The sequence below is a fragment of the Odontesthes bonariensis genome, chromosome 14 (genome assembly GCF_027942865.1).
Source record: "Odontesthes bonariensis isolate fOdoBon6 chromosome 14, fOdoBon6.hap1, whole genome shotgun sequence".
In the NCBI taxonomy this organism is placed as follows: domain Eukaryota; kingdom Metazoa; phylum Chordata; class Actinopteri; order Atheriniformes; family Atherinopsidae; genus Odontesthes; species Odontesthes bonariensis.
In genome coordinates, this window is record NC_134519.1 from 14,837,576 (window position 1) to 14,943,398 (window position 105,823).

Consider the following 105,823-nt stretch of genomic DNA (forward strand, 5'->3'; position numbering starts at 1 on the left):
CAGACTCTCAAACTGACTTTTGTTGCATAATCAATCTATACTCCAAATTATTTATTTTAAATTAGATTTAAGGACATATTTTATCCATTGATTTTTGTAATGGTGAGCATTATCTCTTTCAGCAACCTGTTATTTAACTGTATATTAATTAGTGGTAGCTTTTATTTACTGCTATTTTCTTTGTAATTTTTCATATATATTTTTATTGTTTCAATAATTGTCTATCTTAGTTACTAGTTTTGGTTTTACTTAGAGACATTGTTTTTAATGCACATTTTTTTTTTACATAATAATACTTTTTTAATTCCTAAATGGAAAACATAACTGTGTTACTGAAGCTGTTTTCCCACATGACCACAAATTTACAGGAGATTGTGTGGACGATTTGTTTCAGACTTTTTCCACAGTTATTTACACATTTCACAGTGGGAGGCCTTCTGCTGGAGATGTGCACTTGTGCATCTAAAGAAAGAAGTGAGTGAAACGGACGCTTCATCAAATTCAATAAAACTTCTACTTCCTACCTACACAATTCATAATAACATCTGCTCAGTTACTATTTAGTGTGTAACAGAACATTTTAAACTATACAGTGGTTTGGATTGAAGGACTTGTGGTGAAGCAAATTATGAGTAAAGTATCCTGAATCAAAACAATGACATTATATTAAACAAAACATGCACATGTCAGTTCAAGTCCTAAAGCGAGAAGCACACATATGCATCTGGTTTTCGTAGATCAATATGTTATCTATTTTCAAACGAAAGATCCAGTAACTAAAAGATAAAATGACCTCAAAGACAGAGTTTTAAGATTATAAAAGAACATCTGCAATGAAAACTTTTTTTCTTTTCAAACAGTTTGTTTGACCACAATTACAAAAACGATTTATTTACCTTCATCCGCAGGTTTATTTAGAGAACACAATCTTCACCACGATGTTAAAGTGAAAGCAAATGGAAAACTCCCAGAAAGGCAGGTGAGGTGTGCAGATGGTCATAGATCTGTGAGGTGGTAAACAGGATCTGTGGTTTTAAAGGTATGTCTGTTGCCACCCCTTCCATCTGAATGGCTACCTCAGATGCCATCCCAATATTGGGCGTTCTAAAGTTGTGGCATGTCTGAAATTTAGAAGTAAAAAATTGACAGGTGATGCAACACAAAATAAGTCTGCAGTAATATATTGCGGTACATTTAATACCAGGAAGGAATGGGATATTACTCAATGTCCACCTGCCGAAAGCTGCTGCTACAGCTGAAGGGAAAGTGAGAGTAGCTCTTATGAAGTCAGAAAAACTACACTTTGTAACTCAAACTGGGTTTATTTAGAAAGAATATAAGTGTGATTTAATTATAAGAGAACAAATGTTATTTTAACAAGATACAATTCTGAGGAGCAATAAGAATATAAGTTAACTGGAATTCAGCATTGGCAGTGTTAAACAGTCTTAAATGGTTGTTTTACATCTGCAAATACACATTGTGCTCCAAGATCTGTTTAATATATTCACAAATCTACTAATTTAGAACTTTATCTACCGTATCACAGTACAACATGAATAATTCAGGCCACTTGGGTCAAGCACCTTACTAATTTGCACTGATAGTTATCACTGCGAGGACAGTGCCTGACTTTAGACTTGTTTGACTGTTGATTGTTTTGAATATCAGACTTTTTGAGTTTGAATGTTATTTTTGCATATGAAGCTGATGCTAAAGTTCCTAATCTTGCCATGACATGCTGAATAGCTAGTTGATCTCAACTTATGTAATTCAAAATGTTTTAGTTTAAATTTTTAACAAAATTATAACCTTGATGATGATATTGCACTTTGAAAAAGTTTTTTTTGGCTGAAAAAAAAGTTTCTTCCCCTATTTGAGTGAGATAACCTTTCGTATATACCACATGCACATAACTCCTCCAGATCCCCCTGATCAAAAATAATACAAATGCCAATGTGCTTAATGGGTTATGTGTGAGAATGGCAGTGTGCTAGAACACAGCTACCACACTGAGTTCTAGCAATAGTGGAATATGTATTTAGATTTAGTATGCTCCTCAAAAATGTGAGCTCCACTGACAACAAACTGGACTGTTTAAAGGGATAGTTTGCCTCTTTTGACATGAAGCTGTATGACATCCCATATTAGCAATATCATATATGAACATTGACTTACCCCCTGCTGCGTCCTGTGAGCCGAATTCCAGCTGAGTTTTGGGGTCCACGAAGGTAGTCCGGCTAGTCGGCTGGGGGCACGAAAATAAAGCGTTTTGCTTCTCAAAAAAATATCCGTTCAAAAGAGTAATAAATTTGCATCACAAAATCGTTGTCCAGGAAAAAGTCAGACCTCACTTCGCTTGGCGCTATTTTTGCCTCCCTTGTTATCAATGCGTCCAATGTAAAACTGTGCAGACCGAAGAACAGACCGAGCAGTCCCTAGCCACCTAGCGATAGCTGCACCTGTTACGGTGTTTACTGCTCGGAAGCAGGGGACTGCTCGCTCTGTTCTTCGGTCTGCACAGTTTTACATTGGACGCATTGATATCAAGGGAGGCAAAAATAGCGCCAAGCGAAGTGAGGTCTGACTTTTTCCTGGACAACGATTTTGTGATGCAAATGTATTACTCTTTTGAATGGATATTTTTTTGAGAAGCAAAACGCTTTATTTTTGTGCCACCAGCTAACTAGCCGGACTAGCTTCGTGGACACCAAAACTCAGCTGGAATTCGGCTCACAGGACGCATCAGGGGGTAAGTCAATGTTCATAAATGATATTGCTAATATGGGATGTCATACAGCTACATGTCAAAAGAGGTGAACTATCCCTTTAAGACTCTGACCTCCATGAAAAAGATAAGACACTGCTGTGCTCTTATCTTGACTGAGATCTGGCTGCATAGAAGCATCACTGACTCCGTGATCCGGCAGGATAGGCTGATGAGCTATTGACTAGTGTCAACAGAATCTCATTGCTGTCAGGTAAGATGCACGGTAGAGGATTTTATTTTTACATCAACACCAGCAGGTGAATGAATGCAACAATCGCCTCTGTGCACTGCTTAACACTCGTGGAGGTTTTGGCAGTCAATGGCAGACCTTTTTACATCCCCCATAAGGTTACAGCAGTCATTATTATTGCTCTGTACAGCTCCCCTAGCGCTAATGTTGAAGCAAACTTCAGTCAGATTTTCACCGACTGAATTTGACTTTGCCACGCAAGGGGAAAACATATTAGACCTTGCGTACACTAACAATCGTCATTCATACACAACAATCACCTATTCATCAATTTTGGTTTGGGATTTGATTTGATTTGAGATTAATCATTTGCCAGAGGGCAACAGTGTGAGCAGATGATGTCCAGGGGGAGAGAGATATTTCAGAATATTGGCCGATGTGGTAGGTTTTACAGTCATGTGACAGGCACCCTGGTGCTCCAAAGAGCTAGGTGGCTGAAATTTGGTAGGTATAGCTCCTGGGGCCAAAGAACCAAAAGATGCCAAAGAACACCTAAACGTTTGGAAGTTCTAGGTGCCTGTCACGAGAAGTTACAAGGGTTCACATTTTTGAAAATTTTCCAAACTTCACCTGTCTGCGATTTGGCTGTTGGAGCACATTGAGACCCCAAATTTCACACACGTACCCCAAAGACTGCTTTGTTTTAGCATGTAAACTTTGGAGTGGTCCTTTGCCCTGCAGAGCATTTCATCACAGAGATTAACAATTGTCATGAAAAATATCAAAGGTTAAATGGATGACCACAAAACTAATCTAAAATGGGACACAGAGAAGAAAGAAAGAAATCGTTTAATTGAAAGCAGTTAAAAAATATGAACATTTTGCTCCTTCTAGGATTTTTATGAATGAGACGTTCAGCAGTGCGTCCTGATGTTTCATCTTTTTCAGCTTTTCAAACAAGTTACTATACCTTTCATACAGTTTAACTGACAGAAACAAATTATACCTTAAAATGTAGGAACAAATGTCCTCTTTCAGTCAATGTAACTACTAAAGTTACATTGCTGTTTAGACATCCTGCCAACAGCTTTTTTCAAAAGGGTCTCAAAGATTTTGGAGTCAGACCTGTTACTGATCGTAAACTTGTCTTTAATGTCGGGTGTGTTTCCAGAGCCACTGAAAACAGCTGTAATCAAACCTCTGCTGAAAAAGGACAATCTTGACAAGACACAAATTAACAACTACAGGCCTATCTCAAATCTCCCATTTTCAAGTAAGATCATTGAAAAAGCAGTTTTTCAACAGCTTAATTACTTTTTAAAACAAAATAACTGCTATGACACCTTCCAGTCAGGTTTTAGACAGAACCACAGCACTGAGACTGCTCTGACCAAAGTGTTTAACGACATATGTCTGAATACAGATGGTGGAAAAATGTCAGTCTTAGTTTTACTAGATCTCAGTGCTGCATTTGATACAGTTGACCACAATATACTACTGAAACGACTGGAAAACTGGGCGGGTCTTTCCGGAACTGTACTAAACTGGTTCAAAACATACTTGGAGAACAGGAAGTACTTTGTGTCAATAGGTAACTTTACATCTGAGCACACAAGAGTCACATGTGGAGTTCCCCAAGGTTCCATCCTGGGACCTCTTCTGTTTAACCTATCTATACACCTAGAAACTACCAACCAGGCCAGAAATCTGGGTGTAGTGATGAACTCAGACCTAAATTTGGAAAAACACATTAAGTCAGTAACAAAGTCAGCCTACTATCACATTAAGAATATATCAAGGTTAAACGATCTGATGTGTCAGCAGGACCTGGAAAAACTAGTCCATGCATTCATCTTTAGTAGGCTTGATTACTGTAACAGCATCTTTACAGGTCTACCTAAAAAGTCCGTTAGATAACTGCAGCTTATTCAGAACTCTGCTGCTCGAGTCCTCACTAAGACCAAAAAAGTGGACCACATCAGTCCAGCTCTGAGGTCTTTACACTGGCTGCCTGACCATCAGAGGATAGACTTTAAAGTTCTGATGCTGCTCTATAAAGCTCTGAATGGTCTATGACCAAAATACATCAGTGACCTCCTGACCCAGTATGAACCTTCCAGACCCCTCAGGTCATCTAGATCCGGTCTTTTATCAGTTCCCAGAGTCAGAACCAGACATGGAGAAGCTGCATTCAGCTTCTATGCTCCACATGTCTGGAACAAACTCCCAGAAAGCCTCAGATCAGCTGAAACGCTCAGTGTATTTAAGTCCAGGTTGAAGACACACCTATTTTCAGCTGCGTTTGAATAAAGCTCAAAACTTAATCACATTTTAACTACTGATTTTATATTGTTCTTATTTCTTTCTTTTTGTTTACAATTTAAATCATGCTTTTTATTTCTCTGATTTTATCTATTTTTATTTTTTATTATTTTCTTATTTCTTTTTAATGCCTTCTTGTGATTTTATATAGCTGTGAAGCACTTTGAATTGCATTGTGTATGAATTGTGCTCTATAAATAAAATTGCCTTGCCTTGCCTAAAGAGCTCAAATTGACAGAATTTCAGCTATGAGCCTTTAAAGGTGGGGTAGGGGTTCTTTTTCTGGAGCATTTTTTTACACATTGCTTGAAATAATCTCCATACCCCCATTGCAACCAATTAATTAAAAGTTTTGACACAAAAATGAAAAGTTTTAGTGGCCTCTAGAACGTACAATCAAGGAAAACACACGTTAAGCGCAGCTGTGTACTAACTGCTCTCACTCGGGACATATCTTTATATACGTGGTATTCACCTGTGCTTGTACAGGACTGTATAGTCTAGTGGTAACACTGCCACCTTTCATGCTGGTGACCTGGGTTTGACTCCCCTACAGAGCATTTCATCACAGAGATTAACAATTGTTGTGAAAAATGTCAAAGGTTAAATGGCTGACCACAAAACAAACCTAAAATGGGAAACAGAAAAGAAAGAAACGGTTTACTTGAAAGCAGTTAAAAAACATGAACATTTTGCTCCTTCTGGGATTTTTATGAATGAGACATTCAGCAGTGTGTGCTGATAAGTTTCATCTTTTTCAGCTTTTCAAACAAGTTACTATAACTTTCATACAGTTTAACTGACAGAAACAAATTATACCTTAAAATGTAGGAACAAATGTCCTCTTTCACTCAATGTAACTACTAAAGAGCTCAAATTGACAGAATTTCAGCTATGAGCCTTTAAATGTGGGGTAGGGGTTCTTTACCTGGAGCATTTTTTTACATATTGCTTGAAATACTCTTCACACCCCCATTGCACCCAATTAATTAAAAGTTTTGACACAAAAATGAAAAGTTTTAGTGGCCTCTAGAACGTACAATCTAGGAAAAACACTATCCAATCATACTGAACGGACCGTTAACGATGATTGGATTCTGATGCTGTCTATCAAACTGCAATCTGCTCCTCCCTCCCCCTCCTTCCCCCTGTGCACGTACCCTTCTTCGTGAACGAATTACGCGTCCAGAAGCTTGGCAGGAAGCTAAACTGGAGCCAGCTTGGCTAGCACCTAGCATTATTAAACGCATAGTTATCATATACTAAATACGACAACGATCGATGCTTGCTGTCAGAACAGCGCTCGTGCACCTTCGTGCTCGTGCGCGTTCATGTACTCTCGAGGCGTGGCTTCGGGGGGAAAGTGAAGAAAAGGGTTGGGACTTTTGACCTGTGTATTTTCAAAATGCAGCTTCGCTGGACTCAAAATCCAGGATCTCCTACCCTACCTTTAAGTGAGAACAATCTCTCAAATTCTGACGAATTCTCCCATTCACTTCAATGTTAAATTTCGGAGCACTCAAAAATCAGCTTCAAGTGTGTTCAACCTGCTGCCATTTAAATATATTTCACTCCACTTATATAAAAACTACATTGCCACGTTCCTCTAAGCCTTCTGCTTCTGACGGTGTTCAAATTTTTTTCCTTGCTCTTATACTTTTCTCAAACAAAGTCATAGTATAGAGTACAGTGAACCCTCGTTTTTCGCGGGGGTTACGTTCCAAAAAGAACCCGTGATAGGCGAAATCCGTGAAGTAGAAACCTTTATTTTTTTTACAATTATTATACAATGAAATACTCCATAATGTATTGAAACCAAAGAACAAAACCTTTTTACAGGCCCAAGCATTTGTTTAACAAATAAAAGTACTGTATAAACGTTTTTTTTTACAAATAACTACTGTACTGTAAAATAATAATTTTAATCATCAATACGAACTGAAGGCTTCAAATTGCGGAGATCAGCACCGCCCCACCGCGACCCGAGTCATTGGATTAGAACGGGAGAAAATGAAAAATGATTATGAAAAGAAATACAAAGTACAGTAGGACCAATAGTGACTCACATGTATTTCACTGCTCTTCTGACTGAGCCGCTGCATCCTGACTCGGCTCTGTAGCGCTTTTTTCTTCTAAAGCCCGCGGTGCAGGTGTGTTTTTACGAGATAAGAACATATCGGTAGTTGTTGTCGCTCTTTTTTCTTCTGGGCAAAAAGATTCTTATATACCGACATGCCACCATCGATTATGTTTGAGAACTGTAATGAACGTGTACGTGTACATATTAAACCGCAACGTTATTGACACACAGGTAGAGAAGAAGCGGAGAGACTGTTTAGCCAATCAGAATGCAGAACACAATGCACGATGCAAATCCGTGAAGCAGCGAGACCGTGAAAGGTGAACCGCGTTATAGCGAGGGTTCACTGTATTGCGCTTCAGCCTTTTGCTGCAGTTCGCTGTTTGTGTGTGTCAGCTATACAAATATGCATCTTATTTTTAACTCTTCAGCTTCTTCAACTGAGACTTCTGCATTTTTTTCCAGAACTGCAGTAGATGGAGCAGGAGCAGCTGCAGTTCGCTGTGTGTGTCAGCTCGTTAAGCACAGCTGTGTACACTCAGGACATATCTTTATATACGGAGTATTCACTTGTGCTTTCACAGGACTGAATAGTCTAGTGGTAATTCTGCTGCCTTTCATGTGGGTCACCAGGGTTTGAATCCCCTGCATGACAGATGCATCAACTACTTCAGCAGACTTTCAGCCATTTCAACAAATTTGGTATATTTGAGCTTTTAGCATGGTTCTTCAAATAGCTTGAAATCATTCCACTCTTGTCTTTTAACATTCAAATTCCTTCAACCCTTCATACATATATATAACATATACAAATATGCATCTTATTTTTAACTCTTCAGCTTCTTCAACTGAGACTTCTGCAGTTTTTTCTAGAACTGCACTGAATGGAGCAGGAGCAGCTGCAGTTTGCTGTGTGTCAGCTAGTCTAGTGGTAACACTGCCACCTTTCATGCAGGTGACTGGGGTTTGAATCCTCTGCAGAGCATTTCATCACAAAGATTAACAATTTTCATGAAAAATATCAAAGGTTAAATGGATGACCACAAAACTAATCTAAAATGGGAAACAGAGAAGAAAGAAAGAAATGGTTTAATTGAAAGCAGTTAAAAAAATATGAACACTTTGCTCCTTCTGGGATTTTTATGAATGAGACATTCAGCAGTGCGTGCTGATAAGTTTCATCTTTTTCAGCTTTTCAAACAAGTTACTATAACTTTCATACAGTTTAACTGACAGAAACAAATTATACCTTAAAATGTAGGAACAAATGTCCTCTTTCAGTCAATGTAACTACTAAAGAGCTCAAATTGACAGAATTTCAGCTATGAGCCTTTAAATGTGGGGTAGGGGTTCCAGTAGGTTCAAATCATTCCACGATTGTCATTTCAATTTCTAAACTCCTTCAACCAAGACTTCAGCAACTGTTTGTTCTGCAAAATTTTCACTATTTTCAGCTTTTTTAGCATGATCAGCTATCCCCATTCAGCTCATATGCATTCTCACAGCTGTTTCGCAGGAACAGCAAATTTCTAGTTGTCATTTATCACCCAGCCTCACATCTAGTTAACCATAGCAAAATCCAGTGGGAAGAAACTTTTGGTGTTTTAGCTCTGCTAAAACTTCTTTCAAAACTGCTTATTGAAATTCAGCTCAGTGTACGTGTGAAATCGTTGAACTGTCTTTGATATTTAACAAAAATAATTTGGATCACTAAGACATTAGGAGATATATTTTTTCTTATATTTTGCAGTGTAATAATCACACTTTGAATCTAGTATTGTTATTATTATTCTTACAAAATGCTCTTGTGTCAACATCTACACATTTGTTAACAGCAACAGAATATTATATATCAGCCGTTTATCATTTCCATTCTTTAGTGTAGTGTAGTGTTTAGAAAAAATAAAAATGTTTTTCTGTGTGTCATGATCTGGCTTGGCTGTGGACATGTTGTGTTTTTTCTGAGTTGTAGGTTGGGCTGAGCAGAGTTCACAGAACACCAGGGCTGAGTCTGGTTGCTGCGTGCTGCCACACCTGTTCATCATCTCCAGTCATCAAGACTCCTTTTTAAGGATCAGCAGGAGCACCAGTCTTCGCTAGATCGTGAAACCATTTACCGTTGTAATCCGGCCAAGATTCCTTGCCTCGAATCTATGTTTATACAGTGTTGTTCTTACAACCTCTCTATTTCCCAGAGTTGTGTTTTCCTGCGTCCAGTTCTCTGTTCCCTGCCTGGACCCATTTCCTCTCCAGCCACCATTCCCCGGCAGAACTCACTCACCTGGTTACAGCTGCTGGCTCGCCCTCCTACAACTCCCAATTCATCTCCCAGCCAATCCCAGCTTCACCACTCCCGTTGACATTTTTCCCTGCAAGAACTGTAAGACCCCGTCATTCCATATTCGACCCATCAGGATTTAACTTACCTGAACTCACACTCTCACATTCTCTCTCCGGACAGTTACCCAGCCAAGGTTTTTCCCCCTCTAAGCGTTTTTCCAGGCCGTTCTCCAGTTCTCCATTGTCCTCGAATAAACCTGTGTTGCCCTAGTGAAATCTGCTCTTGAGTCCATCTTTCGTTTTGGCTTTTCGCCACCATGACACTGTGCTCAAGAAGAAGCAGATAGTTGAAGCCATCCTGCCTTTTTTAGGTCATGGGAATTACCATTTTTAACAACCTGATTCATCGAATCACTCAATAATTGATGATGCTCTATGATTTATTACCAGCTGAAGTGGAATGACATCATAAAGGTCGCGATTTTTCAAAACATACATGTCAATATTGAAACCATTTGGAATATAACATCTAGTACCGACAACCTTTTCAGCAATAAATTTATTTCCTTGGCAAGACTGCAACATCTCCAAAAGCAACAAGAGATCCATTCAAACCCAGAGTCTGATATGGCTGATATTGCCTCATTGTACACTGTGCTATTATTTAGTGAGCAAAATTTGAGTTTAGTTGGTTTGTTAATACACTGAATAATCAATCTTGTGAAAATGCGATAATTCTGATGTAAAGCTACCTTTTAACATTTTCACTGTGACTGCATGTTTGCCGCTAATGCAAACAATTTATAATGTTTACATTAAACTGGAACATCCATCAGGATAACTTTATATCCCACATTTTGCCATTCCATTTGAAGCACAATGATTGGATTTGAAAATTCGAATCTGAAAGAAACACGATTATAATTCTTGTATATTTAACTGACTTTTTTTAAGTCCATTTTAGATGATCACAATTTTAGAAAATGGCCCCTCAACTAATATATCATGTACTCATCTGAAAGAGGAGGTTGTATTTTATGTTCACATACTGAAGTACGTGCCATTATGATGCCATTATAAAAAAAATTATGATATAATTATATCATAATTAATAATTGCTATCGCTATGGAAACGGCAGGAAACAAGCATGTCTCCCATGTTTCTGAGCAGAGCAGTTATTAATAACAAAACCAATACTAATAATATTATTAATAATAATATTATAAATGAAAGATCCCCATTCCTGCAACCCGTCCAACTGGGCCGCCCAATCGGGGGGGGGGGTTACTCCTCCCTGTATTCAAAACTTGAGAGCCCTGTAACGTAAAACTTCCAGGTTCTGAATAATGTTAGCGAAATACCGTGTGTATAACTTCCATCTGATGTTAACATTTAGTTGACAAGGACTGCAGGAGTGATATCGATAATCGAACCGAAATTGCTAAATTCTTAACAATTCCCATACTTACTAATAACTGAAGGCTATGCAAACCATAGGCATCTTAAAAGGATGCTGGATGTGTTTGCACACTGCCCTTCAGTTTTATGCCCTTTTATGGGCATTTTCAGATGTTTACCTATGCAAATTAGGACAGCTGGTAGTCCTTTCAATTTAGAGGAGCTTGGCATTCATCAATCTAAGAGCAAGGATGCAACAATTTTCTGGTCTAGGAAAACGTTAATGATTCTGATCGAGTTTTCTATAGTTTTCTTGGTTTGTTTGTTTGTTTGTTTGTTGTTGTCATCTTTGTATTTTGGTAGAATTAGGTGTCAAGTAGGCTACAACACCACCTGCTGACCACACAACATATCACAACATAAAAAATGTTGCCTCTAACTGGTGGGAGGGTTATCTTAAATGCAAGGCAAACACTCTAAAATTCATCCAAATGGTTATGCTGGGTCTGCATGGCAAAAAAGCTTCCTGCCAAAACTGTTAACCCTTAAGAACTGTCTGCTAGTGAACGGTGAATGGTTGAGTGGCTGTTTCTATGAAACACTCAAAGTTTTATTTCTGTGAAAAAATGTATTTGCATTGCAAGTAAAAAGTTTTTTTTTATTGAACATTGACTCATCTGATTAGATGACATTTTCCTCACATTCCGTCATGTTGCACCAACATGTTCTTAAAGTGTCCCAGAATGAAAAACCAAACACTCTGTTTAGGAAGGGTATTTACTGTTTCTAACATTTCGTGGCCACCTTAGGCTCCCCACTTGGAGAGTTAGAGTGAGGTAAGTGGTGATTACTTTGTTGCAATGTCCAATCTTAACAACTGATGTCACCTAATCCTGCACTCTGTGGATGTAAAATAAGAAAACTGCATTAAAAGCCCCAGTAGGCTATCATATAAAAGTCAGTAATCATGAACTTTGAACATATTGCCCATACGTTTTCCTGCTTTGAGAAGTCAAAATATCCTGTGAATCTACAATAGCATTAGCCTATAATACTTTGGATTTTGGGTTATAGTTATTGATTCTGGTTTTTAGAGTTTGCAGTGTTTGAAATCTATTGTGTGTGAGTTATTATGAATGAATAAATAGCTCAACTGTGTGTGTGTGTGTGTGTGTGTGTGTGTATGTGGTTTTGTTCCTACATTTTTATTCAGGCTTTTATATCATTTTTTTATTCTTTTTTTTTTAAAGTCAGCAGGTTGTTGTAAATAAGTTTATACTGAAAGTAGAAATTCAAGGGGAGAATGTTTAGAGTAGGCTATTATTACCTTGCATGTCTGGTCCTGACCCCCTGAATTACACACATGCTTTAATACAGGCAAATTTACCGCCGGTGTTACTTCCTCATCACAATCTACCACACTCTGTAGTTGTCTACCTGTCCACCAGGGGGCCTCAGTCATCCACCTGCTCGTGATTTTCACCATCACCCTGTTTCCTCCAACCGCGTGCGGCACCTTTTGACACCAGCTCTGTTTTAGTTGTAAGGTTGTTGTGACTTTAATTCCCTCTGGCATTAGACTAAAATTGTCATAAAGCCAAAAGGAGCATTATGGTCCTGACTGTGATATGTGACATAAACAATACCCGTGTGTAAGATTTTCTTTTAAGAATCTCCACAAAAATGTCACTCCCGTCTTTAATTGCGTCCCCCTTTCTCCTGCCCTAAAGCGGTGTATTACACAGGAATCACATTCATGTCGAGCTGGCAAGCGGAGAAACGCTAATCTGGCTTTATCCCGGTTTCCTCTCATGGACCAACACCCGCTGCGACTCACCGACCGACACTTTCCCTTAACTTTATCTCTAATTCGGACGACCTGAAATTGCACACGACAGGCTTCTTGGGTTATTTGTAAATGATTGGCGTCGGCTCACAGACATTTCACCGGAGGATTCAACATCTGCTGTCCTCTGTGCGGCCGTGGAGGTGCGCAGTCCAGGAAGAGGGGCAGAAAGAAACCGGTGAGGGTTTTTTTTTTTGGATGTTTAAACCCTGTTTGTTGTCAGAAGCCTACATCATGACACATTCGTTTCTAGAATAACTGTTAACAACTTGCATGCGAGTCTATTATTACTAATGAGCAAATCAGTCTTTATTTTGGTATTTTTTATTAGTTCAATTGATTGCGATGAACCAACTCTTTATAATGTAATCTCTGCGGGTGGTCTAATTATTTCTTGTTTAACTGCCAAAAAAATGTTTCTTCTGTGCACCTCTTAATGCAGAACATTCTAATCTCTCTCGCTGTTAATACCTCACATAGTTGCTGTTGGGCGTACAAAGTTCTGCTCTATACAGGCAACTTAGTCGTTTGTGTGAGCTGCCAGTTTCAGTGCAGTTAATGAAGTTTGAGAGGGTTATTATGCATGGGGTAACGCATCTGACACGTGTTGTGTATTTTTGTAATACAGTTGTATGGATGGGATTTTACAACATAGTGTCTTGAACTTATCGCAGCGTATCAGAAGCCACATTCTTTACATGCACGATGTGCTTATCGCTGTACTGCATCATGTATCAGTATTTACAAAAGAGGACTCTTATCGTCTTTTTAATGAAAACTACCAAAAACCTGCAATTATATTAGAATTAAGCAACTAACGTCCAAAGAACAAAACTTTGAAAGACCTTCAGAAAGCTTTAATAAGTTACAAGATAGTCTGGCTCATTAGAAACTAAATATAAAGAAATGAGGCAAAACATTTTTGCAGTAGGCTACTTATACTACAGCTTGAATTTACTAGTAGTGTTTAAGCTGCATAGGTCTTAATGAACATTTAGGTCTGTTCAATGTTCCTTTTTGTCCCCAATTTTGGGCCCTTTTGCAGAGTCTGAAAGGTATACAGCAGATGGTGTTATGAGATGAGAAATGTCGTTATAAAAAGTCGTACTTCACAAATGAATATTCATCTAAATCAAGTCTGAGTAGAGATATAAAGGACTGAAATTGAAGTGCAGGTACCTCTTCTTCTTCTGAAATACAGTTTTGTATTTAAGCAACCTTAAGTCCTTTAAAAGGTGCTATATAAATTAAAGTTATTATTATTATTATTATTAGATTGATGTTGGTTACTTTCCATTGCTGGTTTTCACTGTATCATGAGGCATTTTACAGAAATATCTTGTTCTTTTCTGCTGTTCTGTGTTTTTATTCAGATGAGAATAATTCATTGATTGGTTAGTCTGAGGGGTTGAGAGACAGCCAGAGGAGGCTCCAAAGATGGGTCGGAAGCTGGATCTGGCAGGACTGACGGACAATGAGGCAGCGCATGTGCTGCAGGTGGTGCAGAGAGACATGAGGCTTCGCAAGAAGGAGGAGGAGCGACTCAGGTGAGTTCTGACCTCCATCATGAATGTGTTCTAAGTGTCCAGCTGGAATTCTGTCCAATTACCAAAATAATAAGTTTATTTATTTTTTAGTGCCTCATATTGTTACCACTCGAGAAACACCTGGTACTTATTCTTCCCCGTCTCTTTGAAACCTTTAAAGTTTATTTTCTTGTGAAGAAGAGAGATGAAAGAAGTATTCAGAATGTATTATTGATTTGCTTAATAATCAATATCATTGCAAAGAAATAAAATTTTTACCAAAGTGCCTCAGTTCCAAAGAGGTAGTTGATGAATATGAGTATCTTTTAGCAGTTAAACAGCCAAATATTAAAGTTGAGAGGGTGAATGTTAAACTTGCACACTTCAAATAAATGATTATGTTGCATTACTGAGGAAATGTTGGCAAATACCCATATTGTCTGGACTAGGTTGGCATCGGCTCATCATTTATTAGAGGTGGTTTCAAATGAACCCCGATAATTAAATGATGGTCATAGTTTGTAAGAAATTAAAGCAAAAATGTGAAAATGAAGTATAGTGATGCATAGAGCATGTGAACGTATGTCACACTGTTTTTCATGCTGGTATAGATTCTGCTCTCGTTACCTTCATTTAAAAATTTTTGCTGTTTTTGCCTGGTTAGTTTTTGTCCTGTTTGGCTGAAACCAACCAAATCTAGTGGATGAGGGAAGAGATGGAGAAAGGAAAAGGTTTTAAGAGGATTTTGTGCTGAAATCCGTTTCCCTGGAAAATCTAACCCTCCCCTTTTGGCCCTTTTGCTTAAGTAACCTAATTCAATCAAATAAAGTTCAATGGAACTTAATTAACCCCTGAAGCGGATGCATGTGAGCTGTCTTGGACGACGTGGACTGAAACTCACAGCCAACGGTAAAACATCTGGGGTGTAGATTTGCTCCTTCTCACTAACATGTCCAGCACGACACCATCTGTTGTTAACAAGCACTGCAATCCTCTTCCTTTATTGTTACCACTCTGTCTGTAGTCTCTGTTTGCCCGTATAGTGTGACAGCTGGGCTGAGAGGTGTGGGAGTTGTTGTCTTCCTACAATTCATCCAAACCAACATTGAAAGATGTTTTTAAAAGTGTTTTCACAGAAAGACACATTATACCCAGAGTTACGTTCAGCAGTGATGTTTATTTTGTAGTCATATACAGTGGGCTTTATTAGTCATTATAATGATAACGACTTTTATCTTGAAATGCCTTAGAGATGTGTTTTATTGATTTTGTTTGCAAAACAAAAGATATATTCATAGCAAGCATGGATACAACATGGCATTTAATGTGTAATCCTAACTTCATTCTCCATACAGTAATGATGTATAAGTAGTGTGCCTTCACAGGAGTCTTACTGTACTCTTGTTCAGCAACTCAGTTTGCATTTGAGGCATTTTTAGACCTTGGTGGAGATTTCCTGCCTCTCTGCTCTGATGTCTTTTCTGGAAACAGTGGACGGGAAGTTAAGCGCCTTCCTGCTGCACTCTGACCAGCTTCCTTAAAACTTACAGTAATGCAGCCAACAGAAACACAATGTCAGTACACACAAAGACACAGTAGTTCCCTAATTAGGTGGGTTTGAATTAAGTCTGTAGTACAAGTTCAAGACTGAGACGGAGTACAAAAGCAGGAAATGATTTACTCACTGAAACAAATTCAGATCTCCGACTTTCAGAATAACATGCTTACATCATTTCTCCATGCCTCCGATACAATTACTCAAGCTTCAGTTACAAAATACTTATTTCTTACCAAAATTATTACTTTGCTTATTGCTTATTTGCCAAAGTGAATTCAGCAAGTAGGAAGTCCAATCAGATGAACCACACAGATTAAAGATAAACCTAATGGCTGCAATTTCCTTCATATTCCCATAACAAAAGGCCTTAATGTGGGCGATTTGGTCAGTTAGTTCAGAAAATATTTGCCTATTGTATCAGCTCAGTCATGTGTTGTGGCTCAACAGAGAATGTGCCTTCTTAAGATTATGCAGACTGCGCGCAAAATGTTGTTTATTAATCCTGTCTGCCCAAAAACAGCAAAACATGTAACTTCTTCTCCTGCCTGCAATCATCTAGAACAGGATGCTGATTGGTCTGAACTTTTGTGTTTCTGTGACTAAACTGGATAGCTTAAAGCCTGGAGAGATGGATTCTTTGGTGATTAGCTTGCAAATCTAATGACAGTCCCGCTAATCTGCAAAATAATGCACGGCCTCCATCTAAGTAACAGACCACATAAACAACACTGAGCATATGCCAAAGAGGTCAATCACAGCTGCTGCTGCTTTTTCCTCTCTGCATTGACTGCACAGAGAAGAGGCACAATCTATTAGTCACTGCTCATGCCAGTCCTAATGACTGTCCAAAACAGTCTGGAAGCATTTATACCTTGAAGACACAGGGTGTTTTTATGGTAAACCGAGTGATATAAAGTGTTTGAGATGAGAACGTATGCAGTTTATTTACATGGGAGAAAAATAATTCAAATCAAACTAAATGACTACTCAGTAAACAAATATTCAGATAGTTTAATAATCTGGCATCATTAAAGAACTTTGGTTCTGTGTAGCATACAAAAGAGACTATGTAAAAAAACAAGGTGAAAAAAAAGAAGTAAACCCTGAATAAAAGAATGCAGCTACAGTCTGGCATTAGTACATATTCACAAGAATTATTGAGTCATAATTATCATTACATGCTTTACGTATCTATAAGTTTCCCCTCTTGGGTTAGGGTGAAATTTTGTCCATGAATCTTTTTTGTTTATATCTAAGGTTCTGCGTGACATGAGCCACAGCGATTCTTTTAAGAGCTCTGGGCCACCAAGTGCTTACTAGCAGTTAATCTTATTGTTACTTAGTAGCTGTGACTAGACGTGCTGTTATTTGTCTGAGCTGCTTAAATATTTTGATAAATTCACACCAGTTTACATAAATGTTCAGGTGATTTAATGCTGGTTATGTTTCTTGTATTATAGTAAAAAGCTGTTAAATAATGTCAAATCCACCGATGATGTATCCCGTCTTTAGACGAAAACTGGCATTTGTCGTCACATATTTGTTTCCAGACAAAACATGTACGTCCTCACTCACAGAAGTTGTTTAGTGGGATCTCATTTCTCACATCCTGATTTTCAACCACTTCTGAAAGATGAAACATGGGAACCTCATTGAATGCCATATAGTGATAAGTGACAGATGGGGGACCGTATGCTTCAGTGTGCTAAGAAACTGTGATGTTGGCATTGGTTCCTACCCAATGCAGCTGTAAAAAACCTCTTCATGGTCATCAGAAAAAAAAGCACATAGGCACTGCTATTAACTTTCTCCTGAACATTGTTGAGAGCATGCCATGAAAACATGGCTTAAACAGTTAGTGAGGCTTCGATTCATCAGTTTCTGGAGAATACAAATCTGATTTGATGCACAAAATGTAAATTAACAGCAGTTAACTCTCACCTGTAAAGAACAATATGGTAGTTTGCTGTGATCGAGTGATTAATAAAGAACTTATTGTCCCTTCAAAGTGAAACCATCCGTGCATCTGGTAGAAAGATCCTGAAACTTAAGACAATTGTAAGATGGGAAGATGGAGCTAAATACGTCTGCTGAATCCTCTGCAATTATACATGCAACCTCTCAGAAAACAGACATTACAATAGGTGATCAATTATTAAAAATGCATCCATCAAAATCCAAAGTTATTATTTAAAGTAATTATAGTAATTATCATATTTATTTGCCTTTTTATTTATTAGATGTTTTGTATATCAGCCCTTTTTCTCCATCTTATTTACTCATTTTTACTTTAGTATTGGCATGAGGTTCAGCTAATTCTTACTTTATTTAGCTTAAGCTGAACAAAATAAAGGTTAAATTTGGAGGGGAAAATAAGCCTTTCAGAGGGGCAAAGTTGAAGTGAGGATGTCAGGTCAAAACTTACTCCAGCTGCTGATCACCAAGATAAACATCCGCCAAACTCATCCTCTGAAATAACCGAAATAGATAAGCTGTCACTGAGCAGTGAGCACAAAGTGTCCTAAAGGGACCTCCTGCTGTTCGAAAGTAGCTCAGCAGGGATACTTTCTCATCATACTGTACATTAAGATAAATATAACTCATGTTGTCATTCAGATCTTCAAAAAAATAAACCAGTCTGCGTTCACACTTATGTGTATATTAGAAGTCAGCTTATGACCAAGAAATGGCCGTTTTTCACACAGTTTAAGTCTCTTCTCTGTTTTCTTTTGATAACTGAAGCTGGAAAACTACTTAAGATGACAATGTGCAAAGATGCACAACATTCTCTGAATATCTGACTTACTGTACAAAAATGAAATATTATTATAGTCTTTTTTTAAAATGTGCTCTATGCCTCGTCCACCGTTGAGTTCAGAGCTGTTGAAGTATCAGTGTGGGCTGTTTTGTGTATTTCTGCTTGTTCCCTCCATGTCTCGCTGTGAACACCTCGCTGTCTCAGTGAGTAACGAAGTGTTGTGTCTGAGAGTTATTTATATCATGTCTTGCGCTTCAGTAATGGAGTTTATGCCTTTAAATTTTAATAGTTTGAAGTTTATGAGTGTAAACTAAAGAGTCAGAATTTCCTGTTGTGGAGCAAAATTCATGGATCTCAGGCCTGTCTGTTACTTCCTCTCCTCTTTACAACAGTGAAGTTTAACAAAACAAAATATGATAAAAATAAGTTTTTGGATGAAAGTTTATGCTTTAGGAAAATATTAATAAGGATTAAACTGTTATTAAATAGCTTAGAGAGAAAGTATTTAATTTTTCCACATTTAACTTTTAGTGATGAACATTTGTCTGTACCTATTCTCTAAAACTAGAAAAACTCAGGGAATGTTTTTTCCTTGACTTTCAAGGAGTGTAAACTTTGGCCATTTGAAACTGAAATGAATCCAATCTGCAATGGCTTCTTGCTTCCTCCTGCGACCTCATCTTGTCAGACTTAATCAGTCTCCAACTGTAATCACCCATGAAAGATTCAGTCAGGCTTGATGCTTCTGCTGTCGTCATATTTTTGACACTTTCCCTCTGGTGCAACTTCTATCAGTTTGTCTCTGTCTGCGATCATCTGTCATATTTTTCTAATATATTATTCCGTCATCAACTCCTTTCAGTTTAAGATGGAGCTAGTCTCATGCAGCTGTCTGTAATTGTGTCCGTAGTTTTCATTTTCGTTCAAGAAAGTTTAACAACTACATGCAAAACAGAACAAATATATATGTCATATCTCATATTTAAGCATTATATAGGATGTTATCCATACCCTGGAATATGACTCATCATGAGGGGGCCAGGGGGGTATTTGGAGCTAAAGTTGCCATTGCTTTTGTTTCTATTGGATCATAGACTAGTTCAACCAGAAAAGGCTCCACAACTGCCACTTATGTTATTGACCTTGCCTTGTGATGTGGTTTTCTCAAACAATGATAAATGTTGTGGTCCACTACCACCTGTGGCCGTTTATACAAAAAAGCAGCTGCTGTCGAGGAAACATGCTGATGTATTATTCAGCTCTGCTACTTCCTTTAACCTTTATATGTGGCATTTAAGTTGATTTGAAATGATAAGTGCTCTGGTGGAATATTCAGTCTGACATTTATTTATAAGCGTCTCCTTTGATAATACACTGAAGGCATTTTGCTAGCTTCAAATTTGTCATCTACATGAAGGTAAGGCTGTCACTGTAATGATGTTTAGTAAAACACAAATTACCATTTGTGAAACTACTTTAATTTCTTGGTTTGATTTTTTCATTTAACGGAGGTCGAGAATCAGTGTGTGTGTTAGCGTGTGGGCACTCAGTGTCCTCTCCTCTCCTCTTCTCCTCCACCTCCTCCCCACAGTGAAATGAAGCAGGAGCTAGACGAGGAGGGCAGTCGCTGCCTCCTGCTGTCACAGCAGACTTGCTTCAACCAGCGCTGCTGCATCCGCTGCTGCTCGCCCTTCACCTTCCTGCTCAACCCCAAGCGCCGGTGTCAGGACTGCAAGTACAACATCTGCAAGGCCTGTAGGGTCTACAACAAGCGGGACAAAGCCTGGCTCTGCTCCGCCTGCCAAAAGAGCAGGTAAGGTCGGTGGGGTGGCAGCTGGGAGTGCAATGGTGGGTCTGTGTGCAATGCACAAGGAGGCGAACTAAGGTTGAGATACTGACTGTGACGTCAAAGGTTATTAAGGTCTTACTCTGCTTTGGGAAAGATGATATAGTTCCAAGATCCAGAACACAGTAAAGCCTCCTCTGGCGCTAATAACTATAATATTTTTATATAACATCCCTATTTTATTATCTCCCTTATATAGTTTTAACTTCCTGATCCTGTGTCTGTATGTATGTCTACTTTTGCACAAGCTGTATGTATGTGTGTATGTTGCTGCTGCGACGCATGAATTTCCCCACTGTGGGATAATAAAGGGCATACTTACTTATATTGCAACATCAGGATGTGACGTTACAGACAAAACAATCTTCTAATGAAGCAGCCTTAATGGAGCTTCTCTGTTTCATGTCACAGAAAGCTTTTAATGGTTCAGTCTGTGGAAATTTCAATAGTTTACTGATATCGAGAATGTGATATGGGGTGTAAAATTCAGGCAAGTACGGCATACATGGAACGCCATAACCAAGTGGAAGGAAAAGTGTGCAGGAACATCTGTGCAGAGTAAGGATTGGAAGTCCCAAATTCAAAGTGGGAGATGCCTCCAAAGGTAGCGGAGAATGAAAGAAAAAAAAGATCCCATGGAACTGATGGAACCAGATCCAGACTGATAAACAGGTGATGCTAAGCAACCAGACAGGTGGTTGACAAACTACAGAAGAAAGTAAGAGTGATAGATGTGGCAATTCCACGTGACAGCAACATTAAGAAGAAGGAACATTAGAAGCTTGAAAAAAAAATGCCACGGGCCGAAGGAGGGAGTTGAAAAGAAGTGGAAATTGAAAGCAGCAGTGGTACCAGTGGTAATCTGAGCACTTCATCTGAGAGTGGCTTCAGCAGATCCCAGGAACAACATCTGAGAGCTCTGTCTAGAAGACTGCTGCTCCACGAACAGCTAAGATCCTGAGTAGAACCCTCAAGTTTCCAGGTCTCTAGTAGAGGACCCGAGCTTGAAGGAAAAAGGGTAGCACCCACAAGAAGGACGAGTGTGGAGAGTATGTCTGAGTCTATATATGTGTGTGTGTGTATGTATGTATATATATATATATATATATATACTCATTACAACTTTCAAATTGTTTTGGAGTGAACATGAGTGTTGCCACAGGTTTAACATGAAGTACATTAATTAAACATCTGTCTGTTTCTCAGGTTGTTGAAGACACAGTCTCTGGAATGGTTCTACACAAACGTGAAGAAACGCTTCAAGAGGTTTGGCAGCGCCAAAGTGCTGAAGACTCTTTACAGGAAGCATCTGGCAGAGCACAGTGCACTTTCAGAGCTTACAGGTAAAATATTTCTTCTGATATGAGCTGAATCCATGCTTAAAACTGAGTTAACCTGTTTGGAACAGTGTATCACATGTGATACACATTGGGAATCTTCACCTGACATTTGAAAGTATATTGAAATCCAGAATATGATATCCAGTTTTGACTATTCTACAATCCTAATACTATATTGAAGGCTGTGAGAGACTACTGTAAAGAGGATTAAGCTGTTATAACTACAGCCACTACGATCATATTCATGTTTGTTTGCTTCCTCCATATCTTCACTCTGAAGGGAGTCAGTGTCTCTGTATTTAGACGCAAAATAAAACAACTGTCAAGGTAGAAATATTTAATACACATGTGCCCACAACATTGCCGTCACAAAAACACAGTTTTTAACAACGAAAACTAAGTTTGATGTCCAGTTCCTTGTTGTACTTCTTTTGATACACTAATATTTTCATATTGCTGCGTCAAAAGAGGCACGAGTCCTTGCACTTCCAGGTATGTCAGGGGACGCCACGTTCGAGGGGCTTTGTTGCGTACATCATGCTGAGTGCAGCAAATCGATTCCTGTGCAGTGCACTATATAAATTTCAATTTGATGATGTTTGTCTAATGATGATGGAAGTCATCAAAGTTCCATCATCATTGGAAATAAAGTTTTTAAAAGTTATAGTCTTTGTGACTTTTGTTATTATTATTTAAAAGAAAAGTTTCTGGTTGTTCAGCATCTTATATCAAATCTGTCCTTAAGTTGTTGTTTTTTTTTTTCTTTTTTGCCAAAACAGTTTTTTCACTTTTAACCTGTGTACATTCCAGCAGTGACAGTGAGGGAACAGGCTTTAGTTGCTTATGTAATGACAACATTCAGTACACCTCCGGGGGGTGGGGGGGGGGGTCTATGCAGTCTGAGTTTCTCACAGCTTAACACAGGCAGGGTGGGGAGCTTTGCACGGGGGAGCCATTCTGAAAACGTATTTGTTGTCCTGCACAGTGTTTACCCAGTAACCTCTGTTCAAGTTTGTAGACCCAGTCGAAAGACAAAGCCGCACTGATCTTTGGACCATCAGTCCGCAGTCTGATCCGATTGAACCGACAGGATTTCAGAGAATTATGTGTGTTTTGTGGTGGAGAGATTGTTGGCTGCAGATGATGCAGCCCTGTGTCCCCTGTGGGAGGAGAACTGATGTGGGTTGACATCGGGCCGCCCCTCCTCTGATGTCGGTTGCTCACACTGCATCGTACATTTCAACCTAACCTGCGCTGAAAACTCTGCTGCATTTATTCAACTGCAAAATCTGATCTACACATTGTGACTCGTGAAAAACCCTGTTGATGGTGCTTGCATAAGAACAACGTGAGGCACATGAATAGCAACAGTATCAGCAGAGCCAAACGTTGGAATTGGTTGGAAATAAAGAAGTACAAACAATGCATGAAAAATTTCAAGTATGTGTGCTTTTCTAGTTTTTACTTCTCTTTTTACTTCCACCTGCTATACTTGAGCTCAACTTGTACTTTTATGGTATTTAATGGGAATCTTTTAATCTTTTAAATCTTTTTTTGCATTTTGCTTGATTATGTTTATTTATAACAAGAAGATCAATCTGAACCTACATGGATGGGACAGTGACATTTGGAAATGATGATTTCATGTCACAATGTATCAGAAGTGCCAATAACTAGAGACATGGATGAAAGTAAGTCAGTCAACACATCTCCATCTGCAGAAAGGCAGAGATTAAATGCAGCAAGTTATTCCTCATTAACTGTTAGACTGTAGGAATGATTCTTGGTTAAAGTGTTGAGTCTGTTTATTATTTCCAGTTTATTATTCTTTATTATATTTAAAATTAAAAAGGTATGACAGTTTTAAAATGATATTGTGAGGATAAAACAGTTTTGCATTTAAACACCTGGTGAAATTGTCTTGGTTACTTTTGACTCTTATAGTTAAAGTACATTTCGGAGCCTGTACTTTTTCTCTTTTAATCAAGTAAAATAGTTCAATCAATACTTTTACTTTTCTAGAAGTCTTTTTTTCCTGGAAGCAGGACTGTGCAAGCATGTCTATCTCTATGAACATTTCTAGAATCAGTCAGTGCAGAAACAAAAGGATTCCCACATTTCTGCAACAGTTGGAATAGAAACCAAATTCACCAGGGAACTATAGAAAAAAAAACACTTTGTACATCAATACTTCTGCTACTCCCACATCCCTGTTGGCATGAGCAATATCCCAAGTGCCAAGTATAACTGCAGCTTAACTCCCTCCGGTGTGGACTTTGTAACTGTGCAGGTCTTTTACATGCACAAACAACCCGTGTAACACACTGACAGAAAGAGAAAGGTAAAAATAATCATTTTTACAGTTTTTAAAATCACCTTCAGCTACTGTGTTGGTCATACGTCTTTTCCATGTCTTTGTGCTAAGGCAAAATGTGTTCAGACTCATTAAATCTCAACAATACTGACGTCTGCTCGCACATCAGTGAAGGGTCACTCAAACACAATCCCTGCTCCCACCCCTGAAATGCAAACGGAAGTCCTCAGTTTAAAAATATTCTACTTCAGTTAACTCCAGCTTTTCTTTAGAGTTCATGACATTTAAGTGAATCAGAATTAAGTTGAAGTGCTCTTTTTCAAAATACTCACACAGTTAATACCACTTAGTTTAAGTGCTTTCTTTGCCCCTTAAAACCACTGGAGGTGGTCCCGTGTACTGCTCTGTAGTTTTGAGCTTGGGTCTGCTGCACACAGCTCGGGTCGCCTGGTAATGCCACGCACGAGGCCGCTCTAATGCATTTACATAACCACAAATGGCTGCATTGTTGCAGGAATATTACCGTGATGTGAAGAGCTCAAAGATGGAGGAGAAACTTTCTGCTGTGTGACTGAGCTCTCTGCTGCACAATGATGTGCTAAGAATGACGTCACCCTCACTGTATGCATATCGGTCAAAATAGTAACATGTAATGGAAATAACTTTCATTGCTCTGATATTTCAGGATGTATATGCCCATTGAAAATGAATGAATGAATCACAAGAGACATCCTTTTTCAACTCTGTAATCCTCCATCTAATTTAAAGGTTTACCCTGATCTGGTTTCACGACGCAGACTTAAATCCCTGCCCATGTCCCGTATCTGTCTTTTCACATACATGTCAACATCTGTGTATATCTGCAGAGGGCAGCGCCTGCGAGGAGAGCATCTGCAATGAGGGCAGCATCTGTGGGAGCGACTCCACTTTCTACAGACAAACTGAAGGTGCTCACCTACACACATATTTTGTTGGACCCCTTTCTGCATCTGCTTTTATAAGTATGATTTCAGTTTCATATAGATGGCTTTTATTTCCTAATGATGTCAAAAAATTTGGTCTATCAGACCAAAAATGTGTTTTCCTCTAAAATGAAACAAAACGAAAAGGTCCACCTCCGTTATGAAGTCTCTGAAAAACATTTTGATTTTGGAATATTGCACCAAAAGAAAGAAAAATAATCTTCAATAAAACTAACATGATTGCCAGTTTTTCTTGAAGTATCTGTCTAAAATAAATCTTCAACTTATGAACAAACAATGAATTCTTGCATCAAGATTCAAGAAAATGTTAAGAAGACGTTCTGTGCTGAAATATGTTTGTTTACTTTCCTTTCAGTTGCTCGTTGCAACAACATAGCTGCCAAAGAAGAGCAACTTTATATGCAAATGTAGCTGTGTAAGTGGTTCTAGTTGAAACGGTTGTTGTACTGGTGGAGCTCTGATGTGGTGCAGTTAAAGCTCTCAGTACAAGGCTTGTGTAAAGCTTCGGAAGGAAGGAGGAAAGTTTAGATGAAAATAAATGCTCATTTAGTTCTAGTAAGTTTTGATACCACCTGCTGTGTGGTTAATATGATGCTACAGCAAAAAAGGCTGTTGGCTTAGTTATTATGTGACCTTATTTCCATAACAATTTATGTGAAATCAGCTAATCAAATTACTAAAAGTTGTGCATTTGCCTCTGAAGGGGCTTGACACCTTTGGGGGTCTTTGGAGTTGATACTTCTGTTTGCCTTTTTGCTGATTCATTTTTGTGACAGTGACTTTCTGCAGTAAATTATCTGCACATTATCCACTTCAAGGTTATTTATGGGAGTCTATATATGCAATCCCTTAATATATCCAGAGAATCATTTTTTTCCCCAGATTACATGCATGTAAGTCTTTACAGCACATGGAACAGCTGGAAATAAATGATTTCATGATGTTGGCTCTAATCTTTGGGCTCAGATTCTCAGTAGCATCTGAAACACTTGTGTTGGCCTGCCTTTTGGGTCCCGCTTATCCCCTCACTTCTCCTCACTCTCCCAGTTCACTGCACTAACAAGATGAGTGACTGCAAACATGAATGAAAAGCTGCACCGGCCCGATGGCCATGCATCTGTCTACAGAGCCTCGGAATCAGAGATGAGAGTGAAAACAGAAACAAACCACTCGTTTTCCATGCATGCAACAAAGACTGTGGCCTTCTTTTGTGCTTTGATTTGAACTATGTGGCAGACACTGATGAATAACAAGTGATTACTGTGTTTGTGTTTAGAGCACAGCGTGGCAGAGACTCTCAGTGTGGCAAGGCGGGTGGCAGAAGAGGCCATAGATGAGGCCATTTCTAAAGCTGAGATTGACACCTCCAGTCAGGTCATTCATATATGCCATGTCATATGTCATAGTCATCACAAGTGACTCATTGTTGGCATTCTCATGTACCCACATTGTGTGAAAAATGCCGTATTATGTTATTGTATGGTCCATAATCTATAATCTTATGTGTTTGCCCTTTCTCTGAATCAGTTTGGGTCATATTATTGAAGAACATAAAGGTTATGCTACAGTTTTAGTGGCACTTTAATACTGTAGAACAAGGGAGTGCCATGACTGTTGATAGAGGAACAATTGACTCACCCCCTCAGGTCCAGATTATTGTTCACAAAAAAATTCAAAGGGATGAAATAAAGAAGAGTCATTGTGTATTTTACAGGTCTTAATATTTAAACTCTTTTTTATGTGAATAAACCTTTATTAGCATGAAAATAACTCTCTGTTTCAAGAAAAAACTGTATTTATATGTTTTTACATAACGAGGACGTTAAAGACAAGGTGCAGCTCATATAGGATTGACTCTTCATAACATAACCTTTTTCTTAAATACTCATTTTTCATAGTCAGAGCTATAAAAAAGGGAAATTATGCCAGTAATACATTATCTTATGCATGCACATTTTATAATCTGAAAGCCAAATATCTCCTCTGGTTCTGCAGCCTCCTTCTGAATCTATGAGAAAAGATTTCCTCCCCACTAATCTGTTCAAGTTTTCCAAATCTCTTGAACTTGACACAGAACACATGTTTGTTCAGGGTGCACATTTAGAGGAGTAATCAGCTCACGGTGTGCATGTGTGCGGTGCTGAATAGCTTTCTTATTTTGTGCGTTTCCCAGGAGAAGCAGGATGAAGCACACTATCTGCGGGAGCACAGAGGAGAGCTCATCGACGAACTGGCCAAAACTATCGTGCAAAAAGTAAAAACCGAATTAAATTGTGTAACAGGAGATGTTTTATTGTGTAAAGTTTGACTGATTTTTTTTTTGTGGGAAGCCAATTTTTTTAATTCAAGCTAGCATAGGGTTGGTTTAAATTAATACCTCCTGCACACGATTAAACGATAGCTTTCCTTTGCTCCCCCATGTGGGATTAGAGTAGTGTGTAGAGCTAAACCTGATTTCTGTGCGTGTTAGATCATAAGCAGGAGGAAGACTTTGGCTGAGATGAGGGCAGAATATGACCAGGACAGGACCCTTGAGTGCAACACTGACCATCTTCATCAGTCTGCCTGTGATCCAACCTCCAGCTCCCTGAAACACCAACCAAACCTCTGGGTAAAAACACATCAGTATGACTATTTAGGTTTAGTTGAACACTGGATCACTATTAGGCGAAAATTTGTGATGCGGTGTAGAGTCCTTTGATTCCTGAAATTGACCCTAAAGACATTTAAAGGACCTCTGGCTTAAAATCCAATACTTTGAATAAAGGTTTTGCAGATTTAGCAGCATTTTTATTATTTTTTAAACCACCTGCCATCTTTTTTATTCAGTTAATGTCCTGTAGAAATGATTCGCAGGCGTTCAAAACTCATCTATGATTCTGTTTGTACTTTTATAGATATTAAGTTGCTTTTTTTCATCAGCAAGACCTGTCACCATTTTATTCTGCCGACCTCTGCCGGTTAAACAGTCTTTGCTGACTCTGTTGGTAGCTCCTGTGTGACCACTGAGGAGAAATTGGATGTTTTGGTTTTTTTTCTTTCTCAAAATTTCCATTAAGTTTCACGTCTGTCCTCAGAGGTCACATTCGGCCTTCACACTGCTGGACGACGACTCACCCGCTCTGATTCAGGACTCTCCCCTGGCCACGAAGAAGGAGGGCAGCGGGTCAGCTATGACTGCTTGGAAGAGTGCAGATCAACTGGACAACTCTGGTAAGATTATGGTTGTGTCCTTTTTCTCCTCTAATTTTTAGTTAATTTTCGTATATGAAAGACTTTGGTTTTATAAAATATGCAGTACCTTATCAGCCAGAAATGTAGCAGAAACTGGACATGGTCCAGATGATTTGCTCAAGTTCAAACTAAGCATCAGAAGGCTGAGACTAAACTGGTTTGAGTGACTTAGAATATGGTGTAAATGTTGATGCGTGGTTGTAAGATTTTTAAACACAGCCATCTCCAAGAATGGTCCGGTTAGTGGTGTTTTTTTGGGAAAACATGCCTTTGATGGCAGAAGTTAGATAGGAATGGTTGGGCTGTTTCAAAGCTAAAGAAACTTAAATAACCACCTTTTATAAATGAGGCATGCAGAAGATCATCTATTAATCATACAACATATAAAACTCTGAAGCTGAAAACCACACTTGGTGCTACTCCTGTTAGCTGAAAACGAGAAAGTTCCCTCTCGGTTGTTCAGACGGCTCAGAATCTTCTTGAGCAGTGTATACCCACCATTTAAAAAAAATCGTAAAGCTCATATCGTCTCAGTCTGAGTTTCTTGAACATGACGGTGACTTCACTGGACTGAAAATGCCCCCATTAGAGCTCCCTTTGATTATGGTGAGACTGGCAATTTTGCACCATGGCAGTTTCACTCCCAACTGCTGTGTGAATTCCTGACAAAAATTAACCTAAACATCTGAGGAATGTTTTCAGCGCCTTGCTGAATTTCTGCCAAGAAGAATAGGAGTGGATCCGATTTTATTCTGTTCAGTCAAGGTGTAGCTATTACAGTTGCAAGTAAATGTAAACCGTGTGTGATAATTGAAGGAGATAGTATTGCCTAAAAGGTCATTACAGACAATGTGAAGTTGACAGTTCTTAAAGTCATACTGAGTGGTACTAATGAGTCTTAAATAATTGAGCTGAAGTGACGCCTCTCGGCTCTGATGTGTCAGCTAATACCTGCCTCCACTGTGTTTGTTTGTGCTGCTGCATCTGTGATTCTTTGGCACATTGTCTTTGTTTGTCTGCATGATACCTGTGTGTGTGTGTGTGTGTGTGTGTGTGCATGTACATGCTCTGATGCGGAGGTGTGTCCTCAGTGCTGAAGAGCCCAGATGGGAACTGGATCGCCCTGCAGAGCACCCAGCTGTCTCACCCCAGCCTCCTCAGTAAAAGGAAGAGCCTGGTCTACAGTGCCTTGGAGAGGGAGTCCGGAGTGATGTCTGCCTCCGAGGGCCTGGAATCTGACAGCGAAACCAAAGCAGAGCCCGACAGCTCCTGGGGAGCCGTCCTGCAGGAGATCCACAGGAAGATGACAGACTCAAACTTCAACCTGCATGACTTCGGTGACGGCATGTCCCCGTTCGAGGGCCAGCAAGGCGGCAGAGACGATCTGTTTTTAGACTCTGAGGGGAACTGGAAGCCTAACAAACCTCTACTGGCTCTTCTGAAGCGGAAGGTGCCTGCAGAGATCAGGAAACCTTCATCGTCTCGCAGGACCAGCATCATTGACATGAACTTTAACCTGAAAGAAACAGGAGGAGAGGAGGAGGAGATTAAGTTGGCTGCCGAGCCAGACGTGGGAAAAATCAGAAAATCACGGAAGAAGAAGAAGAGTAAAAAAGACCCAGCTGCTTCTTCTTCTGTTTCGGTAAGAAGGAAATCTCATTTAATCACAAACTGATGAGGTAAACTTTCACCTACTGTGCAGATAGGAAAATGACTGAATAAGTTGGATGATGAATGATTTGAACTTTTGTCATTTGTTTAATCAAACAAAATAGGCCAATTACTTTCTGCATAAAGTCTCCAAAACAGATTTTTCTGTTGTCTCGTGAAACATTTTGCTTTTAATGTTTTGCAGACCCTTAAAACAGGAGATCAGATTCTTTTATGATAATTATTTCACGATAGAAAAACTGTAAGGTGCAATGTCATAGCAGTACCAAGAATGATAAGCTTTAATGAACACATCTCTTAAAAATGCATGAAGGTAGGCTTTACTGCAGGGCTGCATGCTTTACAATCATTTTAACTCATCTTAATACCAGTGTTGCTGGTTGTTTGCTGCAAAACTGTTAACCCATTCACCCTATTAGTAGACTATGTGAGCTCAACTGTGTATACTTTTGGATTGCTTTTTTTTTTTTTTTTTTACCCAATTAATTTAATTATAATCTATCAGATGTTTTGGTAAATTATATATTTTTGCTGCTTTGTTACTATCTGTGCAACTGAGGTCACATTTGTTTTAAAATGCATATATAGTCAAAATATAGATGTACAATTACAATTAATTTACACTTAGTAGTGGCATCATGGGTCAGTATTACTGTTTTTTGGTTGTTTTTTTTCTTTTTCAGAAAACAGCGCCACTATTGTTATCTGTAGTTCCCCTGATCCATGCCCCACTGTAGGTGGGAAATTAATCTGTTCCAAAGTGAAAGATACAAGCACATTTTATCTCAGCAATTTGCAATTCTGAAACCTGTAAGTGTCTTTTTTGGCTCACTGAACGTTCAGTGATCCAGTCATTTCGCTGGTTGGCAGCATTTGTCATTTTTATGGTAGCATGAATAACTGTCCTGCATTTAGTGCTTGTATTTAAGTTTTATAACGATCATGCGATAAATGATCAAAGATGCAAAATTACATTGTAAATGTGCAACTTGTGTGGACATCAGAGGTAAACATACCTGCATCGTGAAATATAATGAAATGTATTTTCAACTGTGTGACTTTTAACTTTTGCAGGATTTAAACAAAAAAGACATCTCTCCACAAACCTCTGATTCTGTGAGCCCTGACACCCTCACCTCTGGAGGCACAACCCCTGAACCTGTTGACTTTGTTGGTGACATCACTGGAAATGGAGCCAATGGGATCGATGAAGAGTTCACTTTAAAACTACGTCAGCTTCCAGGCGGAGTTTCTGAGTCCTGCACGAGAGAAGGAGGGCTAAATGAAAAGAGAGATGCCGGTTATGGGAGACACGGGGAGGAAAGGAGACAAGGAACCGAGGACGGAGGTGATGAAGATGAAAGGCTGTGTGAGATGGAGATAGATTTGGAAGGAAGAATAACAACGGATGAGGAAGAGAACGACAAAGATGACGGAGAGATGAAGTACAGACTGTACAGGCTTGTGGCACAGTCCAGCCTCAGATACTTCTCGTCTACTGAAGATGAACTGGACAGAGCGGGACAGAGCGAAGGAGAACTGAACAGAGACGAAGACACGGAGGAAGAGGATGAAGAGCAGGAGGCAGAGACGGGGCCACTCACTTATAGACTTTGTCAGCTGGAGAGAGAAGTCAGCGCGACACAGTTCTCATCTACTGAGGACGAGCTGGACAGAATCGGAGTTGAGGAGGAAGATGGCAAGAATGAGGTTCTGGCTGTGAAAGTATGCAGACTAGCTAATCAGGTCAATGCCACCCAGTTTTCATCCACAGAGGATGAGTTGGACAGAGTGGGAAGAGAAGAGGATGGGGAGGAGGGGACCGATGAAGAGATGCTGTGGAAGCTGCAGCCAAAGAAAGCTCAGCTACGTGATTTGGCCAGTTTGGTCAGCGCCTCACAGTTTTCCTCCACCGAGGACGAGTTGGACAGAGCTGGAGAGAGTGAGATAAATGAAGGCAGAGTGAAGAGGGGGGGGCTGTGGGAGGGGGGAGAATCTATGGGAGACATAGACATGAAAATGTTTGATTTGAAGGATGAAACCCTGGAAAGGAACAAAGAGAGGAGTGGTGAAAAAGTAACAAGTGAGAGTGTTTTGGAGGATCAAGGAAAAGAGATTCGGTCAAAAACAGGGGTGGAAGCTGAGGGAACGAAGAAGATAAGAGCCTCACGTGTTACAAAAGCTGAGCAAGAGTGTGAGCCAGGGGCAAACAGGCCAGATGAAAGAGAAGAAAAGTTTCAGAAAGAAAGCAAAGGGACTCTGAGAAAATGGGAAACAGCTGCCGACAGCGACGAAGAAGACTTTGACAAAATAATCAGCAGCATGTTGATGATGACTCTGGAAGACATGCAGGTGGAAACAAAGAACAAAGCTGACGAAAACAGAGGAAGAAACAAAGAATTAGAAAACAAGCAAGAAGTAGAGGGTGGATACCAAGAGAGCACTGTTGATGCACAACTCACAGACGCTCCAGAGGATACACAACAAGTTTCAGATAAAAGGTCAGAGTCAGTGATGAAAATACATGTTAGTGGGGAAACTGAAGGAGAGCTTCCAGGTAAGCAGACGAGTGGAGATAGAAATGGCAACCTGCAGAACAAAGGACGTACAGATACGACAACCAAAGAGGCATTTAAGACAAATGAAAGCCAGCCGACATGTCCAGAATCTGAAGTAAGTGATGAGGAAAAACAGGATGGGAGAGGAATCACGACGGAGGACAGGGAAGTAGTGGAGACACAGGGAGATACCGCAGGCTGTGAGAAGGCCGATGTCAATGAAAAACACGAGGAAACAAACAACCAACGAGTGGACGACATGGAGCAGAGCAGCACATCTTCGCGTGAGGAGGGTTTTCTGTCACCACAGGAGATCCAGAATGTAAGTTACCCCAGCTTCAGAAGCCCATTTCTATCCCTTAATTTCCACTAACAGTGTGCTGCACGTAAAGTGAGCTTGTGTTGAGCTACTTCTACATGAACATCTGCCTAATTTTAAGAGGTTTGAAGGTTTGGCTCACTTTGTCTCGGATCTGATAAGCCCTCTCTCAGAGAGCTTCTTTTCAATGCAGCAAACTTCTTCCTGTCACTTTTTCCTCTGTGTGTGCTGTCTTTTCTTCTCTTATGTGCTGTGTGAACTTTAGGGTAGAGACATGGCGCTTTACAAAACTGTAGAACTAATAGCATTTTGGCTGCAGCAGGTGAGGGTGAACTTATTTCCCTTCAGCTCTTTCAGACCTAAGCTGTTAAAACAGGCTTTTTCTCACTTTAATTTATTGGTGCTTGTTCCGTAACTCCCTTTCTTTTCTTTTAAATATGTGTCCTCTGATATTTAAACAGTTTGTTTTGTGTGGTTTTTTTGTGAGATTGTTGTAATTACCTTTGGAATTGATTTAAAAACATGAGAATATTGTCACAGTCCAACAAAAACCTTTAAATTGTTAGCTCTGAAAGAAGCTTTAAATGTAAAAAAAAAAAAAAACTATGTAGTTTTTATTAACTTAGACTGCGCCATCATATGTTCAGAGACCTGCAGTGTTTTTTTTTATGTCTCTGAGATTCAACATTCAACAAGTTTTTGAGACACAAACTGTACAGAAGTGCGAAGGAGAACCAACCAAAATATAATGCATGTTGAGGTAATGCTTCCGGTCCTCCGTAGTCAAACATCAGAAGCTGTTAGAAGAATATTATTAAGGGTAAAAAGTTTTATCTTTCTTATTTTTCTATTTAACTTAACAAATAAAGAAAATCTTTGATCACACTCTGAGTGTCAGACATTAGAAACCACCTGTCTGTTTTGTATACCGTAGAGATACTCGGCAGTGTCCCTGCGCAGCATCACCACTGAGGTGTTAAAGGTGCTGAACGCCACCGAGGAGCTGCTGCAAGGAGTGGAGGGAGGAGACGCCTCGCAGCTCTCCACCATCTCCCTTCCCTCCAGCATGAACCCCAAAAAACTGGACCAACAGTTCTGCAGACTGGAGGAAAATGTGAGTTCCATTTACAGTTTACATTTACTGTAGACACACTAAACTCAATGGGCAGTAGCGTAGTGCCCCTCTGTTCTATCTATTCTACCTTACACAAGCCAGTAGTGCCAGTTTATTTCATCTTACTCTAACTGTAAAGGTGAAGCCCAAACCTTCTGCATTTACATGTAAATAGTAAGAATATAGGGAAAAATCATCCCAGATTTTCAAGTTAAACTAAAATCTGTTTCTATCAGACCATCATTGAGTTTGCTGTCACGACAAACTTATAAATGAGCAACTATTCACCTTTGTGAGGTAGATACCAGTGAATCTGTGACATTTTGCCTAATAGATTATTCCAAAAATGAATTAAACACCAATTGTGTTTCTAGATCATTTTATGATTGGTGGGCTGCACGGTGGTGTGGTGGTTAGTGCCGTCTTCTCACAGCAAGAAGGTTCCTGGTTTGAATCCAGGCCTGAGTTGGATTAAGCGGGTATAGACAATTAATGGATGTTTGATTGGTAAATCAAGCTAATAATTTTGATTTTAGAGTACAAGTTGGTTTGTTGAGTGCCTGGTTAATTAATAAAACTGGCATATTTTGTGAGATATGCCTGACACACAAATGTTGGCCTCCAATGAGATTAATTTAGTCTCAGAATACACCAACTGTTTTTCTACAGCCTAATATTCTAAAATATATTTGGTAAGCATTAAAATATTATCATTTCCATATTCATATGTTCATTTGGGTGAGTTTACTTACCAAACAAAGACATAGAAGTCATTTTTAGATGACAAACATTAACATGTTATTAGTAATGGTTAGAAACAACTTAATATGGCATTACTGTTTGCAAAACTAAATTAGACTTTTTCTTCAGGTGTATGTGGCAGCTGGTTCCGTGTACGGTCTGGAGTCGGAGCTTAGCGACCTGGAGGAGTGTGCCAGGGGAATCAGCAGCTCCACGTCTGATATGGAGCTGTCCTTCCTGGAGGAGCAGGTGGCAGCAGCAGCTGCCAAAGTTCATCAGTCTGAGCTACAGGTGAGCAGCAGCTGGACATGCAACAAAATGGAGGGATGGCCAAATGTAGTGCTAACATAAATTTCTGCTAATTGTTGTAGAATCTCAATACTGAGCCATGACAAACTATGAACTGATCTGGAGTTTGTGTAAATACAGATTAGAATATAAACCAAATAAAACTCATTCCTAAAAGTGCTGTTTTCTTGTGTCTCGTTCAAAAGACATATTTACAAGTTTCTGTTCCTGCTGTAGATCTGCGACATCTCCGCCAGAATTGCTGCTTTGAAGAGTGCGGGCCTCAATGTGGACCCTCAGTCCCGCTTCACTAAGGCCAGAACTACCCCGGATATGGTACGATCCCTGAACACTTAATGCAAAGTAACTATGAGATGCTGAACTCTGAAGTTTTTTTCACATGCATCTTCTTGCAGTCTGTGACACTGGACTCCTCAAGACAGCAAAGAAGAAGATTACCTGCACCACCTGTTAAAGGTAGCAGTGTGTCTTAATTCTAACCCACTTTACACACAGTATATCAAATGCAATCTTACTGTATACAGATTTTTGAGAAGGATAAACCAATATAAACACTGAGCTGCTGTACACTACCAGGAAACGATGGCGGTTATTCAAACTCTGACTTCAGAATTCCATCAAATCCATGATGTTACACTTAATGCTGCTCGAAAGGTTTTGCACAGGTGTTCCACAAGAACACTAACAATAATTTGCTTTTTTTAATCCTGGAGTCATGTAAATGTTGATCCACCCGTCCTTTGAATGAACCAGAGAGTAGACCAAGAACCGCTCCAGGGGACAGATGCATCAAACTGTAGTTCTATTAATAAAACTGCGGATGCTCAAAATGCAGAACGTACACATTATCTTCACTAGATTTATAAATCTGTGTGCGGGGATTGTGACAAAACTGACATGATGAAAGCAACAGCAAAAGAGAAGCCCAGTTTGACTGTACATGAAATTAAACCGTCAGTGAAGTAGAGAAAAGAAATCCGTTTTAATTCTGGAAACACAAATAGAGAAAATAATGCTATATAGGAAAAAAAAAAAACAGTAACAATTGAAATAACTATTCAGAGCAAAGGACCCTGCAGAGGTAAAGAAGAAATAGTCAGATTTCAAGGAGAATGCCAAAAACAACAATGAAGAGAGCCGGTCTTCCAAAGGTAGCAGTTACTTATACCACTCATAGTTAATATTTTATGAAAACTAATTAACAAAAAATATAATTTTCATACTTGAGAGCAAGCTCCACGAAGTAGATTTACAAATGCTGTCACCTTAGGTTTCCATTATAAATTCAGCATATCAGATTCTCACTGCACTTTTCTCAGTTTGTGGATAGGAAAAAAAAAAAAAGGCCGACAAGGGTTTGTGTGTACAAATCGATTACACATCTGGCCGCAGATGTCCGCAGATTATACTGTTTTATGTGAAAAAAAAAAGAAAAGAAATCCTTTTCGTTTTAAAATATGCATTCTTCTGGTTGAGATCAGCCAAAATGTTGGTCGTGGAAAGAGTACCCATCACATTTCTGGTGACAAGTTAATGCATGTTTTTTTTTTCTTCTTTTGTTTCATTCCTAGAAGACAAGGAAACGTAAAACCGACGGGCTTTACAGCAGTGCCTTGACCTCATCTCCCTGCCTGCCACAGGCCAGTCTTAAAGGATCTTTTCAGACACCAATTGCCTTCATCAAACTTCAAACATGCCTCAGGCAATATGGAACATGAGCACTCTATTTAGTGTTGTATTCAGTAGTGAAGGAAACTGCTGATTCTTGTGTTGTCCACTGAGAAGTACGCTGTAGATAAAACCTCTTTGTTTTCAGATCGTTGGCGAAATGTTTAGGGAAATGTATCAAATCTGATTCATCTGATAAATAAGAGAAGCACAAAAACTTTTATCTCACTACATACAAGACAATCATCAACTGCATCACGCAGCAAGTGTACAAAAAAAGAACATCCTGGTTTTAATCTGAATACATTTTATAGATTTGGTTTTTTACACAGTTTAAGTTCCTTAATAAAACTTAAAAAAATAATGTACAATCGCTGAAAAGACACAAATTTAACAGCTCTAGGACTAGCTGTCGGATAAAACCTGCAACACACACTGTATGCCTCAGATATCAAATTTAAAACCAATTAGCCATAACATTATGACCCACTGCTTAATAGGATCTTTTCATGCCTCCAAAAACCGTTCTCACAGGTGACGCTGTGGAACGTCTGAGTGTGTCCTGGAGTGTCTGTTACCATGCTGTGAGAGCAATAAATCATTTGCGCCTTGTGATGTGGGGTCTTTGTGGATTGGACCTGCTTCCCACAGCCACCCTCAGATTGGTACTTGGGAAGTTTGGAGACTGGGGAAACACTTCAGACAGTCTGAATCCCCTCCTAACCAGTGTCTGCTGGACCCACTGATGGAGAATGCTGTTATCTTATGAGCATCTGGCACGTTTCAAAGTAAAATCCAAGAGAAATGCCTACATTTGAGTTTGACCAGCGGAGCATTGCATTGTAACAAGATGAGCAGTGTTACTCACGTCACCTGCCAGTGGTTTTAATGTTGTGGCTAGCTGGTGATCAGGTTACACAAATGAGCAAATGTAGCATGTTAGAAAAATGATATGAAACTGTACTGTGTTTAAAATGATTGGAAAATAAAAAGTTTCCATGGTGGAAAATGTTATTGTGTAATATTTTGTACAGTAAATGCTTGAAGCCTTTTAAGCTCATAAAACACACCTGCAGCAGTGTGGAAATGTTATGCTCTGAGATAAACAGGGCTGGAAACACTGCACACCCTGTTGCCCGTCAGATGAAGGTGGGTGTGATGGTGAGGAATGTAGTCTGTGTTTTTGAGATGAGGAAATGACACCAGAATATGACATTCCTCTTTGTGAAGAAGGTGTGGGAGGGACAGCTCTGGAAAATAAAGCACGTCTTTGAGAGAAATGGTTTGAAAATATTCAGCAGCGTCTCTTTGACCCTGCAGTAAACACAATGAATGACCTGAGCAGAATACTTTTTTTTTTCCCTTTATGCAAGACCTCTTTATGCAAACATGAAGCCAAACAGGTGCATAAAATAACCTGTTACAATTTCCTCAGAGGTTTAATGTTTTTGTGTCGCTTATTCTGTTCTTAAAGTGAACTTGTGCATCAGCTAAATAAAAAAAACAGAGCTCACAGAGGACCAGCTCTGCCCCAAAGCCTCATGGGACATGTAGTGTTGGTCAGGAGCTCTCTGGGACAAGGAAGCGCTCCCTCTGATCAGGAACTATGAACCCTTCTTTCTGTTCGCTCTCTCTTCTGTCCCGCATGACAAATGACTGTTTGAGGTCGATGACGACTGTGCCATCTCTGTCCTGACCAGGAGTCTCCACCTCAGCGTAGGAAGGTCGGCCGGAGCCCCGTCTGAACTTTAGGATTGGCCACTGAGTCGGGCGTCGCTGTGGGAGGTTAAGAGAGATTATCAAAAATACAAGTTGGAAGGGTCAAGCAAAATTACATATGATTTGGAGACAAGCTGCTCACCTTCTGAGTTGCATTAGGGGGAGCAACACCATGTATAACAGGTTGCAAAGCCCAGAGTTTGAGAGTTTTAAAAGTAAAAAGGCTGAAATTCACATACTTTATCAACCTAATTAAGGTCTGAGACATTCCTAAAAGTTCAAATCCGTTAGAGTGCTTAGACTTTTCACGGTTCTCACGTCCTGTTTTATCTCGAAAACTGTACGCAATAAAACAGCCTAACGTTGCTTAAAATGTGGAAAGAATGTTTCACCTCTAACTTTTAAGGTCATAGATCTGTTTATCATTTACTCATTTAAAGGTCCCATGGAGCCACAACGTACAGCCATGTTTTCTGGCTTATCTGCAGTATTAAAATGATGTACAATCACCTTAGATTTCTCACCCATGGCTAAAAAGCAAAAAAATAAGAAGTAACTTGTTATAACCTGTGGTCACTCGCTCACAAGACATTTTTTTTCTACAACCTTTTCACTTACCAGTCACAGTGAGTGAAAGGCAGCACCATTTAAAAGCACAAGTTATAAGTTAGCATAAGTTATTACGCGCAAGGACTGAGAGATCTGCTAATGCTTTTCAGAGCACAGTACTTTGTTGCTTCTACAACCACTCAAACAGAGTTACTAACAGAAGCAGTTGCACGGTTTCAGTTACTAATCATTTTTACCAAACAGAAACATCCTGCTGTAATCTTTGTTGTGGCGTTTTTTTTGTGCTGTTTATGTTGATATTCTGCTTCCAATTCCGGCTCCAATGCAAACATCTAGATCTCATGTGGTGTAAAAATACGGCGTGTTTCTTAGTGTTTTCTTGTTCGTGTGGCTTCCAAGTTGGCTACTGTAGTAGTACACGCTCACAAGTCACTGTCGTCCCCTTTCCTGCCTCCTCAGCAAACACCAGGAACTCGACCTGAGACACTTTAGCTAGAGCCTCTCGTTCTCGGAGGAAGGCTCCCCCCGGGATGAAGCACTCCCTTGTTCTGAACTATTTGGAGTTACAAAGTGGACAAAGCTAAACTCGAGGTACCCAAGATTAAGAATTCAATGACCGGAGATGTAACATCCACTATAATTATTGAAAAAAAGTTTTGCTGACCAGGGGATACTTTCACTTTTAAATGGTACATGCCAGCAAATTGATGGTTCTGATAAAAAGTGGTAGTGCAGGAAAATGATGAAACGTTGGAGAAAAACTTATTGATCAAATGAATTAAATCCAACTGATTGGGATACATTTTTATGACAATCTCCGAGTTGATTCATAATGAATCTCTAAAGTCTTGATTGTGTTGGAAGGACAAACATTGTGTCTTAGTGACATTAAACAATCATTTTCAAGCATCTATATTTTGATTTGAAAATAATCATTTAAAATCTTTTTATGGTAACGGCATGATTCTTTCTGTGCAGTTTATCATAAAGAACTTTTTAGATACACTCACCTCCATGAAGAAGAGACTGGCACTTGATGTGGGGTGACTGTACATATAGATGGAGACGAGGATGGCCACTACCATAACTACCATCACCATAACGATGCCCACCAGGAGACCAATCTGCAGCCCCTCATTACGGTCCTCCTTGCTCTCCTCTTCTCCTGCTATACAAAGATCAGACTGAAATTACTATTGAATCTATCCTAATTATGATAATGACCAACGCTGTTACCATATAAAAACTTTACACACAGAGGCCTTTGCTAGTTTCTGGGGCAAACATGGACATTTTGACCAAAATTCAAAACAAAATATCATGAACCAGAGGTGAAAAAGCAAAGTTAGTGTCTGGATAACTTACGCGCGTCATTAATGTGGAAAGCGATTGCTGTATCATCTGAAAAACATAAACAAGACATCACAGTTTTTAAATGATATACAGGAAGTTACACGTTGTACTTTTGTCATTTATGTAACCGTACCCAATTTCTACTTTTGAGTAGTTATTAGTCATCCTTTTGATTTACCTTGATTTTATCTAATTCACAACACTTGTATCAACATGTCATCTGTTTCAAAGAGGCTTTGTAATCCTTTTAGCTTACCAACAGAAGCTATTACACCCCCAAAACAGCCCCTGATCCCCTCCCATGACCGGAGTGATGCACATACGTCAGGCCGTCCTTTAGCAGTTGAGGATACTATGCAGTATTTAACATGGGACTGTATATGATCAGCTATGAGCTCACAGAGCTCTGGGAAATAGCTGACCACTTGACACTCATACAGTCAGACCCTACAGAACACATTGGGCATGGCTACTGTGCAACAACAACAAACATTTCTTCATGACGTAATGATACCTGCCTTGCTCAGAGCCGTGATCTGGTTTGAAATGTAACTTAACATAAAGTAAGATTATATATCAGCAAAGCTATCGAACAAAAGCAATTAAATAAACTATATTCAGATAATCAATTGGTTGGTCTACATTTTATTTGAGTTTTATTAATCAACAAAATACATTCATTGGTTTACCGTCTGCAGATTTGCTGGTTGGTTGAAGTGCACTAGATTTGTTTCTCTTGCTGCTGCTGCTGTCCGATGAGGGGATGGTGACAGCGGATGTCTTGCTGATGGGCGTAGCGGTCACACCTGAGGTCATTCGGCTCTTTGAAGTGGCTGCAACAGGAGTGGTTGTGTGGCTCAGGGAGGTGCCGTTTGCAACGTCCGTCTTCTGTAGACATCGGGGACCCTGCCTCTGGGAAACAAAAGAAAAGAAAAGAAAAAAATCAGTTTGCTCTTATGTTTGCACAGACATATGTGGTGCAATGGTTTGACTCGGTTTAACTTTCTGTAGTTAACTTAAAGGCAAAAAGAAGGAGAACCTCCTCTGGGCAGCCAAAGTCAACCCAGTCCTGCCGGTTACGATCAAATCCACTGGAGCATCTGAGAAAGGAAGTAATGGTTATCATTCTTACATTGCTAAAAAAAAGAAGAACACAGCCTACTTTATTTCACATGCTGAGGTCAATTACTGACAAATATTCTTCCGTGAAATTTCTGCTAAAATTTTCAGAAACCACGGTTTAGGTTGGCTATGTGAGCCTCACTGCAAGAAAAAACTGTCTTAAGGAAAGACATCAAGCCTGTACTTGCTCCTGATGACAGGTGAGCCCCTTATATAAGAGTTCTGCCACTGTGAGTGCGTGAATGAGAAACATTTTACAAAGTCCAATTGATGTAAAATGGTAGAAAAGTGCTTTATATAGTAAAATACAACTTCAGGTGAACAACACAATACATATTAAACAATGGCATTAATCATTAATGAATTAATTAAATAACTAAATACATTTCAAAAAAAGAAAATTGTGAATAAATGCACATTTGAAGCTGTGTGTGAGAGACTTAAGTCGACCCCATGACAGCAAGGTGCTCTGCTCCTCTATGGCCTCATTTCTCTTGAAGTCTTGTGCTTTGTTAAGATTTATCAGGGATGCAATTTGTTTAGGCAAATGTATTCATCAAGCACATTTAAAACAGCCACAGTTGACCAAAGAACTATACAGAATATAACACAAGTAAGAAAAAGAAAACTAAAAGAAATACTTTAACACACATATTGGCAATACTTTCAACCAAATCAGACTTGTTCAGTCTCTTTCTAATTGTACTGTCATGAACTTTAACATACTAACTGAGGCCTATGGTGTCAGAAATGTTGCCTTTGGTTGTTTTGGTTTTTTTTGCAATTTCTCTGAGAGTTGTACGGTTTGACCTTGGGGTGAACTTGCTGGGACGTCCACTCCTGGGAAGATTGACAACTGCCGTGAATATTTTCCACTTGTGAAAAATCTTTCTCTCTGTAGAACGATGGACTCAAATTTTTTTAAATGGCCTGATAACCCTTCCAACATAGATGGAGCAACAATTGCTTCTCTACGATCACAACTGAAGTCTTCCCTCCTTGTTATTGTGTTACACAATCTTAATGCCAGAAAACTGCCGAAGCTTCTGCTTTTAAATCAAATCAAATCAAATCAAATCAAATCAAATCAAATCAAATTTATTTGTATAGCACATTTCATGTACAAACAATTCAAAGTGCTTTACATAAAATAAAAGCATTGCAGCATTTATAGAGGTGCTGACACTTGCTTATGATCAATAAATGAAGAGCATTTGATTAACAGCACCTGGCTGCAGCCAACCGTCTTAAAAACTATGGAAGCAGAAAAATGTGCTTTTATATTTATGTTACCGGTTACATTTACACACTGCTTCCGCATTTTGGTCAAATTCCTGTTAAATAAAACTGTGTTACATGTCATGTCATTGTTTATTGTAACTGTAAGACTTGGTAAGGATCACGTGATTTTTAAATAAATGTCCCGATATGTAAAACCTAAAAACTGAAAGAGGGTGGACTTGCTTTTTCCAAATTTTATAATTCATCAGTTGATAAAATGAATCATTTTCTCATTACAATTGCATAATTTAAAACTCTAGGCTGCACTGCTTAGCTGAATTTGTTGAAAGTGTGGGAATGAAAATCATGAGCATCAAAACAAGGAATTATGCTCTCAAATCAAGAGACTAATATGATGCTGTTTTTTTTTTAATCAAACTAAAAACATGGTGACTTAATTTAAAATTCCATCCGTCAGCAAACGCATATTAAGATACCTCAAAAAATTCCGATATATCAAAATATAAGTCGTGGAATGTTCACAGCCTCCCTCTGAAATACTCTTTAGGTGCTTTTCCAGTTTACCTTTGTAGCCGACTGCACCAGCTGCAGTTGAAGCCAATCTGAGAAGTTACACATGGGCCACAGCTGGAGAACTGCAGACACGCTAAGAATAAAGAAAACAGGGAAGAGTTGGGAGGAAGAGGAGAGTCATTCCTCTGTAAAGAAAACTTTTTAGAAATTTAATAGATAAAACTTACTGGGTAGAGGAAGCATCTCGATTGCTGTAGAAGTGAAGACTTTTGATTTAAGGATGTCCACTTTATGATACTCATAGATGGTTCTTCGACGAACATCTAAAGCATTCCGGAAAAGGAATTACGTTAAAAAGTTGTTTCCCATGTAGGGAACTTCTGGAGGACTTGATCTTTTTTCAGTCTCTTACTGGGAATCTGCTCAATCTTATGAAGCACCACAAAAGCATCTGACAAGCCCACTTTGACGGGATGATTCTGAGAGCTGATGTCACCTATGTTGACAGGAATCTGATGACAGAAGAACTGCATGAAGGCGATTATTTAACGCTATGAGAAAAACAGAAGAAAAAAAAAGAAGAAACGTCACCTCTTTGTAGGCAAAGACGATTCGTCCGTCACCGTGCAAAACGGCCTGAAAGGTGAAAGGTCCCAGGATGGTGTTGTCCTGGAGGTGGACGTGGTTCCACTGAACCACCAGTGCAGTTCCTGTTGGACGCACAGACATGAACTCGGAATAAAGTCACATAAAACAGCACCAACTAATCACAATGGTGTGGACGTATCTTACAGTCACCTACCGTTATCAAAGTGTAACACGGTGGAGTTTTCGGACAGGCCTGGGTCAAAATTGGCCATCAGTGGAGCGATGTACTGAGTGGCTGTGAGCAGCCGGTGGATTATATCACCGGTGTAAATGAAACCTGGAAGTGGGAGACATGCAGATGTTGCCATCCGTAATCCCATTTATAATTTGTCTTAGACATTTCACCACAAATGACCATTTTTGCAAGATTTCTGAGGTAATATTACACAACAAAAATAAAGAAGTGATATAGCTCTTGTCTAAATCAGCAACCAGTATAGTCTATATAGTCACTGTACTCTTTGGTTTGTGTGGCTTTATAGTTTCAATCATTTCTCCATGGCACGATGTCCTCAGCTTAAAGCCAGATATCGTAACCACTTTTATTTTTGGCCCATATTTCACACGTTTGCCAGCAACATCTGTTTATCTTTTTTTTTTATCATACCTCTGTATCCCTTCTGCTGTTTCCTTCCCCTCATTATCAACAACTGAACAGCAAGTGCACCAAAACAAGGTGCTTAACCTTTTTCTTTTTCACCCTGTATTATTTTGTTGACCCAAAAACGTACAAAGTCAAAAACTGCTGACATCACTTTAAGAGATATCCAGCAAATGACTCCCGCTGATTCGCTAAAAGTCCCATTCATGGAAATACGGAACACCTTTTCTATGTCACCATCTCAAAATCTATATAACTCATAAGACTGAGCTCACATCTGGGACAGAAAAACACTCACATTAGATACTCACCTCCAGTTGCCACTGTGATTTCTTTCAGTACATGACCATAGAAAGGAAAGTCAAAGGAAAGATTCACTCTCTGGAAACACAGAGAGATCAACTGTAACACCAGTTGTGTGCTAAAATATGATCAACGAACAGTATTTGAAAACAAGAAATACTGATAATGTGTCATTTTTCACAGTCTGAATGAAAACATTTTGCTGGGATATGCAGCAGTTCCCTTTGTGCAGAGACGGAAGATGAAACTATAAGAGCATGTCCATTTTAATGTCAAATTCATGTGACATCACTCGCTGATTTTTTTGGGCATATTGGCCAATGCTATCTCTTTTTTTTTTTTATCTGGATATTAAAGAGATTAATTAACCTGATGGAAGATCAGTGGACAACATGCTCGCACTTACAGTTCTTATAAATCAGTAGACTCACTCTACACCGTACCCTGTATTAATGTCTATTTTTCTATAAATGGGAATGTAATTCACAATATAGACTTAACAATAGCGATTGTGACCACAAGCTAATTTGGAAAATGTTCCCTGGGGTAAATAAAGCGAGAGGTAGGGTCAATAAGCCTTGTTCTTCCATCCAGAATTGTCGCCCCCTGCTGGTAAGATGTTGACAAAATGCATCTTAAAAGAACTCAGAACCTACATCTTTTATACGCCATCTATGACCTTAACAAAAGTTATTAAATCTTCATAAACCACCGGTAGTCCTACTTATCTTACACAGACTAATACTTATTATACACATACCTCTGCTTGTCTGTGTGTGCTGGACAGGAAGCTGAGGACTTTCCACTGTTCCCCCTGCGTTTCATTGACGTTCACCCACAGCTCTTTACCAGCTGCGTCTCCAGGACCGTGGATTTTAGATGTGTAATAAACATGATCAATGTCCTACAACATCATACATTAATCAACACATTCTTTTCTGTGTTTTATCTCCTTCGTCACATGTACATCTTCCACAGTAAAGGCAAAAATAGGTATTTTCATTCCTTATAATAGTAGATCTGTAACATAATGTCAAGTTTTATTTAACAAATAGAAGACAAACACAAAAAAAAAAGGACTGCTTCCAAAGAATGTCGTTTACAAAGTTAAACTTAAGTTAAATTAAATGTTCACTTTTGGCTTTAGATCCTAACTAGTGAATAGTCTTACAACAATCTGTGTAGAATTATTGTGTCCCTCCTCCATCAGCAGGTCTGGGTCAGACCCCTCTGGCTGGTGCTGGTCTCTGTAGTGGCCCCTCTTATGTGTGGCCCAGTCAGCCGACCCCCAACTCTGCTCTCTGGTCTGGTTGTGCTCTGTTACAATCCAAATGCCAGGAATATTAGTTGATGCCGACAGCATTTAGCCGCCGACTAAACCTCCAAAAAGACAAGAACTTTTTTAATGTTTTAGAAAGGACTGATACAGGAAATCTTTCCTGCCACATGCCATCACTCTGTACAATAATATTTAATTGTCATTATGGTATCTCAATATCATGCACAACCGCACAACTGCATTGTTACACTTTGATGTACATATATTTTTATTTTATTTTATTTTATTCTTATTCTTATTTTAATTTTTACTGTCTGTACGCTGCTACTGCAAAGCAATTTCCCAGCTGGGATGAATAAAGTAGCTCTATTCTATTCTATATCATTCTGATTATATTCTAGCTGTTGATTTGTGTGGAGTTACATTTTTTTAAACATCTCGAGTATTTGGTCTGCCTTGATTTCATGCATAACCCTCCTTAGGTAAGAATGTGCTGAAAGTGTTTCAGAGACCAGAAGCGTTTTGCTCTCTTAGCTTCACCTCATACCTACAAAGCTGCTGATGAGTGTGACCGGATTGAGTTTAAATAAACTAGAGCAACTTCAAAGATACTTTAAGCTGAGACACATGCAGAAATGTGCTTGTTACATAGCGCACTGGACGTGTTGAAAAAAGTGAGACATCAGTAAACCCACTGCAGCCTCATCCTCATCCTCCTGCAACAGGATGTAAACAGTTCCTCTGCGGGTGCCACCATGTGGCAAACACATGTGGTCACTCCTCCCCACCGCTGACAACGGAGCGTCCTGTTCATCCTCTTCACAGTGGACAGTGAAAGCATGCTTCGCATTCTTCACACCAGCAGCTCCAAGACCCAGGCCTGTGAGGCCAGGCAACAGTAGGTGTTGTGTCATTTATCTGTCACACGGGGGTCCAACCCTGGCTGCAAAGGTCTCAGAATCACCTGCCTGCATCGAGCGTGGCTTATGCCACCTGCTCTGCGGTCCCAGTAGTGCAGATTTGGAGAAAGTAGAGCCTTTTTCACTGATAACGGGGACGCTTGAGTTGAAATGCCTTCTTTGTAAGTCAGATTTGTTACTAAACGGCTTCTGCAGCGTTATTCTGTTCCCTCATCGCTGTAAATAAACCAAATACTGGAACCAAATCAAAGCTGTGTGCTGTTGTGACACAGAGAAGCAGCAACCTCAGAATAAAAATCTCCACCTGGTGGCTTGATGCATTGACACAAATAGGCTACTCACGCAACTGGTTGGATTAAGTGGCTCGTTATCCACAAACTGAAACTTAGAAATAAATGACTCTTTAAAATGTTTCATCTTTCACTGGGCCTCAAATGAAGTACACGTAGAAATGTTGCACACACTTACTGATAGTGATTATTCCCCCCCCATGGATATTTTTACCTAAAAATGCTCGGATTCAGATTAAAGTGAAACTTTATACTAAGATGTTACAGAGCAGAATAATTAAAGTGCTAACATTGAAGAAAGACAATAATTGTGACCTAATGACATTTTAATTAAACTGCAATAGTACAAACTGACTGAATTTTGTGACTTACCTTTGGCGGATTTAAAGTCCATGACAACTGTTTTTAACTGGAGAGCAAAGAGCAGACCTATAATGGCATATGCCGTTTTAATCGTCGTCATCCTTCCCCTGATTTAAGCCCCAGGGCGCAAACAAAATCATGAGCAGGCGCAAAATAAGAGTTTGCACCGTAAACCAGGATTTCTTCCACGTCTCGCGCTGGAACAAAAAAACACGCAGAAAAACAAAATTTTTTCAATGAAACGCGGGTAAAACGAGGCCACTAAGTCCAGTAAATTATTTCATAAAGTTCAAGTCCATTTGAAACTTTCAGGTTGTGCGCAAACGTTATGTGCGTGAGTTGCGCGTGAGTTTGTGCTCCAGCAGTGACGTTGCTGTTAATGAGAGCTGGTACCCGTGGAAACGTGGCATTCAGGTGCTGTAGTAATTATCGCGACGCACGTTCTACTGCCAAATGTTCTCTAAATTTCACGAGAATTCAAATTTTATGACAAAAAGGGAGGGAGAAATATTAGTGTGGCTGATGAAGAAGAATGGAACATTAAGCAGTCAGTTGGGATTATTTATTCACAATGAACTGAAACCTTTTCATACACCTGAGGCAGTTTGTTATGTGAAAGAAGCAAATCATTTATACAAAAGATATGAATTTATCTAAAATATACTGCTCGGATCTAAGGCTCTTCATCTTTTTTTTTACGTTGTGTCAACCGACATTTCAAATAAAATATAGCATTCATTGTACTACAACGTTATTTAACATTTTAGAAATCTTAATTTTACAGATTAATTACAGCAAAGGAGTTCATTGTGACTTCATAATCGACTAGAATTAATGGGGTAACTCAAAACCTACAAACAGCGTATAAAGAGATCGTTGTCATGAGTAAAAATCTGAATGTGTTTAAGTTTAAAATGACCGGCAGTAAGTGAATGCTGCAGGAGTTAGACCCACATTTCCCCAGCAGATGGCGGTGAATAAAAGACTAAAGACCTGACAAACAACGTACCGTAGTTCTAATTTTCAACAATGCCCGAGTTAATGTCGTCGATTTAGCTGTAAACGCACAGAAAAACAGTCCAACAGGCTCGGTGTGTGTCTAGAGTTCTGCAGCAGACCCAATTCTGCAATAAGATGTGAAAATTAAAGTCATGACATCTAAACATAAGGGAAAAACAGACATAAAGGAAACACATTCTTATGAGTTTCAATTATATCTGGAATGAACTGTTTAATAAATTTTTAAAAAAAAAAATCAAGGTAACCCAATTTAGCATCTTCCAATATGTACTTTCCCAAATTTGGATTCTATTTCTAAGCATTTTGTTGTGAATGGACTATTCTTATGGTTTATTCAGATGATCAGTCTGAACTTTTAACTGCAGCTACAAGTAGACTGCATGTTGTTCTATCAGAAAAGGTAAAGTGTACGAAAGTTAGGATCTGGACCAAAGAAAAACACTGCCTGTACTCAATATTCTTCAGAATACTTTGTGTCCAAAGATTTACCGTGACGAATAACATGACATCGAGCCATTTATCCAGTATTCTGGTTTTAATGTAGGACTGCAATACCCACAGACGAGGCTTCTAACAGAGGATACAATGAGCGGGGGAAAAACGGTTTTCATTTTGACGTAACAAAAGGACACTTCAGGTCTAAAATGTGACAAAAGACCTAAAAGCAGTTTAAGGAACAAAGGCGTCAAAATCTGGTCTTAAGACTAAAATATGGCAACACAAAAGATAGTGAAAAATTTAATCACAAGCCATGATCGTTTCCATACAAATTTCTATTCATTGACTCGTTTCAGGGTGTGATCTAAATGCATCTACTGCAGGGAAAACACTAAAGGCGTTACATGTGCATTTCAATATCAATAACCACTACCACACAACTTTTAAAACACTGGAATAAACACTTGTGAACATGTGAAAGGGGTTCGCTGAGAAGACAGATTGGTGCCGCTTGTTCCGTCGTTCTAACGTTCTTTGTGTTTTGCTCCATCTCATTATGTGCCCCTCCTTTGCAGACCAACTCCTGAAATGATGATTTAACAGGTAAGTGGGAGAATGAAAGCCAAATAAATCCTCAAAGTCTGATGTTAAAAGTTGCACCGAATGGGAAAAGTCTGCTTATTAGAAAGATTTTTGGAAATTGACCAACTTCAGCAATGTGTGGTTAAATTCTGTCATTTGAAACCAATGACATATGTCAAATATTCCCAGGATTTAACTGATTTTTTTTCTTTTTTTGGGGGTGGGGTGATTTCTAACTGAAAGAGAGGTGAGATCAATACTGTGAAAGTCCATTATGAGGCCCATTACTTGGAAACATGAGCCAGCAGCTGTAAGTCAGGTCTCATCAGTGGATAGTTTATAGATACATGTGAACTCTGTACTGACAGCTGCTTAGCTTTGTCGCTGGATCTCACACACATGTGATGCCGTCTCACCGACAACCTCTCCACAGGGACGCCTATAAGCTTCCCATGTCTGTGCTCGGTGTTTTATATTCAGTGGCCAAATATAAAAAGTATTAATCTAATCTGAATCCCAGCAAGAAAGCAAGCACCATTTACCCCAAATCATTGCACTATTGTTTGTAAGTCCATGGGCCTGAGCATTGTTTCAGCATTGACATTACAGCTGGTGTTAAAATGGTCACAAAAGTTAGTCATTTATCTCAATTACATCAAGATTTGAGCATCATTTCTAAATGTATTCATTCGTGTTGACAGAACCCTTGAACGAGTGTTGCATGACAGATGTGGGTGGGATGGAAAAACTCAAAGAAGTAGCGTTCAGCTTAAACTCTCAGCATTTCAGGAGCTCCACCTCAAAGATGAGGGTGGAGTTTGCAGGAATGATGGGCGGGTATCCTTTGCTGCCATACGCGAAGTCCGGCGAGCAGGTCAACTTGGCCACCTGACCGACGCTCATCTGTGAGAGTGGCGAGGGAAAAAAGTTGCAGAAAAATGGTGTTTAAACACGGAATGGCCAATTAACCAGACTTATAAAGTCATAATACATACAGGTTCAAAAAATTTAATTTTTTTTTTTTTTAAATCCACAGATATTGCTCTAATTCATCCTCCGGTTATAGAGTTATTTGGAAATGCTACAGAAACATGATAATGGGGTATTTTATGCCCTGTTAATGTGTACAACTCATTCTCAGCTAGCAGGGATTAATGTGGATTATTTTGAGCCAAACTCAGTATACAGACTAAAACACAATAGATTCCTTTTTATACAGTGTCATTTTTTTGGTTAGATGTTTTTTGAATGATAAATGTATCCTGTCCTGGTTTGTAACTCCCTTATCTCTGTAAATCTATAGAAAGGGAAAAAAAGGGAAACTTTTTCTAACTTTGGGGAATCTCCAAAACTACTGAGGACATAATAGGACTGCTTTCATCCTACAGCTGGTCTGTAGACCAAAATAATTCACCGAGCAACATTTGCCCTTATATCGCAACTGCTCTGTTAAGTGCAACTTGACAAGCTCGCCATATGTGCACCTGCTGCAGTTTGTCGAGAATCCCTGCAGCCAGCTGTCTTTGCAGTTTATCTACATGGGAGAAACCCTGAGGGAAATCTTTCCACACTCCTCTGCAGGTTTGTCTCTTAATGAGATGACATGAATTTCTGACTCTTCCTGTCAGAAAGCTAACTAGACATCTACAGTGAACAGGCCCATGTCAGGAATAAATCAGTCAGCAGGCAGACATAAAACACTGAATATGTCCTCATTGGTTAGTTGAAGATTCTGGTTGCCAATTTGTTGAAAGAGGTTTATTACAGCGCTGCTATCTTGCTAATAAAATACATCACATGTTCAAAGAAACATTCATATATTACGACCAATATAGAATGCTGTACGTCCTAATACTGACATGCATGAAACCCTTACAGTCCTTCTCCATACCTGAGCTACACCATCATCCCAACCTCGGATGACTTCTCCGGCTCCCAGTTTGAACTGGAAGGGCTCTCCTCGGTCCCTGGAGGAGTCGAACTTCTTCCCGGATGTCAGCGTCCCTGTTCAGCGGCAACAAACAACATGCAGACAGACAAATGCAGACAGACAGGTTAAGACTTGCTCGTTTATGTGGCAGCATTTTCTGTACAACGAAACTATGTGCTAGAACGCGCCAACGGGAGCAGCTCGACGTCTGCATCAAACATGAAGCCGCTCTCAGGAAACGGTTAGCATTGTTTAGCTTAGCACAGGGATTGGTTTGAAAGAAAGAGACCCAGTTTGGCTAAGGTTGACGGTTCCTAAGCTGCATATTTTGTATGTATCTACTGATTTAAGTTGGCGATACGTGGATGTGTATATTTGATTAATTGAATGGTCGGAGTATGGGTTACCGCCCTCGTGTTTCCAGGATCTGTGCTAAGCTAAGCGCATGCTAGCTGTCACATTAGCTTCGTATCGCCGTACACAGCACGAACACCTCTCCGAGAATTTGCCAAAGAGATATTAGTTTACACATTGCACACCCCATTTAGAATCTAACTGACCACCAAATGCAGGATCCATCTCCGATATGAATTCCAATCAAATGAACATAGTAATTTTTGAGACGTGAAAAATTAAGTCTTACCAACATAGTGCACGCTAACCTTCTGTCCTTTCTTCGGAAAAGTCTTTCCTGGAGGACCAAAACAAGAAGGCGAATTTCATTCATATACACATGAACGGAAATATCATTCCAGCACCAACTGAATTTTAAAAATGTTTACCGTCTCCGGGCTTAATGGTTTCGACGTCAACTCCCATTGTTCTTTCGGTGCAGTCTTCACACTTCCTGGAGCTGTGTGTGTGTTGGGTGTTCAGCGCGAGAGAAGGGGTTGGCTAGTGCAGTGACGCAGACCAGTGGGCCGTGTGTCACGTGGTTTGGCGGACTTCTCATACGCATACACTGATAACCGAGAGGTCCTGATCACGGGAGCCCTTTGCTTACCCCATCCATCCATTTTCTATACCCACTGAATTCGTCGGTCGGGTCGCGGGGGACTGGAGCCTATCCCAGCGGTCATCGGGGGAGGCAGGGTGCACCCTGGACAGGCCGCCAGTTACTTACCCCATAATTTAAACTTAATCCCAGAAATCTACACAAAACAGTCCAACGGCGCTGCAGCAAAGACGTAAACACGTAAAAAGACATAAAGACATGCGAAATGGAAATATAGAGGCCTCTACAAAACCTTGCAAAAATGATGCATTATATTATCAAAAGAAAATGCAAATAACCTAATGTAAAATTGATTGACACAAAGATACTAAAAGCAACCATAAAGAGATGCAAAATGACCACAGAATGATATGTGAAACTATGTGATCCCTCTGCTAATCACTGTCAGCAACACTAATCTAAAACACTAATCAAAGTAAAGATTTGCCATTGTTTTGTATAGACCTACCTTTAAATTTAGTCAGTCAATGTAGCCTACTACACAGCATTAGATTATGTGTGTGAGATGTGTTTTCACCACTATAAATAACCAAAAGTAGATCGCACATGACATGAAGCAAAAGGCACGCTGGGTTTTTGTTCACACAGGGATGTGACTGTGTTGCTAATATCGTGTGTATGTGACCATAGCAGCAACAATGACAAAATATTGTAAAAAGAGGAAAAACCAGGAAACACAATGAGCAAACAAACTTGCTCCACATACATTTTTTGGATAGTTATCCATTCACACATGGCCTCAATAGAACGTTAGTTGCATTTTATGTCAGGCAGGCAGCAAATAAAAACTCAAGATGTTGATTCAGATGTTTCAGTCATTTTGTATGTAAGAAAAAACCAGCGCTATGGTGCACGTGTGAAAATGCCTAATATCAACAGGATGAGCACTGAGATTATTACAAGTCTAAGCCGCAGAGCTGTTTTAGGGCACTGTCACACCAGAGCTGTTTGCTCTGCGCCTAACAGACCAGAGTTTGTTTCCTCGGGTAGTCTATTAAGTTTGGGCAGGTGCGAACTATCTATCGGACTGTCCTGGTCTGAAAGCATTCTTTGATAAGTCAATCAATTAAAATCAAATGCCTCACTAGTACCTCCCTGATTAAAAAAAATAAAAGTCTGCCAGTGGCGACCTGCTGCATCCATGCAGTCTCAGATGTCCATGTAATTCATCTGTCTTTTAGTCCTGTCAGGGAACACAATCTCATAGTTGATGTCAGGCTCTGGTCTGAATTAGCATCCTGGTGGTTGGTCTGTAACAACTTGTAACGACATTCTTACAAGTTCTCTGTGTTGTTGGGAACAGTATCTCTAGAAGCTGGAGAGGCAGGCGATGGAGAAGGAGCTGGAGTATGACGTGGATGTGTGAGCATTCTCTTCTGGAGTGCTGACACTAGTTGATAAGAAGCTGTTGGTCTGCTTTATTTATTTTTTTTATCATTGGTCCTCAAAGGTAAACCCCCATGTGCTACTTTATAGAACTTACCAACAATTCTTGTTGTTCAACTCGATAGTAGGATAACAGTGTGGTAATAATTGAATAATGCACCTTGAGCCTAAGAGTCTTGTTCTCTTGTGCCTAGTTTAATCTAGTTTAATTAGGGCTTCCGAAACATGTTGCTGTCTTTACAAAATTAAAAGTGTTCAACAGATTAGGTCTGAATTCTATGTAAGGTTAAGAGCTTTTCAGTTGTGGTAACGTAACTCAGATCTTTTACTCTATTAGAACGGGGCAACTGGTTCTGCTGTCTCTACAGAGCAAAATTAAACCATCTACTTAAAACTAGCTGTTAAAAAATACACTTAATAAAAAAAGTCATTTTAATCAGTCAGAAATAGCAAACATGGCAGTATCTGCAGTAACACTGAAATGTTCTTCTTTATCTACTGTTACATTATTTACCAGAGAAAGATGGCACATGACCATCATCATGTAATCTTCTTTCTTTAATGAAATTACAATACATTTAATTAAAACCTAACAAGCAACAAGTTAGTAGTATTCCATTTGTTTTATTCTTGAAGAAGAAATGTCTTCACTAAGCATCAGACGAGGCCATGGTGTCATCATTTGAATGAGGCGATGGGTCATAAACTTTGTTGAAGAAGGAAAAGTCCGATTCAGATCCATGCTCTGTGCCCTGAAAAAAAAATGAAAATTCAAATATTTCAATCTCAGTCAAGCTGTGAGATGTTCTGTCACCAAATCCTCATGACAACTAATCCTCACATCTGTTCTGCCGCCAGAGAGGTCGAAAACAGAGTTCTGGTCGGTCTCTTCATTAGTCATAATTACCAGCTTGTTCCTGCAACACACAAGCATACATGCAAGCCAAGAACATTACTGAGAACATAACTCAGTTATATTATTTTCATGATGTTCGCTATTTATGGAATAAATCACTGTGTACATTGTACTCCACTTCCGGTTCAGCATAAAGAGGATGATGGAGATGATGACTCCAGTCAGCAGAGTCAGACCAACTGCAAGGCCAACTGAGAACGTATCTATAGACACAAGGAACCGTGTTGATATCAACATTTCGAAAAGGAATTAGATGATTAAGTTGCTTTAATGATACATTTTCTAAAAGAATCAGGCTACTAAAACCCAATTGTCGTGCTGATGAGATGAAGTATCTAAGGAGGACTACCGTTATCATCAGAAGGGTTGATGGGAGGGTCTGAGTAGCATTCACTGGGTATGATGGTGATATCATCAAGAGCAACGTCTCCACCTGTACTCATCCCTCTCTGATACACAAACACAAACTGTGAAATAAGAAAGAGATAGATGTTTAAAGTCAGAACACCCATTAAGAAATTCAGCAGACTCAAACAGCTGCTGGTAAATGTTATAAAAACAATAATGCATTTCTCAGAAAATGTTGGCTCTTATGACTGACACCAGATCTAAATTGATTAAGTGGCTGAAGATGAAGTGGAAGGATAAGGTTGTTGCAAAGCCCTGTCATATAACGTGGTCATGATCGGATGCTAAGTCACTGGATTTTGGGGGGGAGGGCACAGGATTGTAGGCAGTGATAGCCTCGGTGAACATTCTGATACTGCACAGAGGGGCGTTTCAGATGGAAAGGGTTGAGAAGTAGAGAGTCAGGCATGATCAGTTTGCCAATTCTGACAGTGTGCAATGTAAGGACTTCATTGGAACTAAAGAAATAATGACATGACATTTCATGAAATACAATAATATAATAAAAGAGATCAATGAGCAAGATTGTTGAACTAAAACACTAAATCCTTATATTTCATGTGTCTGGTAAATTAATAAATTTTTTACCCAGAATGCTTCCTTGTGTATAATGGACACACGAGCCTGCTGCCATTGGTCTCCCTTATTTCCTGTTTCAATCCACTTCAGGAGTCCCTCCTCATCGCCACCTGCGTGTATTTTCCTATAGGAGAGAATAGGTTTAAATAGACCCTTTGCTACTGGCTAAAAGCTCATGTTTAATGTCGACAATCCTCAGACCTGTCGTTTATGTAGACTTTAAGAGTCCCAACGTGGTTTCCAAACATGTGGTACCAGAATGTGAGACAGTGCCCTCTAGAGGAGGGCTGGAACACGTCACTGATCAGGAAGGACGTGTCTCCCCACTCACCCACTGAGCTGTCCACGTAAACATAGTGACCTGGTGGAAACATGACACAATCAGTTAAAGGAAGGTGCTCCTCTGTCACTGTCCCTTCGGAGAAGCAGGTATATCAGGTGGTATGCAACAATTACACACTGGAGCATTTCAGGTCTGATTACTGATGATTTATCCAGCCAGCCTTTTTTGATATCAATAACTGTATCTAGAACAAGATCCACATCCACTAAGAGTGATTTATCATCTTGTAATGCTGCTTTTCATTACAGTTTCAATGGATTGTTACATTCAAGAGTCAACTGAACCAGTGGCAATGAGTTTTCATTTTTAAGTTTCTAAAGTGGATTTGATCACTTGAACAACTCTCAATAATCAGCTGTTACATAGTATGTTACTACCATGAGTAGAGTTGGTGGTGTGGTCGACACTGGGTCCTGTGTTGGGGTTCGGGGAGGCTCCTCCACCCCGGAGCCAGTCTCCCTGGTCGACTCCTCCACCCAAGTTGCTCCAGCTACAGAGGGAGATCTCAAAGTCACAGACTCCATGAGGGGGACACTGAGCGTCTGTCAGCTGTACATCATCGAAGGCCATGTCTCCTTCCTGGGAGGGGCCAGCCTTCACACCTTCCACCACAACCTGAGACACACAGTGTGCAACTACTGACGGAAAGCCTTTGACTGATCAAGAGAATAACAACATTCTTACTTTCAGTGCTGTATTATTTGCTCCTGCAGTTTTATGTATTCAGGTTTAGAGATATATATTTGCTTTAGGTAATTCTCATAGGTAATGAGAACTGTTGAGAGCGCTGTTGTACTGTTTACTGTCTTAAATTTAATTCTGTGTTTAAAGACTATGAAGTGACTTTTTAAATTGTATTTACAACCATGCTCAGTAATTGTACAGTAATTTAACCTGTCAAAGAGAAATAACTTAAACATCAAGAAGGAGAACATTTTTCGCTGGCACAACAGCTCCTGCAGGATTAATTTCAGAACTGGTGACGCCAAAAATTAAGTCCATCACACAAGGAACACTGATGTACTGAATGGACAAACAGAGCTCATATCTGAGGATTATACCAGGTTGTTGTGGATAAATAGCTGAAAAACCGTATGGAGAGCTTACAATTCAATTAAATGATGTGGGAAATGTGGGAACCCTATCTTGGGTATATCTGTGGGACTCACTCTGTAAGGCTGAACACGAGGCAGGAGTGAAGCCTGAGCGAACCTCCACAGGCGGCCCTGGTCTCCTGTCTGCGAGAAAATCAGAGCTTCCTTCTCGTCCTCACTCTGCTGGTAAATATTCAGCGTCCCCACTCCTCTACCGTACATGTGGTACCAGAGCTGTACACAAAATCCTTTGTCTGAAAAGGTCGGGAAAAAAAAAATCATGTGATTTATTATTGGGAATATATAGCGTATAGCATATAGCGCATTTTTATTTCGGCTGCTCCCACCTGCAGGGTACAGTGGTGATGACATTGAAGCTTTCTGGCCGGCTGGGTCATCAGCCGAAGACGGCAGATAGTAGTAATGACCAATGGCTGTGTTGGTGGTGTGGTCGCTGTCTGGTCCCGTGTTGGGGTCGTTCGTGGGGCCTGACTGTCTGACCCAGTCAAAGTCATCGGTTGTCACCTGCTGCCAGTTACAGCTGCCCTCCTCAAAGTCACACAAATCTGTAGGACAAGATAACATCACAGAAAGTATATTTTGAACATCATACATGTACTTTGCAGTTTTGCAAGTGTCTTTTCCTCCAATGTCTTTCTTCAATAGATAATAGGTTTCCTTAAAATTTCATAGTCAGTGTGATGATTTTGAAAGAGAGGAAAGAAAGGAAAAAACTTGTATGGGACTTATTTTATAACTCTCCCTCTCTCTTCTTTGTTTTTCTCATCCCTCCATCCATATTAACTGTTTTTCTGGTAAATGACGTGTCTGGTGACTGGTGTTATTTGTGTGGAAGAAGCGGTAAATTATGCATACAATGCCCATATTTTATGGGCGCGCATAGAGCCTCAAGATAAAGCCTGGGTTAGCAATGAAGCATCAAAACCACCGTCATGGTATCCAATATCTCTGAGTAGAGCTTTTGGCTTTGTCGAGCCAGCAAACACAGGCAAACACAGGTGCTTCTTAGTGCACCGTCTGATCACGTAAGCGGCAACAAACATGAAGAAATGAGAGGTAACATGGAAGAAAGAAAGCTCAACATTCAACTTCAGCACATCTAGAGAAATAAGATGAGGGACAAACAAATATGTCAGTTTAACAAGGAGCATTGTATTGTATTTACAGATTAATTTAAAACTGATCGACGAGAAATCACAAAATCAGAAATAGAGATATTTGTGAGTTCATTTTTGGAGGGATTTTCCTCAGCTACAGCCTTATTACCGGAGGCTGGGCATGGTCCATGGATGAGGGAGATGTCATCGATGGCTATATCTCCAGCCTCTCCTCCCACCGTTGCTTCCAGGACCACTTGGTGTACTCTCTGCAGGGTCACGTGGCTCTGAACCAGCAACCACTCATCCCCCTGGTTTCCTAATTTTTGCCACACCTACAGGAAGACAAGAGGCTGATTCACTTGTAACAATGAGGATGTGAGGAGCTTTTTGCAACACAGTGGTATACTCCGAAAGTGTGCAGCTTGCAGTCATTATACCATGCATTAATGTTATTTTGCAATCAGTATTTCACAACTGTGAGAAAAGTATAAAAACAAATCGGGAGGAAACAGCCGCAAATATTTCTCAATCAGTTGCACGCCGTTTTCTAACACTGCAGCAAAGGGAAGTAAAGTGCCCTGACTTAAACATCATAAATGAAATCAGAGCAGCATTTTCTGACCTTTACTTACTTCACTTGATCACACATAAAATAAACTCATTAAACAGCTAAAATGTTGTATGTTTCACCAGTGTCTTCTCCAAGGGATCAGTTGACTGTAGAACCATCCTTAAAGAACCGACAGTTGCTCCGAACATGTGATACCAAAAAGTGAAACAGTATCCTTGGTCACCAGCAGGTGGCAGCAATGATGACTTAAGCTGGGCTGATTTTCCCTTTATGCTCTGTGGGGAACTGTTGATATAAAGGTATATCCCTGTGAAATAAATAAGCAAATAAATACAACTCTCTTTTAGCCTTTGATAATTTGATTAAACACGTACATAATTTCCACCCATGTCCACAGATTGTTGAGATCATGGAGGTGCGATCTTCCCCTTTTAGATCATTTTATAATCAAGCAGTCTTAGAGGCCTGTGCCTCTAATTGTGTAAGAATGACTCTAAGAGTTAAAGGTACAAGGTAAGCTTTTTCATCATACTGACAAAGCCTGCTAATGCAGAAAAAGAAGGTTGTCAAAAAGATTTATTCTTTATTATTCTTTATTATTAGTGTTGCTTTCATCTTTGTCTGACTACCGTAATATCTGCTTCTTGTAAATTGTTTTCCAGTAACGCTTAATGGTGGCGGCTTCTCAGGAAATATATAAAGGCCTTAAAGGAAAATTCCCAACGCATGCGATATTATAGTTGAGGTAATCCTTAAGTACACAAGATTACTGCTGGCTGATCTGTAAAATCTTAAGAGAACTGCATGTACAACGAAAGTTTAGTGTTGACCTTTGCCCGTTGTGTGGTCTCCTGCCGGCCCAGTGTTGGGGGTTTCAGTCGGGCCTGACCTGCTGAGCCAGTCCAGCTCATCTTCAGCTCCCTGCACCCAAACGCAAAGGCCGTCTTCAAAAGTACAGCTGAAGGAAGGCAGTGCTGAAGAGAAAAGAAGTTTTTTCAAAATAAATGGATCATACTCAAACTATTACCTCTCGTTCAAAACCAGATCACTAACTTTATGAAACTTGAACGAAACCCTATTTACCTGGCGGCTGGTAGGATCTTTCACAGTTCAGAAAAGAGATGTCATCCACAGCAACGACGTGGTCTCCAGTACCTGGAGTCTCCTGTGTTGCTTTGTTTGTACTACTGAACCAAACCTGAAAACACAAACAGTCATAAATCCTATAAAGGAAATGTGTCCCCGAAAATAAAGAGGACTTTTGATTTTACTGCTCGTATGAATCTATATACAAATATTGGAAAATGTAATGCAGTTCTGGCACTGGGACTGCTGTTATACTCTGACCTGTTCATTGAAACTTGATAAACACGTTACGTTACTTAATGACGCCCCTCATTATCTTTCCAGAAATCCAAAATGGTTCTTTCCTGCTTTTGTCTCATCACTCACAGACAGCTGTGGCTCTCTCCATTCGTGTTCAAACCGAGAATCTGTTACCTGTTTACTGTTGACCCAAAGCTCTTCTACCACACTCCGCTCTCACGTCATCCTGGTTCTCATGACACAACATTGGCTTGTCAATAGAACACACCAGTGATCTTTCCATGTTGAATATCCTCACTAGACCTCTCAGATCCTCTAATTGTAACCCACTAGTTGTCCCTTACTCTCAGTCGAGCACATACGAGGACTGTGCACCTGCTGTCCCAGTTTTGGGACAGTCTTCTCTGGCTCTCTCTCTTCACTTGGTGAATGCTGAAGTGCACCAACGATCCTGCATATTTTAGAAAAGTGGACATCCTCTCTACACACTCTGTCACTTTCTTTAAAATCTTCCCTTCTATGAATTTTTATGAATTTAAAGTTTTGGTGAGTAAATGCGCGACAAAAACACCTTGTAAGGCTGCTGGTGCAGGCCTACAGGCAGATGCTCCGGGGTCCAGGGGGAGACGGTATTGTGACTGCGTGACCACAGGATTGCTTCACCACCTTCAGCTTGCTGCATAAGCACTCTGAGTGACCCAGTACTCTCTGAGCTGATGTGGAAGTGAAACCTGGGTTTAGGAAAGAAGGAAGGAAGAAGAAGAGAATGTCGGATTAGGAGGAGAGTTGCATGGTGGAAGGACGGGGGCTGTGGGGAGCAAGCATATTGAGCAATTCATACACTAAAATATTCAACTTTTCAGCAGATGAAATATTTTTAATGAATTCAGCATGATAATCAGAGAACATTTACAGTGGTTATAACTTACAGAATCTCGCAGTAGGGGGATGAAGGGGGGAGTGGGGGGCTTTGGAGTTTGGCTTCACTGAGGGTGGACTCCAGACTGGCATTCACTCTCATGTAGAAGCCTGAGAATGAAGGACAACTGAATGAACAAAGCTGGCCCTCAGACATCAGGAAGGAGGAGTCTAGCTCCTTTCACACATCATGGGCCCACAATCAATTCTTCATCTAAATCAGTCAATAAATCATTAAAGTCACCAGTGTCTGTTGTGTGATCGCTCGGTGGCTCCGTGTTGTTACTGGCTTTCTGTCTCTGCCACAAACTCTGTCCGTCACTGGTGTCCGTCCACTGGCACTGATCCTTCTCAAATGTGCATGGCCCTAAAGTGACGAGTACAGAAGTGAGTAATACCATGTATGTCCTGCTAGTTTCTATTAAAAAAAAAAAGAAAGGGCAATGCTTGGCGAATTGAAATTCGTGATTTAAACCAGACTGTTTTGCAAAACTTCACAGTTTTAGAAAAATCTGATTAAGTCCATCTATGCAATACATAAAGCTGCAAAGATGTTTGTTTGCAAACACTATTGTTACATCAATGAGAGTAGGAGACATTTCACAGAAACCCCAATGCAAACGAGCGGCAACAGTACAAGCTACTGCTTCTAAATGAGGATTCAACAGAAAGTGTTTTTTTAGCCATTGTGACACAGTAGTATTTGCTGCAGAACTTTTGTCGTGGACGTCTTCCCCTCCCTTGCATTTCAAGCTGCAAAAGTGAATCACAGGCAGAGACTTTCCTGCCCTGAAGCCATTCTGTCGACAGCGACTGTAGAAAAAGTGCAAAACTGTCTGTTCTTTTTCCTGAAAATCTCTGCTGTTCATGTGTGTAAGTAGCCGATAAGAAATGTCATTTTTCCATATTGTTTTCCACCTTCTGATAGAGTTAAACTCACCTCAGTACGAATCAGTCGTTTCAGTAACACACTTTAAAGTGTTAACAAAATGGCAACAGTGACTCTCCTGCCTATCTGAATAAATATTGTAAATGCAACATGGAGCTCTCACCACAGCCAGCTTCGTCCTCCCCCTCAGGACAGTCTGGACGATAATCACACTGCAACGTGGCCGGAATACACACTTTACCGGATGACAGCTGGCAAAAAAACTCACCATCCTGCAACCCCAATGAAAGAGAATTGACACTTGCTTTTTGGAAAACTTTAGACTCCTGCAGCCATGAGCTCCTCATACTCTAACTTGCCTGACAGGGATTAATGGGTGCAGTCGAGGTTGACGGTGTTGGTGGGGCAGAGGTGGGAGATGTACTGGGTAGTTTGCTGTTGTCAGGGTCAAAAAGACACTCTCTGGAGAATGAGATGTCATCCACTGCAACCAGCCCCATGTGAGCTTCTCCGAGCTCATATCTGAAGACAAGCTGAGGAGATAAATTTAAAACAACAGTTAGACTTTGCTTATAACAATAAGTCATTTTTGTAGCCTTTAAACAAAATTCTAAAATCTTATTTACAAGTTTGAGCCAGCATTTTTATAAACGAGGTCAATTAGCAAAGTGTGTTCTCACAAACCTTGCTTCTAACTGAGGAGGAGAAAGTGACCTCTGCTCTCTGCCAACTGTAGCTCTGCGATGGCTCCCTGAGCCACAACTGTCTGTCGTCAGTACCAGACGTCAGCGTCCTGGACAGTGCTGTCAGTCTGGCTGCAGCATCGTCCACACAGAAGTAGAAGAACCTTACCTACAAAGGTTGAAAGAGTAAAATGAACACAGAAAAGTACAAGAGCACAAGCTTTTCTGAAGCTCTCTAAAGTGTTTTTTCTTTTACTTCACGCAAAACTGCCGTTAAATTACTGCAACAACAATCATCACGATATTTACTGCAGTCTGACAGCCTGTTTTTCTGTAAACATTTAATCATCCCTGAGGACTGGAAAACAGTAAAAATGACAACTAACTTCAAATAGATAGTAAAAGCACTGTTGACAAATATGTGATATTAAAGTTTTTTTCTAAGAAAACTTTTCATATATTATGAATGCCAGTTTTTGCCATTTAATGCCATTCTTCCAGCATATTAGATGATCAGATCCTCCGTAGGTTATTGTGTTTTTGTTTTTTTTGTTTCTCCGTTTCTTCTTTCATGATCGACCACCAAGTATTAGCTGAAAAATACCGTCCTAAAGTTCTTTTTTAATGCCTGTAAATAATGCAATTGATCAATATACAGAAAACTCACAGTGCAGTTGAAGCTGGGTAGCAATGTTTTGGAGAGAATCTCTGATGTCTGGCCCTTCACAGTCAGCTGAGCTGCAGGTGTAACATAGTGACCTGTATAACACAGAGTACAAATGAAGTTAAAGTACAGCAGTACTGCAGAAGAGGGGCTAAATCTGGAGCATTATCATTCAGTATAGCTCAGCAGCTCAGTCTCAGACCTGCAGCAGAGTTCAGGGTGTGATCCCTGGGAGGCCCGTGGTTGGGCCAAGCTTCCTGTCCTTTGTGATGCATCCACTCAGCTTCAGGTGTGTCCACATCACTTTCCTCCCAGAAACAGAGGCCATGTTCAAAGTTGCAGCGCTCCACCACACCATGTTTATCTACGGTGTTAGAAGGTAATGTGATGAAGGAGGTTGACAATCATTTACATATCCAGTATAGACAACTTTTTCAGGAAAACTGAAACCTGAAGTCCAGAGAAAATATACTCAAATATTTTATATCTGAGGGTCCTTACAGAGCAAAGGAGGCACCTGCAGTATCGAGCAAAGTGTGCATGCACAGTTGGGATTAACCATACAATCTCCCATTTAACACCTGCTATATCTCACCACAGTTGTTCTCATCTGACCAGTCCCCGCAGTCCTCACTGAAGTCACACACTTGGTTGGGGTGGATACAGACGCTGTTGTTGCACATGAACATACTCTCAGGACACCATGGCTGGGGCTCTACACATCAATGAAAAGCTGTTTCATTGATGTAAATCAACTTAAAAAAAAAGGAGTCCAAAAGCATTGAAAGGCGGGCAGATTACCAGGCAGGGAGCAGTTGATAAAGTCAACATCATCAATGGCTACGTGTCCAGGCTTGTTGAAGTTCCTGGAGGCTTCAAACAGGATGATAAAGTCATGCGGGTTTCGGCCAACTCTAACCTCACCGTGCTGCCACAAATCTCCATGGTTACCAGATAACCACCACAGAGTGGTGGTCCTGGAGCCCTCCTTTAGCAGCACACTGAGCTGTGAGTCTGTAACAGTCACAAAAATAATGAACCAGGTAGGAAGGAGGCTCGGACACCATTTTTATTTTTTTTCTTAAATGCTGCACATTCATAGGTGCAAATGAAAAATAACTTACCTTCTCCATAGATGTTGTGGAAGAAGCGTAGTGTGCAGGTTGTGCTGGCCTGTTTCATGATGGGGCTCTGCAGGGCAGCAGGGCTCATTTGTTCTCCCCGATCAGCCTCGACTGCCATGTACCAACCTGAAAGAGTCAGTGCAGAAACAGGTAGATATATTAAGCTGAGATGGGGTAATAAAGTGGGAGTAAGAGATATTTATGTCGATTGTGACGACAAGAAACACTTTACATCTGCTGGATTTCTTAAGATTTGATCTTTTATTAAAGGGAAGAACTATGAAAAAGTTATTCAAATTTGTGTTGTACTTCTACAACCTGAATATTTACTGTGATCATTCAAACTACAACAATTATCAATTAGCTGTTTTGCAAAAAGCCTTGAAATATAGCACGTTCATTGATAGAAAAAACTTGGCTAAAATCTGAGTTCTATCCCTTATAAAGGTGTGTCCGTGTGTTGAAAACATCACGAGTGTGACGCAGCCTGCCGGGTCAGTGTCTTCTAGTTCAGAGTCTTCGAGCCTTACCGAGTTCAGTGCCCAGTGTGTTGTCCACATTGGGTCCTTCGTTTCCAGAAGCATTCCTTCTCACCCACTGAAACTGGCCAACACTCATGTCTTCCCAGTCACAGGTGCCATTTTCAAATGAACAGCCCAAAAATCCTGAACTTGTTTCATTCTCTGCAAGAATAGAAAAACAATTTGATTAATTTCTAATAGGAAACAGACTTCGGTAAAGACGACAAAAAGGAATGGCAATGAATGAAACAATGACATCTGTACCTTGGCAAAGACCTGATTTGAGACTGATGTCATCGATGGCAATAAATCCCATGTTGTTAGACTCTGCCTCAATCAACAGCTGTTGTTAAGAATATGAAAACATCATAATTAAAATACTCCTCTCTATCAGTACTCTTCTTTTTTTTTTTTTAACCATAGCAGTTTTCGAGTACCTGGAAAGGTTTCGATGTCTCTACAGACAGAGAGAACCTGTTCCAGCTGCTCCCACTGCTGTTACTGTGGAACAGAAGGTCCTTCTGCGACGGGCCTGAACACATGAAGACCCGTAGTGTCCCAGAGGCACTGACAACCAACACACAAATGTCATGGTTAAGTTTATCATGTCAAAACAAGTTATTTTAACCCAAAACAATTTGTTTAAAAAAACTATCCAGAAATGTATTCTGTGACAGTGATCTCCTAAAGTTATGTTACTCTTGAAATCTTTGACAAGCAGAACCTTTTCTTCAAATTTGTATGATAATGAAGCCAAAATGCTATTCAATATTCCCCAAAATCCTATTCTTGAAGTTGTTTTAAAGTGAAATAATCTTACTTGATTCAATGCTAATAGTAAGTCTGATGTAAAAAGTGAACTCTATCACAGAATCTTCAGTCTTGCACAAAGTGAAGCAGGTGATTCATGACTACATGACATTTGTTCACACTTCCTGAGGAAGTCGATGAGGAAACTAAACAACAGGATAAAGTGCATCCTTGTACTGCATTGTCACATACTGTATGTAGTGGGAAAAAAAAGCCATGACTCTGTGTTTTTTTTTTCCATTCTTTTTTTCCCCCCTGCCAACCTGTTGTCCATATGGTGCCATAAGGTAAGACAGGAGGAGGTGTCTTTCAACTGGATCCATTCAGACACTACCTGGGCTACACTGCGGTGGTTTTGGTGAAGGGGTGAGCTCAACAAGAACCAACCTACATGCAAACAGAAAACCAAAATATTAAGCCAAACCAAAGAATTATGCATTTCTTTCCCAAGCAGTTATTGATTTATATATCCTAAGTAATTTAAATATTCCAAGATAAGAGAACTTGTGCTTCATGAGGCACTTACTTTTAGCATAAACTGACAGCTGTTAACACTTTGCAGAAGCACTAATTTTGGTTGTTTTAATAGTTCAAACTGGAACAGAAGAAAGGTTAAAGTTGGTTGGAGACTACTATGTTTTCTAGTTATTTTAGTGCAAGTTTAAGACATGAGATTCTCTACAGGGCAGAGGGGAGATAATGTCAGCATTAGGACACAAGTCAAGGAGAAAAAGAGAAGTTATTAACTAACATGCTGTGTCAGTAAAACAGAGGCTTCTGTTATCATCAATCAGAGGGTGCTATACTGGCAGTTTTTGAGATGCCAGTTTTTTCACATATTGAATCATCAAACGGAAATTTTTCAAACTGTGAATCATGATATCCTGGACACTGTTACCCTGTTTTCAATGCCCTGGAATCCTGAAAGGTTCTAGAGATGCTCTGGAGCTGTGGCAAACTCCCGCGTCATTTTCTCCGGACTTCTAACAGAGATTTTTCACATTTCGAGTAAAACCTCTGGCAAATCAGCAGGTACGACGATGTGTGAACGTAGCAGCAAATATATCTTTACTTTAATTGAGCGGGCTGATTCTCCTTTCTGCCAACCTCTCTTTGCTTTTGTGGGTATGCTCAGAAAAGTCACCCACTCTTTTTGACCAGCAGAACATGGTCAGGGTTCAAATTCATGTAACTGGTTCGGTCTACACTTCATTAGTTACAAAAATCTACATGGTTTTAAAGACATTTTACCATTCATGGGTTGGGATTCCCATCGTGTCACAAGAACGCTGTCTGACAGAAAATAACAGCTTCGCCATGTATTATCAAACCACTACAAATGGGACAAGTGGGAAAACGTACCTGTCACATGTGTTTTGGTGAGACTGGGCTGCCTGATCTCAACATCATCTTATCGGACTGAGATTACATGAAGATACAAATACAACTGAGACAGCCCAAATACAGACATGAACTGTGGCAAGTTTTCAGAAATATGTGGAACAACCTCCCTGCCAAGCACCTTGAAACATAAAGGCTGGTTAAACCAAAGATTTGGTCAAGTTGTTTCTCAGTTTACTCAATGTGGTATCTAGCTTGAAGAGCCTTCTCAGTTCACTTTCAGGACCTGAAACATCCACACTCTGCTTTATGAAAATGTCATACCCTCTGGAGTCTCAGTGGTGTGGTCTGTTGGTGGACCGTGGGATTCTCCACTGGCCAGAACCCACTCATGTCCATCTACTTTCGGGATGTTGACCCAGGTGCACTGTCCAGACTCAAAGTCACAGTTCCCTGGAGGACTGCAGGCCCCGTCCCTCACAGAGAAATCATCTATTTTCACTGTATCATTAGTGCCAGGCACGTGGATGGCCTTAAACACGACCTGGAGACAGAGCACAACTGTTTTGGGTAGGAACCTTGCAGGAAAGAGAAAAAGCAGTGTGCATCTTAATGGTATACTGTGTAAGATGCTATTTGATTCTTCGATGAATTTACATAGAATTTTGCAGGTGAGGACACGGTGACCTCTGCCACCTCCCAGTCTGTAGAGGGCGATCCAGGCCGCTGCCAAAGTGCATCGCCCAGGTCCCCACTTCTCAGCACGTGGATAGAAAGGATGTTAGAGGAATCTGTAGGCAACCAGTACCTGAAAAAGCAAACATCAAATGAATGCCAGCGTTGAAATGTGAATCAGAAAATATTGTATAATAAGTGTGATGGCAGCACCAGACTCACCAGAAGCGTATACACATCTCTGTAGCTGAGGTGAACTTTGGTGTGAGCAACTCAGCTACCTCAGAATGAGTAGAGTTGGGGGTCATCACAGTCATGTAAAAACCTATACACGCACACGCACACACACACACACATCCACAGATAAACACTTTAAACAGGCTGTTTTTACTGCTGTTAGGAATAACCCCAGCTACTGTGCCAAGCACAATGCAGCTAGATACAGAAAATATGCACAATTATTTTGAGATGAAACATAGGAATTTTTGCTTTAATCAAAAAAAGATTTTCCCCATAAAATCTTTGTAAAAGAAGCTAACTGAATATTTTGCAAGTCCTTTGTAAATAATAATGATAAAAAAATGAACTAAAGTTATTATCAGTTGCTCTCCCAACACAGTTTATTTACATGTGAAATGTGAAGCTGGAATAGTAGTAGTAAGCACTTAAAAAACAAGCGCTAAAGATAAGATAATTAGGATACAAACATTTTTACAACTTTACAATACAATACTACACAATATGATTCCTAATCTAAAAAACAGAATTTCCTGTCTTGTTAAGAAACTTTCAACCCGATCCCCAGGACAGGAAGGATCTGATATTAACACAACGCTCCCCATTGATTCACATTCAGTGTGTGTGCTTCATCTTGTTGTCTAGAACAGAGCAGCACTGCATACATGTTACACTCCGCAGCTACACTGCACCAGAGTTCTGCACTCACCATTTTCAGTTCCATAGGTGTGATCCACATGATGCTTTGTTCCCTTTCTGCGCTCCCAGAGACCCCGGAGAATGACTCTGTTCTCAAAGCCACATGTGTCCGAATCAAACCCACACAAGTCTAAAATAGTGAAGAAAAAGGCAGCATGGTAAAACAATCTCTACTATATTTTTGACACCTGTTTGCATCAGTGTTTACGTACTCTGATTACTGCAGGCTCCCTCTTTCACAGTAATATCATCAACAGCTATGAATCCTTGGCTGTGGATGTTTCTGCGGCCACTGAACATTATCTGTGGATGAAGGAGAAATAATGGCAAAATCTAACAGAAAAATACAAGATAAAGACATTCTTATTATACGAAAGATTTCGTATACAGTACATACAAATGTAGCATACATACGTACTTGACTTTTGTGTCTGTATCCTCTTTAGATTAAACTTGAAGGTATTATAGCATTTGAAATTAAATTCAATGCATGTGCAAAACTTGCACATTCGGATATTAGATCATTTATTCATCTTTCAGTATCAATAAGTAAAATACAATTGTGGTCCAGACTAGTCAATGAATCAAAAAGTCTGTTCTTGAAAAAACTCTGCTGCCCTATTTTGGTTTTCCACAAAAAAAAAAAAAAAGACGAACAGTCAAATGGCCCAATTAATACAGAAAGGCTAAATGGTTTGCCAGCATTTTTTTCTTACCTTATTTAGGTTCTCAAAAGTGCTTTTAACTGTGGTTCTCATTCATACATTATATTATCTTTATATTATTATTATACATATTTACACACTCATACAGTATGCAACAACTCTTTTGTGTTTAAAAATAATTTAAAATATTATAATCAAGCTTAAAAAATCCATGAGGGGTATATTAGAGGTTTGAAAACATGCAAACATTAAAGATTACCCGGAGTGCGTCGTCCATGACGATCGTTACTTGAGCATTCATCCACTCTGGAGTTTGTGTCCCCTGACGAGTCCAGACTAAAACTTCAGAAAAATTCTGGAACATATAAAATAATTATATCTCTAAGGTAAAATACTGCTGTCGATGTATTTAAGAGAAAGTTTCTTGTGGTTTTAACTCGGGCACATACCGTCTGAACCAGCAGATCCAGCGTGGATACTGAAGGCCCAAGCATGTAATACCAAAATTCAATGCAGCTTTGTGACCAAGGATTGAGGACAGGAACAGAGATGACTGCTTTCTCACTGTCTTTAGATCCAGATCCATTCAGCAGTAAAAAGAAACCTTGGTAGAAAAAAAAGGATGACCAGAGACCAGAAGAGATAAACTGATGCAAATCACTCAACAGTTGTTAGTTCTGTGATGATGACGCACTTTACTGGAGCAATAACAAGAAATCTAGCAAGTGACAAGGTAAACAGCTCCAGCTAACATTATTCACAATCAATTACAACTTGTTTTCCTTCAAGTGTTAGTTGTGTAGCCTGTAATACTGTATGTCCAAAAACCACAGAAAAAACCCACTAAAAGATCTTGAAACAGTTCATAGATATGCACACTGCAATGAAACCGCAATAGGAAAAAATAAAACATATTCCTCTTACATATAGCAATGCGTGTGTGTGTGTGTTTATATTGTTATCCATAATCAATACCATGATTATTCCCAACAGTATGATCATACTGAGGTCCATCCCATGGCTCGTCCACTTGTATTCCACTACTGAGAGTCCAGTTCACGTCATTGCTTACCTCCTGGACCCAGTTACACAGACCTGTTTTACATGAAATATATTTAAATTGTGAAATAATGTACTAGTAATTTCAGTAAAAGTAGACAGAGAATACTCAATCAAAAGTATGTAAATATCCAAATAAAATAACAATTCAGCTGACATCTTCAAGTGCCTCTCCAGTTAAATTTCCTCCAAGCAAACATAACATTTCGGAATTCACTGGTATCTCACAATCTACTTAAACTCCATTAAACTCCAGTTTCACCTTCTTCAAAGGCACAGTCCATGGCGGTGGGAGGAGCAGCTGTGGTCGTGGTGGGGGGGTTTGGTGTGGTGTTTGGGTTAACATCGTCACATGACTTGCCCCTGATGATGTGGACATCATCCAGAGAAAAACTTCCATGTGCTGAGGCTTTACTCACGGCTTGCAAAATAATCTGAAATAAAGGAAGACGCTTTGCTTGAAGCTTCTAATTAAACTCGTTCAGTAGTAGTATTTCACGAAAAAGAATGACAAGGGAATGCAATGAAATTATATTCAATGTACCTGGTGAGGCCCTGAAGCGCTGTAGTCCACTCTGTCTAGGATCCACGTGTCATTCGTATAACCCCTCGTACTCCATACAGGACGCGGCTCAGCAGCATCATTGATAAACACTGTTAAGTTAATGTGCGACGGATCTGGAAGTACCAACATAATCATCAAGGAAAAAACCATGAACGGGAAAAAAAAAGGATCTCCAACGAAAAGCAGTGAACTGAAAAGATCTAAAAGTCTGCAGTTTGCAAAAGATCAAGTGCACAAGCAAAAATAAAGTAAAAAAATGTTTGTGCACACATGAAACCAAAGTGTTGCTTTTTGCTTTAAATGAAAAGCACAGTGTTTAGATGAAGTGGAACATTGTAATCCATCATAAGAACCTCATCCTGTATGTGAAACATGGTGGTGCTCGTGTCTTAGTTTGGTCATCTTTTTTCATTGCATCATCATTGGAAATCACTCATGAAGAGAAAACATTTTCAGAGTGACAACATTGTTGCTAGTTTTCTCCTCAACAAATAATCTAACTTGGAAATATGATATCATAAAATGTTTCGGTGTATTTACAAACATCTCATTTGATTTCATGGAGACTTGTTTCAGTGATTTTCCCAAATGCCTTTGGCAAGTGTTTAATTTTACCCACAGGCTTCACTCCACTGAGGTTGGTTGAGGCTAATCTGTGACGATGATAGAGAAATGGTTCATCAAATCTCCTACCACTATTTTCTGCACCATTTAACTGATTATTCTGTGACAAACACTTGGGTTTGCCATATTAGCATCAGGCATTAGTACTCAAATCTCTAAGTTATGCAGTATACCGGCCTCCCTACCTCTGATGTCTGTTGTTACCAAAAGTTAATTACCATGTGGTTGAAAATAGAAAAAAATTAGAAAATACTCACTATTTGCAGACCATGCTTGAGCAATGTGCCATATCTCCAGACAAGCTTGGTCTACAGCCTCCATAGACTCACTTTCAAGCTGGGCAATTTTTATTTCATTAAATCCATCGGTGTTAAAAAATGCAAAGTGACCTGTGGAGATAAAATACATCCTAAAAGAGTTAGGCTTACGTTATCCTGCTGCTCTTGTACTTAAAGCAAATGTTTGGCTGCTGACCTAAAGCAGAATTTGTGGTGTGGTCCCTTCCTGGAACAAAGAGACCGTCACTTTCAGCTGAGAGCCAGTCCCAGTCAATTCCAGACTGAGGCGGACGACTGTTCACCCAACCACAGAAGTCCATCTCAAAGTCACAAAAACCTCCAATAAAAAAAGCCACAGATACACCGTAAACGCATGCAAACAGTAATGATCTTTCAAATTTTAAATTCACTAACCGGTTGGGGGACAGACACCGTTCAGGACGGTGAGGTCATCAATGGCGATGTCTCTCCTCTCTCCGTCCCCTGCTGTCGCCTCAAAAATCACCTGTCACTCAGAAAGGCGAACTGATGTTAACTCATAAGATGTCTTGAATGCCCCATACTTCCTTCAAGGAAATGTACTACCCAACAGCGACACATTACTCTGCTACAAACATTGTTTGTTTTTATTAGAGATTGGTTGATCATTAAGTCAATGACATTGATTTAATAAAAAATGTCAAAAAGTGCCTGTGGTAATGTTTTCATGTTACTAGTTTTACTCGACTGAGATGCTAAAACCTTTCTAATTACATCAACTTACTCTTGATAAATGCAAAAAACATCCTAATTAAAGTTTTATTACAATCTACTTTAAATATTGGACTTACGTAGCTCTTCTTAAACAGAGATGGACTGTACAAACCATGAAATATGATGTAATATGATATAAAATCATAGCACAGACAAAAATAAGTGAGTATTGAGATCTTTCTTTTAATTGTGTGATTACTCAGAGATACCTGATACCACGTTGGTTGTGCACCTACCTGATATCTCTGATCAGGGCTGAAAAGCGTCACTCTTCCGTGCCTCCAGTGCGTCCCTTGATCTCCTCTTCTGGTCCACAGCTTGGTGGAGTTTTCGTGGCTGTCAGCTGTTATAAGGTAAACACTGAGTTCGCCCACTCCTCCTCCCTCCATGTAGTACCAGAATATTAGGCATTCCCCATCCGAAGGGGTGGGCTTCATCACTGTCGTCATCATTGTACCTCTGGACCCCACAGGGTGCCTCCATAACTCAGCACTCAGGTAATAACCTACAGATAAAATGGAGTGAAAGCTGAAAGTGCTCGAAGTGTCGCCTGGGCGATGTAAAGCATGCTCCGAGTAGTGTCAAACCTTGCTCTGTCCCCAGAGTGTGATCTGTGAGGGGGCCAGAAGAGTTGGAAGGTTGAGACATCCCAGTGATCCGGTTCCAGCTGAAGTCTGCAGATGGTTGGGGCTGAAGGCCACAGAGGGAGCCCTGGAAGGTGCACTCTCTCTCAGGTGGACAGGATCCATTTATACTGCTGGATACCACGATGTCATCGATGGCTATGCTCCCCTGATTGCCACCCAGCACAGCTTCTATAATGAACTGGAGAGCAATTTGATTTATGATAAGAGTAGTTTTACCACATAAAGGCAACAAAGAGCCAATGTAAAACAAAAGCAAAACTCAAAATTTGATAAAAAAAAACAAATACCTCCAGTTAAAAAAAAGCAAGAGAGGCACAGATATATTGTAATTTTTTTTTGTCTATAGTCCACCAAGTCTTGATGACATAACTTTGCAGCAAATGAAATGTCTTATGTATCTAGAGAGTTCTCTAAAAGTATTCATTTAAAATAATCTGGCCAACACCCAATAACACATAATAAAAACACAATACAGGGCAATAATACTACCTGTATTGGTTTGTCACTGTTGAAGGTAAGATCTGCAAATCGCCATTTGTTTCCCTGAGTGCCACTTCTCATCCACACAATCGTCTCTGGTTCATCAGAACGCTTCGCAATAAACTTCAATGAGCCTGATCACAAGAGAATATCAAAAAGATTTGTGCATTATAGAAAAAAGGCTACAAATGGGGGTTTGATTTTGTCTGGGAGTGCAGTTATGTACATTGAGGCTCGTACCAATGCTGTTTCCAAATATGTGATACCAGAAGCTCACACATATAAGTTGACCTGCGGGTTGAGGGAAGCTGGCAAGCCTGGCTGTTGATGATGTGTCTGAGTTGTACGCAGATTTAATAAACATGTAGTAGCCTGTGGAAGAAGAATAAACAAGAGAAAAACAATCCTCTAGTTCACTTAGGTACCTATCAATAGCTCATTTTAGTCAGAATGTGAATGAACTTGAATTTTGACATTTCCATAACTACTAAAAATAATGCCGGCATCTATGTATAACATGAGCAGAGTTAAAAGAGGAGCTCTGCATTACTCTAAAACAAAGGACATGGTGTTGTTTCAACTTCTCTAAATTAAATAGATAGCTTTCCAAAGCATTCATACTTGAATAACTGCCCTTAAATAGAATGGAGTTTAAATGTCTTTCTTCCTCTGTGTCGTCTTGTGTGTTGTATCCTCACCATTCCCAGTTAAGTCTCCATATGACCCACGACTCCTTTTCCACAAAAGGCTAGCTGTGTAATCATGGTACCACGAGCAGGTATCCTTTTCAAAATCACACGAGAGGAGATCTGATCCATCTGGGATGCCTTCGTCTCCACAGTATTCAAAACTGATATCATCCAGCATAATATCCTTGGCTTCCTGATATGAAGGGCTGTGTGAAAACTGCAGCTGTACGAAGAGGAGAACTATTACAATTTGATATTAAGGTCTATAAATCTTAGGAATTTTCTTATTGCCATCACAATTTGCACAAACAGAGTGCTATTCAACAGAGGTTATATCTTCACCCTTGAATAATATACCCGTGCTGGTCCAACACCTCGGTACAAGGTTCTAGGGACGTTCTCTTATCGTTGTGTTCAGAAATACCAAAATACAAATTGTTACAAAAGTTGTGTACTTTGTGACTCTAGGAAAACGGTGAAATTTTAGCCCCTAAACAATAGGGGAATGCTGTACTACCACATGACATTGAGCGACCAAGCTCCTAATATTAGTTTATGGTTATTGACAAGCTAACCTCAGGAGAAACACAGGCTAACCTCAGATGGATGTTTTGTGCCTGCTGAGGATTGTCTGCCTCCTTCCACTCTCTGTTCAGACTACATGTTGAAGAAACCCAAGGAGGCTTCATTTTTTCCGATGAAAAGATCAAAACATTAAAAAAAGAAAACAAACTAAAAAAAAAAAACCCATGAAGCCCAATTACTCCAGAAACGAGCCACATAATGTCCCAGGTTTTTTTTATGTTCATTTGGGCCAGGCAGCAACCCTCTATTGAGGGATATGTGATACTTCAGCAGATGTTATTGCCATAAAATTCTAATGATATTTTCATCTACAATAGTGAGCATGCCTTTTAAACTAATATCCATAATCATGAGTTCTGGTACAGCACAGCTACTCATGTAGATCTATTTGAATGTAATTAAGAGCTTTAATGGTTGCTGTGATGTGATCTTGAAAAGTGGATTTTGTGCCAGCACGGTCAGGTGGGTCAGACTGCTCTAACTTCAGTTGCATGCAAATTCCACTCCTGATAAAAGATAGTGCGAAATAAAATAATAAAATCTAAGGTGCTTATCAATTTTTGCAGTGGAAATGAGGTATAGAAGCACAGGAAGCCTGATAAAGATCCATAAAACTAAAAGGTATGCACAGACACAAAATACACAGAGTACTAAAAAAGAATATTTATACAGCTATACATAGTTAAACCCAACTTCTTTAGATAAATACCTTTCAACAAGCATATCTGTGTACAGATGGAAGATATACAGTATAACTTACTGACCTTGTAGCCTACCGGCTGATTACCAATAAAAGCTGTGGCATTCTCCCAACCGTTTGTCTTGCTCTTAGAAATTTGCAGCAAGTCTCTCACAGCTGTTCCTCTGACCATTTTAACTTTAAGGGTTGATGATAATGGTGATGATGTCTTGTTGTCATTAATATGATACCAAAAGCTAAAAGATATAAACAGATAAATCGGAAAAACAGGCGAGTGTTAGCATGAGGTATATAGACATATAGTTTCAGCCAAAGAGTTGTCAACTGTGAAACAAATATCTTAAGTATCTGCTCTCAGTACCTCATTTGGCATCCCAGAGCAACCAGGCGGTCAACAGAAAACTCCAAATTTGCTGTCTGAAGAAAACTAGCTTCTTGTTTATCATCTATATGCATGAAATGTCCTGTGTCAAGCAAGCAAAAGTCCAAGTTTAAGACCATCATCACAAGCTGGATCGTATTTAAGTGAAAGACATATTTGAAATGCCTCTACATCCATTTCAAATGACTGAAGTACTGTTGAGGTTATGAATAGCAGTTAATAGTGAATATAATGACCCCAAAGGCTTCCTGTGGTGTGGTCCTGTCCAGGTATTGAAGTGACGTTTGCTTTCTGCCACCTCCAGCTGTAGGAGGCATCACTGTTGTCTTTCCAACCACAAGAGTGATCCTCAAAGTCACACGGACCTTGATAATAATGAAATATATTGACACTGTATATCATGTAGAAACAAGCTGAGAGTTAGAAATGTGAATGTGAAGTTTCTACAGGGCATCACTCAAGGGAAAAAAAATACTAAAACAAAACAACATATCAACATATAACTTACTCGATTTCTAATTCTGATCGTGATTTTTTTTCAATTCCAAATTATTCATTTTCACATCCTCTTCAATTTGAATGATTAAAATGATAATTCTTTAACTCATTTCTTGTTATTTGTTAAATACATGCTAGCCTAGTAACTAGAAATTAATATTAGTCTTCAAGTAATTACTGTCCAAGTAATGAAAAATATTTTTTTATTTTTTTCAAGTTTTGGGCTTTAATAGTTTGTTGAATTTGGGATTCGAGGAGCACATCTTGTACAAAGTAAAATTTCTATAGCGGCTATAAAAAGAGTCTTAACCACTTAATGTGTTTTAATGGGTGATTGAGTACAAGCCATAATCACTTATCACATACTCACACACACATACACACACACACACGCACAAATGCAAAACTGACAACACTAAGTTGGAAAACACAAAATTAGATTTAGAAGTTTTGGCGATAAGCCAGCCTACCACAATACTCTTCATCTGATCCATCAGTACAGTCCCTTTTAAAATCACAGACGAGTCGAACAGGAAGACATTCTCCAGATGTGCAGTTAAACTCCCCGTCAGGACAAGAGGACACAATGACCAACAATACTGCAGTGAAGGTTTTATCACAGAGTGGTCAAAAAGAAAATTCTGCATTTGTAATGAGTGACAACACAAGTGACTTCTCCCTCATCTTAACACCCCTCTGACCAGCATGTGCACACTTATAGAAATGTGCATGATATTGAGGTTTAATGTGTCTTACCTGCCGGCAGCATAAACAAATGCTTCATTTTTGGAGTGTCATGACACAGAGCAGAGAATCCAAAGAGAAACAAAATCCTTAAAGTAGGATGACCAGCTGGCCGTCTGATTGACAGTTTGTTCTTAAAATAACAGTATGCCACTTTTATTACAAGAACTGAGCGAAGGCTGCATGTTCTTATCTGCAAACCCAGCTTAAAGTCCAGCGTGAACTCAATAACCCACCACTTCCTTCATGCATGCCTCACTTCTTTTATTTCAGTCAAGCATGTCCCCAGGTGAGAGAACACTATAATTACTCATCTATGTTCTCGATGATAAAACCAAACCAGAATTTTACAGTGTCCGGTTATAAATTAAACACTTTTACAAACTGTGATGTACGATGATAAATGTTAATCAGGATGGACTTTATAATCTAGCAAAAGAGTGTAATCACAATGAACTAAGAATATGTTTTTTGCTGAATCATTTGTATCATATGAACTGTCCACAAACATCTGCTGTTGCACTAAAATCAAATTAATGCTTGTTCTTCCTGTGAAGTGAATAACGCAATGCCCAAGCTTTAATGGATCTTATCTGACATTTCCAGGAGGGAGATACAAATACCAGGAAAACTGATGACACTTCATGTTTAAGTTTCTGTATGTAAGGTCAACCTGTGCTCTATAAAGCAGAGCAGGAAACAATAACGTAAACCTTGTTAACAAACCAACAGTACACAGATACAGTCCATTGTAAGGAACTCGTAAAGGCTCATCTCCTCAATTAAAAAAAGTGGTTCATCCCAAAATCACCATGTGAATACTGTGCTTGGGTTTAATAGCTGAGAAATACTATAAAGTTCTAAAATGAGTACATGAAGCCACACGTGGGTTGAAGAACGCATGGCTGGCAACAAAAGAAGGTTGCTTCTTTTGAATCAAAAGACCATTATCTGTACCACGTTCCTTGAGAGGGAATATAAATCATCTTCTATCAAAAATGTAAGATAAGATCTGATAGTGCAGCCAGGCATGTGGCCCATAAAACTGACAGTAACTTGATCTTGAGACAGCAGCAGGTCATCAACATGGCCAGAGCAAAGGTTTGTGTGTTTTCAGAAAACATCATATCTGACCATCATGGTTTTTGTTTCTCTACCAAACCTCCTATGTGAGGACCTTTCATTGCCAAAGCTTCATCATAGAAGGGCAAAGCCAGTCATCAATGGGGTGGTTTTGTATGTTTCTCAAAGACTCATTACGTTAAAGTTAGCGTTTGACAAAATTTAGCTTGTAATTTCCAATTAAATAAGTCCTTCTATTTTCTCCCAGCCGTTAGCCTTAATGGTGCAACAGCCTCATAAAAACAATCACTGTGGTCACATAGGTTAATATTTCAGCAGAGTGCGCAAACTTAAAAAGGAGAATAACCAAAGGGGAAGTGAGAGTAAAAAATGCTATGATTAATGTAAAGGAAGAGTTGGACATCTGAATGCCTTCACCCAGCACAGGATATTGTGTTGCTACATTCAGGATGAACGCAATGTTCTTTTCATCAGAAACATGAAATTATCATCCAAGTCTAAGTATCTTTGGACTTCTGGTGTAAAGCCAATTAGGAAAAATGAAGAAAACAAACATTTACAGTGCAAAAACATACATTAATGAAATAAATTTAGTTGAAGCTCACTTACTAACCGAAACCCATAAGGTAACTTCTAACTTGCTGGATGTCTGCATGTGTATGGAACTGCAGAGTAGAATTCAGCAGTTATCTGGATCTTTTTGAAAGGAGACAAAATTGCTGCAATTGCAGCAAAAAGGTGTAAGATATTTTCACTGAACACCTCAGTGACTCACTGGTGCAAAGTGAAAGTCTGCCCGCTGCCTTTCCAGCCTGATGCAGTAGTGGACTTCAGCCAAGACTCTTTAATAAGAGCGAGCAGCACGGCTTAAGACCGAACAGATACATTACTGTCATCAGTTCTTGTCCAACAGTTCTCGCCAAAAAACGTGCTGTCATTTAGGATCCCCTAAATGGTCTTAGTCTAAATGTAACCTAGCTTTTGCTGATTTGAGCATCTTGCTGCTAACTTTGTAACAGAGAGAGCTTCTCCCCTTATGGCCTGCTGCCAGATATTGTATCACAGGATTTCTCCAGTTGTCTCTCTGTACCAAAACATGGAGCTTACACATGACAAAATTACAGCATAACACCATCCAAACTAAGGTTATACGAGAGTTATACAAGTAAGAAGTTCGGCAAGTGAAAATATTTCCTAAACATTTGAAGAACTTAAAAAATCCAAGGCTCTCTTAGAATTTCCTGTTTGGATGCATTTTGGCATTTCTGAACACAACAATAAATGAACGCTCCCAGAAACACTGAATCAGGACAAATAAATTCGAATCAGTTGAATATTCAGGACTAAATATGTAACTCCTTTAAGTTTAAGAAACATTCATTTCTTCATCCTTTTCTCAGGGTTGTAGTCACAGTGAGGAGCAATTGTTTTCAACCAGTCCATGAAATCCACTTTAAAAGAATAAAAAAGATACAAAGTTCCCCAAACTCAAAAATAATCAGTCTTTCCAGCAAACTATTTTTTCCAGAATGTTAAAGAAACTTTGCTCTTTTCTTTTGAGGGATGTTTCCCGTTTTGGTTGTTTGGTTCACCAGGATAGTCTTTTGGACATAGATATATTTTTACTTGGATATTTTGGTTCTTCCAACATCTCTGAACAGCTTTAATGTTGGAACTTTTAGGGGCCTTTTACAGAGCGCCACAGTTCGTTTGTATTTCTGTTGTTTATAAGTTGTGGGAACGTTCCCTGACCTTTTATTTTTGTTGTCTTAAGCTTCACCAGGAATGTTTTTCACTGACATCTACATTAGTCTTACTTGCACCTTTTTATTCCCCAAACATTAATGTCAATTTCTATAGGACTTGGATAATTTGTTTTCCTTTAGGCACTTTGAGGCCCTGATATATCAGAAGTATGTGGAACGATCTTGGTTGTCTTTGTGCTGTTGTTCCTTTAGCTTTGTTCTGCTTTGGAAAAGGCAGAAGTCAAAGTAGACAAAGATCTGCTTTGTGATGGAGTGAAACTAAGTGTTATGATAATGAAGACTGAAAGTACAGCTGCTGTTACTGTTTCTTTTCCTTTTTTTAACCTGTGCATCTTTGCATTTTATGGTTTTTGGCACTTTTTCCTCTTTGTTATGAAATTGGTTGTTGTCTAAGCTTCTGGCTCAAGCCAACTTTCAGCATCAGCAACCAAATCAACAGCAGCTTTTTTCTCACATGCCGCCACTCTGGAACATCTGTAGAACACCTCAGGACTCCACCTTCAGTGTTTATTTTGGTGTTGGTGATATTTCTTTTGAGTGAACTTTATTGTTTGTGTCATTTTTTTAAGAGGTTTTCTTTGTTGACATCATGTGAACTTGACTCGATGTTTGAATTTTTTAGATGAACTCTATATAGAAGTGGGATTTTTCTGTAGGAGGTGACATTTATATAATCTTTTGAAAAAAGAAAGTACACCCTCTTTCAATGAAAGTTTTTTTTTTTTTTAAAGTTTGCTTGCCTGGAGTAGTTGGGTGCGTGTTAAACGGATAGTTTGCCTCTTTTGACATGAAGCTGTATGACATCCCATATTAGCAATCTCATTTATGAACATTGACTTACCCCCGCTGCGTCCTGTGAGCCGAGTTCCAGCTGAGTTTTGGCGTCCATGAAGGTAGTCCAGCTAGTTGGCTGGGGCTAAAAAAATAAAGCGTCTTGCTTCTCAAAACAAAATGCGTTCAATGTAAATTGTGCAGACCGAAGTGCAGACCGAGCAGTCCCCTGCTTCCGAGCAGTAAACACTGTAATAGGTGCAGCTATCGCTAGGTGGCTGGACGCATTGATATCAAGGGAGGCAAAAATAGCGCCGAGCGATGTGAGGTCGGACTTTTTCCTGGAGAATGATTTTGTGATGCAAATGTATTACTCTTTTGAACGCATATTGTTTTGAAAAGCAAGACGCTTTATTTTTTTAGCCCCAGCCAACTAGCTGGACTACCTTCATGGACGCCAAAACTCAGCTGGAACTCGGCTCACAGGACGTAGCGGGGGTAAGTCAATGTTCATAAATGATATTGCTAATATGGGATGTCATACAGCTTCATGTCAAAAGAGGCGAACTATCCCTTACTATCCAGTACAATTAGAAAGAGATACAACAAATATGACTTTTTGGTAGGATTGTAGGAGAAAGTCTCACCTCTTAAAAAAGGACAAGGCAAACCCCTAAGACATCTGGAACAGTGGGCTTATTTTGTAGCCACAGGACCTGTACACCTTGTGGCCACTGAGTGGACTATGAACTCCTCTCTGTATACCAAATTATCTTAGAGTCAGATGTGAGATCATCTGTCTGTGAACTAAAGCTTTGCTGAAACTGGGTCATGCAACATGACAATGATCGCAAGAACAGCAGCAAATCTACAACAGAATTACTGATAAAGAAAAGAATCAAGGTGTTGCATTTGGTGTTGGTATTTGCAACCAAAAAAACTACAGAAATATATCGATCCATCTTACTGATTGATCTGAGTATAGTGTTGAATAGTACTCATTTTCATTTACAGGATCTAATGCAATAATGTGCATCACTGCTCTGAGGCTGAGAGTTCTAATCATGAATCACGTTTATGTATCACTTAAGCTTTTTTTTTTCCTCTTCCAGTGAATGGGAAGTAAATGTGGCCCCTTTCTGCCATTTTTGTAGTGTGACATCCGTGCGAGCAAGAGAGCATCTGTTTGTATGTGTTTGTGTGCATTCTGCCAAACTTCCTTCCTCCCAGAACATCCCTCCACCCCCCCACCACCCACTTGCTTTTTTGGCTTTTTTTCTTAACCAGTAGAAAAAGCTGAAATGTGCCAATCTGAAACATGACACTTTTTCAATGAAAAGGAAGGGCAAAAAAAGCAGCATGTCAGTATGCTTTTAAGATTCCCTCCTTTTTCACGTTCATGCTCACACATCCTCCAGCTTGCAATGCGTGAATGATGTCCGCTCCGAGACTTATGAGAAAAATGCTGACACTACGGATAACTCTAGCGGCTTTTGTGCTCCTCATTCCAGCATCTCAGTGTTCAACAGCAACAGCAAATGGTATAGTATTACTTTGAGCTTTTTTAAAAAAAAAAAATGATGTTAAATGTTGTTTTTCATTGCATTTGGTAAGTTTCTTGTCCTGGCACTGAATGCAATTCTAATTCTAACATTACTTAAGGTTGTCTTATAACTAACGTAGTGTGCAAAAATGCTCTTTCCAATCAAAATCTTGACCTTAAAGGACTATAAAAGACCTTTTGGAAAATTATTTGATGAAAAGAAGGACACTCACGACTGAAATATGAGAGAGCTTCTTTATATCATTGACAGTTAAAAGGACAAATTAAGGGAGAGGGTATTAAGGAGAAAATAGCAGAGACAAGTGCAAAAATGGATCCTCTACAATAATTATTTTATTGTTAATAAATTGTTAATTTATTGTTGATTTGCATTTGGGGGAAGAGTGAAGTGGAAGAACTTTCAGATAATAGCATCATAACCAAAGAATAGTTTAATATTAAACTAAACAACCCTATAAAATAATTGAATGTCTCTCCGACTACATTCTGGGAAAAAAAAACATGAAATGCTGATAGGAATGTGATTATTTCTGTATTTCTCTCTGCAGATTCCCCATTCACACTTATCAACAAGGCCACTGGATTTTGCTTAGTCAAAAAAACTACCCGCTGCCTTGATGTGCGCTGGACCACCGGTAACCGCCTTCAAGTAACCTCGACCAGAAAGTGCCTTGGAGTGCAGGGTAAAAGCGTGGGCAGTGAAGTGAGCCAGTATGACTGTGACGAGAAGAGCGACCTCCAAAGATGGGAATGCAAGAACGAGACGCTGCTCGCTCTCAAAGACCAATTGTTCTACATCGAAATCAAAGCCGAAATGATCATGCTTTCCAAAACTGTCGGGCCAAATAACCACCTCACAATTTCAGGGACATCGAGCGGTGCCTGTTCAAGAACACACAGAGGTACAGAAAAAATGTTTTGACTTGTGTCTTTGTTGAGTCCCCAGAAACCTATGTAAAGTTAAAAAACACAAGTCACTTTAAAAGTGACTGAAATCTGACAAAGTTTGGCAACTTTTGGAAATGGCAATTTTGTTCTGATTAAGTTACACTACAGCTGATGTTGCAAAAAGAAAATCTAAAAATCAACTTGTTTTTGCCTCTAGAGCTTTATACCATCGGTGGAAATGCCTTTGGTAGGATCTGCATGTTTCCCTTCATGTACAAAGATCGCTGGTTTGGAGATTGCACCACGTATGACGCCTCATCGAAGCGCCAGTGGTGTGCAGTTGAAACCAAATATGAACATGAACTGTGGGGATACTGCCCATCTTCTTGTGAGTTTGTCAATTTCAAACCTTACTACAATGAATGAGAATCATGTTGACATGAAATGCATTATTCTGTAGATGCCGACACCGCACAACATGCATGACTGGTCCAAGAAAACACACAAAACCTGATTAAGATTAAGTTTGAAATATTTGAATGACTTGAGATGTAAAATGTTCCTGTATGACTGCACAGCCACAGAGCACTGGACCAAAAACCTGGTAACTGGAGCATATTACCAGCTGAACACGCAGTCGGCTCTGACCTGGCCAGAGGCTGAGGCCAGCTGCAAACAGCAGGCTGCCTCCCTTGTCAGTATCATCGATCCCAACGAGCAGGCCTTTATCTCAGGTAAGGCGCTGCCTGCAGGATGTGTGCAGGCACTGAAATAAACACACATGCATAGAGGGATTTCTTTATGCAGATATTAGTTGCAATTGTTTATTACATTTGGGTTGAATCTAAGGTTTGCAACATAAGTTGTTAATGATTCAGTTGAAAGGCTTGATTTTTCATGATAATACTTTCTTTACCTTGCCAAAAATACAGAATTTTACTGGATAATAGGAAATTGAATATGAAATATCATATTTCTACAGACTATGCATTTAAATATATGTTTAAAACTTTGATTATGTCTATATAATACATCTGGAAGCTTGTAGTAACATCAACCTACTGTTTTATTTAATAGCAAATGGGTCACAAAAGAGAACATCTGTACTTTGCCAATCTGAACATCCCACAAGGCCAATCACTCATTTATCAAAGTATGAAAAATTAAGTACAGCATTAACAATCATTTGTACTGTTTATTAAGTAGACTTATAATTATTTTCCATGATTGATCGCTATTTTTTCATATTACATATACCTGTTTTATGAATTAGTTGAAGAGATGTTAGTCAGAGTCAAAAAGATCCAGTTACAGCAGAGGATATAGGTTGTTTCTCTGAAGCACATGTGGACAGTCCACAAAGATATTATACGTGCACGTTATGAAATCAGGTTATTGTATTGTGCATCTGAGCAAGAGATAAACTGGTCAGAAAACAAAAAAAAATCTGAGACTACCAAATAAACAAATAGATAGAATAAAGCTAGAATGAGTGCTGTAAAAAATCTGAATGGAAAAAATAACAATGCAGTTTTTGACTTCATGCCAACTCTTTTGTGCAGGCTCAGCATAAAAAAAAAACGTTCTAGTCTGTCACAGTCATCCGAAAGAGACAGTAACACAGCATAAGCCATGTTTTAGCTGTCATACACTGAGAATTATAAAATGATATCTACAAGTCTGTGCAACTTGCAAGGTGGTCAGTCTGATTTTGGCTATTTTGGATCTATAATTGCAGTTATATCCATTTTTTTCAGTACAAATCACAACGTATCAGAATATCTACATGTATTCTGTCTCACTCAGATCCACGTCCTTGTCAGCTGCCCTGCTGTTCCTTGTTCTCTCTGGCTCTCGCTGACAAAACACTGTCAAATCTGTTGCAACTCTGTAAAATCGTCTGTTCCTTCTCGGTGCTTCCAGCAGGGACAGACAACACAGCGCTGCCAGATTTCATCCATTCTCCTCTTGACAAAAAGTTAAAATACTGGGATAAAAATGCTTAGATGGCACTTTAGCCTTTCTTCCTCATATGATTGTGCATAGAATGAGTGTATCTGTAGATTATGAGTGGAGGGATCAACGTGATGTGAATATCTGTGACAGAGTGAGGGGCTAACTCAATGCGTCTGCAATACAAGAAGAGGAAAATGGAAACCTGTTGTTAGAAATCCATGGGTGAGAAACCTGGATGATCTGCCCAACACTATGAGAAACACGGAATAATCATAATAATAGAACTTTAGTTGGGATTTAAACTAATCTGAGACCTGATACTCTTCACAAGTCTTAATTGTCACATTGCAGACTTAATAGGGCCTGTATACATATCGCACTTTTCTCTGACAAAGTGAGCAGGAGCACATCCTGCCAGTCTTTCATCATCTCCATTTCTGTTTCCAACAGTACATCTCAACTTTAACTGCTGTTTTATGATAATGTAACTTTACCTCTGCTCTGTAGGCTATTATATTATTATTAGTACATTAGTTTAACACTGTTGTTTCCTCCACGAATACCCCGCCCATACAGATGAGCTTTTCACATCTAAATTGGACAGCTGCAGGGAGAGGTTTGTCTATGACACAATCCATCAGAAACAGTAGGCCTAAAGTGAATGTCATAATCTTGTGCAAGAGCTAAGCTACTATTAGAAGGAACCCGGCTGCAGGCTAGTTTTAGGTTGAAGCAGGGACAGTTTAAAGTTTAAGGACTTCTTTCTGTGATCCTCTGGCTCCTTCGGCACAGACTACAACATTTCAAAAGACCGTTTCAGCTTCATACCCATCACATTATTTATATTAAGCTAAAACAATCAACATTTAATCTTAGATCGATCTGTTCCTATGAATTTTTTGTTTCTTTGTTTTGCTCATTTCTGCCTGACATGTCATAGCCTACAGCTCTGGATAGAGAAACAAAGAGTTCAACTTTCCTTTTCCTTGGGAACAGAGAGAGAATTTTTACCTATATGATTTGTTGCCTGAAAAAAGGTGATGGTAACAACAACAGTGACAGTTGGAAAACTATTCAAATATTAGCTGGGCGCAGCATTTTTCCTCTAGGTGGCCACATATACTCTTTACTGGGTGGGATCAATTCAAAATAGCTCTAAAAGAAAAGCTATGTGGACAGCAGACCCAAGCAATGAAAAAGAGGAACAACAAAACAAATTTCTGATTCTTCTTTTTTGTCTGTCGCTATCACACAAACACACAGCACTACTAGGCTCCAGCAGAAATAAACTTTGGATCGGGTTAGTTTTGGACCAAGAACATGGCTGGCAGTGGACTAATGGGAAGCCTTTCCGCTATCTGAGATGGACTGAAGGTGAGTCTTCACTGCCTCCAACATCTGAGCTATTCAGACATTTACTGAAAAGTAAGAAAACAATCCAATTTGAATCCAGCATTGTAACTTGTCCTCAAAGTTGGTACTTCATGTACATCAGGAAGTATTTTTGCTTTTTCTAAGACATGGAACTGATAGATGCTCTGTAACAGAGAATTAAATATACAAGAAACACATTTAATGGTATGTGTTTGATAGGGATGGCACATATCAATTAACACACAGGGGATGTCAAAATGGCTGACTGTTCAATAACCGGTGTCACTTTGGTGTTTTGGTGCACCCTAATGGTTCTTATCTTTATCATTTCCAATTATAGGATGTTGTATTCATAGAAAGTTTTAAAAAATCATTATACACTATCTGTTGCACATTAACTAGCTTGTAATCATAACTGTAGTTACTATTTTGAAACCAAACACAAAGCTAAAGTGACCCTGATTAGGGACATTTGTACAGAAAATAGTGTTTAAACTGAATGCTGTTGCTTAAAAATAATAATTGAAGTACTTCCTGGATTCAATTTGTATTTGTTTTAGGTGATTTTGGATGGAAAAGGCTGTACTTGCTTCTATTTGTGAATCTTAACCTCAACCCACGCACTTAGGCTGATAACTCTTCTTTGTGTGGATGTGTAAAAATAACTTTATTCCCTTTATACGCTAAGATTTTGTGATTCTGGTTTACTCAGTCAGCAAAATGTTGATGTGAAACACTAGTAAAAAGTGAATTTACAGTTCAATCATCATCTTGTTTTAGGATACCCACAACCTAATCCGGGACACAACTGTGCTCTTCTCGACTCCACTGGCCAGTACTCATGGCAGAGTTCATCCTGCCTCAAGAGACTAGGCTACATCTGCTATAAAGGCGGCACCCCACCAGCTCCCCCACAAAGTAGAGAAAAATGATTTGACTCTGTGACATTTTGCTTTCATCTGGCTCCTGTGATGTTTCTATGTTGTATCAGATAAATCACTCATTCAGTCCATGGTTCTGCTTTTCAACATCAGCTGAACAAGGATTTTGTTCAACCCACTGGATCCCTTACAATGGCCACTGTTTCCACCTTGAGCGCAATCCTAAGACATGGTCTGATGCTCAGATAGAGTGCCGCAAGGAGGGAGGGGACCTTGTGAGCATCCGCAATGTGGAAGACCAAAGCTTTGTCATCTCTCAACTTGGATATGGTATGTGATAACCCCATCTCTTTGAAAATAAACAACAACATTCAAACATGGATCAGGGAACAATAAACAGGACCGAAAGTTCTCTATGGGAGGGCTGTACATGTAGACTAGAGACGTACGGACAATTCTGACACTCTCAAATCAGTAAGGGCATGCTGTACTCTGCTGTTACATCATGGAAATACAATTGTTTTTAAATCTGTATAGGCCCCAGAAATACAACACAGAAAGGGCTAATGCACATTCATGCAGACACACAAAGTCTAGAGCACTTTTTCTTTTTCTATAAATCAGGAAGGACTGTGAGCTGAATTAGGACCTTAGGTTTCTTACTAATTCAGCAGGAAATTATTTAGTCATGTTGTTCATTCAACTCCAAGTTGTTGCATGCATCTCCTTCAAAATCTTTAAGCAGCCACAATGGGGAAAAATAAGATTCTGTAATTATGTTCACAGCAAATGAAAAATGACTAATTATAGAAAAGAAAAAACTATCGTCTTTAAGATGTTTCTTTATAATTTCTTAAAGAGGATTTAGACAGTGTTGCTGACAGATTTAGTGAGGTTTCCATTGCAACTGTAATTATTCCAGTCAAACACAACGTTTCATCTTTCTGTGAACGCAGCATCCACTGATGAGCTTTGGATTGGACTGAACGACAGGAAGACAGAGGGGTTGTTTGACTGGAGTGACCACTCTACTGTCAGCTTCACTAGCTGGGAGTTTGGGAAACCAGGTGTCTCCTCTGAGGCAGACGACTGCGTTGTCATCCGAGGGGAGGTAAGGGGAATGATGTGGATATGACTGTGCACATTTATCCTTCCTGCACATATATGTGTATCGAATAGTTGTCAAGATATTAGTATAAAACACACTTTCCAAGCTCGTGATCACGAGCACAGGGCGTGTCGGCACCATAGAACGTGAGATGTTGTACTTTTTCCTTAAAGATATGAACTCATCTTGAATTGCAGCACAGTGCCTCAAAAAAGTTGGGATGCCATGTTTACCACCGTGTAGCATCACTCCTTCTTTTAAACACAGTCTATAATGTCTGGAAACTGAAAAGACCAGCAGCCGGGTTTTTGGCAGAGGAATGTTGTCCCATTCTTGTCTCATACAGGATTCTAGCTGCTCAACAGTCATGGATTGTCTTGTATTTTGTGTTTCATGATGCTCCAAATGTTTACAGTTGGTGAAAGGTCTGAGCTGCAGGAAACCATGAAACCATGGTGTTGTATTCGATGTAGAATGAGGTTTAGTATTGTCTTGCTGAAATATGCAAGGCCTTCCCTGAATAAGACGTCATCTGAGAGAGAGCATAAAATCATATACAGTATACCTCCCAGTACTGATGGTGCCTTTCTAGATGTAAAGGTTGCCAGTTCCATAGGTAAAAATACACCCCGCTACCATCAGAAATATAGACTTTTGAACTGAGTGCTACTAACAAGTCTGATGGTTCCCTTTCTCTTTAGTTCAGAGGACACAGCAGCCATGATTTCCTAAAACAATTTGTAATTTAGATTTTTCCCTTAGTGTCGTTTTAATTTTGAATTAATTTTGCCCCAGAGAAGACGGCGTTATTTCTGGGTCATGTTCATATATTGCTTCTTTTTTGGATGATAGAGCATTAACGTATATTTGTGGACGTCATGGTGAACTGTGTTAAGTAAAACATCGATATCTGGAAGTACACCTGAGCCCATGCAGAGATTTTCATAAGAGAATGATGACGGTTTTCAATGCAGTGCTGCCTGAAGAAGAAAGATTGCAAGCTTGAAATACCTATTTTCAACCACGCACAGAGACGCCTCGAGATTCTCAGAATCTCTTGATATTCTGTACTGAAGATTTTAGAATATTCAGTCTTTGCTGTCTGTTTTTAGTTACATTTTATATGGTGTCTTAACTCTTTTGGAGTTGGCTTTGCAGTCAGGGGACCATCCCCATTTATCATGTACAGTATCCTCTGGGAAGAGGAAAATGGTATTCACTCATGAAAGAGGCAGTTTATCCATCCAGGTGCACGGCTTGGTCTCACTAAATAGCATGTAAATGGTGCGCCAAGTCATTTTACATGTCATTACACCATACTTGTATTTTTTCATATCTTATTGTAGGGCATTTTTTGTGGAGGGATGACACCCTGCAACCTGGGGTCATGCAATAGGAAAGATATAACACATCAATTTATGCAGTGTGTTATGACTACTCCTCTTTTGTTGATATTTTTGTGTCATTTCATTTGTACAGACAGAGGATGACACTATGCCGTGTTCCTTTACCCTAACCCGAACAATTCGGCGAGTCATGATAAGGGAATGAAGTGACATGCAAAAAGTTTAAAATGTGATATGAATGACGCTCAAATTGTACAAAAAGTCTCATGATATCTATATGCATTGCTGAGATCGTGATCAGTTCAAAAATTCATCTTATCCTATCATGCTCATCTTTTCTTGCAGAATGGGAACTGGGCTGATGGTCTGTGTGATCAGAAACATGGATTTATTTGCATGAAACAAAGTTCCACTGTAAGAATTGCGGATGAAGAAGAGCCGGAACATGGCTGCAAAGCTGTGAGTGAAGTTCATTAATAATGTTTGATTAAGGCCATACATTAACTTTACTAAAAAGAAGAAAAAAAGTGTAATGCTCGTTGTTTCAACAAACTGCTGCTTGCAAATTCATTACATCTAATTTCTAAGTACAACACTTCAGTTCTAATCTGTGCTCGATTTATTTTCAGGGCTGGAAAAAACATGGCTCGTATTGCTACTTTATAGGAACTGAGACGAAGACTTTTGACGAAGCTAAAGATGACTGTAAGAGGTCAGACTCCTACATAGCTGATGTATCAAATGGGTAAGAATATTTAGTGTTTTCATAAATGAGGAAATATTTGTGCAGGATATATAAAAAATTCACATGTGCATATACTTGTTTCTGTTTCTCAGGCCTGGTCCTCAGAGCACACAGCCCCTCAAGTTTTCCATGTGTCCTTGCTCCAACATACCTGATTCAGATAAATGGGTCAGCTCTTTAAGTTCTGCAGAGGGCTGATTAAGACAAATTCAGTTGAGTCAGGTGTGCCGAAGAAGGGAAACATGGAAAACATGCAGGGCTGTGTGCCTTGTGGAACAGGGTTGACGCTGTACTAGCATATAATGTAGAATATATTTACTTTATTTCAACGATTATCAATTTGTATAAACACCTACAGGGTGGATAATGCCTTCCTTGTGAGCCTGGTGGGACTGAGACCAGAGAAACACTTCTGGCTTGGGTTGTCAAATGAGGTCAACATTGATGTTTTTTCATGGACCAATTCAGAACATGTGAGATTTACTCACTGGAATGCTGGAATGCCAGGTGCGCAAAGTTGTGAAATTCCACACTATAATATAAAGCATAAACAGCAGACCAACAGTTTTAACTCGACTAGTGTTCCCCTCAACGTTAAGGTCACCAACAAGGCTGTGTTGCCATGGCAACTGGGATTTCAGCTGGACTCTGGGATGTGCTGCCCTGCACCAATAAGGAGAAATACATCTGCAAGCACCTGGCAGAGGGGGCAGTTTCAACAGTTCCACCACCAACTCAAACTCCTCCTCAGTGCGCTGATGGTTGGAATCGAGTGGGAACAAGAAGCGTCTGCTCTAAGGTACAAATATTTCAAATCGAGGTGATTAATTGAAACATTTTACTTACTAAAAAAACAACATGCCTCTGAGCTCTATTGGTATCCTTTCATCATCACAATACTACACAAGTGTTTTTTTAAAGAATGTAAACTGGATAAATTCATGTATCAGTGATGGTGGTGAGCACATATATACTACAGTTAGTACTCCTTTTCCACATATTCTGCTGTTGACTATGTATATGTTGTATATTTTCATATAGCTAACAAACGCCTTATCTTGTCCTTTAGTTTTTCACAGGGCCTCGCTCAAATGAGAAGACCTGGTTTGAAGCCAGAGATTTCTGCAGAGCCATAGGAGGAGATTTGTTGAGCATCCACAGTGGTCCTGAGCAGATATTAGGACGGTAAGCAGCTGTAAATATGACTTTTCAATGAAGCTGCCACATGAGATGTATGTTAAAAAAAAAAAAAAAAAAGGTACACAATTCTTGTAGCATTAAATCTAGCACCCATAGAAAAAAAAGCGAAAAACAAGGGATCAGAGTAGCAAATACATCACTTACAACAATGTTTTGTTCCAGTGATTTCATGCCTTTAGAGAGAGGACCATTGCAGAAGGTTTAGCCTCTTTACAGCAGAGTGATGATGGTATCATCAGATAACCCATCCATCCATTTTCTATACCCACTGAATCCATAGGTCGGGTCGCGGGGGGGCTGGAGCCTATCCCAGCGGTCATCGGGCGAGAGGCGGGGTACACCCTGTACTGGCCGCCAGTTATCAGATAACCCCAAATTTGAAATTATTTTAAGTTCCAAAACCCTGACGCAGCATCACATAATTACTTGCAGTGTGAAAATATACAGCAGCAGTGTATTGATGTTATTACAAGATTGTGCTCCCCCTCTCCTATCTCTTTGTTTTTTGCTTTGTCTCATATTAAGTTTCAAGTTTAGTTTTCGCCCATTTTCCGTTGTAGTTAAGTGTATGTTGCAACACCTAGGTTTTCTGAGGCTGAACAATACACCTTTACAGCTCCCAAGAGTCACCTTTAGAGTGATATGCTGGCAGAAAAGCGGTGTAGTATTCATAATTATGTTTTCATTAGTGTAGAATCCTAAGAAAATAGAATGTTTTTGTAAGAGACATTTATTTCTTCAAAATTGGGTTTTTTCAACATTTTTACACTTTTTGTGGACATTGTAGTCCTTCTACATGGTTTCAAGTATAGGAAAAGGTGAAGGCTATTCGGCTGGTTGCGAACTCTAACTTCAGGGCGTGATGTCAATAAATCCTGCACACTACTTCTGTAAGTATGTATTGTCATTTGATGTTTTTTTTTTCTATTACAGTAGAGGTGGAAAAGGTTGGATTGGACTTCATGTTGATGATCCAAACACTGGTTATACATGGAGTGATGGAAGCCCGGTTGGTTTAGAAGTTTTGTACCTAATAACATTGACTCTTCTGTCAGTAAATATGGATAAATAAATATCATCTTGCTTTTCCCCCCTAACAGCTAAACTTCCTGCACTGGCAGGAAGGAGAACCAAACAATTACAATAACGCAGAATCGTGTGTTGAATTTATTATTCATGACTGGGATGAGCAGGGCTCGTGGAACGATCTGAACTGTGAGAGTTACAATGACTGGCTGTGTCAGATCCGTGCAGGTACAGTTGAGAAAATGTGTGCTTTGTCTCTTTCTAAGTAAAATATTTTTAAGTGGCATGCCGACATGCACAATGATCTCGTAGTAGACTGAGTGTCATGTCTCTTGGGGCAAAGCCTTCCATAACTCTCTGTCAAACACATTTGATGCAAGTTTGCTGATCATAAAAAATATATGAATATCTAATTAATCATCAGGTTTGTCTTAGTTTAATCATTTCTTTTTTATAATTCATACTCAATACACAGTCCTCTTTTAGTGCAGAAAGGCTAATTTGAGAATAAAGGCAAAGTTTTTGAAATCAAGACACTGTCACTTACATTATTATGTCATGTTGGATTTTTTTTGGTTACTCTCCCATTCTCCTACAACTCACAAAAAAAATGTATTTATGTTTTCCTTTTCTTTTAATAAAACTAACACCTGTTTGTGCTCTTACAGGAGTAACTCCAAAGCCACCTCCTAATAATACAGCGTCCGGTAAGTTCATAATGAACTCGAATGCAATCAAGGTGGCGAATACATAAATTCAAACTGCTTGGATGTCAAACTGACCCTGTTTTCCCCCAACAAGATATCATATGGCATATTCTAATACATATTTTAAATAGGTTTCTGCATGAAAAATCTTTTAGAGTAAAGAAATTATTCTTTTTATTGTAAAATACAAGAAAATGGTGAAGAAATGCCTGATATATCTTTCCACAGCTTAAAGCGTAGTCTTTGGAATGTATTAATCTTGCAATAACAGAATGCAATATATTCAATTTTACTTCATTGCACAATCAAGGTAGCCTGGGCGAAAGCCGACTGTTGACTCCGTCAAACAGTCTGGAAAAACCCAATAGGAATCTGTTTCCATGGAGGGTGGGACCTTACTCAGCAACTTTAATTCATTGGAGTTCCCTTAACCAATCAGTAATGTTTAGAAAGGACGTAGGTTATGCGCCGAGGTTCATGCTTACTCTCGCGAGGCTCTAGCTCGCGAATCACGCTTCCCACATCCGCTTTCATTATACCGGTACCATTTGATAAATCAAACTTTTCCCAAAGCCAGTTGGAAGGAGAGCTACGACATCCTTGCTACTAACAAAATTGACGAGGCATTTCTCTTGCTCTCGTTTTAATTGTATAATGCTCTCCAGAGTTGAGACAACTTCATGGATAGCTTCTAGCGTTCTTCCGTCGCCATGTTTATTTCCGCTGCGGTTGAACTACAATTATATGGACTACAATGGACTCCGCGCGTGAGTTCTGCGTCACCACTCGCAACTGTTTGCTGATTGGCAAAACACTGAGCGAACCGAGGTAGGGGGATTTGGCCAGACTATGTCAGAGAGTCTCTATTATGAGGAGAGGGAAAACTGGCGGCTATTTCCGGGTGGTACTGCACTCTAGGGGCGCCAACGAAGCAGTGCAGAGCACGCCAAACTCTATGGTGGTACTATGAAATCCACCTTAGATCCAGCCATTGCTTTGGATATAATTTTTTATATTTTTTCATTTTAATTTTCCTAAAGGCAGGATAAATTATCCTTTCAAACGGCACTTGGTTTGATTTTTTAGACTCTCTAGATTTGTTTAAAATACACATTTATTGTCAGTATTGCATCCAGAGTGACGTCACGCATGTGGCATCACTTTACGGCATGGTCAGTCCTAGCGCTGAGCTAGCAGAGAGGTGTTAGCTCAAATAGTTACAGATTTCAGCACAGCCCTTTTACATACTCTCTGACTAGCCTCTGGTTTAGCTTTCGTTGTTGTTAGCGGCACCAGGTTAGCACTCTGGCACAGTGGACGAGTGCCGTAAAGCAGCCGGTCGTAATCAGCCGTGCGTTCTTCAGATTCCATTAGCTAGATGCTAGCAGATACTGACTCGCAAATGCCAGACCTGTAAGAAAACAGAAAGCTATAACTCCCAGGTTATTGTACTTTCGATATAAATCCACATCCCTCTGTCAGAAATCACAGTATTATTTTCAGGTTTCAGCCGCTAGCGGGGACATTTTTTGAGTTATTAGCGCCAGCCCTATGGAAAATGGTCATTCTGCACTCGCTCGCCAGCGCCCCCAGAGAAAATCAACTGAACTGCAGCCAATTTTTTTATAATGGGGCGAATAGGAAGTGGAACGGCTGTCTGTAAAAGGGCTGTGACTATGTGCGGAGCCAAAATCTTTGGGCGGAAGTACGTAGGATGGCGTCGCCAGGCTACAATCAAGGGAAAATAATTGCTGAAATTTTATAAGAATCATAAGTATTTGCTTGAAAATTGCTCGCTGTAGTTAAAGGTTTTTTCTTTTTAAATGGTTATACAAAACACGAATGGTAGATTTCTGGAGTCCTAGTCAAACTGATGAGACATTAACAGGTTTCTAAAACTCAAATTTTCAATGCAGTATGCTTCTAAACCTTTACAGACTACAATGTCACTGACGATGGCTGGCTTGAGTGGAGAGGAAAACAATATTTTATCAACAGAATGTCAAAGTCTATTGAAGAAGCTCGTCACTTCTGTCAGCAGCGGCACGGTGACTTAGCATCAATCAACAGTAGGGATGAAAATATGTTCATATGGAAACAGGTAGGTGTTTTTGGGTTTGCAAAACAGCACATTCAGGATTTGACCCATATAAACACATGTAAACACGTTTTGTCATTTTTTGTTTCTATGCAGATATCCAGACTCTATGGGTCATTTTATATAGGTTTGACGGTGGAACTTGATGGATCATTTTGGTGAGTACTATTAATGCCACAAAAATAAGGAGCTATAAGGAGAATATCACCAACTGGCAACAATGACTGCTGTTTCTACAATAGTATTTATGAACTAGACAGGTGATATTAAGACACAGGTTTTCAGGGAAATAAGACAAACACCATAATATGTGAAGAGCTGCCCCCCTGCCCTGTAGTTCTCTACACAATCTCAGAATGCAGAAGAGAAGCATTTCAATGTGGACTGAAGAGCTGTTTAAAGGGTTGTGGTTATGTGGTGGTTCTCTGGATGTGGAAAAACAAACCAAGTCATGGCTGGTTCTTTATGGAACCAACTTAGCACTTGCTCTGGTAACAGCCCTGAACCAGCACTGGAACTGCTTTAGTTGAAACGATTATGCAGTTTACTGTTGGCTCTAAGGGGGAGGGGGTAGTAGATTTGTTACATAGCAAATAAAGACATCCACCCAGCTCCCTTATCCTGCAGATAAACATACAGCTCTAAACAACTTTAATGCTTCATTTGTGTATATGTTTTCTTTGGCTACATTTATTGTTATTCCATTTAATTTATATACTCGGCAAAATGGCAACATGATGGTAAAAGGCTATTTGTATTTTATCACATATTATCATTTAAATTGACTTGTGTGTTTTAAGGTGGATGGATGATACTCCTGTGTCATTTCAAGGGTGGGATGAAAATCAGCCTAGTTCTGATGTCTTTGACGAGAACTGTGTTACTATGACTTATCACATGGGTGAGGGAAAATGCCATGCACTCTCTTATCAAAGAATGATTAACCCCAGCTGAACTGTCTGAACAAGATTTTTACACTATGGACATGGTGCTTTTCTTACAGGTTTCTGGCGCACCACTAATTGTGGAAGAGAGACTCAGTCCATCTGTAAACGAACGACATCGCCTCCAGTCAACACCACCGCAGCTCCGACAGTTCCTCCAAAAGGTGGCTGTGTGCCCCCATGGACTAAATTTGGAAAGAAGGTCAGAAATTACCATCACCCCATGCTTGCTATCAATCAATCAAGAAATAACTACATAAATACAGTGTAAAGGGTTAATGTACATCGTTAGGTGAAGCAGGATGTGTGCAAGTGTGTGTGAGAGAATTTATCAGGCACATATAAGGTATAATTTAAACCAATTATAACTTATTATCTACAGTGTTACTTAATAAGTGACCGAAAGGCAACCTGGGAAGAAGCACGGAAACAGTGCATCACAATGCGAGGCCATTTAGGCTCCATTCCCACAAGACAAGTGCAAGGTTTGCCCTCTTTATCTTTGTATATTATACACCAGTGTATATTATGTTGGGAAGTGTGAAAATGTCATTTTCACACTAACAAAATCTAAACCATGTATAAGATGTTGGAACTTTTGCCGAAATAAGGGAAAGTTGCAAACTCAAACTGAATGAAATTAAGATCAGTCTGTTTTTTTGACCTTTTAAATTTTCAGCATTTTTTACCACAAAAATGCCCGATGTGCTATCTACAAACCTGTGGATTGGTTTGAATAGTTTAAGACAGGATGGATTTTACTGGACTGATGGCGCGAAAAGGGAATACACCAACTGGGGTTACTCTGTAAGTACACATCATATTTAAAGGTTAAATGGGTGACTTCTTGTGGTCAGGTGCTTCTTTTCCTCACGTCCTTTGCTCTGACAATGAGATACTCAAGATATATCAGAACTAATAGAAGAAACTGTAATGTTTATTCAAAAAATCTGATTCTGCTCTTTAGAAAAATCAACGGCGTCCTGGAACATTTTACCAAAGATGGAATGAGGTAAAAATGTGATTGATTTTGAGTAAAATACTGCCTCCACTAAAGTAAATTTGTAGATGAGAAAGTTGCATGTCACAAATCATGCAAATCTTTTCACTTTTAACCAGGCTGAGTGTGTATGGATGACCAGCAATTCGGTTTTTGGGATCGGTAAATGGTTGATTGGTTCTTGCAATGACACCAACGGCTTTGTCTGTCAGAGAAATCTTGGTGAGTTAATTCTTCTTCTGTTTTATCTGATTGAGGCTGAAAATGTGAAAACTTAAAGAAGATATTAAGTACAGTATGTTGCACCATGAAGCCCCAAAATGAAAGGGTTTTGTAGCACCATACTGCCTAAAATTTAGTGCAGATTCTTGTTGCATCCCATGTTTCAAGTTTGCAGAAAAATACAGGGCAACAAATTCAACCTACAGTCAATGTCAGTGATAATGTAAATAAATTAGCTTTTGTTTGACACTGTCCTTGCACCCAACAGACTCAAATATCCAGGATCAACTACAACCAATAGACCCTTTGATCTATGTACGTCTGGGAAATGACAGCATCAAGGCTGTGACTCAAAATCTGACCTGGGATGACGCCCAGAAACGCTGTCAGGGTGATAAGGCCAACCTGGCCAGCCTACGAAACGAGTGGACACGTGCACATGTCGAACTGCTGGCTTTGAATCTCAAAACTCCTCTGTGGATTGGACTTAACAAACAGCAGGTAGAGGGCAGCAAACATGTGAAACTACTGTACTATGTGCCCTTTGGTCATATTTAAAAAAAGTTTCAAAAGTTATTGAATGAGTAAGTTATCAGAATAATCTGCTAAATGACGTCAGACATATTTTTAGATTTAGATTTTGGAGAACACAGGTTTAAAAAGGTGTGTGAAAATGGATTCGTTTTGGTTTCATGCTTGAAAACAGCCAACAATGTTCTTGTTCTTTTCAGACTAAAGGTTATTTCAGGTATATTGACGGCTGGCACTTGAACTCTGCCCAGTGGGCACCATCGGAGCCGAGCAGAGACAGACCTTGTGTGTACGTAGATGTGGACGGAAAATGGAAGACTGCTTTCTGCAACCAGACCATGAACAGCGTTTGCATGCAGTCGACAGGTATTCCCACATCTTTGGAAAAGCTGCATTGTGAACGCTACATCAGTTTAGTTATTCCACATGACCAAACCAGCAACTGATAATTAAATGCAGAGCTTTGAAAGCATGAAGTCAAAAAGAGAATCAGGAGAATTTTTAAGAAAAAAATCTTTAAAGTTAAATAACTAAAACAAAAAATAACGTTGAATAATGCAGGGGGGAAATGGAAAATGGAGGTGGCAGCAGGAGCGTATATTCCAAAGAGACATGTCTTGTGTTGTAAATGTATGGGGGAAAAAAAGCAAACATTTTTTCTGTGATTTATATTGTAAAAAAATAACAATAAAATAAAGAAACATTGCAAAATAATTAGGTTAGGAAGTCAGATTCTTTTAAAAGGTCACAAATTCAGGACAAAACAAACAAACAAAAAACCCTCAAAAATTCTGCTTTTTCTGTGGTGAAGGAACCATACTGCTTCACTTTGTGAATGTGTGTTCAGTCTCAGGCTCATCACACCCGACATGACCGCAGCAAACAGGATGCCATGCCTTGTTGTTACACAATGCCCATTTAAATTGCTGGTAAATGTAACCTGTCATATCCTGTGGATACATGTATCACAAAACATACTTTGATTAGGTCAGCCACTGCAGTCACTATACATGCCAAGTGGTAACATATGTGCTTTGATAAGGCTAGAACGTTGTGCTGGCACTCATGACGGGATAAGCTATGAAAATAATCTAAATAATAGACTGTTGGTTGGTTTAGTTCATTACTGTTTTTTATCAAAAACGCACATTGGTTGTGCTGTCTAGTTTAGCGTTGTATTTTTGATTGAATGTAATTTTATTGGTCCTCCATCAGAGAAATTAATCAGCCCAGATACAACATTATATTTGCCCTATTTTTCAGGAGTCAATATTGGAGTCTAACAATGTGTCTCACAGAATATAAAGGTTTCAAATTAACAGCAATGAATGTCAAAGAATTAGTTAATCAGCACTGTCACTGTCCTTCACAGATGTGGCACCATCTGAGACCACCTCGTTTCCCGGACGCTGCCCTGAAGATACTAATGTAGAGTTTCAGGAGAGTTACACTTGGATGCCATACAGGGGTCACTGCTATTTGTTTATCACTGATGAAATTGAATGGGCAGATGCTGCTAGCAGCTGTGTTAGGCATGGTAAGAGACTGGACTCCACACCAAAAAAGGAACACACACAAATAACCCCCAATATGTGTTCATTAATTGTAACAACCGCATTGTTTCTTGATGTGAAGGTGGAATCCTAGCCAGTATCGAAGATCCTTTGGAGCAACAATTCATCAAAAGCAATGTAGGAATATTTCAAGATAGCCACAGCTCTTACTGGATTGGCCTCTATAAAACACACAAAGGTAGGAACTTTTTTTTTTTTTTTTTTAATTATGAAGCAAAACTACTTCATGAAAACAGTTTTAAAAAGATCACAGAGACACAATCACAACCGAATCCATTTTCATGCAATAAAAAGTGACTGTAAAATAGTTATTTAGCCAACTCTCAAAACGCAAAATTACTTCTGTTTGCCTCTAGGAACATGGATGTGGTTGGATAAAACAGTCATGGACTACACTAACTGGGCTCCAGAAGAGCCAGATTCTGATTATGGAGCCATTCAAACCTCAGATGGAACTTGGAATTCAGGCCGCAGATGGCACGACAGATCATACATCTGTAAAACACCCAAAGGTAAGGTCATGAACATTTCTCACATGTGTAGCTTGTTAGAAATCCCTGACAGGAAGTCATGTTTGATAATATGTCAATTTGAATAATAATTGGTTTTGCTTGTCAGTGGAATTCGAGAAGGGACTCTGACTACAGATGGTCTAAAAAAAAAGAGCATGTGCAAAAAGTGAAATCAACAGGATGCATCCTTTCAATTATAAATCACATATTTGTGTTAATTTAGTGATTAAGAAGATATAACTTTTTAACCTCCACAAAAATGACAATTATTTATCCTTGCACACTTTTATGTTAACTGTGCAAATCAGCTGTCTCTCTATTAAACCCGTTTGTTTTGAATTGCAATAAATTGCCTTTGAATCCTAGCCTGGCTGACGCGTCCACAATCTCGATGAGATGGTGGTCTGGGAACTAGGTGTGCATTTTCTCGTATTTGAGGCGTGGTTTACGAATGCCTAGAGCCGTTTATTGGGCGCTACGAATGTCTATCAAATGACGTCAGGTTCTTCCCATGCTGCTTTGCGCGCGATTCATAGCCAATTGTATCACTTATACCAGATGACGACAGAAATTCGACGAGGAAGAAGAAAAAAATGGAAAATAAAAGTAAACTTGCGCTCTAAGCTACTTAAATTGACAACAAAGTAGGCCTATATGCTATATTCTACATGAATTTTTATGTTGTAGAGTTGTGAATTTATTTTAATAATGGAGAAATTGAGCAGCCTTGCTTTGTTGTCTACAGTAGTAGATCAACCCTCATCTTACTTTGAAGCTCCCAGCTCCCAGAAGTGTCGTCAACGAAGCTTTAGCAGCAGAAAAGCTATCAGGCTTGTGTTGATGATAATAATAAACTCATGGACTATGTACAAACTTCCAAATGCATCGTTTTGTGAGTACAGACCATATTTGTACAACTGTAGAAGTTTGGTGTCATGACATGTGATTTTAGTGTGGTAATTTTGGAGAAACTGCCAGGGTCCGTTAGCGCTTGTGCTAAGCTATTCGGGATAACTCGGTAACTCAGCTGATGTTCAGCCAATATCGGAAAAACTTCGGGTGGGCTACTTGGCTGGATGTCACGGTTCAAATGACCCTAGGGTGAATCTACTCCGAAACACTTTCTAAGGCTGCATTGAACGGTAACGTTGTGTCCGCTGTCATGTTGGATTAACGCTCTACAAGCTTCGGTGTAGCGCATAGACGTCGTCATCGTCTTGCTGCGCCCCCCCCGTTCTGTGATTGGTTCCCAAACTCTAGCAAAAATAAGGGTGGTGGTTTCCAGGCTGACTTTGCAGTGAGAATGAAATCGAGCGCAAAGCAGCATGGGAATTCCCAGGCTATTTGAATCCACCTTTTATATGCAAATCTAATGACTTGAGCTCAAAAGTAACTCAAATCTTCACATGTGACCAGTTGCCCCTGGTTTTTTTAGCAGTTCTTCAAACACAACGATTAGCGCCTATCCTATCCGGAGACATTACCAGACAATGTACAAGATGTGTGCTGACTTTTCAAATAGCTTTTTTCTTGCCATTTTAGTTCTTTTTTTTTTTCTTTTACATGGACAAGCGGCAGATGTAAAACAGTTAACATACAGATATCCTAACGCAGTGATCACACTACATGCATCAGTATGCAAGTTGCCGAAAAACAAAAATAAATGTTATCCTCTATCAGCTACCTCACAACAACCTCCAGCCTCAGGTCATTTACTGTTTCTTTGTTTTTTAGGTTATTATTGGTGTGTCCTGTTGAAAAGTTACACTGGGATCTTACAGAGTATAGTTCAGACCTGGAAATTGTATTGTAGTAAAGCCAATAGATTAATTAGACCAACAGACTTGTTTGAAGACATTTGTGATCTGACCACCATTTCTGACTTTCCCAACAGTGCCAATCTCCGATCCAGACCCAGAATCTCGTAAGTTAAATCTTTGTATCCTCTCAAGTTGTATAGTTCATTAATAATTACATCTGAAGTAGCATTTAGTCAAATCTAAAACAATTTAGTATGATAAGATTTAAATAGAAAAAAATGGGTATATCTCAAGTCTGATTCTGTTTGAAATGTTTAAACTGACTGTCTCCTTGTTGAATGTACAGAGCCTCATACAGATAAGGATCGTTCCAGTCGGGCTCACACAAGTTTGATAGTTGTGCTGCTCATCACCATCACTTCCACGCTGATAGTCGTTGCATTCTTCTTCTACAAGAAGTCGCCTCGTCCCCTCCCCACCTTTGACAATCCACTCTACTTTAACAGCGAACCACCTCAGCCTGATGTGGTTGACACCAACAAACTGATAGAGAATGCGGAAAACCCTGAACCTATTTTAACTCTGTGAGAAACTGTATCCCAATCTCAAGTACTACATTCTGACGCTTTACTGCTTTTTTTTTTTTTTTTTTACCAAATACGGTATATATTCGGTTATTTAACAATATATCACTAAGTTCAGTGGAGTTGGAAATGTATAACCTAATGAGACAGAACAATTTAGGGTCCAGGATGTCCCAATGAGAATGATTTGTATTAAACTTATGACTAAATGTAAATAACAGTTACATGTGGTGCTCATACCCAAGATGCTGGTCATTGCTTGTACTCTTGACATGTGTAAAACCTCACTGCGTGTCACTGTAAAATAAGTATTAAACTTGACACAAATGACACTGTCTAAGCATTCATTCAATAAGAAATGGTAGTGCTGTTTAATTTGTAATTATGTAATGACACTTTATTCAAATACTTTCATTAAAGTAGACATTGCCTTCAAATTTACATTTACATATTAGTATCCACACATCCTGATGGGAAAGGTGAACTGTATAAAATGAATGTTGCATATATGGAATGGCAAATTTCTTCAGAAGCCAAATATATGTAAGTTGACAAGCACTCCCTAATATTATGTTTTAATATGAGGATACCAATACACACCGGAGAAGTATGTTACCTCCTCTTCATATTAATGTTCGACATTAGGACATTGGTGTTGTGCGATCAGTCCAGTCTGTTGTTAATATGTGCATCTCAAATCGCTTCTCTCCCGGCAAGGAGGGCTGGATCGTATTAAAAGCACTGGAGAAATCACTGTGGTTTCCTGCTTCTCCAGATGGCAGAGTGCCCTGTTCATCATGTGGATAACGGCATTATCCACCCCACTGTATGGCCGAAATGCTGAGATATAATATTGCCTACTCTATGAGTAAAAGTATGAGTAAAAAGTACACTAACAAAACTACACCAATAAACCCAGTGCAAAAAAAGAGTGAATCCAACTATAATTATTATCATGAGTTATAATCAGAACTGAACCCTGATAAAATAAAAAAAAAAGATCAAGTTTTCTGTGTCGACAAAAATTGAATGCAGTTTCTCCAGATTTGATTTAGACTCTTGAGGGACAACTTTGTCTCTATCTTGCTGTAACATTAGGCCCTTGGTTCATTTTACAGGTCACAGTTTTCAGGGATTCATGAAAAGTGGGCCCGAAGGCAGACAGTAGGCAGTAATGAGAAGATTTTAATAAAATAAAACAAACGCCCTGCCAAGACAAGAATAAGTACAATTTACAGAAAGGATTTACAAGAACGAATACTAATGGGAAAACTGACAAATTAACAGACTAACAGAGTAACAGACTGGCAGAAGACATCAATGGACTTACTAACAGAAACCGCTGCGGGGAAAGATCAATGAACTGGCGAGGAGAAAAGAAACACTAGAAGGATATATGCTGAGGGAGGGATTGCAAAATGAATGGCAGGTGAGGCAATCAGCAAAAGAACCCAGGTGTGACAGGGAAGCACTAAACTTACAGAAATGAACAAAAGAACTGGATTTACCTAAATAGAACAGGAAATAATTAAAACATCTGACTAAAAAGAGTGCTTAACTAAGGCAAAAAACATGAGCAAACCAAGGATGATCCAACCAAAAGTAGAACGTAGGAAAACCAATATGCAAAAATCCAAGGAACAGATGTTGGATTATTGTTCAGTAGCAGTGTCTTAGCATCCTTTTTCCTACTGCTTTCATTTATTGGTGAAATGCTAAATATTCTGGAGTATGTGTAACAAGACCATAAAACAAAACTAACACACATTTAACAGCAAAGAAAGATTATGAGTATTCTGCTTGTGTCAAACTGATGCATTATAGGTTTAGCTATTTACGAAATCGCCATCACTGATGGAGAGAAAAGTTAAAAAATAATTTTGATTTAGTTTATAGATATTAGCCAACCAACACAGGCATTTTGCATCAGAAATCTCTGACTGTTAATTACCCCATATTACATCAGCATGCCCATATATTTAAGTGAACACCAACCTGTGCTCTTCTACAGGCAAAAACAATCAGTCACAAAGCTTCTTCTGAGCTACAAACCACTCTTTTCTGTGAATCACACCAAAAAGCAACCACTTCCCAAAAGTATTAACAGAGGTTTCTGGAAAAGGTTGCCCATGAGCTGCAATTCCAATGAAATTAGACATGTCAGCAATCTGAAGACTTCCTTTTGGTAAGCACTGCGTAACACTTTATCCAGTCAACCAGTTTATCCAATATATTCTCAAGAAACAGTGACAACTGCAATACACTGCAATCTGATTCACATCCGTTTCTGTCTGCCTTTCAGTTGGATGGGGAAAGAAGATATTCATAAAGGCAACTGAACTGCACATTTACAAACGGCAAAAAGTCTGAAGAATAAACTATTATCTGATGTAATGTTTGGATGTTTTAACGAGATTCATTCATTTAAATGTATTTCAACCTATTGTTTTTCATTAGCCATTATCCATTTATGTA

At 39.4% G+C, this 105,823-nt stretch overlaps 5 protein-coding genes and 1 long non-coding RNA gene across 8 annotated transcripts; 2 read left to right on the forward strand and 4 right to left on the reverse strand.

Annotated features, from left to right (window-relative positions):
- Positions 1-12,811: 12,811 nt before the first annotated feature.
- Positions 12,812-37,835, forward strand: myripa (myosin VIIA and Rab interacting protein a). Of its 2 annotated transcripts, none has more exons than XM_075483069.1 (16): positions 12,812-13,065; positions 14,261-14,434; positions 20,321-20,542; positions 21,782-21,918; positions 25,096-25,176; positions 26,489-26,586; positions 27,386-27,466; positions 27,683-27,823; positions 28,290-28,425; positions 29,538-30,088; positions 31,192-32,997; positions 33,929-34,108; positions 34,979-35,140; positions 35,375-35,473; positions 35,554-35,614; positions 36,730-37,835. In XM_075483069.1, exons 2-16 carry the CDS (start codon positions 14,325-14,327, stop codon positions 36,744-36,746), a joined length of 3,882 nt encoding a protein of 1,293 aa, XP_075339184.1. In that variant the 5' UTR covers positions 12,812-13,065; positions 14,261-14,324; the 3' UTR covers positions 36,747-37,835. The 2 variants fall into 2 exon arrangements, with proteins under 2 accessions (XP_075339184.1, XP_075339185.1); XM_075483070.1 differs by having other exon boundaries at positions 36,733-37,835.
- Positions 37,836-38,287: 452 nt separating this feature from the next.
- On the reverse strand, positions 38,288-46,260 carry plxdc2a (plexin domain containing 2a). Its single transcript, XM_075483327.1, has 13 exons — positions 46,069-46,260; positions 45,658-45,801; positions 44,906-44,975; positions 44,148-44,270; positions 43,937-44,055; positions 43,758-43,857; positions 43,573-43,668; positions 43,397-43,478; positions 41,508-41,568; positions 41,158-41,380; positions 40,481-40,516; positions 40,126-40,283; positions 38,288-38,602 (listed from the first exon to the last, which is right to left on the reverse strand). The coding sequence occupies exons 1-13, from the start codon at positions 46,258-46,260 to the stop codon at positions 38,387-38,389; spliced, it is 1,620 nt and encodes a 539-aa protein (XP_075339442.1). The 3' UTR covers positions 38,288-38,386.
- A 3,025-nt stretch (positions 46,261-49,285) lies between these two features.
- LOC142398856 (peptidyl-prolyl cis-trans isomerase Fkbp12-like) lies at positions 49,286-52,609 on the reverse strand. Its single transcript, XM_075483071.1, has 4 exons — positions 52,502-52,609; positions 52,363-52,410; positions 51,681-51,793; positions 49,286-50,692 (listed from the first exon to the last, which is right to left on the reverse strand). Exons 1-4 carry the CDS (start codon positions 52,536-52,538, stop codon positions 50,567-50,569), a joined length of 324 nt encoding a protein of 107 aa, XP_075339186.1. The 5' UTR covers positions 52,539-52,609; the 3' UTR covers positions 49,286-50,566.
- Positions 52,610-54,715: 2,106 nt separating this feature from the next.
- LOC142399014 (MAM and LDL-receptor class A domain-containing protein 1) lies at positions 54,716-60,761 on the reverse strand. The gene is made up of 14 exons (XM_075483344.1): positions 60,699-60,761; positions 60,236-60,350; positions 59,983-60,126; positions 59,272-59,459; positions 58,748-58,913; positions 57,808-58,026; positions 57,536-57,714; positions 56,744-56,981; positions 56,225-56,384; positions 56,033-56,147; positions 55,386-55,503; positions 55,143-55,239; positions 54,962-55,037; positions 54,716-54,872 (listed from the first exon to the last, which is right to left on the reverse strand). Exons 1-14 carry the CDS (start codon positions 60,759-60,761, stop codon positions 54,771-54,773), a joined length of 1,980 nt encoding a protein of 659 aa, XP_075339459.1. The 3' UTR covers positions 54,716-54,770.
- Positions 60,762-61,431: 670 nt separating this feature from the next.
- On the reverse strand, positions 61,432-62,530 carry LOC142398456 (uncharacterized). Its single transcript, XR_012772801.1, has 3 exons — positions 62,449-62,530; positions 61,641-61,763; positions 61,432-61,507 (listed from the first exon to the last, which is right to left on the reverse strand). It is a non-coding gene; the product is annotated as an uncharacterized LOC142398456 (long non-coding RNA).
- Positions 62,531-82,710: 20,180 nt separating this feature from the next.
- LOC142398857 (macrophage mannose receptor 1-like) lies at positions 82,711-103,678 on the forward strand. Of its 2 annotated transcripts, none has more exons than XM_075483072.1 (31): positions 82,711-82,869; positions 83,441-83,794; positions 83,998-84,168; positions 84,359-84,514; positions 87,000-87,110; positions 87,891-88,028; positions 88,145-88,321; positions 88,948-89,102; positions 90,791-90,904; positions 91,075-91,190; positions 91,549-91,697; positions 91,790-91,989; positions 92,260-92,375; positions 93,324-93,399; positions 93,491-93,644; positions 94,085-94,123; positions 96,061-96,224; positions 96,318-96,379; positions 97,022-97,122; positions 97,225-97,367; positions 97,548-97,650; positions 97,845-97,972; positions 98,133-98,177; positions 98,285-98,387; positions 98,656-98,888; positions 99,119-99,284; positions 100,291-100,455; positions 100,554-100,670; positions 100,849-101,004; positions 102,899-102,928; positions 103,111-103,678. In XM_075483072.1, exons 1-31 carry the CDS (start codon positions 82,761-82,763, stop codon positions 103,350-103,352), a joined length of 4,293 nt encoding a protein of 1,430 aa, XP_075339187.1. In that variant the 5' UTR covers positions 82,711-82,760; the 3' UTR covers positions 103,353-103,678. The 2 variants fall into 2 exon arrangements, with proteins under 2 accessions (XP_075339187.1, XP_075339188.1); XM_075483073.1 differs by having other exon boundaries at positions 93,327-93,399.
- Positions 103,679-105,823: the final 2,145 nt, after the last annotated feature.

Coding starts and splice junctions, on each gene's coding strand:
- myripa (XM_075483069.1), top strand. CDS start 14,325: ATGGGTCGGAAGCTGGATCTGGCAGGACTGACGGACAATGAGGCAGCG. Junction 21,919..25,095: donor TGCACTTTCAGAGCTTACAG/GTAAAATATTTC, acceptor GTATATCTGCAG/AGGGCAGCGCCTGCGAGGAG. Junction 35,474..35,553: donor CCAGAACTACCCCGGATATG/GTACGATCCCTG, acceptor ATCTTCTTGCAG/TCTGTGACACTGGACTCCTC.
- plxdc2a (XM_075483327.1), bottom strand. CDS start 46,260: ATGCTGTCGGCATCAACTAATATTCCTGGCATTTGGATTGTAACAGAG. Junction 45,802..46,068: donor ATAATTCTACACAGATTGTT/GTAAGACTATTC, acceptor ATGATGTTGTAG/GACATTGATCATGTTTATTA. Junction 43,479..43,572: donor CGAGATGCTTCCTCTACCCA/GTAAGTTTTATC, acceptor CTTTATTCTTAG/CGTGTCTGCAGTTCTCCAGC.
- LOC142398856 (XM_075483071.1), bottom strand. CDS start 52,538: ATGGGAGTTGACGTCGAAACCATTAAGCCCGGAGACG. Junction 52,411..52,501: donor AACCATTAAGCCCGGAGACG/GTAAACATTTTT, acceptor TTGGTCCTCCAG/GAAAGACTTTTCCGAAGAAA. Junction 51,794..52,362: donor GGTTAGCGTGCACTATGTTG/GTAAGACTTAAT, acceptor GCCGCTGAACAG/GGACGCTGACATCCGGGAAG.
- LOC142399014 (XM_075483344.1), bottom strand. CDS start 60,761: ATGGAAAGATCACTGGTGTGTTCTATTGACAAGCCAATGTTGTGTCAT. Junction 55,504..56,032: donor TACACAAGGAAGCATTCTGG/GTAAAAAATTTA, acceptor CTTATTTCACAG/TTTGTGTTTGTGTATCAGAG. Junction 55,240..55,385: donor CAACCCTTCTGATGATAACG/GTAGTCCTCCTT, acceptor TTGTGTCTATAG/ATACGTTCTCAGTTGGCCTT.
- LOC142398857 (XM_075483072.1), top strand. CDS start 82,761: ATGATGTCCGCTCCGAGACTTATGAGAAAAATGCTGACACTACGGATA. Junction 90,905..91,074: donor CGGAACATGGCTGCAAAGCT/GTGAGTGAAGTT, acceptor ATTTATTTTCAG/GGCTGGAAAAAACATGGCTC. Junction 97,973..98,132: donor ACACCAACTGGGGTTACTCT/GTAAGTACACAT, acceptor TCTGCTCTTTAG/AAAAATCAACGGCGTCCTGG.